The sequence below is a fragment of the Saccoglossus kowalevskii genome, chromosome 8 (assembly GCF_978046115.1).
Source record: "Saccoglossus kowalevskii chromosome 8, keSacKowa6.1, whole genome shotgun sequence".
Classification (NCBI taxonomy): Eukaryota; Metazoa; Hemichordata; class Enteropneusta; family Harrimaniidae; genus Saccoglossus; species Saccoglossus kowalevskii.
In genome coordinates, this window is record NC_140648.1 from 33,510,841 (window position 1) to 33,615,643 (window position 104,803).

General features: G+C 35.6%; 3 protein-coding genes across 4 annotated transcripts; 2 read left to right on the forward strand and 1 right to left on the reverse strand.

Annotated features, from left to right (window-relative positions):
* Positions 1 to 828: 828 nt before the first annotated feature.
* Positions 829 to 43,375, forward strand: LOC102803388 (uncharacterized). Of its 2 annotated transcripts, none has more exons than XM_085502508.1 (7): positions 829 to 1,085; positions 1,484 to 2,269; positions 28,642 to 28,764; positions 29,798 to 29,902; positions 30,386 to 30,569; positions 33,236 to 33,410; positions 43,034 to 43,375. In XM_085502508.1, exons 2-7 carry the CDS (start codon positions 1,531 to 1,533, stop codon positions 43,262 to 43,264), a joined length of 1,557 nt encoding a protein of 518 aa, XP_085358634.1. In that variant the 5' UTR covers positions 829 to 1,085; positions 1,484 to 1,530; the 3' UTR covers positions 43,265 to 43,375. The 2 variants fall into 2 exon arrangements, with proteins under 2 accessions (XP_085358634.1, XP_085358635.1); XM_085502509.1 differs by lacking the exon at positions 43,034 to 43,375 and adding an exon at positions 42,389 to 42,604.
* A 16,732-nt stretch (positions 43,376 to 60,107) lies between these two features.
* LOC100369197 (uncharacterized) lies at positions 60,108 to 102,326 on the forward strand. The gene is made up of 17 exons (XM_085502510.1): positions 60,108 to 60,279; positions 60,448 to 60,479; positions 61,670 to 61,697; positions 80,203 to 80,267; positions 81,565 to 81,799; positions 86,423 to 86,490; positions 89,050 to 91,143; positions 91,427 to 91,777; positions 92,067 to 92,101; positions 93,055 to 93,246; positions 94,063 to 94,251; positions 94,399 to 94,629; positions 95,485 to 96,618; positions 97,218 to 97,346; positions 97,802 to 98,005; positions 99,347 to 99,460; positions 100,669 to 102,326. The coding sequence occupies exons 2-17, from the start codon at positions 60,470 to 60,472 to the stop codon at positions 101,152 to 101,154; spliced, it is 5,565 nt and encodes a 1,854-aa protein (XP_085358636.1). The 5' UTR covers positions 60,108 to 60,279; positions 60,448 to 60,469; the 3' UTR covers positions 101,155 to 102,326.
* On the reverse strand, positions 74,530 to 77,388 carry LOC146739532 (uncharacterized). The gene is made up of 3 exons (XM_085502624.1): positions 76,922 to 77,388; positions 74,683 to 76,775; positions 74,530 to 74,580 (listed from the first exon to the last, which is right to left on the reverse strand). Exons 2-3 carry the CDS (start codon positions 76,771 to 76,773, stop codon positions 74,530 to 74,532), a joined length of 2,142 nt encoding a protein of 713 aa, XP_085358750.1. The 5' UTR covers positions 76,774 to 76,775; positions 76,922 to 77,388.
* Positions 102,327 to 104,803: the final 2,477 nt, after the last annotated feature.

The following is a 104,803-nucleotide window of genomic DNA, read 5'->3' on the forward strand; positions in this document are numbered from 1 at the left end:
ATAATGTATGACCCGGTATGTTAATGTGACCCATTTATATCTAAAGGCACTAGTTACCAAATGTAGTTTTTTATTACTGCGTAAACACGTTTTTTTATTCTCGAATATAATAATAAATTATGATAATGCATGACCCGGTATGTTAATGTGACCCATATATATCTAAAGACGCGAGTTACCAAATGTAGTTTTTATTACTACATATACATATGGTTTTTATTCTCGGATACAATAATAAATTATGATAATGTATGACCCGGTATGTTAATGTAACCCGTATATATCTAAAGACACGAGTTACCAAATGTAGTTTTTATTACTACATGTATACATGTTTTTTTATTCTCGGATACAATAATAAATTATGATAATGTATGACCCGGTATGTTAATGTGACCCATATATATCTAAAGACACTAGTTACCAAATGTAGTTTTTATTACTACGTAAACACATTTTTTTTATTCTTGAATACAATAATAATTTATAACCAATGTATGTTAATATATTTTGTATTCTCCAATCTATAAATAAATGTTAGTATAATTTGCATAATTTAAATGATATAATTTGGGCTGGTACTGTAGCTTTGATAGAGGGGCTTGTGGTGAGCATTCGGTGAAATTTATATTTTTTTTATTTGAAACAAAAACCAATGTGATAATGGCTTTTTGTTTTCATATAACTGGGCATTTCATATAACCGGGCATTATTTTTATCCACACACATCACGCACGTACACGCTCACATGTTATGTGTAAATACGAATAATGTATTCGACCACGTGATTACAGTGTATGCCACATACCGACGACGCCTACACGAGTTGTATCAGCTGATAGAATGGAAACGATATGCTGTGCGATGAGCTCATCGAGCCAGGCGTAAACAATAACTGGAATCAACCACATCTTTGTCAAATATGTGCGTGTCTGTTTGTCAGTCTCGTCGTGTATTGACGATACTATACACTGACTATTGAGGTCATGTCTTTTCACCTGCGAGGGGAACTAACGCATTATTGTCAACGTCGTGTATCATCAGTTAACGTACATACACGGCTGAGTGACCTTCACGCGAAACGGGTAAGTGTATCTCCCTGAATCGTGTACGGGAAGCCACGATTGCATGAAACATGAGCTCCATTTCAGGAGTTAAATTTAGTAACGGTGGTGGTGTGTCAGCTCCGTTCACTGTAATGGCGGGATGTTATTATCGCTGATTGTAAATAAGAACATTTGACACAGTGATGTAATTTGTTTAATGATTATATATCGTTTTCGTTATTTATTTGTATTAACTTGTATCAACAAACCAGTTGATTAACGTCTGTACTATTTTAAAAAAACCATGATGAATATCAAACAACCTATGGGTTGTAACGTTGTGTACAGTTAGTACAAAGGTTTTCGCATACAGTATATTCGTGTGTGATAGTTCTGTTATCACATACAATAATATACAACTTGTATTTTTATTATAGAGCTAGGTAGTCCGGAATCGCAATTAAACAATTTATATATCACCAACATGGCGACGGCGGCGAACGTAGATCCGGCCGTGACACTCAGGCTGCCCGCTCCCAAACACAGAGAGATTGACACAGAAGAAGCTGCACTGGGTGTTCTCCATGATTTAGACTGTTATTTAGAGGCCGAAATTACCGCTGTCAGACATTCACTGTACTGTGACAATGCATTGGATTACATCGCAGGATCCAGTCATGCATGCGTGGGCGGTCATATATGTGCGAAGTGTGCCACTAAAGAGGAAAAGCTATGTAACTCCACTTCCTCTAATAAAACCATTTCTAGTAACGAGTCAACGGCTGATATAGAAACGGCAGTGAAACTCGGACATGTCGAATGTTTGCGCGAAATATTGAGACACAGGACCAGCTCTTTGAGCCAAAGTGTCAAATTTGGGTGTACTTTTGTGAAACTTGCTACAGAATGTGGACATAGGGACGTGTTGGACCTGCTTATACGTCACGAACTGGGCGACCCAGATGTTTGTCTCGATACGATATTGAACGAAAAAGACAGTCTCGGTAGGTGCGCAATACACATAGCGGCCCAGGCAGGTCACGTCGAGAGTCTACGGGTTATTTTACGATACACCGGTAAATCGTGGGAGAAGATCACTTCTGCCGACGGGAGAACCGCCGTACACTTTGCTGCTGCCGGTGGAGCACTAAAGTGTCTACATGAATTGAGAAAAGATATAGATAATATCGTAAATGTAAAAGATCATAGAGGCATGACACCAGGTGAGAGAATATAATGTTTATAAATAGATGACTCTAACTTCCTGTCACCATAAATGGACGTGTTCTTTTGATAGCTTGAACCGCGCACGTAACATTTTAAAATGCGATTATACCAAGTGGTGGAATGTAAATTGTTTTGAATCTGTCGTCATCTGTTTTATCTACACACAATTCTGGCATTGTATTGTAACATTTCTCGTACTGATTGAATAAACAAATTGACTAAGCCATATAATAATTATAACTATAATATAATGATATTATATTATATTATTATAATATTAACATGTGCGACAGACTTAGTTCGATACGTCCCCGCCAAAACAGAGTAGACAATCAGCACGACTATACCATCTATTAGCCTAAATGCATTACGTCTGCTAAGACATTATCACAGCGCGCGGTGACCCACCATTTTGATAGGTTAGTGACCCGCGGATTGCCTCCCAGCTATCGATCTCAACGTTTCATATGTAATGTATGTCATGTGACCTATATCGTTTAGATCTAAAATAAACATTGATAAACACTTTGATATTTAAATATGTTAGATAAGCAAATCCGATTATAACACCGGCATCTTCAATTTAAAACGATATTTTTGAATATCAACACGACTAAACTAAGAATAATTAGCCATTAACTGCAGAAGAATACACTGTAAAATATTACTTTTGGAAATTGGACTAAGCACGTGATTTGTTTACTTGGTAACGTGTGATGATACTCGAAACTATTGGTAACAAGTGCCATCATGCCGATATTGTATCAATGTGGTTTTCAAGTCACGCCTTGTTGGTCGTGTCAGAAGGTATCAAGTGTATCCATGGTGATAAATTAATGATCAACTCGAAACTTTTAGTCGATTTTTTTGAATGCGCGATAAAAGTGTGTTGACGGTGTTCTTGTTGACATTCAACGGAACGTTAAACGTTGTATGCGAGCTTTCGGCCGTTCTGTCTAATACCTGTATATGTACTAAGAAATGCATAGCGTTTGATGTCGCGAAGCTGCGAGCACAGAACGCAGGTTATTCCCATTAACAGTTAAATTTGTTATATAACAATACACTATATATTTGTACCATCACAGTTCCGGTGTGGTCAGTTAGGTTTTAAACAACTGTTAAAATGTAAATGTCATTTTGGTTCCCTTTTTGTGAGGGTCATGAAGCACTTTATATATATACAAAACATGTTTGTATTCGTAGCCCACTCGTTCGTAATTTTGAATTATATAATTATAGTCTATATTACTTGCGCTTTATAATAATAAATGCACAGATTTACGTTTGAAGTATTATATCATAAACACCGGAATTAGGAATCGACCACCTATGAAAACAGTAGTTTCTAAACTCAACATGACCTAGCCACCATAGGAAAGTATACTACCCTATCCTACAAAACATTCAACATATTATGATTAATGCATTATATAATTAAGCAATCTACTATGTCCAAGTTTTCTGGTGTTGTCCATGTAATGTAAAATGCCGGAGACTTGTCTTAAACCAGTTTTAATTAGAAACAAGCCATCTGACTAATGATCATAGAAAAATGACAATAAATTTACAGATAACTGATGCATATGTCATTGTTTTGAATATCACCTGGTTGCGTTAATATGTCCCGTCTGAATGGGTATTATATTACGCGTGGAGGGTTATGTCGCGCGTAAAATACGTTATGTTTCACGTGAGTATGCCCCACATTGTATTCCACGTGGAAGTTATTATATCATACGTGAAAAATATGATGCTCCACGTGAAGGGACATTATGTGCCTCAAATAAAAAGGTAATATGCAGTTAATACGCTTATGCATTCATCATAAAAAAACAGCACGAATAGTCGATGTCGTAGGTCAAGTATTACGTGTCATGCCTGGGGCATTTTATAAGCAGTATGTCTCAGTATGTCTTCGATACCGCATTATTATAATCAAAATACAGCATTTAATATACACATTTTACGCAGTTCTTGTGTTATTAGGCGATCAGAATGCTAGTCATATATATATGGCTGTCTGATAGTAAGAATTAATAATTCCCAAACTATACCTCTATTTTCTATATACACTCAGATAATAAATCCAAATGAAATGAAGAAGTCATATATAGAATTTGTTTCCATGGTAATAAAGATTATGAAAAATCACTGAATCAGTATCCTTCGCTCACGCTTCCATTTAATATCTCAGGGAATTGATGAAATATACACCAATTAGGCCTATAAAACAACAATTAGTTGTCAGTAATGTTTTCCCGATTTCATGAAGTCTTACGTGTGTCATTAAAGTCATTCTTTGATGCATCATTAAGACGATTCATTGTTGCCTAAATTAGAGTAAAATGGTGTATTGTGGGTATTAGTCAACGGTAAACAAGTTTCAGCCGTGGAAAACCAAGTGTCTTTTGAAAAAAAGAACTAGCCACCCATTATGCAAACATTTGTATTTCAGACACATTTCCATGTATCATAATTATCATGCTTCACACATTAACAAAATAATTGAATGTTAGCGATTTTTACAATATTACTAAATGTAAATAAATATTTGTGTGCATATTTCAAATTTTAACTACGCACCCCTGAAGCGTGTAAACGCCCATCAACGTTGATGTTAAAACAAATGTAACGTCAGTCCGCGGTCAACGGTCAACAATAATATATGCACGTGTATTTACATTATACCCCGGATGTCTCACGCAGTATGTTTGCAATATACCCCGGATGTCTCGCGCAGTATGTTTGCAATATACCCCGGGTAGCTTACGTTGTATGTTTGCAATATACCCCAGGTAGCTTACGTAGTATGTTTGCAATATATCCCGGCTGGCTTACGTAGTATGTTTGCAATATATCCCGGGTGGTTTATGTAGTATATTTGTAATATATTCTATTCCAGGTAGCTTACGTAGTATGTTTGCAATATATCCCAGGTAGCTTACGTAGTATGTTTGCAATATATCCCGGGTGGTTTACGTAGTATGTTTGAAATATACCCCGGGTGGCTTACGTAGTGTATTTGTAATATATTCCGGGTAGCTTACGTAGTATGTTTGCAATATATCCCGGGTGGTTTATGTAGTATGTTTGCAATATATCCCGGGTAGCTTACGTAGTATGTTTGCAATATACCCCGGGTGGTTTACGTAGTATGTTTGTAATATATCCCGGGTAGCTTACGTTGTACGTTTGCAATATACCCCAGGTAGCTTACGTAGTATGTTTGCAAAATCGTCTAAACCTGATTCCCGTAATGCAAAGAAATTTTTGTCAACGGTATGTAATGACCTACTTGTACATGCAAATCTTTGATTAACGAGATCTAGGATGCTTTGCTGGCAATCGCTCTGCTGCCCTGATTGATTCTATTTGCTTAAGGCCTTCTTGTTCACGTGATTGCAAGATGTAGATAGGTTTCAAGCGGCTGTAACCGTTTGAGTTGATTGCAACATACATCATTCCTCCAGGTGCAGTTGATTTGTGGATGACGACAGTTTAAAAAGCATTTCAGATTCATTCTTCATGTTTATGCAAATGTTATTGTGTCAATCCTTAATCATTTCAACCGTCTGGTTTATTCATAATATAAATACCCAACTATTTTCATTCCACATAAAACAGTGGGTATGATTAATTGATTTCATAATATTGTGGATCGCATGAATTTTAAATCTTGGAATTGTGTGGCACATATTCTGTTGAGACTGTTAAATTGGAAAGCTTTTATTATTTACTGGGTGACGTATTTGTTATAGATGTCCAATCAAGTCCTTGGTTCCCTTGAGCTTTTTTGACCATGAACACAACTGAAACTGCTGTGTGCATACCCGAGATGCCGCGAGAATGATTGCACGCACCATGGGTCACGTTACATTCCAGCTTGTGTTGAACTGCATTACAGTGGTCGCTGTAAGTTGATTAGTCAGTCAGAGGATTGTACCCGATTATCCAAATTAGACTTCACATCTCTAATTGTCTAAATAGTGAACTTTGGACTTAAGAGCGAGATAATCAAAGCTGCACGAATCCAAACTTCATATAGTTAATCTGCCCATAGCTCCTCGATTCGTAATCCTTTAATACACATTAATCAGGTACAACGCGACAGAGAGCTTAAATATCGTTATTTCCGTGAATTCACATCATCCAATTTAATCGGTGTCTGTGATTTAGAAAGCCTTTCAAGTTCAATCTGGGGAATGAATAAATATTAAAACCAAGGATATCGTCAAATTTATGGCACGGCAATCATCCGCTTTTAATGGAATTCGCGGAAGCACTGCGTCTTTAATTAATTCCCTGTCAAGCTTCCTTTTCACGACTCTCGTGACGATACCGGAGGTTTGCATTTCTCTTAAATTGAATAGTGAACTGCATTTGTTTGTTTTTTAAATAAACTGTGTCTCCCGTTATTCAAAATCTAAATTGTATTGAATCTGCTTTTCGCCATTTATATAAAACCGTCCCGAATTCGTAACGAATATTCTGCGTTGAGGTATTTATATAAGTACCAGTACATCACAGTAGTAGAACACCTGACACGAAGGTCTGCTGAAAGGGGTAACTGACACTGTGACTCTTACATTATTCGTATTAATCATTTATCTATACGTAATTGACACTTGTTTCACTGTAAAAACTACCCAAGGCAAAATAACAATAACATCGATCGACATGTCTCCACTCAAATGATTACTCCAGACGTACTAATGCCGCGCTGACATGAGTGAAAGTAAAATACAATAAATTTCGGAATAAATACGAAACACAATTCAGATAATGTTTAATTGTATGTCGAAGTAAAATCCTTCCATTGCAATCCGCTCTGCGCATGCGCAGTCCGTGCTTGTATTGACTGTCTTGAATATTCGACATTCGGTTTTACAACGGGCGAAAACAGCCGACTCGTCAAAAAATTAAACATAACAAATTTTGGGAGATCGACAAAAATGTGTATCGTGACAATTTTCTTTTCATGTTCGCGCATAGTAGTAGCAACGTACTAGCAGACACGTCACTTCCTGTCCTCGCGCACTGATTTGCTGTCTATAAAACGTATTCGCCCATTTATTTTGTCAATATTCAATTTAGATATCCTTTCCACACAAATGGAATATTGACCTACATGTCTGTAACTATTTGTTCAATGCTCTTAACTTTATTTTAAAGCTCAAAATTCCCCTAGGGGGGGGATTAAAATGGTTACATCGAACAAAAAGACTAAATACAGGATGAAATACAAGCACATAATAAATAAGTACTGCTACAATGTGGTCAAATACATCACCACAGATATGCGAGAAATTTTAATTCTGTCGGTGTTAAGAAAACAAACATAAAATGATGATTATGCTATGTCGGCAAAAGGTGTTGTGTCTCATGATCAATTTTTTTTATATAAATTTGGCCAATACAGTATTCATTGAAATGTTGTATTGCCCATTATCAAATTCCTACATTTATTTCTTTGTTTCAATGAAGAATGAATATTTTTCTACATTGTCTGTTAATTGTTTTTGCTTGGTGCTTGTAATTATAATATCTATACCGATTAATCGCGTTTCATTAATCTTATCGAGTTTGGAAGATATTACTCAATACCTTTAACTGTTGTCTATTTAATAATCTTACTTCCTTCACAAGTTCGTTTGGCGTGTTTATTACTCGGTTGTAGTATTTATTTATTTGTGTTTTGTTAAAAACATCTATTGGAAATTGTCCATATATTTCCTTTATAAGATTGTTTTTCTTCACACCCAGGATGAATCGTAGTTCTTCTCAAAGAAGATTTGTAAGAACTCTCGTCTCCCAAAAATCATTACCAGTATTGGTCTAATTAATTTATCGAAGAGACCAAATTGTTTTTTAAAATGTAGACTAAATAAACCTTTCAGTGAAAACAAAGCTCGTTGTCCTTTGTCGTTTTAAATATTTCGTCACTTCCTTGTATTTGCCATTTATGCCTTGAGTACTTCTCAAATAATTAAAGAAACCCGCTATATTTATTTTCTAACCCTAATAGAATTTTTTTTTTTATCACTTAACATTCTGTGTTTTTTCTGTGATAAAGTTTGGTGGGAGGGGCACTTACGATGATGCATATGGGAGAACTTGGTTATTTTGTTTACTATACATAGGCCACTAAGCAATCTCACCTATACATATACGTATGTTACTGAAAACAATACGAGTGCCTCAGCTACTGAGAATCGGAATAGTTTTGTTATATCGGAGGTGGGCTTTATACGAAATGAACAATATATATTCAATGTCTAAATTTATATAACTTTTGCATGAATGCGCGATGTTGTCAACACCATTCCCATACTTGAGACGATTAAATATTTTTTCGAACAAATGTTATTTTACAATAAATTATTATATCATTTTCAGATTAATATTATAAAACCCATACATGTCATGTTGGTTACAACATGATATATTCTGCTTCCGGTATGCTAACAACTACAATGTTGAGATATGAAGACATACATTTGGCATAGGATAACAATTAACGTTTAACCAAAACACGGTTTGGGTGTTCTGATTTGTTATTGTGGTTCAGAATGTCGCTCTTGGTAGAATATCATGTCATTTTAAAAACACAGTTGTCGAATAAACCAAACAATGACCCATTGATATCACCCATTAGTAATCTATAAGTGAATAACCCATTCACGCATGCCCCATTTTAACCATACAAATGACTGACATACTCAGTTTATTTGAAATCACTACAGAGTATATGACATAATTACGCAAACCACTGTTAGTGTTACATAGTAACATTTTCGACATAAGAACTCCTCGCCCAGGCGCCTCACAATACCTAACTTATTAGCACGGTACTCGTTAGCTCTGTCGACTATCTGGTCTGCACTTACGATTATTTGGAAAATGCCAACGTGATTGAACTGTTTGACGAGAATTTTAACCTCTATTCCAAGTTCACGACCAATTCGACAGATATGACAGTGTTTCTGCTGTTATAACAATCCGATATTTCTCATGTATGTTCACTCGGGACTGATGGTGCATCAGTGTTCAAATACTTCCTGGGTCACTTGACAAATCAATTAGTCTACATGGAGATACAATGAGGTCACCAATCTGACATACTGACAATACGTCTATGTATTATGCGAGGTTAATAAATAGTAGAGTACAAATCACTGGCCTGGGAATTGCTGTTCGATGCCGATATTCGTTTTATGGATCACCTGACGATTTATACTATATTCTTTTATTGAAGAATCTTTCATTGCACGGGAATTAACGTGTTGCATAGTTTATTATTGGTTCCGGGTTGATGGACACAATTGTACAACAAAACGTTTAAACAGTTTATGGATCAGCAGCTAAGGTAATCACAGATTAATGTCACGCGTAATAATCTGTAATCATTGATATAGTATTCTTCTAATGGATTCTTAAACGTTCGGCTACAATGATCACGTGTCGGCGCAATTATTAGACTTGGGCATGATGAGAGTAAACTAAGCAACTCCTCGGTGCCCATGACACGGGAAACTGGGTATACGATAATCCATTTCACCTGGCGACTTTGTGGTGTAATAAAGCAATGAAAGCGGAATCTCGTTTCACTCTTTAGCTAGTCAGACCTGTTCATCGTTTGAATCTACTCTTCAAAACAGCGTACCAGAATAATAATGCGTATGTAGGTAGATTAAAACCATGATAGGCGACTCTGTACTCGGTTCTTTTGAAAAGCACAAGATTCATGTACGAACACACGTAGATAATATAATATTCGATAAGAATAAAGCGTAAAACATTTCGATTCCTCGTCACATGTACGATATACACTGCCCTGAATTTGACGACCTAATCAAATGGTACAATTGCTCTTCATGTTATCGTATTTCTGTAATATTGACATTATAGTTAATCAGGTATATCACCTATGCATGTCCCAGTAACCCATGAAACAGTACACATGCCTACGTATGTTTTGTTAGAGTAGTAATCACTGATAGCAGTCTATCAATGACTCAATGTGTGCAGCGTTTCGCAGACAGGATGATGTGCACCAATAAAACCATGATCGGATACAAGGAAAGATATTGACTCGAACCATTGCAATAGTCTCACCATTAAATGTCAATATACCGTATAATAGTCAACTGGAATTCAATTACTTTAATGATGAGACTCGTTTTCGAGGCAATTCCTGTTTGGTTTTTTTTGAGCGATTTTAAATCCTTGAATGACATTCATGTCCCTGTCATTATCTGCCACATGATAAGAGCTTAACCACAGTCCCTCTATAGACTCTGTGGCTTAACGTTAAATCTGGATAGTCGTCACCTGCGAATGTGCCAGATGGTCATAGCGTGTCATTGTTTACAAACAACCCATGAGCATTTGCGTGTTTAGCGTGTGTTGTTATCATTACTTGGGACTCAATTCCCACGCGTGCGCAGGTGACTACCCTCCCGCTTTAAGTATCCATTAGTTTGTCCCAAGCAGGTACACAGTTTGTATACTCAAGACTGCTTTAATTGTGACACTTTTGACATCCTGTTTATTCTCACTTCCAAGGCAAATCGCTGTAACAGCAAATTAATACGAACTTCCATTGAGATTTGTGCATAACATACCCAACTGTAGATGTCCATAGAAAAGTCGTATATGAAAAAATCCAATAAACACAAAACAAACGACTGACGACAATTGAAAAAAACAACTGGAAGTACGCTAGACTACATAGTCAAATCAATACAATTGCCACGTCTAGTGTACTAGTACTACTAATGGATTGAGGTCATTTGGTTAATTTGCTATCTTTCATAGAACTCCCTCATTTGTAAACAGAACATGCGTGGATATATGCAACAGTTGATATAGTAATTATATACGTGTGACGTCATCGATGTCGCTTGTGATTAATATCAATCCGCGTTTGTGGATAGCAACCATACACTGCATTGTTTTTGACGATTTGTGTGATTTCTGGAGCATTATATGGAACATTATAGTTTGTATCTTTAATACGAGTATGTACTCACGAGGCACTGCGCACAGGAACTGCGGTGAGGCACGCGTGAAGCAGTATTGCGCGATATTCCTTTATTTCAGTTACAATACTTCAAGAACCCAATGGCAACACATTCTAGGAAACAGAATAAAACATTCTCCGTCCAAATAAAATATTAAATTATTGAATCACACGCGATTTGTTTCATGTACTGTTTGTCGTTTTCTTAACATCATTTCAGCACTACTTAGCCCCATAAATGACCAAATGAGAATACCCTGTTACGTTTCACGGCAACGCACATCATACGTATTGTATGTGTTACCACTCAATGTTATCAGCTATCGGTTTTGTGCAGCGATGAGAATAATTGTGATGATGATTTTCTATAGATTTGATGATCGCGGTTTCTGTTCTCTTTCCTTTATTTAATTTCCTTATATGGTGTTTGCGTTGACGAAGGTCATTATCATCATTAATAGCGTTTTGAAAATCAGAAAAAGACTCCCATTGTCGCGGGATGCCAGGAAACATGTTATTACTCGATGCCGGAGGCATTGAATGTGTTACCTAAGTGACTACATACAACATGGCGTGTTCGGATAAACCCATTGACATGTGCAACACAAACGTGCAACCACAATTGATACGAGATGTTTGTAGTCGCTGAGGATGTTGAGCTAGTTGAAGTGATGTTACCTAGAAAAAGTTGGAAAATATACCTTTCTTATAAATCGCGCCCTCTAGTGCCGGAGCGCACCTATGTCGTCAAAATGACGTATAAAAGTGAAAGCGTTGTGGTTAAATTCGACAACTTTGATTAGTTGTGTAGTCATTCGTCATCTAGAATTTAGTATTTTTTAAAAACTTCTTCATTGATAGACGATTACAGATTCAAACGATATCGATGCTTTGAACGGCCTTTGTGTTACCCAATTACGTCATAGCAGCGTTGTGTCACTAGAGGGTGCAATTTATAATAAAAAAGGAGAACTGTTTTTTAATTATATAACATTTTACCAACATTTTACCATTCGTTCCTATTTCTAAAAATGGTAAAATGCGTTATCGCTGTGTTCATAACAAGATTGCAGTATTATAACGGGGACACTCACATCGTATATACGGGACGTGCCGTCCAAATGGGGGTACTTTTCCCTAATCTATAACTCTAATAAGTCAATAATATAACCAAGCGTAAGTTTTTGAAAACTGGCATGGAATTGTCTGCTTATCCCTTGCCAATATAAATAATTATGTGTCAATTAAAAAGTATGTGCTCGCACCTCAATGCCCAACAGTTCACTGAGGCGTTATAAATTCCGTGACAATAGCTCCAACCCGGATATCTTGTAAAGCGGCTCCGACCCTTTGCATAACCTGCCCACTGATCGGTTGATTTATGTTTGCCTGCATCTTTTATTTGGCCGCAGGTTATAGACAAAATGATTCATTGTAGCTGACCCGTAATACATAGCCTTAAAACGCAGTAACAGACGGATGTACATGTTACTCAGTAAATATATTGGCACTGTGTTAAAATATGTTTCACTGAATTCGCGTTGTTTACCGATGTTAGTGTGCTAGAGGTCAAAAGGAAACATGGCGACCATTAGGTCATACCATTAGGTCATAGGTGAGATGTCATGTGGGAATACAGCTCACATGCAAAGAGTAATAAATTTTAATGTTGACAAAGTAGGCTTGCAAATGTGGTGTAAGATTTATTATAGCTGTCTAGGCACGTGGCTCATTTCCACTTGTATTGTGTATTTACCTTCTGGTCTTTATGGTATTAATTTTACACGAGCTCTAAATTTTTAGTAGATATTCCAAAATGATACTTGTTCTACATGTGGAACTGTGTGATCATTTCTAGCAATTTCTTTCATCATCTTTCTTGTTGTAGTATATGTATATACCAAAAACAATGTATCTCCCACTAACGTATGGCCCCCTGATGTATGGCCCGTTCTCAATATCCTCAGGAGAACCGTTAGATAGCAAACCAGGTATTCGTTTGAAAAATGCATGTCATGACTTTTTGTGTAAAGCCGACCAAAAATGCTTTATTTCGTACTACCAGAATTTCTCTGTATCATCTGTGAGGAATGGTTTGATGCCAATAGTACTCAGTATGGTACATCCAAGAATTGTAATTTGCACCACTACACTAAGAAAACCATAAATGAACAATTGTCAACATGCAATACCATAGTTTACAGAATTATTTTGCCTCAGCATTAGGCTTTGTCAACTTCACCTAATTTCACAGAGAGTCTTGCCTAAGATTACACTTAATGTTCACGCAAGTATGTGGCAAAACTACATCACGAAGTCCTCTTTGGTGTGTGTTTAAAGCCTTCACTGAGGCTACCATATTCAGATTGGCAATGCTGTATTCACACCAATCACTTCTGAACTCTAGACTTGGTCTGTGCACCTCTTTAATACAGTTCACAATGTGTTTTGGCGTGAAATATTGCATCCCTGTTGAGCTATGTTGAGCTAGTCATCTATTCATAACCACAGTTATGGGGGAATTCAATGTTATAAAGGCATATAACCCAAAATCACGTTGTGTTATGGGATTTGTTATGTGCTATTTAGCCTGAAATAAATAATAATAGTAATAATAATAATAATAAAGTATGCAATCTATGTATTTACACTGAAGTGCTGAAAAGTCACAGGAGAAATAGGTCAAGGATCCACGCGATTCAACCTATGACATTGAAATTAAACAGTGGCCTCATCTCCTATTATGAATTCTACTGGCTTTTAGATGAGACTACATGCTGCAATGACATGTAGTACTTGCGTATGCACTGTGACCTGTATCAAAATAATTGTTTGCACTCCTATGCAATTTGGGCAAAAAGGCAAATCTGATTTCAATAGCAAGACTATGGTGTCCTGTGCAGATTGTCAGTTTTTTGAAAACAAGGAGATGATGCTAATCGTACCGCACTTCATATGGTAGTGCTTTGATACTAAAGAGCTTAGTCTTTAATTTCCCATAATAACACACTCTCCAAATGACTTTTTTAAACAACGATCATATAAGGTTGTGGAGGACTCCTTCACAGAAATAAAATTACTCAATTTAAAAATTCTTTTTTTATACTCCTGACACATATTCAAGACACATTCTCATTTGCAAATGGCAATGGGTATATTTGGACCAATTGGCAATGGAATATATTATAGAATGGAGGATGTCCACGATTAGTTGAGATTACAACAGATGATTTATTATACAACCATTAAACATTACATGACAGCCATCCTACATAAGGTTGAGTGAGAGATCAAGTGAGAGGTCAAGTCATGACCCAGAGGTTAACAGTGACCTAGGCTTATTTGCATGTTAATACATATATTCTACATTCTTCCTTTTCAGATATATACTTCATATAATAGAATTTTATATTTAGACAAAATTGTTTTTTGTTCATTGTTAATTTTCAGTTTTTTTTATACAATAAAATTTATACACACGAATGTTAATTTCACTTCAGGTTGCTGCCTTTGTAATTGTAATCCCTTTTGTTTTATGCATCATAACTTCAAATCAGAATTTACACACATCAAAATAGAGGATTATTCTGCCTCATTTTCTCTAAACAGATAATGTACATGATGGTCTATTAATGTGCAACATAGTCCGCATATTTTGGATTTAGTCTCACAGTACGACCAGAACGGGTAGTAATTGAAGATTTCCTTGGATTATTTGGTTTGATGATTGATTCTGTTCTAGCTCGATGTTGAACATTTTGGTGAATATCTTGTCTTGGGTTTTCAATAGGTGGAGGATGAACTCCCTCTGGTATATAAATTGTATCTTGTTACAATGTCCTGGCTTTTTTGTTTTGGTTGTGGTAACTGGTATTATATGTCTACAATTCCTTCTGTATTCCTTGTTGCCTGTCTCAACAATGTAAGATCTGGATTGATTGGCTATATCTTTAATCACACCTAAACGATAGTAACCGTTCTTTGTTTGTAATCTGATATTCTGCTGCAATTTCAGTGGTTTCAATGGCTTAGCTGACTTGTCATAATATTTCTTTTGCTGTTGGCGTTTTTTTTTATGTAATCGTAATGTCACTTGTTATGATTTCTTTGCAAATGGTTTTAACAGTTGTTTTGTGATAGGTATTGTTGTACGCGTTCTTCTGGACATAGAAGCTGTGGCGCTGTGCAGGTGATCCAAAAACTGTATCATTTGGTATGTTGCGAAGATTTAAAATTAAGATACAAATCAGATCCTTCGCGTTGTGTTTTCTCAAGAAGTTTCTTGGCACTTTGCACTGCTCTTTCTTGCATTTGATTGTGAATATTCTTGACTACTCGTTATGTGGTTAAAGTTCCAATCTTTTGAACATTTTAGAAATTCTATATTTGCTAATTGTCCAGCATTATCATAAATTACAGTATGAGGTATTCCATGAACGGTGAAATGTCTCTTCATTTTCTTTATAACTGTTCTGGAGGTCAAATCACGCAATGTATCTAATTCAAACCATCGAGAATATGAATCAACAAGTACTAGGTAGTGTAGGCCACGCCATTCAAATATATCAGTTCCTACCAATGACCAACGTAGTTCTGGTATAGGATACGACTTCAATAATTCCTTCTGTTGGTGTGCTTTCATACTATTACACACACTACACTTGGATAATGTCTTGTCAATAATGCTCATAATGAGGTCAGTAAATAATGTCACAGGCACGACGTTCAGTAGCTTCTACTCCTGGGTAACCCCTGTGCAGTATTGTTATACAATTAGCTTGTAAAGATGAAGGTATAACTACTCTAGAACCCTTCACAATAAAATTGAATGTTCATCGCGAAATGGATAGTATGGTTTAATCTGAGGTGGTACCTTAATGTAAGTTGGCCATCCATATCGAATCGCATAAGTTAACTTCTGCAATGTTGTATCACTATTGGATTCTTGCTTTAACTCTTCCATTCTAGCATCTGAAATAGATAAAATTGTCATAACATCAAATGCACTTTCTTTTCCATATCTTGGTTTAGTGCTCTTACAACTCCTTTTCGATTTGCGCATAATTCTTTACCGTATCTGCCATCATTTGTGATGCATATGCAATAGGCTCTCTCTCTATTCTGATGAAGACATGCTGCTCCCAACCAAGATTGTGAAGCATCACAAGTTAATGTTACAGTTTTGAAGTGTTATAATACTTAAGAACAGGTGGATTCATTATGCATTTCTTTAATTGTCATAAGCAATTTGATGTTTGTCCAACCAACACCAAGATGTATCTTTATGTAATAACTTGTATAGTGGTGCTGCCACTTCACTAAGGTTGTTAATATATTTTGAGAGGTAATCAATCATTCCTAAGAAACGATGCAATGTTTCTGGGCCATCTGGAACAAGCATCTCATTGACTGCCTTCACTTTCTCTGGATCTGGTTTCAGGCCCTTATTTGTGAATAGGTTTCCAACATAACTAATTTCTGTCAAACGAAACTTGCATTTATTCGCATTGAGTTTTAAGGAAACTTCTCTTACACGATCAAGTATTTTGCATCATGTTCTTCATTGCCATTTCCAGCAATAAATACGTCATCGACAATAATTTCACATGAATAACCAGCAAATATATGTTCCATAGCACATTAGTGAACCATATGGCATTTGGAGAAACTTGTACCTTCCATATGGGGTAGCAAATGTAGTGCGCAGCGATGACTCGTTATCAAGTGGTATTTGCCAAAATGCACATTTTGCATTGAACTTTAAGAATACTGTGGGATTTGATATATTTGCTGTTACTTCCTCAACAGTACGCATTGGATGGTGTGGACACTTGATCTCCTTATTTAAATCGCGAGGATCCAAGCAAATCCGTATTTCTTCACAATTTCCTTGTTTGAAGCTACCATGGAAGACACCCATACTGTTGGTTCAGATACTTGAGCAATCACACCTAATTTAATCATCCTATCCAACTCACTTTACCATCCATTACTTTAGGAATTTTGCGTGTAGGTCTCACTACTGGTGTAACACTTGGGTTCATTTTCATTTTATACGCACTAGGTAATATACCCAATTCACCATCAAGCAAATATGAGTAGTCTTTAAAAATTGTATTGAAAACGTCTTATGGTTCTGTTATTTCTACTTGATTCTACATCTTTACTGAGTGTGATCAACTGCATATGCAAACAATCTCCAAGACCAAGTAGTGGTTTCACTTTTTTGTAAACAATGTGAAAGTCTAAAGCATGAGACTGATTTCCACTATGGCATGTTAGAGTGGCAGTTCTATCAGTGTCGATACTACCTCCTCCATAAGCTATAATCTTTACTTTCTTTGTCACATCTATATTCTCAGTATGTCTTACACGCAATTATGTATTCATAGGCATGACATTACACTTATCACCAGTATCTATGTTGGTTGTTGATGTAAACAGTACTATGAATTTCATCTTTATTCACATCACTATGATTTGTATCAACTATGTCTATGTCACAATCTTCAACAGCAAATTGATACAAGTCGTCATATTCCACACTTCAAGTTGGTTTACAGATCTATACTGTCCATGATCCTGCTACCAGATCGACAACATTTCAGAAAATGATTCCATTTTTGGCAACCATGGCTTTCCAAAGGCTAGACATTTCCGGACTAGGTGTGTGCCATCACAATTCTTAATTTGTTTGTGATCTGGAATGTGTCTGGGATTTCTTAATATTTGGTTTGAAGTTGTTCGTTGCTTTGGATGTGAACCACTTTGTATTGCATCTACACTTGTTGTAGCTTGTAATGTCTTTACATGTATTTGCAAATACTGGTAGCTTTGACCAATGTCAGATCCCGTCCACATTTTCATTAGTAATACCACAGACAAGTCTGTTGCGAATTAACTCATCTTGTACGAAGATCACTGACATAGGCTTGAATAGTCTAGCCTTAAATTTGTGTCTTTCCATTGTAACATTGGTTTGTGGGTCACATATCTCCTTGAATTTACGTTTAAGTCATTCTGGGTCCACCCGAGTTTCAGGAGTTACAATGACACCATTCTCACCAAGAATTGCAGGAGCATCATACAAAAATGATTTCACCCTTTCAATGACTTCACTGCCAGCTAGATTTAGTAGAATGTAAGCTTTTGTTCTAACAGTTTTATCACTATAGGCTGCAGCTATGAAAATGTCATATTCTTGCTCAAAATTCCTCCAATTCTCAGCAAAATTTTTTTGCAAAAAGCATCTGCCATATTGTCTATTATTAGTGCTTTATCTTACAAGTAATGGTATGTAGTAGTAGTAGTAGTAGTACTGCAAATGTGAATTGAATTGTTGGACTACCAAATTTACACTTATCTGTATTTCTGTGTTCTTTTCACCAAATCTTTAAAATAATCTTAATATAATTTTATTGTTGCAATAGTCCTTCTGCATCCGACTTCTGACACCATGTAGAATGGAGTATGTCCACGATTAGTTGAGATTACAAAAGATGATGTATTATACGGCCATTAGATATTACATGACAGCCATCTTGCATAAGTGAGTGAGAGGTCAAGTCATGACCCGGAGGTTAACAGTGACTTGGGCCTATTTGCATATTAATACATATATGACAAATTAATTTGCTTGTGGCACCCTGGTATTAGATACAATTAATTTTTTAACCTCTTTTGTGAGTAAAGCCTCACATTTTGAACAGCTCACATGTGGATGTTGCTGCCTTATTAGAAAAGGATGCTATCCACTTTATCAGGATTGGATCTATGTTACTATACCTTAGAACCAACATGTCAATCTGGATGCATGATTATCAACTACAGTTCAACACCAATGTATTTAACCAGACAATTTCATGGTTGCACTAGATTTGTGGGGGTTGTATCATTTGCACAAGGACTATCAATTTGAGGTCTATGGTTCCATTATTTTAAAAAAGGTATGACAAGCTATAAGTTGCCCTCTCCATGATTGTGGCCTTTAATGCCCTTACGTCTATGACAAGCTTCTTCACCACTACGTGATGGTTCAAGGTTTGAATTATTCGCTAGCATTGAAACTTGGCACAGTTATTAGTCTTTCTCTACATAGAAACCACTCCTAGTTATGCATTTCTCCCATCGTTTGATGCAGCTCTGGACACCGTTTTTGTAGAACCAACCACGTCGTAACTTCAGAAATCAAGGCTGCATCATCTGGGAAACGTTTTTCTTTCAAAAACAACTTCATGGCTGGGAGGGGATGAAAGTCAGAGGGTGCAAGGTCAGGAGAGTAAGAGGGATGGGGGAGGATTTCATAGCCACATGCCTGTGCTTCTGATCTGGCGACATGCGAGTTGTGGACCGAAGCATTGTCCTGCAGGAGAAGGATACCTTTGCCTCTTGATTTTGATAGCTTTTCTTAATTTCATCAAAAGTGAAGCGTAATAGGCTTCTGTAATTGAGGAGTACCTTTTGCCAGGAAATCTGTCATCACTACTCCATATCGTAGTGATTGATCCAAGTCTCATTCTGTGTAATCAGTCTTTTGAAAAACTTTGACTCATCTTCTTGGCACATCTTAAAATTCATCCTCCAGCACTCAATGCGTTCTTGCTTCTGGAAAGGTGTGGGCAACCTGAGAATCCATCTGGCAGACACCTTATGCATATGCAAATGGTCATGAATGATAGTTTCCACAGACCCTGTACTAATCTTGACCTCTTTGGCTATTTGGTGAACAGTAATGCGGCGATCTTCCGAAATGGCTGCCTCAACTTGACGGACAGATGCCTCATCAATGGCAGCTGAGGGATGACCAGGGCGCGACACTCAACTGGCTCCATTTCACTCAGTTCAAACACCTGTAAATCAGAAACCACAATAAGTTGAGAGATGTTTTTTTGCAACATAACCCATAGAGATGTAAATCATTACAGATGCAAAATTTCATCTAGATTAGAATCAACTGTTCTCACTATCTAGTTCTAAGTCAGCTGGCCTAGACAATACATAATCTAAACTTTTGCATATTTCTGCTCCGTTCATTTGTGAAAGTATTGTTTATTTATTCAACCTCGGCATTTCATCAGGTATTTATCCAGACATGTTTAAGCATGCCTAAGTTATTCCATTACACAAGGGCGGATCCCAGGACTTATGTAATTTTCGTCTAATTTCGTTGCTCCCAATAATCTCAAAAATTTTTGAAAAAACGTGCATGATCATCTATACCATTATTTGAATAGTCATGACTTAATTTCTAAATCGCAGTCCGGTTTTCGGAAATCCCATTCTTGCTATATGGCCATGATTACTTAGCAATATGAATGGTGGCTTATTGTGTGGTTTGCTTTTCTTTGATTTAAGAAAGGTGTTTGATATGGTAGATAAACATGTATTATTGAATAAGCTCTCAATTTATGGCATTTCTCCAATCTCCCTTTTATGGTTTATTGTTTATTTAACTGACAGAAAGCAAGTTGTGTATTTGATGGGTAAACAGTCGGATGCTGTCAATATTCGACATGGTGTACCACAGGGTTCAATTTTAGGACCATTGTTATTTCTTCTATTTATTAATGACCTACCATTATTTCTTGAAAAACAGTTTTATTGATATTTTTGCGGACGATCAAACTCTGTTATCGTCTGGACAAAGTATCACTGTAGTCACAAAGTGCATTAATGATGATGTTTGGCCAATTTTGCGTTGGGTTAAATGCAATTACATGTCAATCAACACATCTAAATCAAAATCTATGCTTGTTGGTGGTTAAGATAATAACTTAAGAAGTTAACTTCAATGGTGAAATAATTAAAACAGTCAGTTTCGTAAAGTCTCTCGGGGTGGTATAAGATAAAACTTGCTTTGTAAAAAGCTTAGCCAAAGAATTGGTGTTCTTATGAGAGTTCGCAGCTTCTTACCTATTTCCGTTAGAAGACTATTGCTGTATTGTATGTGGCAATACAAGTCAGTCAAATTTATGTCGGGTGTATGGGCAGTTTGTGTGATTTCCTCTGACAACTTTAACCAATCGTCGTTTGAACTATTCAAAAAACATAGTATCTTGCCTATTGATTACAGAATTTCATATTTTCTAGGTATCGTAATGTATATGGCAACCAATGGCTTGGCGCCTTTATATATAATAAAATGTTCAGTCCTATCTCCCAAATCCACAAGTATAGTACACGTTCCTCTCTTAAAAATAATTTACGCATTACTAAATGGAAAACATCCATGAGTCAATGGACGTTTCAGTATAGAGGGGTAACCCTATGGAACAACTTACCATCCCATTTCACAAAATTCATTAGGCATTTTTAAGAAAACTTACAAAATATATCTTAGTGAAAAATTTGTTGTAAATGGCTCAAGCCTATAGCGTGTATAATGTGTTTTTTGTCCCTACAGAGGGCCCAATGAAAATTACTCTATTGTATATTGGCCTACCCTCTTTAAATAAAGTGTTAAATAAATAAATAAAGTGGGTCAGGGGCAATACTTATTGAACGTCCTTCTTATCTTTTATTACATAAACAGTGTTTTACTAAATTGTTAATCATGGCAACCAGTGTTAGTAAAATGTAGCTGTAGTTCCCGTCCACTCTGTCGTGCTTGATGCGGGTACCCTTAAATAACTATGGCTAATTAACCCTTACTATGGCAACCAACATATACAGTTCACGAGTAAACAAGTAGCCTAGCAACCAGAAATCATTTAGAGATAAAACTATATGGTTACCATAATAGTTTGTCCTAGACATTATTACATTGAAAATGTTATCTAAAAAACCGGATACGTATTTCAAAATAATGTAACTATACTATTCTATGTTAAATTGAGAGACATTGCTGTTCTGACACTGGTACTGTGGTTTAAAATTGTCTTCTGTGAGATTTGAGATACTAGATGACAACATCAACACATTCTGCACTGGGACTGGAAAAAATGTTTAAGGCTTCACTATCACGGGGAAACATTAAATATATCGTGTGGGTTTCCCGTTCAATGGGAGCGCATATAGCATCAATAACACTTCTGACATTGCCCGTCGCGGCATGTTGTCTGTTTCACAAATGCCAGTGTAGAAGCAAGTACCCACAGAAACATCTCTATATTGAGGGTCGGCAAGGGGTATTTTCTTAAGCTGCAATCAATTGTTTTTATTTTCGTAATAATGTAATTCAAATAAATGAAAAACTTAAATTCGTAGACATGGGCAAGGTGTCAAATGTAATCAGCTATTTTATTCGTCCGTAATTTGTACAAAGATATTATTTTTTTATAAAGCATTTCCAAATTAAATTCGGAATTTCCAATTTTGATTCTTAAACTCAAATTATCAAAAATATTATAAAAACGTAAAATGTAATTAGGGATTTCCTTTATCTGTAATGTGTAAAAACCAATTTTGTACTGTAAATGGAACTTTTATTTTATTTTATGCCGTTTGTATTTCCTGAAACCTGTACCAGCTATCCCCCTTACCCCCTCTATATTTGTCTTGTTGCTTGGCTCATTATAGGGAAATACTGTCTCGTCGAGTTTAGTTGAAATGTACAAGCATTATTGATAGGCGCCATGCTCCTAAATGCGGATATAAAACCTCTCTAAATAGCATACAAATAAAGACCTTGCTGTCACGCGAGAATCCGTCTTGAAATTAGATCGGTATACAGGTGCATGTTGTGAATGCAGAAACAGGTGTATATTATATTTAGTTTATTCACAATTCCTTTGTTGTGTTTGCGTGGTGTGGTCGGAGAATACTTCACTCTGAATTCATCTTCCGAGCCAGTGCAGATCAGCAGTCACTCTGACTCAAGACGCTGCACTAGAAGGACGGGCTTTCAGTCGTCCGTGTGCAAACTGAGAGACGAGCCAACACGTTTATCACGGGGCACTTGAGACACGTAAGTCCAGGTATAAGCTGGGGCCAGGTTATTGTAGGAACATAAATTCTTTTATTTCTGGCGGAAACCGTGTAGGGTGTCATAAATGAACCCGGTGTTGTTGGGAGACAGCGTTTACAGGAGGAAAACTTGTACAAACTCAGCAAGCTGTGCTCCGGGGGCTCGTCCGTACAGAGTATCATTGACCATTGTGAGTAAAACATTCTTGTAATTTTTACATTATTTATATTGTAATTTATGTATTAACTATAGCATTTAAAATGAAGCGCGAGTTGTTTATACTTTTACACAGGATAATGTACGTACATCTATGACAAAATTGAACGAAATACTGAGAGTAGTATGTAGCCATATTGCATCTTTCTCATCATTGTATACTTTATTGAATAGTGCCACTTATTGGACCTTATGCTCTCGTATGGCGAAGCTTAGAACCGACCGTACTACCAAACTTGAGCTTATTCGAACTAGACATCTACCGGAATCTGACGATATTGGTGGACTGTAGCCTGTGATATCATATATCGGAATCAGCTAGGTTCGACCGTCATCGTATCCTCAACCCGTGCGCAGCCACTGTCATTCTTGAAATCAAGATAGTTGGGACACTTGTACATTATTTAAAGTTTATATATTTTTACGTACAAACTGATTTAAATATTAACAGTACTGTATGTTTTCTTTAAATTTATAATCTGTGCATAATTAATATAACTATTATAATTATTCTCACTTGACGCTGTAAGCGATTATTGTAAGACATATTTCCGATGGTAACTAATATAATAAAATATATACTACCATACGTCTTGTACATGAACTGTAATGTGGGAAGATAGCTAGACCAAACATTGCCAAATTGTTTCCGGCCCGTGCCAGTGACACTTGCCACGTCCGGTAATAACTTCCCGCCAAATATTATTCTCCAAGAAGTATTGCATTCGCCGCCACCCGTAAAGTGATGACAACGTTCCATTGAAATGAAACTGTCGCGGAAAACCTAAAGTAGCTATTACAGCCAAAACAAGGTCAACTTGCACGTTCAGTTGCGAGACATAACAAAAAAACCGCAGGCAGTGATACATTGCGAAAATAAAAATACAAAATAAACGCAATCAGAGGCGCCGACCACGCGCGTTGGAAATAAATAGAACGCCTTGTGACAGTCTTACCAGCGTCTTTCGCTCACAGCAATATAATAATGCTATTTCCCAACGCACTTATATTTAATACATTGACGAAAAACACCCCAAGAAAAATGTAAATCAGGCTTGTAATTACTAGTAACTCAACTCGAACGCAATATTCATCACTGTAAAAGTGGATAAATTCGAACCAGCCAGCTCATGGCCGGAGACGTCCGGTCGTCTTCGTTGATACCTCGCCAATTCACCACAAGCGTGGTGATAAACTGTTTAGCTGATTTTTCAAAAGATGGACATTCAATTCATATTCATCCCAACTTATTTGAATATTCTTTCTGAAATTTGAGACATTGTTAAAAAAAATCCTGTACAGGGATGTCTGCCAACTAATAATACGTAATTATCCAGGCAATACTAGAAATTATTGCTGATACTAATCATGTTTTGTATTTGGAAGTTGGATACTTGAACGTGTAGTTCCCGGGAGTGTGGCAGACGAGCACAATCGTACTGTGTCGCATGTTTTTCGTCTTAGCCTTGTCTTTTCGTCTTAACCGTCGCAGTTTGTTCATTGAATGTTTAGTTTAATAATTGTTAAACGTATATTCAGTGTGAGACTGTTTAAAAGTTGCGTTAATACAAAGATGATTTGAACTTGTCCTTCCGTTGCCAACGTATTCAATATACGGAAATAGCATGTATGTGTGTGCGTTTGCGTGAGTGAAAGATGCAGGCGAGATTACTGTCGCAACGCGTTCTATTTATTTCCAACGTGTGGTCGGCGCCTTTGATTGCGTTTATTTTCTTTCATTCGCGAAATCTATCACTGGCACCGTTTATTTTGTCGTCTCACAACTGAATGTCCAAGCTGACTTTGTTTTGGCTGTATATCCGGCAAAGTCTTTAAATATGCAGATTTCTTGTAATAGTCTCGTGTGTGTGGCGCCACGTGCACTATCTGGAAATTGAAGGAAACGCTTGTACTCATTGTTTACGAAAGTCAGCTTCCGGACGACGCTTAGATCTCCAATTGAATGACAACGCCAGGCGCGGAGTGTTACATTGCTTCAATTAGAACGACTCTATTCAGCAAAATTAAGAGGCGGCGGCACGAAATGTTTCAATAGGGGCGAGATTTGCTCACCAGCCCTCGCGCCGAAGGCGCGGTCTTACTAGGGGGGTCCAGGGGGTATGCCCCCTTAACAATTTTGAAATCTCGACCTCTGAAACGCTATTTTCTGCATTTTTAGGGGCAAATTTTGCCGACACAAATGATTTACGCTTGATTTTGGGGCCTCCAAACCAATTTTCCCGTCACTGAAATTGAACCATTTCGAATCGTAATCCGCAGGAATTGTACGACGTGAGAGAGCAAGGCCTGAAAATACCTGGAAATCCTGTTTAAGCTATTGCTCTTTCATAGTAGAGCAAGTAAATATTGCTATATCAATGTCTTCTCTTGGTTTATTTGTATAACTGACTGACAGTTTGATTGTGCCGTCGCCAAGAAGCCCGCCTGGGCTAGACACAATGAGTAAATCTAATCCAAACACATATTGGGACTAGATTAAAGAATTACAACGCACTGAACAAATCACCTTCAAAAGGCCTTTGATTCTGTACGACATGAAGGTTTAATGCACAAGTTGAAACGAATGGGATTCAATAATTATGTTGGCTGTGTGAAAACCGAAAAGGGCCTGACGGACATCTTTCCTGTGCAAAGGGGCATTAGGCAGGGTGATGGTCTAAGCCCATTATTGTTCAATATATATATATTAATGACATAAAAAAGCATATACACTCGTCTGAAAATGATGCACCAACGTTTTTAAATCATAAACCCACTTGCCTATTATACGCTGATCTTGTAATACTATCAGAGACCAAATCAAGGTTACAAGATGCAATTACTAATCATGAGACCTACTGTAAAAAAATGGAAAATAAACATTTAATATTGCAAAATCAAAAAATATGATATTTAACAAAAGTGGCAAAACTTTAAATAAAATAAAATTGTATGAGAACGATCAAGAATTAAAAACAGTATCTTCATACATGTATCTTGGTATAAAACTGAATACCATTGGGAACCTAGATATAGCGCAAGTAGACTTGAAAAACTGGGCTCTGGAGTCATTTCTTCAAACTGAAGCAGATGATCTACTCGGAAACTCAAGTTCCCATCAAAATCTATCTGAAAATGTTTGGCATTACGAACAAACCAATACTCGCTTATTGTGCAGAAATTTGGACATTCGACATAATAGAAAATATTTGATGCACTTATTGTCACGAATGGACAAAATGGCTGCTTATTAGAATTGGGACGATACCCCCTAATAACTACATGTATCAGACAGATGTTTAAATGTTGGTTGAGATTGCGCAATATGCCTGAAAACAGTCTCATAAATGACGAATATAGTTTGGCAATCAATATAGATAACTCAGACAGCCAAGATTGGGTCAAAGACTTAATAAGGAACATGAGTGGGAAAATGGAAACATTAATGAAAACAAATACCTAATAAATATTACCACAGCAAACGAAACAAACTTCAGAATAAACAGTGGAGATTCTCTGAACAATGACAATAAAGGTATTAACCACAGAAATAAACTACGTACTTATAGAAAATTAAAAACTGAAAATCATCTGCTGACAAAAAATAACCCCCTACACAGATCATCAATGACCAAACTAGGATTAAGCGAACATGTTTTACAAATTTAAATGGGCAGATACTAAATAAAATTAACATTACTGAAAGAAGCTGTCCTGTATGCTATACTAATGATATTGAAGATGAAGAGCACTTTCTGTTAAAATATCAGATATACAAACATGAAAGACAGATCTTTCTCAACACAATTAGACTGTTCTGAGGGAGAAACTGATACAAGTGAGGGGAAATACTGTCATGCTAAAATGTCTAGCAAAATACATATATGAATGCTTCAACCTAAGAGAAAGCAAATTAAAAAAAACAGCTGCCTCACAGATATCTAAATAAGTAATGTTTATATTTACTTTATTAATTTGTAATAACCCATTCTTAGGCAAGTTTGTTGTTGTTTTTGTTTAGTTATTTTTCTACTGGTGTCTTTTTTTATTTTTAATATTTCTAACATGGAATGACAACCATGCTTTATTGTATTTAGATCTATGTCAATTTTTAGGATACGACTTCAATAAAGACTATTATTATTACGATTCCCCATATACAGGATTCATACTTCGGACGTAGTATGTTTTGTTGTTCGTCATTATGTCCATGTGTAGTATTTTGATAACATAGTGACATTGATATATTTGGCTTTAAAGGGAAATGTATAAAAATGAGTCTGTATTTTATGAATTTTAATCTAGAATGGAGTTTTTATTTGCTTGCATATTAATTTGCAGTGGCGGCTATATCATCTTGACAATGAAATCGTTTCTTCAATACGTCATATTTTATCTATAGTTATTTAGTCTATAGCGTGGTATACTGAATCATAGCATGGCATGTTGATACGTTTACGTGAAATGGTCTATAGTGTGTGTTGGGGTGTTGAGACTGACACATGAGACTGTACACTCCTGGGTTATCAATTGCTTATATAGTTGGCCCTTGTGTGTGCAATGTACACGGTTAATGTATGTGTGCATTTCGTCAATGGCGTCTTGTTAGTGGGTTCAAATAATATACTATATCATATTTTTGCCCGGCCTTAATTATGTTTCGTTTATTAACATTCTCAGTCCGAATATCGAAAGGAATGAAACAGTCAACACAAAACAAACAAAATTCACAAGACAAAAACACACAAGCGACTGATTATTCACGCCGCGATGCGTGGTGAAATAAACGAAAGAAGGGAACATGAAACTCGAGTACATGTATGTGTATAGATACTGTGCAATAGCGCCCGCTACAATGTTTCTTTGTTTATAACCTTTTTTGTGCTATCTTCAGTTAAATGACATTTTTATTGTTTTGTTATTGACATTGACATAAATTGAATTTCTATTGTTTTGTTACTGACATCAATGGTATTTCTATTGTTTTGTTACTGACATCAATGGTATTTCTATTGTTTTGTTACTGACATCAATGGTATTTCTATTGTTTTGTTTTTGACATAAATGGAATTTCTATTGTTTTGTTACTGACATCAATGGTATTTCTATTGTTTTGTTATTGACATATTAAGAGGAATTTCTATTGTTTCGTTATCGATTTAAATGGAATTTCTATTGTTTTGTTACTGACATCAATGGTGTTTCTATTGTTCTATTGTTAGTTTACCTGGCTGCAGAAAATGGTCAAACGGAATGTTTACAGTGGCTTCTGGAGAACACAAAAGCCGACCCCCATCTGGTTGCCAAGGACGGAAGTAACCCATTGCATGCAGCAGCCGCTGAAGGTGCGTTGTGGAGTGCGTTAGTGGGTCAAACGTTATATCACTAAAATAGAACACCCCTCCAGTAACTGGATTGTATATGACGTATATGAACAACTATAGAATTAATTACACACAGTACACATTCACTGTGTCCCTGTATACATCTACACACTCTAGACAGTGGATAACAAGGGTTGAGCATTGCTTCAACCGGCAATTTTGTTTTTATTGAGGCAATAACCCATGTCACTAAATAACAATATTGTTCTGAATAAAGGAATTGCACAGATTGTAAGTCTGGTTACCAAGCAAGGTTTTTAAGAGGGTCGTTTATCGTCTATCAGAACATAAAATGGTCTCTGTCACAGCTGCAGAATTCTTACCCTTATAATGATCCTATCTGACATTGGTGAAAAATCGTTTTCCGAATTCCTGTTTCTATGGCAACCGCATCCAGATCTATCCTCTACTTTTTTTATAAATTGGTCCTTGTATCACCGGTAAATTTCTTAAATATTCATGAAAATCACTAGAATGTTTTAGTTATCAAGCAATGGTGACGACTCTTTTCAAAATATGGCAACTGGATCCAGATTATAGTGTATTATAATATCTTTGTCTCAAAGGCATACCATCCACAAAATTGGACAGCAGTTTTTTTAGTTATCCTGCTCACAAACGAGCAAATCAATGCCATTCTAAATGTGACACCTTTGGTAGACGTCATGTATAATATATATTCGTCCTCATTCACATATTATCCATGTGTTTTAGCATGTGTCATGTTGTGTTATTAAATACCATACACTGTTTATGTAAGGTAGAACTATTCCCGTGACAGCTGAGACGGAAGTAGTGTCTGGTTGCATGGTCATCCGTATTATTGTGTGTTGTTTCTTGATGACGCTGGATTATATGGAATTTCTGTTTCTAATCAAATTGCGAACGAGCGATAGGATTAAGTGTTGCATCAAGTACAAAAAAAATGGTTTGCCAACTTCAATCGTAAGCTAAGCGAGTTGTTAGTTACAACAGTATTTTTTTCAATCTGTAGGACATTTACAATGTGTACATTGGTTAGTACGAAGGCATTGTTTTTCCCTCGCTGTGCCTCGAAGTACCGATAGTGCCACACCATTACATCTTGCTGCAGCTAAAGGTACCGTACGGTTGATTCTTCGGTGATTCGTACACTATTTCAGACTCATACTGTTAGTAGATAAATAATTTCTTCAACCAAAATTCATTAGAAATACAATGTGCAAGAGACGTGGTGTGTACTCACACATTATTTATGTAACGTTTATTTTAGATAATATACATTGCTTTTCGGTATAATCCTCCACAAAAAAACCCGATCTTTAAATTATATTTTTATTGGTTTCTTGGATTAAAACACATTGTTGTTCACAGACATAATCACGTGACAGCTGAGACGGATCGGGTTGCATGGTCAACTGTATTATTGTGTGTGGCTTCAAGAACAAAAAAATGGTTTGCCAACTTCAATCTCTTTGGTGAAATGATTCCGAAATTATGGAATTCTGAACATATGTTTTTCTTAAACCCATATTTTCAATTACTGTATTTGAAATATGTGTTTTCAAAGTTATTGGAATTGTGTATGTTGACTTTCTCGTAGGAAGAACAAACGTTCTACAGTGGGCGTTACAGCAGAGGTTATGTAGCGGGAGTGAAATAGACAGAAATGGTCGAACACCTGTGCATTATGCTGCCCTCAACGACCAAGTGAACGCTTTGAAAGTGTTTCTCCGCTTCCAACCGATTGATGTAAATGCCGAGGATAACGACAGTCGAACACCCAGGTTAGAAGATAATTCACAGTACAGTTTGTTTTGTTTAAATAATTACTTCTCATATTTATTCATATCAAACACTGACGTAATCACTGTGTTGGTGTGACAACAGTCATACGAGATTACGTCACGAAATAAGTGGAAGCTTGACATGGAGTATTTGAAAACAGAAATTCGAGAATACATGATGTTCTATATAAATTCCAAATGCTTACATTATTTTTAAAGCCCAATTGTTTTGCAATGAACAATGTCATATTAGTTCTTCCTTAATATATCTTTCATGTACATTTCACCTCACCCAGAATTAATTATCATTTCCCTATTCAATGTTGCTGATATCAGAATGTAATTAAAAAAACGTGCGCTCACGTGACATTTCATGAACACACATCATTTTTCAAAATTAAATATAAGCTCCTACCGAGACGCCAAATAAAGTTCTCGAGTACGTTGTTGGTTGAATATTGATGTCTTAGTTCTTCCACCTCTACTCCTTTTACATCCTCATCGAAGTCACGTTAACATCAGGTTAGATTCATTACAGACTTGAGTACGTCGTTTTGTCGGTAAATCTATCTCTAATCAACTTCAGTAGCATCTCCAAGACTCATACATAAATGTATCATCTTACCCCAATTATCGTACCGTGTACTGATACCCCGTCTCATACACGAGTAATAATGTCCACCTTCGTTTTTAAGGTCAGTTAACTTGCCATTAATCCGATGATCTAAGTGGTCATGGTAACAGTCGTCTGCTCGTAACATCTCGCAAGTAAGGTCTATATTGTCTGAGAAGGGAGTACATCATCTCAAGGAGTGTGAGCTATATGCGCAATAGCTTTCACTATTAACACTATTAACCGCATGGCTTTATGTGGCGTTCTTCCATACTACATCTACTTGGACGAATGTCATCCATTCATCGTTCTCTCTAAACGGGAGTAAAACTGTCCTGTTCGTTCATGCGAGCACACTTCACAGAATTAACTATAAGTAACAGAATATAGCTTTCTTATTTTTGGACATGTTGTTGCTTGTAAAATTAATTTATTGGTAAAACATAGAAACATGTACTATTATTGAACAGATAAAGAACTGTTTTTTATTTCTTCCCGTGGATCCATTTCGAAGTTCAATTCTGATCAACCCAAAACACACGCTTTTGTCACAGTGTGGATGACTAACTGATATTATAATTTACATAATTGGAAGATTTCTACTTGTATTATATAATTATGTTGAGTGGATAAAACAGCGACAGATAAAATGAAATAAAATGAAGAGTGGCGGTGAGACAAGATTTACTGAAAGAGCCATGTGGATTACCTAGATGTATTTGAAATTTATGAAGACATACCTAATATATAGAGACTAAGAGTTGTTATTGCAAACAATCTCTTGGATTTAGCAACAAAGAAATTCCTGTCTCAATATTCTCATTATTATGGCGACAGTACAATCAACATGGCTGTATTTGGGTTCTCGTAATAGAAACATAAACATCGAGTGAGTGTCAATTGGAATGGATATATAGATTTGTTCTGTGACTCAGCATATTATTTATTCTTCTCACACTAGGATATGTAATGAGTTTTTTCAGGTTTGAATGTTAAATCTCTAATGACCCCAGAGTTAATGACTTTGACGCATCTAAATCTGCAAAACAAATTAAATTCTCGATCTTTCAGCATCAGCACTTACATAAAGCATTCATATGAATTTGCTCTTAATATTTACGAGTTTTCTCAGACACTAATGTTCCAAAACTTTCTGTCTAGACATGAGTGGTGGCGCCTGTTAATGTGCACGACATTCAGATATGTACATACATCAGAGGGACAGAATAACTTTCCACTTACAATAATCGCTTTCTGACCAAAAGCTGTATGCTGCTAATATTTAAACATAACTTATCACCTAAAACGCACCTCAAATTCCTTCACAAACTGCTGTTTACGCCTCACCCATTTCTCATGGCGTATTTGGCACCATGCCAACATTCAGACTTGTTTGATTGACCCTTGACCGCGATCCTTGAGTGACAAGAGTGAATAAAATAATGATCGTCCTTGCACGCAACATAAAATGTGGTAGCTAAAAACAACTACGTGGTCACTTATTAAGCAAATAATTGACTGTACATGCCATGCATGGACCCACACAGTGCATAGGAACACATCAAGTCAACGACACAGCTACAGTGATAGAGATCGTTGATTAAAATTCAGAAAAATGCACACATAATAACGAACATTTAAAAAATAGAGTTGTTTCCAATTAATGTAATAATAATAATAATAATAATAATAATAATAATAATAGTGTATTATGCAACTGTAATCTGCTGTGGATACAGTAAGGTAAAAATAGTGTAAAATATGCAACTAAAAATAACTACAAATTTGAAAGGTCTAATAACTACGAAAAAAAATCAGAAAGTAATAAATAACACTAAATTCTATAATTGACAAAGAAAGGCACCACCACCACACAGCGACGTCGCCAGTGCCACCATTTCGACTCTTTGAATACAAAAAATATGCAGTAGGTAAAATGTGAAACAGGTCATAGCTTGATCTGACACAGGTCATTGCCCGATATGAAGTGACACAGGTCATTGCTATTGAAGTATTGTCATAACATTTAGCCTGTTCTATGTATGTATTGCAGGGACCTGGCGGAGGAAAATGGCCATCGCTCCTGTAGTGCTTTGCTAAATGTGACCCAATCACCTCCACGGAAACGAGGAAGTCTTGTGAACAGACTAACACGGACTTTATCGGGGCCAGCTAGAACTGATAGGAATATTGAAAGAAGAGCTTCAATGAAGAAGACCAGGGAAAGGGTGAGCAGCGCATGCAATGACGTCACATCTCGTGCACAAACAATAAAGATGCGCATTTTTCGTGCCATACTGCAATAAATAAATCATAAAATCCATGCCTACATGTTTAAAGCTTTAATCTCGGAATATTAAAGAGTCTGTTTTAATTTAAAAAAAATAAATAAATAAATACATATATATATATATAAGGTTGCATTGACCGTGACAGTGGTGCATCCAGTGGTCGTACATACACCACATTGCTATCCAATAATATGAGAATATTATTTGTATATTAAGAAATCAGTCATACGTCGTGGTCACGTGATACGCGGCGCTGATAACAAGGGGGGATGTGAATAAAACGGGTCAAAAGGTCATACAAGTAACTAACTGACTGAATCAGTAAAATACAATCGTTTATATATAAAGGTTTGTTTCATATTAATTTAGAGTATAACATAGCACACGATTATTAATACCCTTGATTCAACGGCCAGGGTCCAACTTAGAAAATACGAATTCAAATCAAATTGGCAATGAAATAGTTTTGAATATATAATTATTAAATTATAAAATATGATAGGATAATAAAGCAAACGATGACTACAATGAAGTACCGTGCACTCAACATATTCACAATCCCCTTTTTGTGTGAAAGAAAATGTCGGTGTTTATAAACCGTCCGGGAAAAAATAGCCACGTAGCTATCATGCACTGCACACGAGTTCGGTGCGTGATCACTGCCTGCGTGTATGCATGATGCCAACCTCATGCGTCATACTGGTCGTTGCCATATTTCACTTCAGTTTGTCGGCAGCGTAATCCGATATCAGCATGATACGTGGTTTTGATGACGTGTAACATTCGTACCCATGGTTACACACACACTTGACATATTTGACAACATCTGCAAAACGCATAATCAAGTGTCGTGATATAAGCTTGGTACAAAAAAACATTGTAAATTGTGTCATTCTTTTGTATGATTGTCAATACATTCAAATGGAGCGAATTGAATGTTCCATTGTTTGTGGCCATTCAGCAATAGCATGCACGTGTTGTTTATGACATCACTTCATCCTTGATGTCTATTATAGGATTACTTCAAATTACAATTAAAATATGTATTCTAATAACTGCATGTGCTAGGATAATTTATTGAGCATTCATTGCTTCATACGTTTTTACGTGAATGATAATATCCCTCGATGTTTTTCTGTCACGTGTTGTATACATGTACATTAATATACAAAATATTTTTGGCAGTGTTGATGTACAAATGTGCTCATTTCTGGAACCAAGAGATGTACAACTCCCCGGTGTATCGCATCGAGTTTATACAGGGTTACGTAGGCACGAATAATTCAAAATTCGCCACCCGCTGTGAGACAAACCTAAATCATATTACTATACCTCTCATAGACTACGGTGTAATTAGTGTGAGGAGTCTGAGTAATAATCAGAGCCGGCTGAAAACACTTTACTGTTAGTGATTGTCTGTTCCTATATTATTAACATCACGTCATTATCAACCCAGTTTTCGTCTCATGTTTCAATGTCGTTGTCATATCAATCTGCCACAATGAGGCCCGGAGAAGGTATTCCAGTTTTCGTTTGTGTTGGTGGAATTGTCATGGAGAGAGCAAGCCAATTAGCTGACACGCCTTGTCGATTATTGACCAAAAGTAACAACCCTTTTGCTCGTATTTAAACGCAATAACTCAGTTAAAATAACAATAAAATGACAATAAAACGATTGGCAATACTTCCGTGAGTGAATAATATTTCATTGACTGCATACTAATATAACACATTAACTATAGTTATTTTAACATGCTCGGAACAAGACACGGGTACTCAACTATGTCACTGTTTTGGTTCCTTATTCTGACATCGTACCTTGGAATTTATGCATATACATATCTTCCTCCTTCTGATATAAAGCTTAATTAGTTTTAATGCAAAGCAGTGTCGAGTGACTGCCAAATCCACACACGATATTCGACATAGAGCAAAAGCAGAATGCATGAATGAATTTGCTCGAGCACCACGGTTACGGAACTGGCATTTTCAAACCTCTAATCCTCATACAAATTAAACGACATGGCAGTACAATCTGGCGCTTGGTGACTATTAATGCAAATTCACAAAAATTCGACTGAACATCAATAACTAAGCGGTCTACGAGAAGCTGTTGCCACAGATAAACACTGTATCTGCACATGTTTCTACTATGCTGATAACAAATACCAAAATATAATTGTGTGTACTCGACATGTCAAATAACACATGTTGTTGAAATACGAGAGATTAAAATATAACACACGTCCACGTAGACCAAACATACGTACCTCACGTAGATAACCTAGATGATTGCGAGTGATATCCGTTTGGCTTAGTATGTCAGTTCGTTATTAAGACATAAGTATGTCATTTTTAAAAGTTGGAAAAAGAAATGTTCTAACGATATAACAATCAAAATATGATACATTAGTTTAATACGGGTATAACAACAAATGACATAAAAAACATATATGATACAATTAATATAATCTAAATAAAAACGATTTATAGATTCAGTTATATCAATAAATTTAATGTAAATTTACTAAATCAAAAAAGTTTCTTTAATCTTGACAGTATATACATATGATGGTTACTATTATATCATTTGGCTTTCTAAATTATTACGCTTTGTGTTGAAATTGTTTCAATAGAATTATTGAATTAAAAGTAATGTCTACTATAATATTTGTGACATGGTGTATAGATGTGTTACTCTGATTTGAATTCGTCTGGTCACATTATCTTCAATTGTAGCGTATAACGCATAGAATGTATGAATGCATTTAACATTTCCTAATATGGCAGGTATATTTGGATTCCGAGAAATACTGTAAATGTAGCATATGTTATAATTTGTGTGGTGATTCAGCCGTAAGCAGAGATTATGATTATGTGGTATGGTTGCCTGTAACATTATTATACATTAGATTAGCATACTGTGAATGTCATGTAGGACATGAAACATTTACTGCAAAACTAAGGTACATCTCTATCACTACCAAACTACTCTGCAATTATATTCAGCATTAGATATATAAATACACTTAAAACCCGGTTGGAAAGTCAGGACTATCTCCAGACATGAAGCATTAGTCATATCCTTACGGGATGGGCGGAGTACAACATTTCCAGTAAGGGACGTATCTCAACGCCCAATTTAAAACCAGCGGATGTGATATACAGCACACTAAAGTTAATGACATCTCAGGTCACAGGGAAATTCAATATAGTTTAACACATTAGCTGGAAATAGATATCCGTGAGAATAGAATAGTTCCATAATTTTCTTACCACAGCAGAAATAACATCCATCGGTGTATGCGTAGACCAACATTGCCAATACTTAATAGGATAATATGTAGGAGGTAACATTGGCTAATTGTGTGTACACATATGTGAATTTTTAAAGACTATCATGACAGTGATATTGTTCCTTCGAATCTTATAAGGTTTCATCGAATAGTAGTCACATAGCAGAGAAAAATCACTAGTCTGCTAAAATTTTTCCTCCGGGGTCAGTGTGTATTTCAACATCATCCTTAATTGAACATTGTCATATGAAAATCAGACCCATAAGAAAGAGTAATTATTGCTTCCCCAAATAGGACGCGTTGGGTCGGCAATGTGTCCAAATATGGGAATCTTTATTCATTTCTCATCAAAATGTAAATTCTTTTTCCAAATCTGCATGATTTTAAACTTATCTAAGCATAACCATGTCTTGAAATCCTGACTACTCAAACCAGGTCTTCTCTAGTCAACATAGTATTCAAGCCACGTCGTACAGGTAAACTCCGACTCACATTAATTTGCAACCAGGATCATCACGGTTTATTTGCTTTTGTCTCACCACACAACATCCCACTAGATATGAGAAATGTGTTTTGATTCCTCGTGGTGTTTTTATAACACAATAATTCAATTTCCTTATGAACTATCAACCTGCCCTGAAATGAAGAATCGAAGAGCCAGCATAGTAGAGTAAAAAAAGCTGACAGACATTTGCGAGAGTATAATGCTTTTTGAACAGTCCTTTCGTAAAAGGGTTTCTTTGCACTCTTCTACTCAAGATGTCTATATTAAATGCATCGTTTACTTATTATTATTATGGTCAGTACGGCTCCCTCGATGGGCAGTTACTTTTGCCTTTTCAGAATACCTCTTACATGTCAGTATATGGTCTCATATAACAGCCGATTTGTACCCATCATAATCTACTAGTATCTCATATTCGGGCCTCCCACAATGGTGCAATCACAGGTTACATTAAAAACAATATATGGCATTTATTCAATTACGAAATGTGTGGTTGAAATGAAATAATTTCAGGACATAATGGTGGGCTGTCATATATTGAAAAGTGCATGCTCTTATTGGTCGATTGATACCACGTGGAACCCAGTTATCAGATTATATACAGACAAACCACTTAACACTGAGTCTAAAAGAAAATCAGAACTGAAGGCAGATATTAATATGCAGAGTGCTTCACAGAAAGAAAAGTGGCATACCATAAGTAATGGTTGTTTATTTGTCTAGATTTGATGACATTGTTATACGGTGATTTGTATCTGTAATGTATACTTGTTTAACTTAGTAAACCTGATATTGACCCATGCTATACGTCATGTAGTCTTGCATTTCATTGGATTGATGTATATTTGGAGGCAGCTCGCGTGTCATAGATAAGCTGATTCACGGCCGGGATGATCTTCTTTTAAAGAATTTTGGCCAATTTAGCAAATTACTTGTCATTTTTTGCCGAAACACACACATTGTTTAGCGAAAAGCGCCTTTAACGTTGATCGTTTTTGGCCCAGTTTTTACCTGGCTGTGGAGCATCCAAAATCTTAATTCTATAAAAATTGGCCCGAGACTCTACTATACGTGTTGTATACATACATCGATTGATTATGAAGACATGGATACATCATATTTCCTACGGACCATGGTACAATGGGAACATAACATAATCAACCCCTGAATTGCTGTGGCAGGACAAACTCAGCACCTTGGGAGGAAGAAACTAAAATGAGGTCAACAATTTTGTTTCAGGTTTAAGTGTAAAAACTAATCCCTATACGATAGTAAGTGGTGTAAGCCGAGTACCAGAACTTCTTGACTTGTGCATCTTTGTTTACCATCAAGGCATTATACTTTCACTTTTCTTATTCGAAATAGATTTGTGTGTCGTATAAGGCTGGTGACATACATGCACTTATAACACGCCTCATCTAGATGATATATGATTACCATATCCTGAATCCGTAAAAAAGTTAAACCAGACAGCAGATGACACCACAATCAAGAGTTCAAGAGATACTGTAATAATCAAGAGTGTTATGCTGTAACTTAATGAACTGTTGAGCTGCAAAATGAAAACTATCTTCTATAATTCCATACTATGTAATGACAATCTCAGAAATCTGTGACTTGTAGGCAATATTGTAGGCAATTTTCCTCTAAACTCAGTAATGAAGGTGCAGATGTATCCTCAAAACCGTAATATATGGATGGCTACAAAAGAAAAACATACTTTATGCAAATGGCTATTAACTAGCAGTAAGATGTGTTCATGCAATGTTGATCATTTATGCAAATGAACATTAACTGGTGGTAAGAAGTTTTCGTTTAATGGTGATTAGTTATGCAAGTGAAAGTTAACTGGCAGTAAGACGTGTTCGTGTAATTGTGATCATTTATGCAAATGAGAGTTCAGTGGCGTTAGGAAGCATTTATGTAGTAGTGATCATTTATGCAAGTGAAAGTTATTTGGCGGTGATATGTGTTCATGTAATTGTGATCATTTATGCAAATGAAAGTTATGTGGCGGTAATATGTGTTCATGTAATGGTGATCAATTATGCAAATGAAAGTTATGTAGCGGTAATATGTGTTCATGTAATTGTGACCATTCATGCAAATGAGAGTTCGGTGGCGTTGGGAAGTATTTATGTAGTGGTGATAATTTATGCAAATAAAAGTTATGTGGCGGTAATATGTGTTCATGTAATTGTGATCATTTATGCAAATGAAAGTTGTGTGGCGGTAATATGTGTTCATGTAATGGTGATCATTAATGTAAATGAAAGTTATGTGGCGGTAATATGTGTTCATGTAATTGTGATCATTTGTGCAAATGAAAGTTATGTTGCGGTAATATGTGTTCATGTAATGGTGATCATTAATGCAAATGAAAGTTATGTGGCGGTAATATGTGTTCATGTAATGGTGATCATTAATGCAAATGAAAGTTATGTGGCGGTAATATGTGTTCATTAACTAGTGGTAAGACGTTTTCTTGTAATAGTGCTCATTTATGCAAATGAGAGTTCAGTGGCGTTAAGAAATATTCATGCAGTGGTGATAATTTATGCAAATGAGAGTTAACTGGCGGTAATATGTGTTCATGCAATGGTGATCAATTATGCAAATGAGCATTAACTGGTGGTAAGATGTAATAGTTATCATTTATGCAAATAAAAGTTAAGTGTCGGTAAGAAGTGTTCATGTAATGGTGACAAATCAAGCAAATTAAGTTAAGTTCACATTTGTTGTTGTCAGTGTGTTTCAAATCAAATAAAAATATAGCAAGAACAAAGAATGCTTTATCACAGTGACACTAACCACAGTTCGTAATACTGAACAAGAGTTACGATTAAATTACAGCACCAATTGATTGAAGGGCAACCATTATCGTTTGTGAGAAGGGGCAAGGTATTGTCTTTATTCAATACAATCTTATTTAAATCCATTGTTGGTATCATTTTCTTCACTAGAGATTGACGAGTTATTGATTGTATTACATTCGGTGATAACTCTTTTCGACAATGTGCATTCCAGGCTGCACGTTCATATGGTTCCTTTAATGTGTACAGCGCAAAGCAGTCATACATGGCGAGGTACAGTGGTTGCCAATGAATTTCTAAGGCTACCCTCATATTAATACCGTATAATTATTGTTATTACCTGTATATTTAATGAACGTATGGCATGTCAGCTTGATCTTTTTGTTAGGAATTCAAAGATATTTTTGAACTCGGTTAATAACGGGTTGTTATTTTTTTTTTATAATTGGACAGCTTCTCGTGTTATTAATGTGAAACCATAATATGTTATGCTAATGGTGTGTCAACATGATCTCACCATCATGGCGGAATGGCTCTGTTATGACTCTCATATGGCACGTGAAAATAATACTATAAATGGCATTTTAAACTTGATAAGTGAAGCCATTATGGTCTTTCACATTCCATTCCAACCACATATTATGCACAACTGCGCACAGCTGTGTGGTTTCAGAGTCGGGTAGAATGTCTGGCGCTGGCACTGATATCGTGCACTTGTTTGCCAGCTCTCGACGGAAAAAAATATTTTTAAAAAATGGCAAAATTGTTCGAATTTTAATTTGTTTATGTACCGACATATTTCAAACTCCTTGTTTAAAGCTGGTCCGCGTGGTCGTCGTCGCTATACGTTTTACCCATAACGTGGCCCCACATCATGCGAGCAATGCGTGAACGAACAATGCTACTCGTAGCGCGAGTGGGCGTGACTTCCGTTGTGATTAATGGCAACACGACCAGGGTGGAGCTTACATTCGTGTCCTTGAACTAATGTATGGTACTCTAAATGCTTCTGATTTTTCGATGAAATTATAACTATTCTCATTATAGATATCAATATCACGTGCGTTATTTACCTCTGCTCAGTCCTACCACGAACAACCACCAGCTGTCCACACGAATGAATGCAGTTGAGCTTGTACATCATAGTCTATAATCAATACAATATTGGTTATACCTCCATGGTTATACATATAACCCATGCACTCTAACATTGTTTCCAAAGGCGCCAGAATGTCTGACCTCCCTCATTGTGGCCTTGTGTATGCCTTCCCCCTTAATAGTTGAAACGGTACTTGTAACTGCCACCCAGTCCACGATTCAACGTTGTCAGGGGTAATAAAACGTTATAGGACTTTCAGTTAACTTCAAAGGCGAATATGTTAATTCAAAAAACGTTTTTCGAATACATGTATTAAAATGGGTTACGGAATTTGCAAAGGCAAACATGGCTGCACGTACTGGGTATTTAGTACCCATCCAGTTCACCCTATCCCATAATTGCACTTATTCACGATTAACACAATGGGTGTGACCATACATTGGGTTTTTGTGTTATTTCATTCTTACGCATTTAATTGTATTGTGAGTGGGCATTGATTGTATTGTGACTAAGCATGTTTCAGCTGGTCTGTTCTAGTTTAAATGGCAATAGTTGTCATGCAGAACGTTCACATTACTGTGAAATAAACAATGTATTATTTTACAGGGGTTGTACAGGTCGCTAGGCCCGGTGACCTATGTTGAACACGACACGACGACCACCGCAATTTAAATAAACCTCTCTGTAAACAGAAAGCATTGAATTCCTACTTCAAGTGTCTTTTTCCCTATATCTAAAATACCGCTACACTTTAAACAAACCTTAACTCCCCGTGAAAGCTTTGTAGCATCTGATCGACACGCTGCTTTATTTCAGAGTATGACTGCTAAGACAGTTCATTTAAACAAATCTTAACTCCCCGTGAAAGCTTTGTAGCACCTGATCGATACGCTGCTTTATTTCAGAGTATGACTGCTAAGACAGTTCATTTTGTTATATATAGTCTGGCTGATATTTATAAAAAAAATGTGTTAGTATTATGTTGTCCGCAACGAAACATAAAGTATACTAACAAACATATGCAATTTTGTCTAATCATGGCACAACCAACAATTGTATAATGTGTCATACTATAACAGCGCTCTTTTAGTGCGTCGTAGTATATATTCCCATCACAGCTTCACTATGAGTTTTGTTATGCATGGGTTCATTTTTATTTATTTATTTATTTATTTATTATTATTTTCTGTTCTGTTCTCCAGATAACAGCGTTTTATGGCGGTCGTTTAGGAAACCAAGTCGATACAATTCAGTCAGCGTGCTTAATACTGTGATTTTTTTGTGTTTTCCTTTTTTTCACTTCAACCTGCATGGTGTATTATTTGTCTTATCTGTATCCTGTGCTGCCACTTCCTGCGTTATTCTGCGTCATAATTTACCTAAAATTGTCGAGGAGAAGGTCAAATTAATATATAAAAGGTAAATTGCTTAAGATAAAACTGGTTTTCTGACACAATTTATCTACTCATTCACGTAACGGTTCTTTCACAATTATTTGGCATCATCAAAAAAATTAACAATTTGCTATTAATTTGCCAAGCTTGCGTAGAAGGCGCGGTTCATTATGCTCCCAGATAGACGCGCGCGCCGTACACCTTCGCATTAAAGCGTAATTACGCATGTCACATGTGGTAAAAAAAATGTTGATATTTGGTTGAAACAAGACCCTCATTGTCGATTAACCCCGGGATTAAGTGTGGCCGTATGCTAATAATGTTCTTGAAATACGTTGGTATGGCAACCGTCTTTGCGAGTTACTATTGACTAAGTATACATAGTACAAGATTATTTTTTTATTTTTTTCTGCCGTCATCACATTGATTTTTATTTTGTTTTTTTCCCGGCAGGGAGAAAATTACAAAAGGAACGTCAACAACAATGCTGGCCTGTCTGTTCATTATTTAGACCTCAGCGACGATTATGGTAGAAAACATGCACCTTTTACCGTACACGAAGAACGCATGACTGCTCAATGGGTCGCCCAAGCAGGCCTTGTGCCGCTGTTCGCAGCTTGCCCAGACAGAGCAGTGCACGCTGTATTGAAGAAGCTGTCACCTGGACTTTTCAAGAAAACGTAAAACCACGTTAAAGGAATTAACATGAAACCACTAATGACCTTGATATTATTGTTGTTTATTTTTAAAATATGTAAATGTGTTGTGTTAATAAATATGTATATGATACGTTCATACGAGATTCGTTCATGCGCAACCAGTTTGGTTCAACCGAGGAATGTGACTGATTTGCATATACAAATTACCAGATGGTCATCGTGTCGCGCATATACGACATTTGTGTTGATAAACATTGATTTTCCCACAATCCTATGTGCTCACAGGATTGACCTTGCCGCGACGTATACTAAATAATTACCGCCGTTGACTCATTCCATACTTTCCAATCACCAAAGAAATAACGCTTGGTAACGTCCCAGTTTGTGCTTGTTGGTCTGCGCAACAGCCAAAGTCGCCACCGTTGTCACGGTTCATACGAGACCCTCATCTTGCGCATGCGTCACGCGATACCCCCCCCCTTTTAATGAGACATTTTCTTGAGAATGAAGAAACTGAAGAGGGTAACCATAGCACAGGACGCGTTTGAATTCGTGTAAACAAACAACTTATATTACATGCGTTGCATACTACCGGGGGCCCATATCAAACGACCAGCGACCTTTAATTAGATATAGAACATGGAAGTGAATGGAGCCCTTTGTCAGCCATGCCTGAAAGCCAAGTTCGCCACAAAAGGGCTCAATCTGCATGTTTTCAATGGTTTAATTGCACATGTTTTTTACTATGGTTCATCAGTGGGTTTGTTTTTTATCTGATAAGATGAATTCATACAAATATGCTCTTATATTGACACATAATGGTTTGAGGTATATTTGTGAATAGTCACAGTACTTTATGCCTCCATTTCCGATGGGCGGGGTGAATCTTAGATCCATGAAGTCTAGTAAATATACGGTATTGGTTACAAGTAGAGTTGTCAAACGAAAAATATATGTTAAAATTAAGATGGTCAAAATTAAGGGATACGTCTCAAATAGGGTGGCCAAAATGACGGAGGTCTCAAATATGGTGACCAAAATGACGGAGGTCTCAAATATGGTGACTAAAATGAAAGACATGATCTAAGTAGGAACAATAGGATTTATATACAATGATTAAAATGGTAGTGAAAATATTTCTCGAGTAGAGGCCAAAATGAATAACATTATTTATTAGGTAGATGGTCTAAATGGAGGTACCATTCGTGATGGTCAAAAATAATATTAGGTCTGAAGAAGGTCATGTATATATCAAGTAGATTGACAAAATGAATAGGGTGACAAAGTGAAGGACATATCTGAAGTAGGGTGCCAAAATGAAGGACATCTGAATAGGGTGACAAAATGGAGGACATGTCTGAATAGGGTGACAAAATGGAGGACATATGTGAATAGGGTGACAAAATGAAGGACATATCTGAATAGATTGACAAAATGAAGGACATCTTAATAGGGTGACAAAATGAAGTACATCTGAATAGAGTGACAAAATGAAGGACATCTGAATAGGGTGACAAAATGAAGGACATCTTAACAGGGTGACAAAATGAAGGACATCTGAATAGAGTGACAAAATAAAGGACATCTGAACAGGGTGACAAAATGAAGGACATATCTAAATAGGTTGACAAAATAAAGGACATATCTGAATAGGGTGACAAAATGAAGGACATTTGAATAGGGTGACAAAATGAAATACATCTGAATAGGGTGACAAAATGAAGGACATATCTGAATAGGGTGACAAAATGAAGGACATCTGAATATGGTGACAAAATGAAGGACATATCTGAATAGGGTGACAAAATGAAGGACATCTGAATAGGGTGACAAAATGAAGGACATCTGAATAGAGTGACAAAATGAAGGACATATCTGAATAGGGTGACAAAATGAAGGACATCTGAATATGGTGACAAAATGAAGGACATATCTGAATAGGGTGACAAAATGAAGGACATCTGAATAGGGTGACAAAATGAATGACATCTGAATAGGGTGACAAAATGAATGACATCTGAATAGGGTGACAAAATGAAGGACATATCTGAATAGGGTGACAAAATGAAGGACATCTGAATAGGGTGACAAAATGAAGGACATCTGAATAGGGTGACAAAATGAAGGACATCTGAATAGGGTGACAAAATGAAGGACATCTGAATAGGTTGACAAAATGAAGGACATATCTGAATAGGTTGACAAAATGAAGGACATCTTAATAGGGTGACAAATTGAAGGACATATCTGAATAGGGTGACAAAATGAAGAACATCCTAATAGGATGACAAAATGAAGGACATCTGAATAGGGTGACAAAATGAATGACATCTGAATAGGGTGACAAAATGAAGGACATCTGAACAGGGTGACAAAATGAAGGACATATCTAAATAGGTTGACAAAATAAAGGACATATCTGAATAGGTTGACAACATGAAGGACATTTGAATAGGGTGACAAAATGAAATACATCTGAATAGGGTGACAAAATGAAGGACATATCTGAATAGGGTGACAAAATGAAGTACATCTGAATAGGGTGACAAAATGAAGGACATCTGAATAGGGTGACAAAATGAACGACATCTGAATAGGGTGACAAAATGAAGGACGTCTGAATAGGGTGACAAAATGAGGGACATATCTGAAGTAGGGTGCCAAAATGAAGGACATCTGAATAGGGTGACAAAATGGAGGACATATCTGAATAGGGTGACAAAATGAAGAACATATCTGAATAGGTTGACAAAATGAAGGACATCTTAATAGGGTGACAAAATGAAGTACATCTGAATAGGGTGACAAAATGAAGGACATCTGAATAGGGTGACAAAATGAAGGACATCTGAATAAGCTGACAAAATGAAGGACATCTGAATGCGGTGACAAAATGAAGGACATATTGGAATAGGGTGATAAAATGATTGACATCCTAATAGGGTGACAAAAGGAAGGACATATCTGAATAGGGTGACAAAATGAAGGTCATCTGAATCGGGTGACAAAATGAAGGACATCTGAATAGGGTGACAAAATGAAGGACATATCTGAATAGGGTGACAAAATGAAGGACATCTGAATAGGGTGACAAAATGAAGGACATATCTGAATAGGGTGACAAAATGAAGGACATCTTAATAGGGTGACAAAATGAAGGACATATCTGAATATGGTGACAAAATGAAGGACATCTGAATATGGTGACAAAATGAAGGACATATCTGAAGTAGGATGACAAAATGAAGGACATCTGAATAGGGTGACAAAATGAAGGACATCTGAATAGGGTGACAAAATGAAGTACATCTGAATAGGGTGACAAAATGAAGGACATATCTGAATAGGGTGACAAAATGAAGGACATCTGAATAGGGTGACAAAATGAAGGACATCTGAATAGGGTGACAAAATGAAGGACATCTGAATAGGGTGACAAAATGAAGGACGTCTGAATAGGGTGACAAAATGAGGGACATATCTGAAGTAGGGTGCCAAAATGAAGGACATCTGAATAGGGTGACAAAATGAAGGACGTCTGAATAGGGTGACAAAATGAGGGACATATCTGAAGTAGGGTGCCAAAATGAAGGACATCTGAATAGGGTGACAAAATGGAGGACATATCTGAATAGGGTGACAAAATGAAGAACATATCTGAATAGGTTGACAAAATGAAGGACATCTTAATAGGGTGACAAAATGAAGTACATCTGAATAGGGTGACAAAATGAAGGACATCTGAATAGGGTGACAAAATGAAGGACATCTGAATAAGCTGACAAAATGAAGGACATCTGAATGCGGTGACAAAATGAAGGACATATTGGAATAGGGTGATAAAATGATTGACACCTAATAGGGTGACAAAATGAAGGACATATCTGAATAGGGTGACAAAATGAAGGTCATCTGAATCGGGTGACAAAATGAAGGACATCTGAATAGGGTGACAAAATGAAGGACATATCTGAATAGGGTGACAAAATGAAGGACATCTGAATAGGGTGACAAAATGAAGGACATATCTGAATAGGGTGACAAAATGAAGGACATCTTAATAGGGTGACAAAATGAAGGACATATCTGAATATGGTGACAAAATGAAGGACATCTGAATATGGTGACAAAATGAAGGACATATCTGAAGTAGGGTGACAAAATGAAGGACATCTGAATAGGGTGACAAAATGAAGGACATCTGAATAGGGTGACAAAATGAAGTACATCTGAATAGGGTGACAAAATGAAGGACATATCTGAATAGGGTGACAAAATGAAGGACATCTGAATAGGGTGACAAAATGAAGGACATCTGAATAGGGTGACAAAATGAAGGACATCTGAATAGGGTGACAAAATGAAGGACATCTGAATAGGTTGACAAAATGAAGGACATATCTGAATAGGTTGACAAAATGAAGGACATCTTAATAGGGTGACAAATTGAAGGACATATCTGAATAGGGTGACAAAATGAAGAACATCCTAATAGGATGACAAAATGAAGGACATCTGAATAGGGTGACAAAATGAATGACATCTGAATAGGGTGACAAAATGAAGGACATCTGAACAGGGTGACAAAATGAAGGACATATCTAAATAGGTTGACAAAATAAAGGACATATCTGAATAGGTTGACAACATGAAGGACATTTGAATAGGGTGACAAAATGAAATACATCTGAATAGGGTGACAAAATGAAGGACATATCTGAATAGGGTGACAAAATGAAGTACATCTGAATAGGGTGACAAAATGAAGGACATCTGAATAGGGTGACAAAATGAAGGACATCTGAATAGGGTGACAAAATGAAGGACGTCTGAATAGGGTGACAAAATGAGGGACATATCTGAAGTAGGGTGCCAAAATGAAGGACATCTGAATAGGGTGACAAAATGGAGGACATATCTGAATAGGGTGACAAAATGAAGAACATATCTGAATAGGTTGACAAAATGAAGGACATCTTAATAGGGTGACAAAATGAAGTACATCTGAATAGGGTGACAAAATGAAGGACATCTGAATAGGGTGACAAAATGAAGGACATCTGAATAAGCTGACAAAATGAAGGACATCTGAATGCGGTGACAAAATGAAGGACATATTGGAATAGGGTGATAAAATGATTGACATCCTAATAGGGTGACAAAATGAAGGACATATCTGAATAGGGTGACAAAATGAAGGTCATCTGAATCGGGTGACAAAATGAAGGACATCTGAATAGGGTGACAAAATGAAGGACATATCTGAATAGGGTGACAAAATGAAGGACATCTGAATAGGGTGACAAAATGAAGGACATATCTGAATAGGGTGACAAAATGAAGGACATCTTAATAGGGTGACAAAATGAAGGACATATCTGAATATGGTGACAAAATGAAGGACATCTGAATATGGTGACAAAATGAAGGACATATCTGAAGTAGGGTGACAAAATGAAGGACATCTGAATAGGGTGACAAAATGAAGGACATCTGAATAGGGTGACAAAATGAAGTACATCTGAATAGGGTGACAAAATGAAGGACATATCTGAATAGGGTGACAAAATGAAGGACATCTGAATAGGGTGACAAAATGAAGGACATCTGAATAGGGTGACAAAATGAAGGACATCTGAATAGGGTGACAAAATGAAGGACATCTGAATAGGTTGACAAAATGAAGGACATATCTGAATAGGTTGACAAAATGAAGGACATCTTAATAGGGTGACAAATTGAAGGACATATCTGAATAGGGTGACAAAATGAAGAACATCCTAATACGATGACAAAATGAAGGACATCTGAATAGGGTGACAAAATGAATGACATCTGAATAGGGTGACAAAATGAAGGACATCTGAACAGGGTGACAAAATGAAGGACATATCTAAATAGCTTGACAAAATAAAGGACATATCTGAATAGGTTGACAACATGAAGGACATTTGAATAGGGTGACAAAATGAAATACATCTGAATAGGGTGACAAAATGAAGGACATATCTGAACAGGGTGACAAAATGAAGTACATCTGAATAGGGTGACAAAATGAAGGACATCTGAATAGGGTGACAAAATGAAGGACATCTGAATAGGGTGACAAAATGAAGGACGTCTGAATAGGGTGACAAAATGAGGGACATATCTGAAGTAGGGTGCCAAAATGAAGGACATCTGAATAGGGTGACAAAATGGAGGACATATCTGAATAGGGTGACAAAATGAAGAACATATCTGAATAGGTTGACAAAATGAAGGACATCTTAATAGGGTGACAAAATGAAGTACATCTGAATAGGGTGACAAAATGAAGGACATCTGAATAGGGTGACAAAATGAAGGACATCTGAATAAGCTGACAAAATGAAGGACATCTGAATGCGGTGACAAAATGAAGGACATATTGGAATAGGGTGATAAAATGAATGACATCCTAATAGGGTGACAAAATGAAGGACATATCTGAATAGGGTGACAAAATGAAGGTCATCTGAATCGGGTGACAAAATGAAGGACATCTGAATAGGGTGACAAAATGAAGGACATATCTGAATAGGGTGACAAAATGAAGGACATCTGAATATGGTGACAAAATGAAGGACATCTGAAGTAGGGTGACAAAATGAAGGACATCTGAATAGGGTGACAAAATGAAGGACATCTGAATAGGGTGACAAAATGAAGTACATCTGAATAGGGTGACAAATGAAGGACATCTGAATAGGGTGAAAAAATGAAGGACATCTGAATAAGGTGACAAATTGAATGACATCTGAATAGGGTGACAAAATGAAGGACATATCTGAATAGGGTGACAAAATGAATGACATCTGAATAGGGTGACAAAATGAAATACATCTGAACAGGGTGACAAAATGAAGGACATATCTGAATAGGGTGACAAAATGAAGGACATCTGAATGCGGTGACAAAATGAAGGACATATTGGAATAGGGTGACAAAATGAAGAACATCCTAATAGGATGACAAAATGAAGGACATATCTGAAGTAGGGTGACAAAATGAAGGTCATCTGAATCGGGTGACAAAATGAAGGACATCTGAATAAGCTGACAAAATGAAGGACATCTGAATGCGGTGACAAAATGAAGGACATATTGGAATAGGGTGATAAAATGAATGACATCTGAATAGGGTGACAAAATGAAGGACATATCTGAATATGGTGACAAAATGAAGGACATCTTAATAGGGTGACAAAATGAAGGACATATCTGAATATGGTGACAAAATGAAGGACATCTGAATAGGGTGACAAAATGAAGGACATCTGAATAGGGTGACAAAATGAAGGACATATCTGAATAGGGTGACAAAATGAAGAACATCCTAATAGGATGACAAAATGAAGGACATCTGAATAGGGTGACAAAATGAATGACATCTGAATAGGGTGACAAAATGAAGGACATCTGAATAGGCAGACAAAATGAAGGACATATCTGAATAGGGTGACAAAATGAAGGACATCTGAATAAGCTGACAAAATGAAGGACATCTGAATAGGGTGACAAAATGAAGGACACCTGAATAGGGTGACAAATGAAGGACATCTGAATAGGGTGAAAAAATGAAGGACATCTGAATAAGGTGACAAAATGAATGACATCTGAATAGGGTGACAAAATGAAGGACATATCTGAATAGGGTGACAAAATGAATGACATATCTGAATAGGGTGACAAAATGAATGACATCTGAATAGCGTGACAAAATGAAGGACATCTGAATAGGGTGACAAAATGAATGACATATCTGAATAGGGTGACAAAATGAATGACATATGAATAGGGTGACAAAATGAATGACATATCTGAATAGGGTGACAAAATGAAGGACATATCTGAATAGGGTGAAAAAATGAAGGACATCTGAATAGGGTGACAAAATGAATTACATCTGAATAGAGTGACAAAATGAATGACATATCTGAATAGGGTGAAAAAATGAAGGACATATCTGAATAGGGTGACAAAATGAAGGACATATCTGAATAGGGTGACAAAATGAAGAACATATCTGAATAGGGTGACAAAATGAAGGACATATCTGAATAGGGTGACAAAATGAAGGACATATCTGAATAGGGTGACAAAATGAGGGACATCTGAATAGGTTGACAAAATGCAGGACATATCTGAAGTAGGGTGACAAACTGTTGGAAAGTAAGTTATATGCAGTGCGGACAAAATGATGGAAATTATGTCTCTAACAGGGAAGTAACAATAAAGGACACAAAGTAAGTTTATCGAAATGAAAGACATATGTCATAATTGCACTGGCCAAAATGAAGGACAACAGCCCTCAGTAAAAATGGAAGAGATATGGTCCTAATAAGGGTTGAAACAAGAGCATGACGTCACCAGTGGAGTGGTCAAAATGAAGCACGTAGCAGAGTTAGGAATATGTGTAGTGACGTGAACTATGAAATTGATTGATGAGTATTATTGTTGCTACTGTTTTTTATTCTGTATATAATTGCATGGTGCCACTGTCTTCCTACACGGCCCGCCATCTACTTTAGGTGTGAATACTGGTGGAACTGTTAAAACTATTACTTCATCTAGACTCATCCCTGCTGACATTAATTTTTATTGTAACATCGCAAAAACCGAACCACAAGTAAAACTACTGTATGCAGATACACACATGAAGCAAATCCACTGTCAAATTATCTGTTAGCAAAAGCAGACGTGGTATTATAACAAGTAAACAGACCATCAAATGAACATGCTAGTTCTATCCGACATCTTGACAAACGTTGTTCTATATTTGTGGAAGGCAGGTGAGTGGTTCGTGACACCTTTGTTGTAATTTAATCTGTATGCAGAAACACAAGAATTGCCGAAATAAATGCTACAAACCAAGCAGAAAAAGTAGACTAAATACACGTAGCATTAGTGAGAACTTGTCTTTACACAAATTGTCTAATCTCTGAGTGCTACCACGTTGGATGTACGCATGTAAATTGCACCCCACTATAGTTTATATACACACAGTCTATGTGTGCTAAAGGAGGGCTGAAGGAATGTATTAGGAGTACTATATATAACACAGTGCCCGGATCAACGTTCATAAACCGTGAACAGGAATTTAAAGGACATACATCCACATACAAACAATATGCGGTCAAATAAATTTGATAAAAACTATCGACCTTTGACTACTTAACTAGAGTGTAGTTTGACATGACCAGACAGTCACAGACAATTAATTCAATACGCACAGACATACAGACAAGTCGATAGGTTGAAAGTTCTGATAATACTTGCATTGGGCCGACTTCAGAAAAAAATGTTACGAACTTGCCTGTTCGACTTAGACCTTCATTGAACTCCGTAACTCTGTCAAGTTGAAAGCTTTACAAACTTGAACTTAACGCTTGATGAGATGTTGAAATATTTGGCATTTGCTAATGTAGTGTATTGTACAATGTCGGCCCAGTGGAAGCATTGGCCTTATATGTGCGAAATCTTTACTCAGTTATTTATATTTTGCGCGTAGACACATCCACAATTAGGCGTTGCCATAACAACGGTAGGACAGAAATGTTTTTATTTTATTTTTACATTCTAAACGTAATCGTACATGTGGACAGATAACAGACAGACAGACAGACAGACAGACAGACAAACGGGCAGAGAGACAAACGAGCAGACTGGTGGGGAGAATTGGCCAAGCGGAGTGAGTATCAGAGAAATGATAACCGAGAGTGCGGATCGACATTAAATGGAATTTGATTGATGTTTAAGACAAAATTCTTATTAGTTTATTAATACCATTTCTAATTGTTATTACCGTAGTGTATACTTGTAGTTAATATTTTAAATAAACGAGTAAATAAATAAATTACCGCCCTTTCTCAATGTAATCTTACTTATGCTATATACCGAGTACGTCTTTCTGTGATTATAAAACGTACAGTGTACTCGTCTGGCTCGATGGACATGCTTTGAATTATTTAAAGGCATGTTCTTTAAGGCACGGGGAAGCGCTTGTTGAATGAGTCATATTTATATGTTTGACGCTTTGACATTCCTAATTGAAAATGGGATAGAAAAACGTGTAGTCTATGAGAGTTGAGACTCATGACTATACACTAACACGTGACTTAACTGAATTATATATTGTCTATAGCCTTTATTATAAGTTTATTCATTTTTTTAATTGTTACTACATCGCACATAATTTTATTAAATGACATTCAGGAACATGTCTGCCATAGATTAGGATTATGTCCTACAATGTGTACAGAAGATCAAGCCAGTAAGCTGTATTTTTAGTTTTCTGCCAATTAAGTCAACATCTTTCCCAGTTAAATCAGTGAAAGAAAGATATATGATCAACATGGTATAGCAAGGAAATGCTGTCGGCTATTTCAAAAAGGGGCACATCCTGCACAACACGCCACTTATCAATCAAAGTCGTAATCAAGTAGCTATTGTTAACAAATTTATGGACTACATCAGTGTTCTGAGATCATATAGATAGTACGGTCACTATATTACACAACAAAAAGGTAAGTCTTTCTACTACATTTAATTTGAAAGTGAGAAGACAATTCAGCTTTCAAAATATGTTCTTTATGTACATAAGATGTGTTCAACTAATGATTTCAACCATGTTGTACATTGATCTAAATATATCACTGCCAAATCCCTGCAGCAAATAATCCTAAAGAAAAGAATAGGTGCTCTGAAGATGGATTCAGATGAATTAGGAACCCCTGTAAACACAATCGGAACAGGTTGAATCAGAAGAATACAAAATGCAAGATAACGTACGTAGCACTGAACCTATGTTCCAGATAGAGGATGAGATAAATTCGGAATATATGTAAATGTAATTGGAATTAAACTGAGTTCTAGTGATCGAATCAGAATATGAGAAACATTAATAGAATTGAACTGGTGGTATAAAGAGGGAATGTGTAAATGGGATTGCAATGGGGTCGATGGTCTAGAGATGGGATCAGAGGAATCCAGAATATGTGTGAAGATATGTGGAATTTGACATTGGTCTAGGTAGAGAATGAGAAAACATGTGCAAATGTAATTGGAATTTGACATGTACTCTCGAGATAGAATCTAGTATGCATATGAATTAAGATTTCTGTAAACATATGTGAAATTAGGCCATTAATCAAGAGGGGGAAATTAGATCCAGAATACGTGTAAATGTATGTAGAACTGGAAAATTCCAGAATGTGTGTAAACATAATTGGAACACCTGTCAATATCTGGAACAAAATTGGACCACATTTCTAGAGAGAAGTCAAAAGAATCCAGAATTCGGGAATGTGGAATTCGACCAGGTTCTAAATCTAGTATACGTGTCAACATATTTTGAAAAGGAACCCCTGTAAACATAATAGAAATTAGACTAGAGAACATAATATGTGGAACATGACCAGTGGTCTAGATAGCGATCAGACAAATCTAAAACATGTGTATCTGGATGGAATTAGATAGGGATCAGAAAAATATAAATGTTTGAATGCGGACCAGTGGTCTAGAAATGTAATCACATTCATTTAGACTATGTGGATAAGTAATTGGAATTGAGCTGGTGGTCTAGATAGCGAATCAGAATAACCCAGAGTATGTGTCAACATAAATGCAATTATGCCAGCATTGCAGAGATGGAATCAGAATAATAAAAAACACCTGTAAATGTAATTGAATTATTTGTGCGCGTAATTGAAATTGAACTAGTAGTTTAAAGGAGGAATCAGAACATTCTAGATTATGTGTAATGGAATTGAAATTGAACTGGTCGGTCTAATGATGGAATCAGGAGAGTCCTATAAGCATAATGATGACTCTGTGCATATGTTATTAACTAATTAGCTTCCATTTATTGTACTGCTTCAAGCACCAAACATATAACATTAGCAGGATTTCACCACGTGTATACATCACGTATACACTAAATAATGCGGCTATTTGTATACTGGCTATCTTCTCAAGCATGTCCTCTGGTTTCTGATATACGTGTATATATCTAAATGATCATATCAAAGTTATATGCTTTGTGCAGGGACCTAGCTTATTTAAATAAAATACTTTACATTTGTTTTACATATTAACAGGAATAAATGCCTACTCTTATAGTGTATATTTTGTTGGTCCTTTATTTTTAGTATGTTTGGTATGCTAAACTGTGTTGGATGTATTGCTGTGCCTGGAAGTATGTAAACTGGCCAGAAGATTTCATTGGTATGTATATGCTATCTATAATTGGCTGTACAGTCACTCACTATAATATACGTCATTATACTGTTTATTTTACGGCTAGCATGAGGAAAATTTCCCACACGGAAATACGAGTTGCCCAACAAACAAATATGTTCTAATATGGGTTATTCGTATTTCCTTAAGAGAAAACGACTATATGGCTATATTTTAACTAAATGGTAAGTTACTATTTTATAGTCCAGTATGTTAATACATATTACAAAATAACTGCTCAAAACAACAGAATCTTGAGCATAACATGACGTTTATGGCCGACACAAAGGGGAATCAAAGCTATAATTAGGGAAAGATGGCAGCCAACATTAGTATGCTAATTTGGCCCCTGCCAATTGCATCATGGCGGGGTTCTTTGGTAAATGAGTCATTTACAAAGTTTTTGGGTCGAATAACTCTTAACACACCTTGAAATGACTATGTTCGCTAATGAGTCCACTTATCTGTTCAGGCGTTCGATGTTTCCATGTTGTTGTGTTCGGTCTAAACTTACGGAAAACCAAAAGGACGCCTATGCAATTAAAATGCATGTTTATTGGTTACAACTATGTCTGAAAACAGGCCCATGTCATTTCACGTGAATAACAGATTCAAGTATACCCAGTTCGCAATTCGTTTGTTTATCTACTGCATCAGTTATAATTGTTATCCTTACAAAGAACCTTTGCAATCGATGCGATTGAGCAGTTTCCCTTTTATTTTTGATGTAAAAGTTCACAAAGCACTCATCGGGCTCGAAAGACGACTGTTAACCTGTTAACCCAAGAAACCAACTGCATTATAAAAATCACCACCAAACATGTTTGGTAAAACAGATGAATATGACTTTGAAACTTGGCCGACCTGGTTCGATACATAGCAAGGCAATTTTTCACCTAGCAGAGCAGAATGAGGATTGTTGTCATCTGTTTTGTTGCGATATGACGACGAAATCCGTCGCCATTTTGTAAACGAACTGATCATGCTAGCGTGATGCGCGTTACTCTGAGAATAGTGTGTTGAACTTTTGACGTCACTTGGGAGTTTTCAGCTGAACTACTCTAATATTGACCCCCATATTGGAAATTTAAAACTGACCATGAAGAGCACGCAATTCAATCGTTTTGTGGTGGCTCCCTTATACAAAACCTGGACGTGGCGTGTTTTAAATATAAACATGTGCACAGTTAAAATAACTATGTTTATGTAGACAGCGATCGAGGTGTAATGTTATTGCACTCATATGTTTTAACCTTGACCTATGTTTTGCTGATAAGCAGCATTTTTATCTGGCAGGGTTATTCAAATTCTTGGATGCTTGCCAAAAAAACAGCTGTGTGACTTAACATAGATTCGGGTCACATTCTAACATTCACAATGGTTATCCAGATAGAAGTAGAATGCCAAACCAAATAGACGGCCAACAATACCCGTTGCAGTTACATGTTCTGTCGTCTCCCCCAATAAATTTGGCTTCCTTGTTTTGTTTTGTTTTTGAATGCCAATTACGTTTAGTATCCTAATTATCCGTGAATTGTTCTTCCTTTTAATCTTGCAAAAATTGTATAGTGTGTTGTAGCACAGTTAGTAGGGACAGTGCATGAGAATAAGTACGGCACTCTCCATGAGTATGTATTTTTCTATTGAGATTCACATGGACCGTCGAAAGGTAATGAGTTAAGATTTATTTAAATCAACATCTGTATAAACATTGACTACATAACTTCACAAGTGTTGCCAATGTACGCATCGGGTGAAAGGATATTATGTTGCATTTCGGACAACGGCGTGCAGCTCATTGGGTGGCTTCTCAATTGTAGTGCCGAAGTGTGTTGAAACATGGAGCTCCACAGTTGAATGTATAGTCATACTTCAACTCGTGCATATTGAAGATATTCTTGCGGCCTACACTAGGTCCTCGGATCCTTTCTGTGATTCTATGTACGCCCTATCGACGTTATTTATGTGTATAATATGTAATTTAATGCATAGCTATAGTGTGCCAATATGTGATTGCCACAACAATCTAGATGGTTTGAGTTTTGTGGAACTTATAGTTAATTGCACCAGGTCGGAGAGTTGAAGCATTTAAAATGACCATCAAATGGAAACATTGTTCAAAAAAGTTGGTCACACATATTTCAGAACATTCATGTCGTGTTAGATAATCGGCAGTGTATTGTTAAAAATGCACTCACTTCCGGGGAAATTCACAGTCGAGGTCTTGTCGTGTATGTTCGTGCTAATTGACTGTATCGATAATAAATACTGAATACTAGAATGATTTTATCATATCAGGGAATCATACTGCAAGTTTGTGATCTGGAGAAAGATTTACATGATATAACATTGTTGTGTGTATAGTAAATCAATACATGTTAACTGTGCTACTAAGCTACAGCATTTCGATTCTCCGTTCATTCGTGTCTACGGTATCCCAGGTATTATAATTATGGACGATGACCTGCATCCCTACTACCGGAATTAATATGAATATATAACTATATATAGCTAAATTGAATTAATGACTGCGTGAATTCGGGTTGTAGGAAATCAAACCTAGAATGACATTTTTATACATTGTCGTTTTACTTCCTTGTTTTGCCATGCATTTTTTTCAGTTCCCTGTTGTTTCAAATGTGCGTACGCATGATTTGAGATTTTGTCAAATTATTTCCAGTACAGATATTTGCTGACCCGCGGTGTCTTGTTGCTGATCGTGGCCCCAATTGAATGTTCAAAGATGGGTTCTCAATTCCGCTGGACGTGGAATTTGTATTCCACATGACTGCAATAAGAACGTGGGGCTATACCAAAACTGATGATGATATATGGCAGCAATAAAAAATAACAGAAAAATTCAGTGCTGTAAAAAAGTAATATATATATAATAAGGAACACAACAATTAGCGAGAATAAAAAAACATTCTATTTTATTTTTTCTGATTCCGGATTTATTTTTTAAACTCTTGTTTTGTATATTGATAGACATACATATATGGGGCCTACATATGGGTTTTACTAAAAATGTTAACAACCATATAAATAGTGAGTCATGTCGTTATTTAAGTTGTGGTATAAGGATATATCAAGAGCTACTATATATGTAAAAATGCTTACCAGAAATCGGATTAGACATCCGTATATGTGAAGATCCTATTATATCGGTGCATATGCTTCACACAAAACTACTCATGGGTCAAGGCCATTCCTTTTTTACCGGGAATGTACTTGCTAAGTGCCAGTTATACATATGTGACACGGATTTAGGGTGATAATTGGTAATTTGCTAAACATGAAATGATTAATGAAATTGGCTCGGATGCAGTTTCCCGTTGGTAATGTATCGATACCCATATGCCACACATGCCAGACTCTCCACTGTGCAAATATATACTAGTGTGGATATTGACATACTATTATCAACATGGCGATTAATATCCATGCTCGATTAATAGTAAAATCAGCAAAAATCCTATTTTGTGTTGTGTATTTAATTTTTAAATATTGTTTCCACATGAAAACGTGATCTAAGGATATGAACCATTGTTGCCACTCCGTGTGACAATATTGCAAACTAGTGGTAAACCAGTATGTACTTTAAGCACGGGGGTGACGCTAATCGTTACAAGAGCAAACACGCGCTGCATAACGAATACCAGCTGAGGTGCAGCGCGCGAATATGTATAGAATGCGCTATAGTAGCCACGCCTGGTAATGAATATTCATGAGCAATTGGCCCCAGCTATTTCACAGGGAGGAAACATTCAACATTTTACTCTGGTCTTGTTCTGCGACATCATGCCCTGGTAACACGGGTAGGTATATTATCAAACAAATATGTAGTCAATGAAGTTGTAGGGTTTTTTTAAGAATGAATAGATTTCACGGAAATGTACAATGTATCAACATGATTTAGGGGTGCATGTGTTGTCATTATTGGCTCTCAAATAATTTGCATCATTTTCAGATATTGATTCAAAGGTCATTTAACATTTCAAAACTGCTAATATTTGACACAAGTGTTAGACTTTTCCTTACCATAATTTCTACTCCACATCACGCATTGACGTTTCATTTTGCGTGGGCGTCTGACAGCATGCCAATTCTGACAATGAGCTGCACAAGGCGTGGAGTAACTATGTGGACATGCAAAATTATTGCTTGAGAGCCCCATTAAATCCGTAATTGCTTTGCATATGTGTGACGTTTTAATTAGCAAGCTGAGGCATATAAACCTAAGAAGATTATATGCATTGGTTATTTTTTTAGGGAGAATGTTGGCTTTATTTTATTTCAATTATTTTACAATATTGCATAACATAAACATGCTGCTGTTTCGTTCCATATTTGAATGTCAGCTAAGCATAATTTGAAGGTAGCAACATAACTTGTGTCGACCTGACGATTTCATTGTGCATTAGGGTTAATATGTGCGTTTTAAATTAGGGTAATACAAAAAGGAGGAGCTGAGTTCAGGATTGTGACCAACAAGCGCGCGACATAATCCGCCGAATTTAGACGCAATTGGGCCCCTTTTGCACACGGAACCTTAGCGCGCTTTGTTTTCTCTTGTTACAAATTGACAGTTGACTGACAAGTGACGTCATCGCGAACACATTCAAATCGCTGTTTTTTCAAACCGGTTAGCTTGAACATCCGGTGGTGTATACGAACTGACATAAGTCGAACCCAGTTCTATACTTTAGACGCAATATACCCAAACGTGTTTACATACGCATGCTGTTGTGGGTATCCCGCTGTTCCAATGCATTTTTAGTTGGTAAGTTTAGAAGTCTGTCGAAACCTGTCAACACATTCGACACCGACGCGGTCTTTTCGTCGGTGTACTGTTGTCGGAGAACTTTAGGTTGGCAGTATGCTTGTGTCGTTGGATAATCATAACTTTGACCTTGCTGACCATCGTCTTTTGATAATGTTTGATTTGCAGGGTTGATGGCTGGCAGTAAATTATGGTAAAAGGTACGTGTCTAGCAATGGTATCTTTTAAATTGTCATATATCGTATCATGTGTGTGATATATATGTCAGAAATGTACATAGGTGATAGTTTTTGTTGTCGTTCGAGAATTTGTTATCACGTATATTGGTCAACCTTAACAGGGCCCCTTTGTAAGTATATATAATGATTCAAACCATTGATAATTTTAGTCAGCACCGGGGTCGCATACAAATGGTAAATGTGAAGTGATGAACGATTTCAACAAAGTCCTTGCACATTTCTGTTTTTAAAATTGAACTTTAGTATTGCGGTTCGTAGTTATAAATCGGTAGTCGTTTGAGACAAAGAGTGGGTTGTCGATGGGGCCCGATATTGGGTATTCTTGCGCAACACCTGCGGCTGAGAGGTTATCATCGCTGTGCAACATGTTTTTTGCTTGTTTTTTGTACAGTATGTTTCACTGTGTTTTGAGACATTTTATGTGTTTTTTTTTTTGAACAGTAGACCAAGTTATATCATTATTAGCTTCGACAGGGAGTCTTTAACTCAAGGATGAGTCTTGTTACCAGGCGACATGAACCGCCTAAACCTTTTTGCAAATGTTAAGTTTATTTTCATTCAAACCAAATGTGTACTTCGTGTCAAATCAATTCATACATTTTGAAATTCTTCACAATTCAAATATTAGAAAGAAAAATTAATGAGTATATTTTAAATATACATTTCAAAGTCTATTGTTACAATGGTCAGCATTTATATAAACAGTTTAGTCATGGAACGTTTGGCCCATGTAACCATTTTAATTTTTTTTTTATAAATGCTAAACAGATCTACTTTTAGTCTACCTGTACGAGCTAAATAGATAGTGGTTGGTTTATTTATGCAATTCCTGGCAGTCTGAGTTATTGCCTTATTTGGTGTATGTGATACTTCGCATTGATTTAAATTATTTGTATTACCTGTCATAATTTATAAAAGGCAGTAGTCATTGCAACAGTGGTGTATTCGATAAGGCTCCCATAACAAAAAATATATATACATGAGGGTCATGAACAGTTTTTGTTAACATAAAATTTGAATAAACATAGCTGTGAGAACCACATTTCAACCAATAAATTAGATTTTTCTTTCATCATGGGATAACAAATTGTAATTGTTGTCAGATTTTTATTTGACTTGCTCTTATATTATGTTTTTACTGTTTTGCACAGGTTCTGAAGGTAGGAGAGCAAGCACAAGGTAAGTTATATGGAATCGACTAAGATGCATTTTATAAAGAAGAATTGAGTGGTTTCTGTGAAAATCTACATGTGAGCCTTGTCACTAGTAATCAAGGACATCGTTTTTGTGTGTGCCCATGCATCGGAGATAAATTAGTTTGATAATTTATGACATGACTGTGATGACGCGCAGATGTCTGACAGGACCAAGGAAAGTGATTATCTTGAATGAGGGTCTTCTGTTTGTGTGCCCCTTCTGATGTCGGTGCTGGAAATAACCAGTTACCCATTTCTGTACTCTTCACGTCCCGAGGAGACATTCTTACTAGCTGATGTATTTATTTTATTTTCTTCTTTATGATAAATGTACATGAGAAATACAAGGGTTAATCTCATTAGGGGCAGGAGTTATTAGTTACCTGTTTGAACACTAATTAGATTCAAATTTGTTTGCTAAAGTGTTTATTTGGCTCATTGTGTTCTAATTTTTCTCGTACTTACTAATAATAAAAATACTGTAATTAACTTTTGCGTGCTGTATCTTGAATCCTATATTGTACAAGGTGGATTGTCACTAGCTACCTTCTGGCCCACATTTATTGCATAACCTCATTTAATAAACATCTGACATGGCCACATAACCTCTTCCAGTCTGAACATTCAATATATCTTATCTATCACAACTTTAGAAACCATTCTGGGTAGTGATTTCAAGTTACCCCTGATTTCACACTCAACTGCTTTTAATCTGTACAAGACAAATTTTAGCTAGTAAGTAAAAATCATTAAAAATTAACCTTGGGGTCATAACTTTTGTGAAATGTTGTCGCAATAAAATCATTAAGTAGTCAACATGGGAACCTTTTCTTGACCGGGAAGCAGAATACGAGATTAATGCAATTTAAATGTAGGGATTTGATGAAATACTGAGCAAAAATCAAAATATCAATCCTAGGAAATTAGGTTTGATTAAGGGATCATTGAAAAATATCCACTCTTTTTAGCTCCGCTGTCGACTTTGTCGAGCGGAGCTTATCATATGAGTGATTGTCCGTCGGCGTCCGTCGTCGTCGGCGTCGTCGTCCGTGTCAATGTTTTACTTTTTCGACTTCTTCTTGAAAACTACAAGCCTGAATGCTTTGATACTTGGTGTATATGTACCTTGGGTAGACCTCTCTTAGGTTTGTTCATTTCATGTTGATATCTTCAATTCTCTAATTTTGGTGAATATTTTTGTCATTTTGGTAGAAAGTGATATTTTCGACTTCTTGTTAAAAACCGCAAGAGCAATTGCTTTGATATTACATATATAGGTACTACATGTGGACCTCTCTCAGATTTGTTCATTTTGTAATGATATCTTTAATTCTCTAATTTTGGTGAATATTTTTGTCATTTTTGGTAAAAAGTGATATTTTCGACTTCTTGTTAAAAATCGCAAGTTCAATTGCTTTGATACTACATATATAGGTACTACATGTGGACCTCTCTCAGATTTGTTCATTTCTTGATGATATCTTCAATTCTCTAATTTTGGTGAATATTTTTGTAATTTTTGGTAAAAAAGTGATATTTTCGACTTCTTGTTAAAAACTGTAAGTCCGATTGCTTTGATATTATATATATAGGTACTACATGTGGACCTCTCTCAGCTTTGTTCATTTTGTAATGATATCTTTAATTCTCTAATTTTGGTGAATATTTTTGTCATTTTTGGTAAAAAGTGATATTTTCGACTTCTTGTTAAAAATCGCAAGTTCAATTGCATTGATATTACATATATAGATACTACATGTAGACCTTTCTCAGATTTGTTCATTTCGTGATGATATCTTCAATTTTCTAATTTTGGTGAGTATTTTTGTCATTTTTGGTAAAAAGTGATATTTTCGACTTCTTGTTAAAAACTGTAAGTCCGATTGCTTTGATATTATATATATAGGTACTACATGTGGACCTTTCTCAGATTTGTTCATTTCCTGATGATATCTTCAATTCTCTAATTTTGGTGAATATTTTTGTCATTTTTGGTAGAAAGTGATATTTTCGACTTCTTGTTAAAAACTGCAAGTCCGATTGCTTTGATACTATACATATTGTTCATTTTCTAATGTCTTCTGTTCTTTAATTGAAATGTGCATCGCTAACAGCGGAGCTATCTCAGCCGACAGGCTGCTTGTTTACCTAATAGGGGCAGTATTCTTCATTATCATGTACCTTGTATTGCCCGGCCTTGTAATGCTATGCGAAGTACGCCCTCACATCAGGGCAATAATTACCCGTATCAGTGCAGCATACTTGACTTTCATCAATCAAAAAAAATGTGTAATTTTAAATCATGTTGTGTGTTTGAAGTCATGCTGTGGTAAAATTGTAATTACACCTAAAGTATATGATAAAACCTTTACGGACTGGATACGGCTTTTGCTACCTTCAATCGTGCGGCTTACGCACCGTACGACCTCGGGCGCAAAAGCCGTATCTAGTCCATAAAAATTATTTATAATTCACTAGGGATTTTTCTGATTTCTTTAAAAAGTAAAATTATCCACAAACCAACATAATTATTTAATTATCTGTGCACTCGCCTTCATCTTGGTCCAATTTGTAATATTTTATGGAATCTCCTATAATCAATGCTTCTGGCATACATTAGTCTTGTTCATCAGTAACCATCAATGATCGGCTTAATAAAACTATTACATCTTGTCGTACACATAGATAAAGAAACAATATTTTTAACATCTATTACACCTTCAAATGAACAAGGGCAAGGTTTTAATAATTCACTATGTTTATGTATAATCGTTATCGATTTTAGTATCTACTGACCCCCACCTCCCTGTATCTCAAAATTGATCTATAACTGTTTGATCTTTACACTTCTGAACTTAACCTAATTGTCTATTATTATTTAGAAATGACAAATGATTTTATTCAGCGTCTTTTTCTCAAATGTTTGTGGGGTGCCTATTTTAAAGACAGCTTTGGACATTCCTGTGATGGAGCTAAATTAATATTGTGTATATCTTCTTTGGTTATATATCATTCTTGTTGCAAAATGGCTGCAGTAGTTTGAAACTGAGGTGAATCTTTTATAAATCTTTACATGTTAGGACATCTGTATTCAAAGATGTTAAGAAATGAAATTTGAACAATTAATCAAACTGGAAGCTAAAACATTTTCAAATTTCATGCATCAAATCTTTGAAAATAGAATGTTTAAATACATATTCCCTGAAAATTCTGACTCTAAAATATTTTATGAAATAATTTAAATTATTACATAAAATATTTGATAGCAATAATACTATAGTAATTATTTAAAAACCCCATGAATGATCATGAGTGCAACTCTGCAGTGCTAATAATTCAAATGAAAAATGATGAAATAAAATGGAGTTTCAAAGCTGCAGTGGTATACAACACATCAGGAGTAAGCATGCATTAGACTAGGTGATGGTTTCATCAAAATGTGAACTGGCCCAACTGCGAAATTATCATGACTGGTCTATTCTGAGGCATATTTATTGCTTTTAATTATCCGCAATATACAGTGACCTTATGGAACCCGGGAGTGGAACACTCAGAAAATAGGGGTGCACTTGTGCGAAGAATTCTGGACATCATGTCATGTGTGCGTTACAGTTGTGTAGAACAGGTTGGATCAAAAGTTGTCTTCTCATTGGTTGGCAGTTTACAATTTATTCTACTCTTTCGCATATTTACTTCTATAGAAGGCGCAGCAGAACAGAAGTGGTGGAAATTTTGCATCATAGCTGAGAGATTATGCAAATTTCATCATAAAGTTATTTCTCATATAAAATAATAAAATTGTCACTAGTTGGTGAATTGTTTGAGTTGTGAACATTGTTACGTGAACGTTGAGTTACAAAAATGAACCAGCCCATGTTATAGAAACTATGCCCACTTTTTACAAAATCACGCAATTAAAATTGCGAGTTACATAATCCACTATACTTTGACAATGATGAAACAGAAATGATTTTATTACAATATTACATGTATAAACATACCCTCAGAATTTACAGTGTAAAGTTATTAGGGTCTTTGAGAAGTCAAGGGATTCATCATTATCTTCGTTGAATGTTTTTGATTGTCCGCAACTCTTGATGCAAATCAATTTTTGCCATGTTTTTTTCTTGTACTATTTGACCTACAATATCGTCCTTTAACCTGATAGGCCAAGTCTGTTATTAACCAATCAGATTGTAGTGTTACACCAAAGCATTCTGGGAATTACCGAAGGCATTCTGGTAACGCAGTGTGGAAGTGAATTACCAATGTCGAAGTATGATCTGTTGGAATTGATTTCTGCAAAAAACTGCATGAATTTTATTAGTAATTAGCATTTTTGTTCACAGCTGTAACATGTCGAAGTGTAGTTTACGAGCGGTTGTTGTGGTCTACTTGTTCACACAATATTCGCAGCGGTCGATATCAATGCTGTATTATATAAATTTGATTTCCAGTATTTGGGAAAATCAAACAATGCTCGAAGTCCATGTTTTATGACTAGACAGTCAAATTTGAAGCACTTTAGAAGGGATGGGTGCTTAGCCAGACGTGAACCAAAAATATAAATTCCCCAAAAGTAGGATGGTGGGTACTTATTCGAGCATGGGCACAGTGTACAGTACAGTACTTTTACCATAGGCATACATTATATTATACCATATATCATATTGTACATGTAGGTTCTATATTGTTAATGATTGGGTACTTTTTGTTGTCCTGAATTATTTTAGGTTAAAAGTCAAACAATTTTTCTTCAACATTATGTTCTATGAAATTGTTCTAAAAATAGAGATTCTTTAAAAATATTAAATCTTGTTTCTCAGAAGATGCTATAAATAATGCTATTTCATTGTGCCCATGGGACAATAGTTCCACGATTTTACATAATACACCAATGAACATTGTTATGTGATTTATAACCAACTTTCTCAAAAATTGAGTAGGCTTTAACCCTGAGCTTATTGTAAAGATATTGGATAGCTGTAAACTAATGTTCTTCACTGCCATACTGTGCTTGAATGAACATTATGAAACTACGGTCATCACATATGCGCACTGGGTTTGTTTAGGTGTGAAAGGTCAAAATATGCATTTCACAACCAAAAATTCAACAGATGAACGTTTGACTTCACAAATTTCACATGTTTTAGTTATTAGCAACTGTAACAAGAACAAGATTTCGAGTGCCTAACAATTCCTAAGAACTCCTAAAAAATATTATCACAGAAAGTGTCTAGGCATGCTCTTTTTTCGATATTATCTTTTCTGTTGGTGTTTGCTGATGTCGGGTGGTCAAAAATTTTGCCAGTTTCAGGCGCCAAGCCCACGCACTGACAGTGCATTGTAACATTGAATAATGCAATCGTCACAAGCAATCATTGATTAAGTCTCATCACCATTACAAATACGAAATTCATGATATTTCATCAGTTCTTCTTCAATCACCGTTATATCTGACAGTTTTTCATTAAAGTTTGCCAAGATCTCCGAAAACAACAACATTCAAACTAGACGCCATTTTCAAAATTGTACATGCGAGGTTCGACTATCGCTTTCGAACATGCTTCGAATATTACCGAAGGCTGAGACCCATTGTACGAAGGTGCTAAAAGCTAACAAGAACAATGTTTGTGAACAAACACTGACAAACGATCATAGGGTAAGGCTAAAACAATAGCGTTGTGGCTCCTTCCGTTAGTTACTTCCATGAATTAAAAGAGCTTCTACTTTGTCTTCTCTTCCATTTAATCTAGCTAGGTTATCAAGGAAATCTTGACAATGCTATATAGTCAGAATATGAGGGGGTTAAATAATTAAACATTAATTTAACATTGTGTTTATTTTTAGCCAGCATTTCCTGAACCATGGAGATAAAAATATTTTTCACCTCCATGCCTGAACACGATGAAGCAAGTGATTAGAAGAGAGCTTTCATGGTACAATGAATAGTATACCACAGTATTGTCATTTAGTTAGCTAACACAGCTGCAATGGAAAGCACAATTTGATTTCAGGTCTTGCTTGTATCTTTTTTTGGAATAGTTTGGGGGTACTAGTATTTAGCCCTCCTATATATGTACACTAGTCTTAATTTGGGCAGCTGATAAACTACTTTCCTTAAAAAGTAGTCTCTTTAAATAAATGCATCATAAAAATCAGGTGCAAGATCGTTTGACCTTTGGCTTGACATATCATCTGTTACACTAAACTAACCTTTGGGCAACTACAAATTTGGCATTGTGCCAAGCCACATATATTTTGCATATAGCCTTGAGTTATATTTCAATTGTTGTCTTTGAAGATCCTTTGTGTGATTGGGGTTGCTTTAAACCTTTCACATCAAAATTATAGCAAAATTAATTGTTCAGCAGGTAAAAAAGGTCAAACTTTTTGTTGGCAATGTTTGTAATGCTGAAAAGACGTTGTTTTGTATGGAATTTGTTTTCACTGATTTTTGACAAGTTGAATGTAAAATATAGGAAAAAAGATATTCACTGGACTTTATTTTCGCTGAATCATTCCTTCAACGAAAATAACGAAAATTAATTCCAAGTGAAAATAAGGTATTTTACAACAGTTTATTAACCTTACTTGTTATTTAAAAAGTAAAGAATTTCATGGCTATATTCATTTTTTGTGTATAAGCCCAAATTGGCAGTCTACTCTCTGCCCTCTTGACCGCCTACACCGATCTCGCTGCAGCACTTCCCACCGCTGAGAGCCTTTTTATAGCATATTTATGTGATCTACATGGTTCAATCATTTTGTGTTTGTGAAATGCCTGCCTATATATTTACGTTTTTGGTTTCTTTTGCCCTAAGTTGATCTTTAGTAAAAAACATTAATAATAAATTACATATTCAACTTAAATTGACTTGTAGCTTTTCAAACTTTGTTCATTGTACGTATTGGGTATAGATGCATGTTGTTCTCCAGATTAGTTTTAAAAGTGGGCGGCTGGTGGCCACATGTGCTATAAATGCAGTTTTAGGACCACATCGCTAATATGCCTTAATCGTTCTAACACATTCTAACTTTATATATATGATTATGCATATGCACTCATTTCATGTAGTCAAATTCAAGATGGTCGGTTGAAAACTATTTTACCTCACTCAACCGAGTTAGTGCCCATGCTTGGCTAAGTTAAGTGCCCAACCCCCACTTTTGGGACATTTCTGTTCTTGGGTTTATGTTCGGCTGAACGCCCATCATAAAACTTGATCTTTGTTCATTGTTTAACTTTTCTAAAAACTGGTAATCGTTTTCATATGATACAGCGTGGATATCGACTGACGTAATGTTGTGAATGCGTAGACCACTGTAACCATGTGTTAACTACGCCTTGACAATGAACTGTGGATCAATGAACAATGAAAAATGGATCGTACTGCGACGATAATTCACTTCCGCATATTATATCAGAAAGTCTTCAGGAATTTCTGAAGAATAGCATCAATACAACACAGCATTCTGATTGTTTAATAAAAAGCTCGGTTATTAAGCATCCTTTTTTGGGGGTGGCCGAGGGGAAGACGTGTAGTGGCGTGAAGCTAGGCGATTAGGTGCCATACGCGAGCGCCGGTTCGAGTCACGCACACAGTACGTGTTTACTATAATTAGACATAGTCTTTACCTTGCCGTTTATTCGGTGTTATTTGCTTACTTGACTATCAGCGATTGGTTTGTGGTGATTTATGAATTTTTGTTTACGTGCACACCATGTTCCACCTACTAAGTCGCATGTTTACCAATGTTCAATTCATAATTAGTAGAAAATCAAACTCAAGTATTTTCATTTTACAACCACTGCACTAATTTTGTATTTTATCCTTTTATCAAATTAACGTTTATTTAAAAAAAACTAACATTTGTGAGCAAATCTGAAAAATGATGTACTAATATTGAATTTAATATTGAAACAATTATTTCCTGCCCATTGTGTGCTGTACAAACATAGTATGCACGTGACATTTATATTGTGTGAAATCACGTCAGGTAATTATCTCTCAGTTAACCCAATGGAACAGCATTTATTCAAGTGTAACTGTAGCTAATATTACTGGTAGTTAAAAAATAATTTAGAACAGTTAACAAATGTATGTCATTTAAAAATTAAGTAGTAATTAATTGACATTTGGAGCTTGCATATTTTGAATGTAAATTTGCAGTGTATCATCAAACCAAAAATACACAATGGTCTGGCTCAAATTGACCCTCAGAATATTTGTGTTGCCATTAACTGCATCAAAATAGAGGGCAGGTTATCCAATTAACACTGCAGCGTTTTTTAGTGAAATGCCATGGGCCATGCAGATATATAAACCAGTGTGTATTCAGTCAGTATCTATATTCATAGAATTAGTCATTCCAACAGATTATTTACAAATTTATGACTGACATACATGCTCAGTTTTTATTCAGTTACATGTATAATAATTTATTATTACAAGGTCAAAATCCAACAGCACCTTTTCATTTAACAAATTAATGGTCAACTACTTTCAGGTCTGAATCATAATTGATTTTTTTTTTCTATTTGTACATTGGTGACCAAATATTGATATTATTTTGTTACAAATTTAGAGAGACAGATTTCGCTAGACTGGCTAATGTTTGATCTGAAATTAACTCTATTCTACTTGGTCTACTTATCTGACAACCAATCGAACCATACTAAAGTGAAGAAATTTGAGTTATTGTGTTTGCTTTGCTGAACTGGTGCGTGGTACGTTGGGGAAAATGTCACGGATGTGCCACTTCAAATTATAAAAGATATTCTGCTGAATTCTTTCCCTAAACACATAAAATAATTATCTCCACACTGCTGCTACACAAAAGACAAGTTACAAAAAAGGCATTAGTAAACCAAATTTATGGTTGAATGGCTTCGCTGGGTCATTAAACTGATGTGATCTGATTGGCTACCATATTATCATTCATCTAATTTGCATATGGAGCTGGTTCTAACTGGTATCATATGATATAATTGATAACCATGAGGGATTGTGGTATACTTTTGTAATGTCATATTCAGCAATTGCAGTGGCATCACTAAAATATATCAGCCATGGAAACACCACCACCCCCACCACATTCCTTGGAATAGGCCAAGGTCACCCACTAGGTGCGTAGTACTATTTCATTTTCAACCATATGTAGGGCCATTTTTTGTAATATATTATTTCTTTATTTATATGATTTGATAGGCAAATATACTGAAGTAATTTTTTTCAAGATCCAATTTAAAAAAATAAAAAAATGATTTGTGGCTAGCAATTTTTATGTAGTCCTCTTTGATATTTTATTGACTTGTCATCTGCCAGCGGAAATTGAAAAGCTCCAAATTATGAGCCACATGCTATGTTTTATCATTCAAAACTGCAGCATGATTTTTAGTACTAGGTGCTGCTGGCATTGCTATTTACATGCAAATATTGAATGAGGCCCACACTGGGTTTTCTCTTGCCTTGTTTGTGTGTGTGTGTGTGTGTGTGTGTGTGTGTGTGTATGAGGCTCCTAGACAGAGAGAATACAACTCAGTGAGGTCCACATCGGGTAGTTCTTGTCTATCATGTGAGGCTTGCAAGGGTTTGAATTTAAATTAATATTGAGATTTACAAGCTAATTATGATATAAAAAACAACAAATGAATCATAATACAAATATTAAATAATCTTGAAAACTGCATTTGTGTGTGGTTTTCATGGGAGATTTGCCAGACGTACAAATTAATATAATACTACATTGAGCTTCTCTAATACTCACTTTAGAACTCAGTAACATTGCATGCATAATTTGCTGAGAACAAAGATTGGGAGAGCTGTGTGAGTATTACTGTCGCCCTGTAAATTACATTCATACATGGTAGTCATGGTAATTCATGCTTTTGGCATATGAGCTCTGTTATGTTTATATGGTGGATATAATCTACGTAGTCTGTTATATTGTTATTCTGTGGCTCATGCAGTTTGGTAATTCAATGTGCTTTTATTTGTACTGATCAGACTGATTTTCAAATCATTCATTCCTGATTTTATAGCACGTGTCTACAGAGAGAATGAATTGTTGATGTATTGTCTGCATGGCCCATGCATTAATCTTCTCTCTTTCAACCTTTGCTCTTGTTGAATGTGTCTCGGTACCCTTCATGAGTTATGCTAAGTCAGTCAAAGGCATTAATATGCAAATATTTGCCTGCCTTGTTTGGTATTAATTATTGACTCTACTACTATATGAAGCGAAGTTGCTGAACCAACCAGTTACCCTAGTGCTTCTTCATGTTCATTATGCCAGGATAATTTGATCAGCATGTGTTTGGTCTAGCTCACGAAAGCTGATCTAGTTTTCTCACATTACACAAGTACTGCAGTATAAATATCTTGTATAAATATTTGTAACTAGATTCTGTGGTAGTTAATTACCAGGTATGTATGCAGGTTTTAAAGGCTCATGTTTTTTACCATGCACACAGCATCGTTTATGTTGTGGCTTCTCTGTTTTGTTTTATGCCATTGAAATTTAAACTCTATTGAATATGGGGAAACACACATGGCCCTTCAGAACAGTGCTGTTCTTTTATCAGCCTTGATGGCATTGCCAAAAGTGGGTGATTTTGTGTGTCACTGTACATGTATAACTCAGCACACATTGACCTATCAGATAAAATACACAATGCAATTTACAATCTGATAAGATTGTCAACTCGGAGCTTCATAAATACATGTTGTATCTAAAGCTATTGCTGACCATTTTGGTTGAAACTTTAATCGTCACAGAAGAGATGTGTATTAAGGTACATGTGCATCTTGTTTTTCTATGATCCGAAATTGTTATGAGTGTGTGCATGTGTGTTCTGAGGTTTCTAGATCAGCACATGCCTTCACATCTTCATACCTATGACAGTTATCATTGTGTCCTTGTCAGTCCATCATTGCCTACCCGGATGTTCAAAATCAGTTATTTGTTTTAATGGCAAAAACAATTTCAAAACAAATTCCAAAGTTCCTGTCTATGGTCATTTATTGCATTTCACAATAAGGTTTCTTATTAGCCCTCATTTGCATACAAGTAAGTATCCCTTGATGACATCACAAGGGGAACATTGCTGCTCAGCTTATAGTCATGGTCTGTGATATGATTCTGGAGAACACTTCAGAAAATGTTGCTGCATTATTAGTACAGTAAAAACGTGGTCCAAATACTGGAAGTGGACCAAGTTCTTGAGTATTTGAATCATGCCTTTCAGTAGGATATTTCATGTATGCTCTGAAGATGGAAGAAAGCCTGTCACATAATTAAATGTTTGAGGTGTGTTGTATAGTACGAAATTGTTTAGTTACGATCACTCAATGACTGCAGGTACTAAGACACTGGGAGCTTAAATCAATTTGCTAATGACATAATGACAACTATATACAGTTATGTGGTAGGAATAATAATTATTAAATTTGCTTGAGGCAATTCTTAGATCATTACTTTCATTGTTACCATATATGGACACATTCAGTGACCAAATACACGAGTAATTGGGTGTAAACCTTGTTCTTAAATTGGTTTTTCGTACTGCATGATTTTTTATGTAACAATTTAAATAGATTTAAGGATGTATGCTACAAAATAAAAAACCCATGGAAAATCGTTTAAAATACTACAGGTGTACAGGACATGTTACTCTAAACTCATAGAAAAGAAAAAAACATGGGGTTAATGTACTAATTTTTAAGATACACAACTCACAATTATGCTGAGTCAGCATTTTTAAGTAGCTTTAATAAATAACTTAAGTTGTCATTTATACTCGGTCTTAATCCACATTTTTACTGAAATTGGTTTTATCCTATCAGCACATAATATGAGTTCATATTTAAATTCAATTCTAATGAATTTAAGAAATTACCTATTTAAAGAAAACAATAGTTTCCTTCATTTGGTTTTGTATTTTAGATAAAAAAATTCATAGAAACTGTCCTACAAAAAATTTCATCCATGGAAATCTCTTGAAATTGTGTATATGTCGAGTGCTTATGAAGTTATTCCATATTATACATTGAAAATGGTATGCTAATGCACTACTTTTTGAGAAAAAATTAGTTTAATTGTCAGTTTCAATAATCTTGGTGGCCATGTTGGATCATTTGTGTGACCTGTGCCATTGCCCTTGTCAATATACATACCGGAGTACATCAAATATGGTCATGTACATCCAACATCAGTAGATTATATTGTTTTATATATGAAGTACAGTTTATATATATTGGCTGGGTGCTTGGGAGAATATTCTTACCTTTCATTGGAAATATAGAAATTCAAAGTCAAGCCACTATTTAATGCACTGAAGTATTATTTTCTTCTGAGGGATACTGATGAAAGCATTGTATTCTCAGTTAGGGCACAGGTGTGTATGGTGGTGGGGAGGGGTGTGGTGTGCTGTAACATACATACAAACCAGAGTATGACTAGTGTTACCATACATGAAGTGACAAAAAGATCAGTATTGTTTAGTTGTAAGTAATATTTATTTTGTGTTCTGTTTTTTTTAAATATTCATATATCGATAAATAAATAAAAGTGGTCCATAAATACTAATATAATTAAATATTTCACATATTTTAAAATCATATAACACTTGCTTTATCATTTTATTAATATACAATTGTATGTATTTAATTTTTTTTAAATCTGGATATAAATACATATATTTAGATACAATAACCTTCAATGGACAAAAAAAGTGTTTTCTTTTCTGAAAATATGCCAACATTGCATGAATAATCCCATTTTCACCCTATGAGACATTTACATACCAAATATCAGTCTAGTGTTCTCAAAGAAGTCATGTAACGAATGGATGGATTAGTGAACTAAAAAAATATCACAAGAGTCATTAATCATTGTTTTAAATATAGTTACTTCTTTTCAAAAAACTGCGATAGTGACAAGAATGTTTTTTTATGTTTGGTTACCCGTGGATGACCAAAATAATCTTCACTAAGCAACTTCACCAATCCATCTATCCCTCCTCTGCTATAAGCCAAGTTCAAGTGACAAAAAGCCAGACCAGAAGCAGCTATTTTCTCAGCCATACACTTTGTAATTACCTTCTTACTTATTAGTTGACTAAGAGAAGACAGATTTTTCTTTTTACACAATAGAAATTCAAGAGCTTCTATAATAAAATCAACAGAGAAGCTATGTTTACTAATATGGCTGATGTCAACATTACATTTACCAATCAATTGTTGAAGCATATGTACATCATGTTTTGCATTGTGAGCACTGTATTCAGTGTGTAAATAATCATTAACCAGGTTTTCTTCAGAGTAAGATGATCGAGGTGGTAAAATTTCACGAAATACAGAGAGCGTATCAGAAAAGCAGCAATGTTTTTGTTTCAGTTTGTCTAAAAGACCATATCTTTGCACTGAACTAACCAGAATCCTAGCATCAAAATTCTTACAGTTATGTGCAACTAACACAGAATTTAATGGAATCCATTCTATAAAACTCTCAAGAGCATCTTTCTGTGATAATGTTGGTACTAAATTAAAGTTATGAAACAGTTTACCACATGTATATGTCAACCCAGTTACATTGGATGCTGCTGGATGTATTGGCTGACAGGGGTCAACATACTCATCAAATATTTTACCATCATAAGATGCAGCAATCTGACAAATTGAGGAATCAATACCAAATGATGCTGTTTCAAGATCAAATACAACAACAGGAGAATCTTGAAGTATTTTTACTGGAAAACTTACAGGAGCATTAACTGGTTCAGGAATACATGTAATATCAATGTCATTTCTAATTGCAATGTTTGTGTTGTATGTGTCACCTTCTCTTAACTCAGTAGCATTACATTTTTTGTTTCGCTCCTCTTTTAATTGTATACGTCTAAGTTTGTATTTTTTGTTTTTTCTCTGCATCTTTCTTTTTCTTGCTTTATTGTCTAGTTTTATTCCCCTCACCTGTGAAACAATTCCAGGAGATAGTCCATTTTCTTTGTTAACACTACAAACATATGTGTATCCACTATTTTTCTGTGAAACTGCTGCTGCAATGCGGATATTTAAACTTTCTGATTTACTGTAATGTCTGTTTTTTGGTGCTTTAGAAGCAACAGTGTTATGAAAGCTTTCATTGGCTTGTGTTGAACTCATAAGAGAAAGTTTATTTGCACATGCAGCATAAATTTCAAAAATAGATTTTAAATCTTTACGCAATTCTACCCCAGAAAGATCTTTACCATATGGAAGACGTTTGTGGCAGTAAGTATCTGGCTGACGTTGGTAACCACACCATTTACGATCACATGATTCATGAGATCCAAATGCATGGGGAACAATGGCAAGCAAGTTTTTATTGATTAAAGCTGGCCTACCTTTGTTCTGAGTAACAGCATAGGAAAAACATGTTTGAAAATACTTGATAACACGTGGTGTTAATATTTTGTGAGTTTTTGAAAGTTCATATAGTTTATTTCCTAGACCTTTTTTGGTGTGGTTCATATCTGGTCTCTTTTCAATATCTTGGTTAATTTCTGTTCTTAGTTTATGAATGGTTGTTGTATCATCATCCATAGTTAAAGATACTGTTTTAGCACTAGTTTTGTTAATAGTTTTTACCACTTCAACAGCAATATCTCCTTCCATAGCTTTGGAACTCCCTGTCCAGTTTTTACGACAGTCATGTTTTCTTGTGTTCATATCCCCATTTTCACAAATTTTGCATCCCTTTGAACGCACAGCATATCCCATAATTTTACCAGTTGCTTCCCCTATAGCAGCACCATGATCTGACAGACTGTTATATTCTTTGCCAGAGCCACGGCGCTGCCATGCACCATCAAAGGAAATATCAACTTGATTTTCATGTGAACTAAGTTTTTGTTCTTCAGTAAGAGCTTTAACACACAGTCGTTTTGCAACATTCTCAATACCAACACCTGCTTCTCTTTCTCTTTTCTTTAATGTCTTGTGGTGTATACCCGGTATATTCAGTGAGGCAAGGAAGTTATTCACATGAGTCTCTCCCATTCCACTGTGTACCATTCCTATGTTATGAAATAAGAAACAACTTAGATTAACATTTTATAAGATTAGTTTTTGCTGCCCTACATTACTAAAAGTATGATCACCAATATATGACCATAAGAGGTTAATAATTGAGATGAATCCTTAGTTTGCCTGTAAATCTTACCGGTGGCTAATTTGGTATTTACATCAAATATAGGTAATCCTTGGTTTGATTTGGCATTCCTATGTGTCGAACCTGTATACACATGGTTTACAGCACCACATCTCTGGCAAGGTATATACAGTACACTACCAAGACCATATTGTCTCTCCTCCTGGCAATCCACCAGAACAAGGTGTTCACAACACACAGCACAGGCTTTTAATCCCTCAGCTAGAACAGACAGCTGTACTATTCTGCGTCCAACATTCCAATTTATAGCACTTTCTGAAGTAACTTCTGTAAAGATAAATCAGATTATCATTACAGTCATCATGTAAATAAATTTCATGCAATTTGCACTACTATACTGGCTAACAGATATTGACAACAGTAAGATGTTAACATACTATCTGTGCTATTCGTAAGAAATGTATGAATATTTACAGAAATAAAAAGAAACCATTATTCCAAAATCATCATTTCCAAAGGAGCCATAAGCAAAACAGAAACTCTCTCACATTCAGATAATGTGAAAAATAACAATAATTTTTAGGTCATGGCTTATTTTCAGAAAAAAACATTTATTGGGAGAAAATGTCCAAAAATATATATTGCGATGTATTTAGAACAAAAATATTTGACACAATAACAAATAGAAAAAATAAAATTCAAGTATCTACTATAATATGCAAGTATTTTAATTTTAATTTCCTTAACACAGCCGCAAGTTCATCATGTTACATGTTAATGTTTTTCTGAAGAGTAAACAGATGAAATTTCAATGCTCTAAATTTATAACACTAGGAAAATAAATATGGATTTCAAAACAGCAAAATATAGAAAATATTTGAACATGCTGTTTATTCATTGTTAAAATTGTATCCCCTTGGTTATATGGAAGTGTGAGGACAATCATGCCCTCAAATTGGGGGTTTTGTGCGTATAGTTAAAATTACCAGTTCGCGTTGAAGGCACCTCGTCATAATTAATGAAAGCTGCAGACGACGCGACAGACAAACTTCGTTGTCAAATATTTTTTTATCACAATTTCTGTATTTAGTGAAACAGGAATTAGGAAAAAATAAACACTGTTTCCCCCAAAATAAGCATAATCCGATGTTCATAAAAACAAATAAAATGTGAAAATATATTGATTCGAGTTGTGGATAACAGTTGCAGACGACTCAACCAAAGTTTACGTCGTATACTGACACCGTACGTACGTACCTGAATTTGATTCTAAAACTACTTCAGCAACTTTCTTATGTTGGCGGTTCGCCTGGATAACTGCCAATCTTCTTCTCTTCTCTTTTTCGGTCAAAAATCCTTTAAATTTGCGTGCATTCGGCGATCGCGAAGCGTACTTGTTTGTTGTGGCAGCCATCTTGAAAGTCTGCTTCAAATGCGCAGAACGTATGCGCAGTGCATTTCCGCGCATACAACCTTAAGATTATGATAGCTAATTGGAGTAGTTTGTTTATTAGTTTTCAATAGCAATCAATCAATCAAACCAAATCATTCAAACTGGAAGAACTTGGCAGGTGCTGAGTGTTTTCCGGGTCCGAAGTTGATCAAAAGGGACAAATCATTGGCGTGTACTACTTGAGTGTTCGAACTAGGTTATTGGTATGATGAAAGTGCTAATATGAATAATATTTAGAATTTCTCACTAAATATGTGGAACCTGTGGCCCAGGGATCTTTACAGTAATGCTTTTGGAACATGTCGATCTGACAGTCCTGTACCTTTTCACTCAGTCACTTAGACTTGTATGGTGACCAGTTTCTCTGCCTTGCAGGGAACATAGTGGTGTCCATTTTGTTGAACATTGTCTCCATTAAAGTTCAGCTTTTATCAAAGTGTAATGGCTGCAACATTCATATTATGCTTTATTTCCGTGATTACTGGTAGTAGGATTTTAAAATGATTGAGTTATTGACTGGGACCGTGTAACTTGTTCGTTAGTCACTCAGTTACACCAGTGCCAGTTGCGCTCATGAAATCAAAAGATATGGATCTTGTATATAATCTTGCGTTCACACTAGTGTTTTTTTTTTTTTTTTTTTTTTCATGGGTCACAAATATAGCTTCAACTTATTTCTGTTTTTTTTGGTACATTGTTATCGCCCATGTTAATAGCATTAATAATATTCCAACTTTCTGAACTTTGAACGTGCATTGTGAGCATGTACTGTGTAATAAGTTAAAAGTGACTACAGTGACCAGACCATTGTATCGAATTCCCTGATTAACTTAACAAACCTTGAATGGTTGCCACATGTTGACTTGTTCATCTTTTATTCCAGCATAAGTTTTGGGTGAAAGTTTAAGCCAGTGCTGATTTTCCCCCTTTCAACTTTGAACGTTTTCATGCACATTTACACTGGTACATGTATATCATGTGTTCTATTCTGGTTTTCTTTTAAGCTGACTTTAGTTATCTTGGTTTAAAGGGACACAAAAATCGGATATGAACTCGCTATGTTAAATCAGTAATCTTAATTTAGTAGAGCCATAACTAGTGTGCAAAGAAATGTACTTGTAACTGACAAAGGTCATGGTACATTGTACAGATTTATTATCTTTCATAGCCTGATCAGGTATATAAAGTAAACATGTGATGCACAGTGCAAAGGCTGTGATAGCAAGTGTGTACTGAAACATATTTCTTGTTTGTCCATAAATTTAGTGTTGAATTTATTGTGTGTCTTACTTGCTTGCTTGCTAGAACATTCTGATATAATACATGTGTGTAGGGGAATACTGCAATTCACTTGGAATTGTTATTGTTGGAATATTATTCTATGGACTATAGAGCTACAGTTAATAAGCCAATTCATGAGTTCAGCCTTCAGTTTTCTTGACTTTTGCCATGGCTATGTTCCAATATATGCTTCATAAATTGTATTCTAAATAGCACTTGTCAAATATCTGATAATCGGATCAGCTGCACGTTGTATCACAAGATGGTTGTTCTTCAGATGTATCTGCTCTATGGCTTCTCTCCATGATTGTGAAGGATGCAGGGTAGTGGCTTGTTTGCTACATTATATCATTGTATGCATAGTTTATTTAGAATGTCTAGATTCATCTGTGCATAGTAAATAGCACTTGTCTCATTCTGAATATTTGTTTATGGGTACCTTATATTTAATGCAGCATTTCACTGTACGTTGTATGTTTGCTTTGGAATAGTACTTCAAAATATTTTGGAGGTCCAGTTCTGTGTTGATTAATTCATATGCAAAATTCACTTTTTGATTTAACTTTATCTAAATTCAATATTTTTGTATTTTTTACAGGAGAAGCGTAGACAGTCTACGTACATTGTCTAAAAAATCACGTCCCACTAAATTGACACCTAAAGGTAAGCTATTTAATCTGCATTTGTTGTCAGAAAAACTGTCTATTTTCAGGAGAAAACATCCAAGCATTTTCATTGCCTGGCAACCATTACTGGTGAAAACAAAAGCCGAAAAATCTTTAAAAAATAATTTAGGCTAGTTGTTGAGACTCCCCTGCACAGTATAACAAGACCACCCTTGCATGTGCATATATCAATTTGGTTGTTCAGGGTTACCTTAAAGCTGAGTTTGTGCTGTTTTTACCGGTGTTACACAGCAGCTCGCACAGAACCCTTAGAAATACATGGCACATTGGTGCATGTCCGACAACAAAAGACGTTCTATGACATACTGTAATAAGAAATGCAGGCTTGTAAAACCCACTTGACAGTCTCGTCTACATGACCAGCTAATGATCAATACAGTATGTGTAATTTTAAAATGTTATAACTTGTAAATAAATCATGTTATTGATCCACTGCATTATGCCAATTAAGGTGGTTGGCTATCATTAAAACTTATTGTCAGATTTTTATGACTTTTACCATTTTAGCTTGATTATATGCGGTTGCTCAATGCATGTGCATTTATTTCATTTTCATGGTTTCTTTTGAAAAAAGTAATCACTGAATTTGAATTTAAAATTGATATTGACAATTGAATTCCATGACTGCAAAATAAATATTCATTTGTTTGTATTTATAAAAGGATTCTAATAAGGTAAAATGGAATGAAAAAAATGCTTTATCACCATAAAAACAAAAAAATATTTCTTTTTTGGTTTGAATAAAAAAAATCAAATGAGCAGCAGTTTTATTTTTAGTTAAAACAGATCTCAGACAATCATCAGAATTATCAGGTGACTGGTCCTTATTATTTTGAAAAGCACCAACTTGGTTGAAATATTGACAGTCAATGACCAGTACATCAGTCAGTAGCGATTAATCTGATTACATCCATGCATAATTCTCTTAATTCCCATATTTCATTGATTCTTACTTTCCTTTCTTTACTGATTTACATCTTTTAGCCACAAAGGGAGTACTTCTGGAATATTGTTTTTAAACAGTTTGTAATTTATAGGAGCTAAAAAAGTGGAAAGTTGCTGACTTGTTTAAATCAATAGCAATATTGAAACTAAACAAAAATGTATTATTAATTTATTCGCTCTTATTCAGTAGGTCTGTCTGAAAATGTCCAATATTGGATCAGAAAGTTTACATGATTTGATTTAACTGAAAAGATTTAGCCAAATTGAGTTGATTTCAATGATTAACAGTCAATTCTGTTCTCAATGATATACTGGTGTTTGTCTTAAAGGTAAAGCCACTTCTTTGAAATCTCCCTCCACCTCTTCAAAGCAATCAAAGACTACCAGCAAAGCTACTACACAATCAAGCACTGATGTTCATACTAAACCCGACAAAAAGTACAAATCTCGCAAGTCTTTTTCCAAGCCATCACAGTCTCCTGCTCGTGTCAGATTGATTCCTACAGTTGGTATTGTTCCTTTGCCTACAACAGAAAACTGGAAGAGCTATTCTCACGGAGGAGTGTAAGTACCCTAGCTTGTTGTATCCTGCTCACTATCATTCTAATGAAGGTATTGTGGTTGTGCCCACAGTCAGCTGGTGCACATGTGATAATAAAATAAATACAATATTTACTATATGGGAGATGCCATCTTGAATGCAGCATAAAACTAAATAAGAGACAAGTTGTGAAACACGTTTTTCAGATTCCTACAAATCAGGACAAAAATACCAATCTTTCACAAAAATACGGTCCATTGGAATAATATTATGCCAGCCGATAACAAAATTCGGCCGAATTCGTCGTTATTGTGTCCTTAATCCCTTGAATACGAACATTAATTACACGAAGAACATAGAACACTTTCCTGGGGTATTTGAAACCAAAAATTGTCATTCCAGCTCAGCAGCCAACATTGCGGAAAAACATGCACTCTGTGCCGCCATCTTTGTTACCTCAATCAGAACCCCCTGTAACCCAGCATGCATCGGTCACAAAATCACAACGTGCATTATGTCGCCGTAGGGCGGCATTTTTTGGTACTATGAATGAGGTATTTCCAGAGGTCAGGGTTTGTTTTTTCATCGCTCGTCTCGTCTGCAGTTGGATTATTTACATTTGTTTTTCAATGCGACTTAATTTCACTTGTTTTTTTTCAATTTTGGGGTAATTAATGTCACCGGTGATTGAGTGATAAAAAAAATCGGAGTGCTGCAAATCGATCAATACATGTTTTAAATTTGTGCAAGACGAGACTGACACTTGTAAATAAAGCATGGGCGAGTGACCAAGCATCACTGACAAAGGGCAAGCATTACGGCCGAGTGTCCAAGCATCACGGTACCATGTTGCTTCATAGGCCTGGGGAGAACACTGAATGTCAAGATGGCTGGTTAACATAACTTCTCATTTCATTTTATATACAAAATTCTATGAACAACGACCACTGTCCATCACTTTTAATTCAAAGCATGAAGTCTACATGCCATTTTTGCCTGAAAATTATTATCAGTTTGATGATTTGTGATACTTGTCAGGCTGACAACCATGCATTCAGGTTTCTGCTAGAACCCTCTTGCAGTTTTTATTTTATGTTTGTCTTAAGAATCTTTCATTTCTCAACACAAGATTTATTTTCAAATTTTATTCTTCAGAATACATGCATTAGAGAAGTTATGTATCTATATTTTGTTTATTTGGAAAGACCTACGGGCACAAGTTCCCATTTACAGGCTCCACACACACATACATCAAAATACAATAAATAACATTCAAAAGTATACTATAAAATACATCTACATTTAAAATATCTGAATTTAATGTTCAAGAATTAACTGATTTAAAACTACTCAAATTACTAAAATTATAAAGTTCTGATCCAGTTTGCAATAAATTATTGAAATTGTTCATGCATCTCACAAGTGGAGAATATTTAAATGTATTAATACAACAGCGGATGATTGATTTGGGTTGTCGAAAGCGTTCTCTGAAACTTGTATCATATGTGGTGCACTTCACTCTTGTACAAAATAAAAAAGAAGTGGGTGAAGCAATATCTCCAACTTGTCACAAGGTGCAAAAGTGTTTGTTTCTGAGTGTCCCCGTCAAGTCATTGTATGGTTTATGGTCAATTGTCCTACATGTATCTAGTATCAATAGTTGTGTTCACGTTACACGAAGTACGGGCTAAGATTTAAGTTGATTTAGGCTTATCTAGCATATTTGCATTTCGGCTAGACCCAATTGCGTCTAAGCACAGGGAGGGCCAGTCGTTAGCACGGGCTAAGGGGCGCCATTAGTCGGTGACCTTTGGTAAGTCGCTATTTACGAACGAAAAATGGATGACACGCGCAAGGTTCTATTTTTGCTGCTGGCATGTTTCGTTCTAATTTTGAAGCGACGTGCACAGGAACGCGAGAGAAGACTGACCCAACTTATTTGGATGCACAGAAAAAGTGTACAACGGCGTAACAGAATACAGAGTTTTATTATGCATGTCGTAGACAGAGAACCAAATTTATTTTGCTTTACTACAGCGACCCGATCAGTGTGGAAGCGAACGTGGAGTAATGACTGGTGGAATAGTCGTTATAGTCGTTATACGAACATGGGACAATGCAACATTCCTCAAAAACTTCAGGTCTGTTAACTTTGGGAATGAGAAAGTTGGACGTATTTGATCACGTGCACAATTTTCACACCCGAAGGTTGCCGCAGAGAGCGCTTAGCCCTGGGCTAAGCGTTCGCGCACACTTCGTTAGCCCATGCTAAGGGTCTTAAATTCGTATCAGATTTAACCAGTACTTAGCATTCCTTAGCTCTACTAAGCGTTCACGCACGTTTTCTTAGCACGGGCTAAGGAATTTGACCTCTTAGCCTGTGCTAAGAAGCTGTGCGTGAACGCAACTAATATGGCAGTATGGTTTTAAATGTAAATATAGATTGTCATAATAATCTAAGCTTTACTCAATCAGAAAGCTGTCAATGTTTAGTTATTCATTGAAGGTTCATGCTTATATATTCAAATGACCATTTTAAGTTGATTGATTGGTTTAAATAATGTACTAATGTGCCACACACTGCATGTAGCATAATGTTCCAATCAATTATTCTATCCCTAAAATCTGTTAGAACACAGCTTAAGGCAACTCATTGTTAACTAATATAAGAGGGAAATGGAGAAAATATGTGATGGCTGCTTAGCCGAGTACCCCCTCACAAAATGTTTTAAATGTAATTTTTGATCAGTATATGACATGTATGGAGGAATATTAATTGTTTTCAAACGAGAGCTTACATCTTAATATTAACTTGATAAAACAATGTACTTACAATAACAATCACTGCATATGCATATTAATGGTTTTGATTTTTCCTGTAATGAACACTTGTGTTTATGGTAAATCGTAGTCTGATTTGGTTTTCAGTTATGCCCCATCAAACAACAATATAAAAAAAAATGTTTTCTTCCACATTGCACTTTTAAAACAAACATGAAACGCAAAGGTTTGCAACAAATATATGTTATGTACCATCAGAATTTACGATGTAAAATTACTGGAGCCTGTGGGAAAACATTCTATCAAACTTAATTGTTGAAAGGTTTTGGATGCATGCTAACTCTGTGCGAAGCCAATCCCGCCTTGTTGTTTTACTGCATGATTTGACTTGCAACCACAACCTTTGACCAAATAGGTCAAGTATGTTATTTTCCAATCACAATATATGCTGTATTGTATTGATTCACTTCTCAGCTGTATGTGATTAATTTTCATTAACACAATAAATTATTGATATTATAGCATGACCTGGTAACATTGATTTCAACAAAAAATAATAAGTACATTGATGTGAGACACTGAGTGGGGAATATTTATCATTTGTATCATGTTCCAATGAGCAATACTGGGCAAATTAATCATCCTCCAATCAGACAGGTTTTTTACTTGTCTGTTATTGTTTTTGCTTTTTGCAAATGCAGTAAGACATTGAAAATGACATGTCCGACAACAAGGTTTCAAAGGCTCGTCATAAATGTTGTCATTTTACAAGGGTTGATGCTTTGGTGATTGTGACCTGAATTGAACGATTGGGCTTTGATTTACTGGACATGGGCAACAACATGGTTAAGAGCGATAATATATCAAAAACTGTCACAGTGATTGTGTTTTTCCAAGAATTCAGTTGTCAAATTTTCCTACACGTATTAAATGGAAATGAATTGTGCCTAATGACAATTTATTGGGGAAAGGGTTCAAACTGACATGTAGCCATCTCTAAAACTATAGTACATGTATTAAATGTCAGTTGAGTGAGGTTGTAATCATCAGTTTGAGTAACACTGTTGTTCAAGCATGTACTAAACATGCCTTATGAATATTCAAATTTACCTGTGGCAGAGAGGAATACAGCTTAGCTTTAGTGATTTAACTTAATGTACATGAATGATAATATACATGAATGAAAAAATATAAACTTAAGGTAGAAGCCTAGTCATAATTTTTGACAAAATTGGTCATAAATCGAATGACAATGTTCATTAGTTTATTATGTACAATCATGAAGCTAATGTCTCATGGTACAATGAAAAAGCATTATTTTTTGTGTTAGTTATGCTTTTTGAGAAAACTGTTCTAATATTTCTTGAAAATTGATATTTTTAGAACAATTGCATAAAACACAATGTTAAAGAAAAATTGCATTTTTTTACACCTTTTAAAACCCAGATTTTTTAAATAATTCAGAACAACAATTTATTGCAAAATGAATAAATTCTGTTTTTTTTTTAAATTGATGAGTAGGATTCTACCTTAATAATAACAAATTATCTGGGTCCAGAGTCTGATTGAGTGGCATGTGACATTTAACATTTAAACTTTGACATTTGCCCTATTACCTGCTTTTAATGTTTCTAAACAATTTTTGTTTAAACTTGTAATGTTTCATTCCTTGCTGCATGTTTATATCATCACTATAAAATGTAAACACAATGCTTGCCTTGTGCATGCTTTCAACCTCTGTTGCCTTGTGTCATTCGTTTGCTTGCAGCTTTGTTTTCCTTGGATTAAGAAAAAAAAATTGAAATTTGGATAAAATACAAACAGTATGTGTGCATGCTGTGACATTTTCTATATCTTTGTTATAGTTCCTTTGAACTGAAAAAAGTTGCTGGTAAAGAAGACATTTTCACAGTAAAAGATCATTCAACTCAAGGTCAGCACTGCCCTTTATTTTTGTATTGCTTTGTTTTTATCCAACACCGGCCATACCACACTATGCATGTTGTGTTGTGTGGTGTGGTCGGTATAGCTTCTCACCCTTGCTTCCATTGTTTTGTTCTGTTTTTCTATCACTATATGTATAATGTGCTTTTCAGTTTAGTTGTGGTTGCTATTGTAAATTGCTCTTTTTTTTTTTTTTTTTTCTGTAAGCAAGTTTATTGTATGTGGGTGGCCATTGCTTCCTGTTTAACCCCACCTAGAAGCAGCATTTGGGTTAAAAAAAAAAATTACCTTGTAGATCATACATGAAATCCATACATGCATTAAAAGCCATTTAACAGACCAAATTTTAATAAAAGGTACATATTGCCAAATGCATTTACCTTACTTTGTTTCACTAAAGGAGAAATCCCGCTAAAGGACTTTAAACTAGATAGGGTATGACACGACACGACAAATCCAATTTTTGTTAACACAACAAACCAGGCATCTTGTACGTGAGATTGTACCCTCACTCGTAATGCAAAGCAATGTCTGCATGATTTTTCAACCTACAACATCTTTTGACTTGATAGGTAAATTATGTTATTAACCAATCAGAATCTTGTGTTGTACCAATGCAATTCTGAGAATAAATGTATCACAACATGGAAGTGAATTAGAGAATTATCAATATACATGTCTGATCTATTGAAATTGATTTTGGTGAAAAGACAGCATGATTTTTTTTTAAATTGGTAATTTTTAAGTTTCGAAAGGTAAACTAAATGTAAAAAAGAATTAGTTAGTGCCCATCACGATCAATAACAGGTAATAGTCAACATGTAGTTTTCCTGTTCACACCAAATTCACATCAGTTGCTATCAATGCTGTATATATTTAGCTACCTGTATCAGAAGTGTCAAACAATGTTCATAAACTAGATTTTATGACTAAATAGTTTGGTTAGTTACGCAAGGAATAGGCACTTAACCAAACATAGGAAGGCCCTAAAAGTTGGAGTAGGGTACTTAGTTGAGTATGGTGCTATATCAGATGAGTACTTGATGAGCCTACTCTAGAAGTTTTCACATCCAGACATCAGAAGTACAAATATTATCTAAAATATAGGACTTTTATTGGTTAACAATACATTGTTTATAGCTGCAGTACTGAGATGACATACTGTTTTGTATCACCAGTAAGGTTATTTTGACCATCATGTTACTGTAAAATACTGTATTCTCGCTTGCAACTAATTTTTGCTGAAGGAATAATTCAGTCAAATAAAATCCAGCGAATGTACCTGTTTTTTCTATATTTTACATTCAACTTGTCAAAAATCAGTGAAAATAAATTCCATACAAAAACCCAAGAAGTCTTTCCAGTGAAAATTAATTCTAGCTAAAAAGTATTTTAGAGTAAATAGCTACAGAAGTGAAGCAATGCATCTAGGAACAGCAATGACTCATAAAAAGCGATTGCAAAGCAGTGATTATTAGATTTTGGATTTTATATTTAGCCCAGATTAGTGTATTTTTTTTCAAATAATTTAACGTAATTTGTACTTTGTTATGAATGGCAAGCAACATAAATTGTATATTGCGAAGAAGGGTTAAGATATGAGTAAACTATGGAAATTTGTGTTTGTCATGTTGTATCCTATTTAACTAATTAGTATGAAAAATGGGATGAAAGTGTTCATGTCTGTTATGTATGGATTTCATCAGACGTCATTTCACAGCTGTGTTTTTGGAAAGTGTTCAAAAGTTGGTACAAATACAAGACATAACGATAATGGTACTTGTTCACATCATTTTGTTTTACCTTATCTTGTCATTTAGTGGTAATTTTTGTCCAAAAGATCATTCAAACTTGGTTGGACCTCTGACGATATCTTCAATTCTCTATTTTTAGTAAAAAATGCTATTTTCGACTTTTTTGAAAACTACCAGTTCAATTGCATTGATATGTTATATTTTAGTACATTGGGTGATTCCTATCAGATTTGATTTGCCAATATCATTTACAAGTATACCCTATTTTTTGCAAATATTGTATTTTTTGGTAAAAAAATTATATTTTTGAATTCTTCTTGTACATTGCCAATTATTTTTGTGAACGATTTTAACAACCAAAACCAAACTACTTTTTTGTGGGTGTGTATTGCTTAACTTCGCTACCACAATGTTCTTGTAGGACAGCAGAGCCAATTTTTTGTTTTTTTCATTCATGAGTTGGCTTCTACATTAACTGACTGGCAGCCATTTTGTTTACTCTCTAAATCATTTGATCAATTTTGTTACAATGAAATTTCATTGATATTCATACCTCTGTTCTCTCAAATCTAAATTTCACATAATATAAACAGGGACTAACCATGTCATTGACAATTACTTGTCAGGATAACAAGATATAAAAAAGAAATGCAATGTCATCAGTAACAATATAACATTATAAAGCCAAATGGAAAAGATAACATGGGGCACAACAGGAAAGTGACTGTACAAACACAACTACAAGACTGGGATCATACTACAAATAACTTTATTGATAATTTTTGTTCATTTAGGTCGCATTGAGATGAATGCTCATGCCCAGAGTCATAAACCACGCAGACAACTTGCTCGCAAATCAACTACCAAACCTGCTGGTTTTGAAGCCAAACTCTGTGCTGCAAAGCGTTTAGCTGTTTCCTTACCTGATAGTGATACAACACCTCGAAAACGTTCTACATCACCACTAACTGATCCTGGAAAACGTTCAGCTTCCCCATTGGATAATACAAAACTCGGTTCTTCACCAGTATTTGATTCTGTTAAACCTTTTTCTGACAACACTAAAACTATTACAGATGAAACTGACTCTACCAGGTCTCAGTCCCCTACCTTAAGAAAGTTAACAAAAACCAAAGTAGTCAATGGTGATATTACAAATAATAAGCTAGACCTTTGTAATGGAGATGTTGAAAGAAAAAAGTCAACACTTGGTAATGGGGCTGTGAGAAATGAAGAGAATCCACTCGCCAAAGTATCACAACCTACAGTTCACCCTGCTGTAAAAAAGCTCCAGAAACCCCATACTAGGTCTAGAAGTCCTTCACCGTCACAAAGTGCCAACCACACAAATTCAGCACCATCCCAAAATGGCTCCTCAAACATCATTCTAACTGCAGACAATGGTAGCGACACTGACGGCCAATCTAATTGCTTAGTGGAAACATCCGTCAGAAAATCTACTCGACTGTCAACCTCTCCCTACTGTAGAAGTAAACAAGTTCCTGACTCCATAGATGTTCCTAATTCTAAGCTTCCTGATAGCAAAAAAGAACATTCTGAAGAATTGTTAAACAAAGATAAGCAACCTACCTCGACAAACGATAATCAGTTGAAATGTAACGAACAGGAAGGACCTGATGAATCGGGCAGAAGCTCCCCGGAAACAATAGACCTTATTGATTTAGATAATGCTCCTGTAGAAAAACTGTTTACAACAAAGGCTCTTAGTGGTATTTCAAAGCTAAAGAAAACACTATATTGTTCTGAGAAATTAAAATCTGTTGTCAATAAAGCTGTTAACTCACTGCAACTCTCAAAGGCTCTAAAAAATGTAAGTCCAGTGCCTGAGGAGGCTGTTAAATCTCCAGGAGAAGCTGAAATACAAGATCCAGAACTCACACATGTGATGCAGTTGGACAAAATGAACAATCATGTCACTGACAATGTTGAAATAAAAAAATCTGAGGAGGAAGGAGACGTAGAAAAGAACCAAGACTGTAGCAAAGTTAAAGTTAACGATAACCCACGGTTGGATAACAGTGAACCACTATTGGTTAAAAATAGACTAACTGATATTGTAGGAAAGCAAAGTGAAGAAAAACAATTGCTGACTGATACTTCAGAAAAGCAAAGTGAAGAAAAACAATTGTTTACTGATAGAAAGCAAAATGAACAGAAACAACTTCTAACTGTTAAAAACATAGAGATCATAGACAAGATTGAGTTGGAGAAAAGTGAAGTTAGCAAGCTATCCTTGCAGGAAAAAAAGGTTGAAGAAAAAGTCAAACATATACCAGAGACAAGTGCAGAGATAGACGATGAAATTAAAGGTAATGTGAGTAGCAAACAGGATGTGAAAAATAATGATTTGAAAAATAATATAGTAAAACAAATACAGGAAGTAAATACAGTTGGCAAGGACAACGAAGGATTGGAGAAAAAGAATACTGAAATGGGAGTGATGACATTTAGTGATATTGACAAACTTTTAGCAGGGGAAAAAGAACCAACTGTGACACAAAAGTCCAGTGCAAAGGAAATTGAATCACAACATAAACAGTTACCGTTAGTTGCTGTCAAAGATGATCACAATTCGCAAGTGAAGGGAGTTGAATTGAAAGAAAAAACTGCACTGGAGGGCAAACCTAATGAACCAAAAACAGCTAAAAAAGAATCTTCAAACACAATTGAAAAACCTGATGATAGTATAGACATTGGTATTGATGAGGATGTCAGTATAGTTAGTGAAGTACATAGGAATGATATCTTGGTGTCAGCAGATGAAGTGACACTAGTTGGGAAAGAAGATTGTTCAACGTCAAAGCAAGAGGGTATTGATGAGCAACCAAAAGAAGAAAAGAATATTGGCAATATGAATGGATTACAAGGTAAGAAAGAGACTGCCTGATGACTACCTTTGGTCTTTATTAACTGATTTAACCACAATATTTTAATTCTTATCTCGCATACGCAATTATCAAAAACAGCATGGAAAGTCGTTGCATTGTTGACCATAGCCTAGGACATAAATTATACAAACATGTGGTACATGAAATTAGCATAATCTTGCCATGTCAATACTGTTCCATTTCAGAATATTTCATCACTATGAGTAAATGAATTTTAAATGCTTACCCACTTCCAGTTGAATATTTCTGTATGTTCTTTCAGATGAAGCTGTAGTGACAGAAGAAAATGGAGATGTAGAAATGTTAGATGTAGAAAACAATTCTAAGATGAAAGATGAAAATCAACCGGATGATTCAAAAAATAGCATGAAAACAGAATCCATGCCACCACAACTTGATAAAATAAAAAACTGTCATGACGACGCACAACAAATCAAAATCACCGTTGAAAACAGTAGTGTAGATTCTCCAGATATTGCTGGTGTATCGACAGAACAGAAAGTCAAGCGATCTGCGTCGCCCCTTCCATGTGAAGATACAAGAGAAGCGAAAAAAGCTAAATTATCTGGTTTGATGAATCATGTTGACGATAATAAAGCATCTTTGAGTAAGAGTAAGTTTTTCTTTTATTATTGGTGCTATGGCTGTCAATGTTTTATTTTAATTCTCTTGTTTTTTCAAAAGCAGAGTCCTTAAAGAGTTATTGTGTCTTTGTTCTGAAAATAAAGAATGACATGATGTAGTGTTTTCAAAAAGAATTTAGGTATGCTTCATTAGTGTTGATACTAGTTACATTTTCTTGTACATTTTGGTCAGAACAACATAAAACTCCTGTCATTTTAACCCAATGTACCAAAGACATTTTATATTATGTTAATCATTGATTGTTTTTCATGATACAGAGGCAATAGAAGAAATAATAGCTGCACAGAAAAAGGTAATATCAACTGCTTAGTAGACATTTTTAGTCCCCGTTCGGGCGCAGTCCAAAAACAGGGACTTATGTTTTGGTTTCTGTGTGTCTGTGCGTCTGTGCGTCGGTGCGTGTGTCCGAACCCGTATCTTAGAAATGCCTGGACCAATCACAATTATACTTCACACATACATCATACATGATATTATACATATGCACATCAATTTGTTTCACGATCTGATTCAAGATGGCCTAATGGCGGCCATTTTTGTTCTAAAAATCATCAAAATCAAGCATTTCTCTCGGCTGTTTACAGATGGATTTTGTTCAAACTTAGTATATACTTTGGACATTAAAGGACCTTGATGCACATCCTTTTGTTTTCAGATAAGATTCAAAATGGCTGACTGGCGGCCATTTTGTTTTGATAAATGTGGTCCTAGTGCCATATCTCTGACTTGCTGTGACTGATTATGTTCAAATTTCATATAGATATACAGATATATTCAATATTGGTTTGACGTTCCTATTAAAAATGGCCGAATGGTCCCATTTTTGTGCTAAAAAATCGTCTAAATCGAGCATTTCTCGGCTGTTTAGAGTTGGATATTGTATATACGTTGGACATTATGTTAATATGTTCCAGCTATATTACTATAAACAAAACTATACATCTTAAATTTGATAACTAACAGGGACTGTGCCATGCATGGCTTGTTTAACTTAATTTAACTTGTTGAAGTAAATATCACCATGTTGTAAAACTTGTAACTCTTTTGTTAATGGCTACTTTGTGGAATGAAAATGCATTAAAAAAAATGTTCACTTTAATTAAAATGCTAAACAATGTCACCATTATTCATGAAATTCCTCATTGGGTTTTGAGCAAATGTTTTTATTTACCTACCTAAAACTTTGGTGTAGGTTTCAAGTAGAAGATTTTTTAGTGAGCTAACTTATGTATTATTTAATTGCAGGAAATATATCAGCATATATTAAAAGTCTGTGAAGAACACAGAATGCATGATAAAGCTACTATTACTGCATTGAGACGACAAGTCAATACATTGTTGGATCAGAATAGACAGTGGGAACAACGAGTGAAACAGCTGAGAACAAACACGCAGATGAAAGTTAAAGAACAGGAGAGGCTGCAAATGAAAGCACTGGTATGTCACAATAGACTAATTTTGAGTTGCTTGGTTGCTACTCTTATGAGTTGACTCCCATGTCTGTGTACAAGTGTCTGTCTGTTCCTGTGGAGCCATTTCTTGAACATGCGTTGACTGATTTATTTTACATTTGCTACAAAGCAATTTAGACATGGCAAAGGGCTTAATTCTAATCCTGCTACTTGAAACTGGTCGACAATCAATTTTTGAAGATAGACTGGTGCATGTCATTAGTAATAACAATGGTTGTTTGTTTGTTATGAGGGACACTAAAGCGTTTCTGTTGTTCGCATGTTTGCAAAGATGATCAGTCAACATGCATCAGTACAGTTGATTGGTTGCTTATTTGCAGTAGTACATAACTACACTCAAAATTACTACTAAATAGTATCTAGTTTGCAGACACACACAAAAATATACACTTCCATTTTTCTACCACTGTGAGTCTATGTATGTGTGATTTCTTACTTGCCACATACTAACAAGTCCAAGCTTCCATTCAGGCAGCAAATTGACTTTAAAATCATAGGAGAAAGATTGTCTTGTGGGTAGGTTTGCTTGTTACTTTTCAGCTTTCATTGTAGGTGCCAGTGTCCTAATTTTCAAAAATATTCACAATAAAAAAGCCTCCATATATTTGCAAAAAGAATGTAGTTATATATAACCATAATGCTCAATTAAATCCAGTGACCTGTGTGGCGCAGTGGCCGCAGTGACCTTTCAATGTATGATCTTGGCTCGACCATAAATGCAGTGTAGTCGAATTAAACCATTATGTGTTTGCAAAAAAAAAATTTGCAATTATTTTTTCAGATGCCTAAAAGAGTGGTCCAAAAGGAATACAGATCTCTTGGTGTGCAGGTAGATGTGCTGAAAAGTCGACATCTGGACAAAATGTTTGATATGTCGTCAATGGGAGCTGCCCATCTGTCTTCAAAGACGCAGAGTACACAGGCAGTTTCTACCTCTTTTATTGCCAAAGCTCCACAACCACCACAACAGGTATTTTTAACAGCAGCAACTATTATAGCAAGTACAGTAATTTTATTTTACTATTGTAGAGGGAAAGGTCTGGCGATGTATCTTATCATTATAATTCTTTACTTTCTATGTATGTACATTAATCTACTAAGTGTTGTCTTTTCGTAGGCATTACCAAGTGCTTCGGCAGCTGTACATCCTGCTATGACAACGACTACAGCAATCCCTGTGACAACTCGCTCAACACCCATCGTTTTAAACACAATTGTTGTGACAACAGTTGCAGCTATTGTGCCCAGTCAAGCATCACAACTTGTGAGCACTCCCACTACAAGCACTGCATCAATGCCACCTGCAAAGCTGACATCCATGTTAACAACACCATCTATGGTAATGCAAGTAAGTAACTTGTTCCTTTTAGAATTTTTATCTACTGTAGAGGGGGGACAAGGGGGTGGTGGTACAGTTTTACAGGAAATAAAAAAGGCTTTTTACAAAGAAAAAAAGACATTTTTACAGTTTACAGTGAAACTTGAATTTTGCAGTGAATTGTGTCATCTAGTCATTTTACAGTTTCAAAAATGTAATTTCCTAGATAATTCTTTACGATTTTTTTTATTTGGATGTAAATTCTTGTACGTACCGAGAAAAATGACACATTTTTAAAGTGTACGAAAAAAATATTTGATTGATTACGTCGTACGTCTAGCCTGTGATTACAGAATTACGAAATTTATTTTTTCAATTTACGTTGTACGAACAAAAAAATATTGCAATTACGATGAACGAAAATAACCTTTGCCCCCCCCCCCACTGTAAACTGTTGTGTAATTTTGTGAGAGATAATTTTCTCTGAAGTCATATAACACTAAGGGTCAGTGACTTTTGTCTTCAGAATGCCATAAAATCATCAAGTTAAGTGGTTTACAGTATTTTACATGTACATCGTTTATCTGCAAGTTTCAATTAAACTTTTATTTGATGGTCTAAATTTGCACGAGTCGTTGGAAAATTTATTAGCAATATACATCCAAAGTTTTTAGTTTCAAATTGCTGTGGCAAGGGTGAATCCACCAATATTTACTGCAATTCACTATATTTGTAACATCATATCCCAATGAAATTTAATGAAATGGTCTCTTTAAAATGCAGAATTTGATGTTCACATTTAGGTATGATTGTTTCACATATTTTCTAAGGATACTATTTTTATGAATACAAAATACTAAATGGGATTTTTTGTTTTTCTTTTAGCCCTCTCAACAAAGGCCCAAGCCATCAACAGTAGTGGTACCAGTTACAACAGTAAAGAGCCAACTAGGACATCCAGTAGTGACAGTAATTGCACCAAGCACAGTGGCCTCAACCTCAACCCCTACTCCTACCCCTACCCAAGCCAAAGGATCAACTCAACCTGTCAAAACAACTCCACCTGCCACTAAGAATAAAGCTGTGGTGATTGATTTAACTGATGATGATGAACCAACACAGTCAAGTACACCAGGGGCACCAAAGCCATCACCGACAAAACCAGCTGCATCACCACAACAACAGAGACCACAGCAACCATCCCCTCAAAAGCAAACACAGCTTAGGCAGCAAGGACAGTCACCACAAGCACAGCCACAGGGGCAACCACAAAAGCAGCAAGTACAACAACAGCTTCCACAGCATCAACCAACACAACAGCCACTTATGGTTTCTCAGCAACTGCAACAACAGCGATTGCAGCAACAACAAGATATTCAAAACTTTCAAAAACGAATTCAGCAGCAGCAGCAGCAACAGCAGCAGCAGCAGCAGCAGCAACACCCAAATCTACAGCAGATACTAAATCAGCAAAACCAACAACGAACTCAACAGCAGCAGTTCATTCAGCTTCAGAAACAACAGCAGCAGCAGCAACAACAACATCAACAACATCAACAACAGCAGCCGCAACCACTCCAACAATTGAGAAACCAAGTCAATACATCTCAAGTAGGGTCTCCGCCAGTACTGATTTCTGTTGCTAAATCCATGCCATCTCAAATAGCAATGCAACCTTCCTCAATTTCATCTGCATCACCTGTCATTAATAATCGATTGATGACTATCGCAAATACTATTTTTTCTAGTCCTTCTGTTGCAGTAAACACTAGAACAATGCCACTCTCTGTAACAGCAGCACTTTCACAAACACAGAGCCCTCGCATGGCCGTGCCTCAAACAATATTAGTCTCTGCCCCGTCATCACTTACAACAGTTACTCCAGTTGGCATGACAACAAGTGTGTACAATATTGGCAGACCCTCGACTACGAATGCTGTGCAACAACCCATTTCCTCAACAATAATGGCAGCCAGACCACCGTACCCTCTACATGCTGGAATGCAGCAAAGGATGCAGGTGAGAAGATTTTTACTCTGACACACCTGTGCTGTTAAAACATATTATGCACATGCATTCAAAATGGTTAAATGATGGCAATTTCAGTGCTGAAAATTTATTCTATGCCATTATTGCACATAGGTAGATTTTGTTCAAACAACAGCTTCTAACTGAAAGGCATGAAATATTTCTTGTAAATCAGTGTTAGCCTTTTCCTGCCATATGCTGAATATGGTAGACTAAGTTTGAGCAAGCAATACCCTGCATTGGATTGTTTTCACATTGTGCATCTCAAAGAGTAACTATTTCTTTGTGATACATTTACATATCATAGAATATGAACTGTGGCTCACTAGTTTGCAGAATCATGCAAAATTTCACAAGGTATGGAAATAGTTCGGTACCAGATCTTAGGCGTGCATGCACTAATTAAAACCTTATCTCCTTCATGTATTTACTGTTCGCATTCACCTCTTGTAAGTATATGTCATGGGACAAGACACTACCATGTCATCTTTCAGTGAAAATGTATAACAATTGTGTTATGTTATGGCTTGTTTGAAAAATCAAACAATGAATAATCTCTTATCAATATTTTGAAACCTTGTTTTGTTTAGAACCCACAGTCGCAGCCCCGGGTAGCCATGTCTTTAGCTGGAATGACACAGCCAGTAACAATGGCCCAACAGTCAGCCACAGGTCGAATGCAGCTACAGCAGTTACAGAGACATCCAACAGTTACTCAGGTACAAATTTCTTTAATTCATACACTGGCTTGAGTATTTTTGATCTGATTATGAATAGCCAACTAGTGGTCGTCATTTATTCAGAATTCTTAAACATTAGTTGCAAGTGCAGTTTTTTTGGGTTTTTTTTTTTGCTGCTTTTATAGAAAATGATCTATTTGTAGGTCAAAAAATCTCTTGGTTCATTTCTGCTTTTTGAAAGAATATTTATTCTTTGTGCCATAGGACAGTACCTTGTACTTTAGAACATGTTGATTTGTTTCATAATTTAACTCTGACTAATGACCATATTTTGGTTTGAAAAAATTATAATTTGTACATGTTTAAATATGACAATTCAAAATTCTTATTATTTGCCAAGTTTTTCATCATAAGATTCTAATTCTTCATTATGGTATATCTGTACTGTGTGATGTTGTGGTTGGCATGATTTGTATGTCTTTGAATGTTTTCAGCAAGGAGGAATAGTGCAGACTGTTGGATTACCACAACAAGCAGTTCCAACAAGTATTCATCCACGATTACCACAGCCACAAATGCAGCAGCAGCAACGCCCACCAGCACAACCAATGCAAGTTGTTTCTCAATCAACACTCTCACAATTACAGGCACATTCTGGGATTAATAAACATCCTACCGAGACTATGCGTTTACTTAAGGTTAGTATAATATACAATGTACCCCACAATTATTATAATATCACTGTTATTCAAAATATGAACAGCATTACGCTTGTACTCAATGTCACAGACACCTTAGAATTGTAAACATGACATGGGTGCATCGCAAATGTATCAAAACAGACTTTATTGTAGCAAAACAACTTCAACAACATTGGAAGCAATTGCTGTACATTTACCAACAATATTGATGATAACTTGCTGTAGTGTAGCAATATTTAGTTGAACATAATCGTTCAAAGAATGACTGAAACGATAGTAATTATCTATGCATTCATTTGATGATTTTCTTGTTTAGCATATTAGAGCCAAAAAAAAATTGTTTTGTTGAAATGCCTTGTGAAAGGTAGCTATATTTGAAAACAACAGTAAATTTACCCTGTGGCCACAGTAAATTGTATCCACTGTTGCGAAGATATAATCTTGCGTCGATGTTCTATTTCCTATCATAAGCTTCTCTTTCCAAAGTCAAATTATAGCAGCACAGACTCAGCTATAAAATGTTTTGCATGCTACATCAGTGTTCTTCTCATGCTTGTGGCTAATTTTCATAAAATTCAATTTTCTTAGAATTAGACACAATTTATACCTGTATGTACAATTGATAGCGCCCCCCCCCCTCCAATTCTTTGTTTTACTGCTCTCTGAATGTGCTGGAAATTTGCATACCACAGTTTGATTGATTTATTTTACTCACTTAAAATGCAGGTTAATTGTGCTTGCTAATAAACATATCAACTGCTGAATCAGCAAGTAAATAAATAGCTGATTTTGAAAATGCTGAGTCGTCAACGGTCAAATTGATGGATGCATGTCTGTTAGGATCTCTCCATCACTGTTCATGGACCATATATACTTCAAAAGTAATTTAACAGTGATGACAGCTTCATTGTTGTTGAATTGCTTCTGATTTGCTTTCAACTTTCGAATGCAACACAAACACTTACTTTCAGTCAGCAGATTAACAATTAAAGTTAAGATTAGTTCAGTCAAAGTGGAATGTTTTCAGAGTTGCAATCTGTTCAGTGTAAATCACATAGTGGCCAGCTACCCTTAAACGCTTTAGGGAGAACACTGGCTACAAATGGCCATTCCAGATACCCTGAATCATTCATAGACATAATTTGGTTTGTGATTTCTCATACGCTAAGTAGTGCTTGTTACATGTATGCATGTATAGCTGCATCTAACTTAGATCACTGCATTTAAAATTTAATTATTTTGGGCAAGGTTGTCTATATGCTTACTTCCAATACCAGCTGCACTAAATGCTTGCTTGTTTCAATAATATTCCCTTTCATGGTGGCACATGTATTACAGGAACATCAACGCAGATTACTTGCACACAAAGCAAAATTACTATCTAATTTAAAAGAAAAAGAACCTCATGGATCTGATCATAATGAGTTACAACACCAGATCCAAAACATAACTGTGAGTACTGCAGTTACTCAATATATCCATTTGTCCATCCATCAGTCTGTCCTGCTTCACTGTTTCATTCTAACATGTTGTTAGTTGAAGACACGCCAGTACAGTGCACTGTACTGTACTGTACTGTACTGTACTGTACTGTACTGTACTGTACTACAGTCATATTGTGTAGTGTACTATAATTTTGCCAACTATGGTGTTAATTTTTTTTGTTACAATTCAATATATTTTATTCGATTTCTAATTTGAATAAGTTGAGGATGTACTACTGGTACATCTTATTATTCTATGAATATTTTAAAGGTCCATCGTAACTTGAAACATACGTAAAACATGGTCACAGTTGACTGTCATTATAATGATAAATTAATTTACATAATTGCATGTTATTTAAATGATTAATAAATCCACAAAGTCAAGCATGAAATACCAGTCGAGAATAACTTCTTTAGTTGATAAACAGATATCTACTTTTTACTATAAATTAAAACATTGGTCACAGAAAATATGACTTTTTAAAAAAAATCAATGCAGCAACAACTCTGCTACTTATCTATTAAATGTGCAAATTAATATAAATCTTTGTTCTAATTCTGACAACTATTCAGCGAGCACTTTCATAATTTTTTCAGAGATGTATAATTTTTGTTGTTGAGCTTTCTAGAGTTTTTGCTAACCATGGTGTGGAAACAAACAACTGAAATGTACAAAATTGTTTTGACTTTTATGATTGTTTTATTTTACATTTTTTAAGAGAAGAAATTGTATTTTTTAATGTCTTCACAAGTACTCATTTGTATGTTCATGTTTGTTTGTGTGACAGTTTAAAACAATTTTCTGTGGAAATAATTAGTGTGAGCTTTACATCAAGAGAAGAGCTGCTATCCCATTAAGTGGAAGGTTGTTGCATCTACGAGATCCAGAAGTTGACATTTTATTTTAGAATTTATAGGATACTACAGTGTCTTTATTTTATTTTGCCATATATTAGAGCCAAGTTTTAAATGAGTACATAATTATAATTATACATACATACATAATTAAGTTACTTTTTGTTTAAAATAATATGCTTTCTAAATGTCTAAATTTCCAACTTAAGTCAATTTTTATATTCCTATACCATGGGCAAGCTTATAATACTTATCACACATTATCCTGATTTGTCACAAGTTATTCAGATGTTTTATATGTTTATTTATTTTTTGTAGCAACAAGAAGTACAAGTTCAAGGCCAGATAAATGCTGAACGACTTGCTGGACCACCAAGATATCAGGATGCAATGGCTCAGCAAACTGTTTTGCGACACCCCGCACCTCTTCCAGTCTTACCAACACCACCAAGAACTGTTTTGTTACCCCACCAACTTCAGTTGCCTTTACCTGGTAAACCAAATCTGAAAATTTCAAAAGTGAACAACGGAATTGTATTATCCTGGACCATGACTATTGACCCGTCTTGGGCACCCATTGAATACTATTTTCTGTTTGCCTATCAAGAAAGTGAAGGATCTCCCAGTACTAATCTATGGAAAAAAATAGGTGATGTGCGTGCACTTCCATTGCCTATGGCATGCACATTGACACAATTTCAGCCAGGAAGTGTGTATCACTTTGCTGTTTGTGCTGTGGATAACTTCAAGAGACCAGGTCCATTCAGTGACCCTGCCAGTATAGATCTAGCAATTCCAAGATAGTTGGAAGTTACCCAGCTTTACTCAGGTGTATAACCATTATTTGGTGGCAAAATCTGCTTTCCTCGCAGTGACTTTTATCCATACATCTATGGTAAATGTGTTGTGTATCCACAAGTCTGTACAAGGTAGTATGATGAATTTTTATTTTCAGTTACTTCACACTAACTGGTAAATGAGTGTAACCTGCTTTTGTAACAGATGAACCTTTCATATAATGTGTGTACATGAAATAAACTTTCCAGTATTTTAGATTTAGTTCACATGGCAGAGACTACTTGGAGATGGATGACCTGTAGTTAAAACTTGTGTATATAGTACCTGTGCATTGGGGAGGTGAAAGTGCTCCCCAGCTATCCAAGTGTGTATGGTGTGAAGATGCAAGTAAAATGGTATTGGTGAAATCTGTTGGATTGGGATTACCATCCCGAATTATAGATGAAGAACCTGTTTGAGCCTATGTTACTGCAGTTGGTGTGGATTTAAACTGCAAACAAGGCATGCACAGAACAGTCAGTAAAACGTCTTGCCAGTATTGACAAAGGCCAAGTGCTTTGTGGAAATACAGTTATTCCACTTGTCAGTAAGTGTATTCTCTAGGCCACAGACTTAAAATATGGCCTACAAGTTTTTCTGAATTATATGGGCCACCACGGTTACATTGGTATCATGGCTTCCAAGCCACTCATTGAATAAAGTATGAGGCATAATTATTTAAAAGATTTCATTTTTATAAAAGAGTCATTTCTATGTACTGTTTAGTGTGACACTGTAATGAAAAAAGATTTTTTTCCAAGAAATTATATATGCGTCACTATTAAAGAGACGAAGAACCAGTTTTTAAAGTATTTTTGTACTTTTTGTTTTGTTTTGTTTTGTTTTGTTTTGTTTCGTTTTTTTTAGTTCTCTAGTTCTCTCAATATGAAAACTATGTCTGTCTGCAAATGTGTTGTCATTAGATTAGCATTTTGTTCACATACAAAACATATAATTTGGAACAAAATCGACTGTGTATAGCTTTACCTTTCACTCCAACTGTATCAACTTTATTTTCATCACTTGTATTTGTTTCTATCTAATGTCCATAAAAGTGTTTTCCCTATATTTTAAAAAAAAGAATATTATTCTGTATTTAAATATTTCATCAACATGAATAAAATGCTCAAATTAATAAATGGTATGGTTAGTGTTTTCTTAGTGTTGTGTGAGGGCGCTTTAACTGTTAGCAGCTATGTGGTCATACTGCTTTGGAAACCAAAGTAGTGCTCAGTTTTGTGTATACAGTAGTAATGTAAAACCTAATTTGATCCAGAAACAATGTGTTAATAACGTTAATTTCCATCTTGCATGCCTCAATAAACTTGGCCATTGAAGTGTATGGTTGCATAAAATGGGTTTTCAGATTGGTTTATCCCATTAGTTCATTAACTGATATTAGCTAATATACAATTCTACATGCCACTACATTTTAATCTCAATAGATGGACATGATGCTCTTGAATACAAAAAAAAAACAAATCCTTGACATCCTTTTGTACTTGAGAATTTTGTATCCTAATTGACATTTTAATTTGCTTATGAATAAAACTGCATTTTTTCAAGTCTGTAAATAATTATCACTATATTTAATTAACATCAATTATGTTTTTGGATGTGGGTATGGTAATCAGGTGGTTGCTTTGAAAATGCTTATTGTAATCCATATACAAAGTTGCTAAATTATGATTTTATGCATAATGAAGATTTAGGTGAGCTTTGAAGTTGCATGTTGTTTTATTTTATGCAAACTGTTAAATTTCGAACTTTGCTCAAAGATTAGTTTTAAGATGTTAATGGCAAATCCCAAAGTCTCAATGTGTTGATGCTGTAACAAGTTGCAAACCGTTGCTATCAATAAACGCCTCATTCATTACTAGTTCGTTTTGAGCCAGTAGTATTCATTGTTCATGTGGCAAGCACGTCCAATCAATGTTTATTTCCGTCAGTGATATTCTATTTCAACTGGCATTAGTGAATAGTACACTGCAAAGATTATCATGGGTTAAGTAAATAAATGTAACAATTCAAACGTTAGGAAAGTTGTTGAATATTGTTTTTAATTAAGTAATACTAGTATTTAAATACGTCACGTACAAGGAAAATGTTTTTTTGTTTATGTTCTGGCTATATTTATTGGAGTGTGTAATTTGTCGATAGCAACCTCCCAAGTTCTATAACCTGTTACAAAAATGTTTAACCAGGTCCTAGCCTTTTTCTTTGAAGCTACAATTGCTGTGAACATGTTCAGCGTTTGCAAATTCTTATAAAGAATAACATGCCCAATTTTGAAAACTGCAAACAAATTGCAACACCTCGTTAAACGCGTCCATCTCTAACCTAATAACTTGAGTATTTTTCTGTAAGATCTTGCTAAAATAAATCGAACTATGGTCTTTTCACCAAGTGTTTTGTGCGAGTTTAAGTATTTCATGTATATACATAAGCAAAATTGAAGTATTATTGTAATCGCTGGTGATATTTCCCTAACAACCTAATCAATCCACGTTGACTAGTCTAAATCTGAATTTAACTGAATCCATTTTTTGCTGAACCTTAAACACAAGATGCTATTATGATTTCTGAATGTCAATATTCTAATATTTCAAAAATATAGAGGCTACTTTATGTGGTTCTTAATTTGGAGTTAATGAGAAACTGATTGTATAAACAGATTGTGGTCAGTGTTTTGATATTCAGTAACCAGATATTTGTGAAATGTCAATTTTAAGGTGAATAGCAGCCTTGTGGTAAGTCGTTCTCTATAAATACCTTAATTTACATAGTTTGTAAAAAGACGTATTAAAAACAATATGGCACTCTGCTGCATTGACTGAAAGCATACATGATTGGAACGTACTTCTGCCGACCATTCGGCGTTTACAATTTGTAAGCGAGGGGGTCGCAGTTTTTTCTACCAAACCTCTAGCAACTAATAAGTTTGAAGCCGTCTACTTGGCGTGGTGTCTTACGACGCAGGTGAGTGAGCAAGTATCTTGACATTGTGACTAGGATTTGAAAGATTGTCTTATTTTTACAATAGTTTTAATAATGTTGTTTAAGTTGGAATTGTGTGTAGTTGCAAAGCTTTAAATGAGGTATCTAGTTTAGAAAGACCGTTGATACACCATTCATCAACAGAAATGACTTAGCCGTAAGTCAGTATAAGCCGATCGAACGATTGACACTCAAGAGAAACTTATTAACAGAATACGTTGGCATTGGGAGGTAATTCATTCTTGTTAATAATTATGCGAGTACGAGGTATTAATCACCAGTTTCATAAATGCTGTCATGCTAATGTACATAACCTCAATTCGTAGAGTGCCATGTTTGTGCGCATCGATGCACCAAGACAGACATACAACACACAACCATGCGCGAGGTAGAAGCCTACTCGTAAATTAAAAAAAACATTTATTCATTTTGCAAAAAATTGTACGCCAAGGCAATATAAAGATATTGACCGAAAATATTTTTAAACTCATAGGTGCCGTACGCGAGCGCCGGTTCGAGTCACGCACGCAGTATGTGTTTACTATAATTAGACATAGTCTTTACCTTGCCGTTTATTCGGTGTTATTTGCTTACTTGACCGAAAATAAGTTGGGGGTCA

What these genes read in the sequence shown, in the direction of transcription:
- LOC100369197 (XM_085502510.1), top strand. An exon ending in CTCCACAACCACCACAACAG is followed by an intron (nt 94,252 to 94,398) that starts GTATTTTTAACA and finishes GTCTTTTCGTAG; the next exon opens with GCATTACCAAGTGCTTCGGC. An exon ending in AGACTATGCGTTTACTTAAG is followed by an intron (nt 98,006 to 99,346) that starts GTTAGTATAATA and finishes CATGTATTACAG; the next exon opens with GAACATCAACGCAGATTACT.
- LOC102803388 (XM_085502508.1), top strand. Translation starts at nt 1,531, where the DNA reads ATGGCGACGGCGGCGAACGTAGATCCGGCCGTGACACTCAGGCTGCCC. An exon ending in TCATAGAGGCATGACACCAG is followed by an intron (nt 2,270 to 28,641) that starts GTGAGAGAATAT and finishes TTCTATTGTTAG; the next exon opens with TTTACCTGGCTGCAGAAAAT. An exon ending in GCATGCAGCAGCCGCTGAAG is followed by an intron (nt 28,765 to 29,797) that starts GTGCGTTGTGGA and finishes TTCAATCTGTAG; the next exon opens with GACATTTACAATGTGTACAT.
- LOC146739532 (XM_085502624.1), bottom strand. Translation starts at nt 76,773, where the DNA reads ATGGTACACAGTGGAATGGGAGAGACTCATGTGAATAACTTCCTTGCC. An exon ending in ATTATTTTGGTCATCCACGG is followed by an intron (nt 74,581 to 74,682) that starts GTAACCAAACAT and finishes ATATTTTTTTAG; the next exon opens with TTCACTAATCCATCCATTCG.